A 134,842-nucleotide genomic window follows, 5' to 3' on the forward strand; every position below is an offset into this window, starting at 1 on the left:
AATGAACAGAGTCTAAGCAGGAGAAAGGAATTAAACAAAACATAGAACTAGACGGTTGGGGTAACCTGCCAATTCCGTCTCTGGTCAGCATATGTTGTTTTAAAGACAAATCTACTAACCTATTAAGTTCCTCGGTGTAACATAATTATAAAATACAGCATCTAGACATAGTGTAGATGCAAATGTTGTGCGTGACTTGTGTTCGAATTGAACTTCCTACTTTAACATTTATAAATATACTCTTTCCCGCCCTACTGAAGATAAATACCATAAAAGAAAACTGGATGTTGCGCTTGATACGTGAAATGGGGAAGACATATTGCTGGAGTGTAATAATATTAAAGAAGCGGTAGCTAAGACCGGAAATATCGGCGCTATGTTGAACAAAAATGCAGTTCTGTGTTTAGAAGTTTTATTCGACATATTACAGGTTATACCCTGTGCCAGGGATATTACATAAACCTGGGAGAATGAATTTAAAATTCTATGGCGTAGTGCGAAACATATTTCTTTCCCTCGTCAGGGCCTGAGCACTGAGCCGAGGTGATAGGTGCTGTCATTTATCCAAGAAGATTAGCATAGTGTGTGCGTCAATTTGCTCCGTATATCCTCTCAATTATAGCAGCAATCACTGAAGCGCTAGTGAATGCACTAAGTCAGCGCGTAAAAGTTCGTTAAAAACTTGGCAGCAGGGCAATCAAGTCATACAAACTAAGCCTCCTAGCAAGTCACGTTGATCTCTACATTATTACGATCAGTTTTATTTTATTGTTATAAGCAAAAAAGTTATTTCAATAACTAAGAAGTTGCTGTTCAGATAGTAACTTCGTTCCTGTGTAAAGTAAGCTCAAAATAATGTTATCCGTATTTCAGGTGCTGCATCTTATTAAGAAAAGTTTCTTTTTTTTAAATAAATTCTGAAGGCTCGAGAACGCTTGAGATAGTCACATAAACCGTCCACTTTGCGTCAATAGCGCCCAAGTACTATTAATTATCTTTGAAATCCTTGGATTCAACGTCTCTGGAGGTGTTTTCAAACAGTAGTGCGTTGCGAATATTGTAGGCATTCATAAAACATAATTATTGATCTTCAGATCAGTCGATTGGAATATTTGTAATATTTTTGGTGACATATGCGCAGTTACATTCGTGGCAACTATTTTGTGTTTCATATGGGGTGAAATGAAGAACTGTTCCATACGTAGTAGTTTGCAGTTCTACCCCGTCTACAACCTCTGTAGTGGCGCGGAAACTGCCCTGTTCGTCATAGATGTTACCAGTCGAGGCACCGCCTTCTCTACTCAATGAGCGAAGTACATTACCACTACCAACCATGAAGCTACGTAATGAACGGTGTTTGTGATTAAAACAACAAAAGTTTTCATTGAAATAAATTTAAGAAAGACCCTCGGAGGAACGGTAAGGTATTTTGAGATACAGTATTAATGTTTCATTGTTTTTTTAAGGCGCTAAAGTGAAATAACCGTTTTTGCGAAGTTTGTTTTGTTGTGGTATCTAAACGTTGGTAGAGCGGACTAGTTGAGCCAGCGTAGTGTAGATTGTTCGTATACTGTAGACCTTCGGTGTTTATAAGTAAACGTCGCTAAAATAAATAATCAACACAATTATTGAAAATTATTGTTGCATTTGAAGAGTGACTTTTAAGTTTGGATCTGCTTGTTGGTTTGCAGCACTTTTTTCGTAGGATGAAAGCGCTTGTGACATGCGAATATCAGTGCTTGTCTTCGGAGTTGCGTGATGTTAATTTTATTTGCCCGTTTCTTGCGAGCAAGAGAATTGCAAAATGATAATGCGTGATTTTACGTTGCGCACATATTGTTGATCTCAAACTCAAAAAGTAAAACCTATTTACAGGTAAGTAACTAATGAAATTCGAGCGTGCCTTGTACTTCCTAAACGCAGTTGTGCCGTAGAGTGATTGCGCGAATGTTACGTTTCGAATTTAACGAAAAATCTTCATGTTCCATGAATTTGTACGTACTGATATTGTCAGATACGTAACTTGCGCGTATTTTGAAATTAAAATGAATTATAATTCTAAGTTGATTAGCATTATTCTGCGTTACTTGTGTAATTAATGTGCGGTGGACTATTGCTCTTCCTTTAGTATACAGATTAGTCATCTTGGATATGAAACTGCAGAGATAGAGATGTGTAGCGAGTGTTTTTATTTCTCTTGCACAGTTTGCTGATATGTGCGCCGTTATCACCACCAATAATAAATCGCCGCAAAATGTCAACGAAACTTCAATATTTACGCTAAATGAATGTGAATTGTTTCGTAACCGGTATCTGCGTAAACGCGAAGACACTCCGAGTTGTAAGGGTTTAAGCGTATAAAGTGTCAACGCACATTTTATGTTTGCCACTTCCGCGTCGAGTAGGCAGAATGTTTCAAAGCTTTGTTTATAGTGTACTTGTAGTGTAAAATGCTTGTGCTTCACCCATCGTATAATAGAGTCGTCTATATTAACGCGATTCATCGCACACCAAATAACCTGTAGCGTAAACAACGTGCAATTCCTCGTGCAGCAGGAACTAAGATTTTCCTTCGAAACACACTTTCCTTAGGAGTTATATGATTTTAAAGCTGGTGTGAATTTAGTAAAAAGTAATATTATGCCTATCTCAACATCGTATCCTTGTGTTTTGAATTCTGCAATGCGTTAATGAAACCTGCACTCCTGTATTCTGATACACAAGAATCTAATATGTATTTCTTATTAAAAAAGGTAAAAAAATGTTTTTTTAAAATATATGACAGTCCACTACTCCCTCTAACAACATTTTTGTCAACAGGTTTTTCGCCACAATATGCCTGTTCTCTCAAGTGAAGAAGTGAGAAAAAGAAACTTTTTGTTTATTAAATTTTGTTGTTAGTAGTGTCAGCAACATTAACAATACTTTACAATGAATACGCCAATGATTACAACAGTTGCTGCCCAAACAACAACTGCAACAGAATCTCCAACTTCAGTTTTGGTCACCAGGCAAACAGTAGAAAAAAGCCCTGTTGAAATTCCTGTAGTGTCATGCCCAACAGCTCGATCAGTTGTCACATCAAGCAGTGCCAAAGTGATGCCTGTATTCTACATTCAGAGTTCATCGTCAGGCACCGTTCGTGTAGCACCTGCTAATGGTACCACTGCTGCCAGCACAGCAGGCACTTCAACTATTCAGGTATGTGTTACTTAGCTAATTGCTGGTGTTGCACCTACTTTCTTTACTGATAGCCGAAAGTGGTTGTAAGCTAATACTAATATGCAAACAAGTGAAGGTACTGGCACAAATTCCAGTTTGTTTTAAAGAAACTTATTATTGATATGTAAGTCCTCTTGTTTGTTGTCAAGATGTGTCAATGTGTCATTAGTATTGGTGTTCCTAAAACTGACAGACTTTATGTCACTTACTTTTCATCAACAGCTCATATTAGCCTTAGGTGCAAATAATTTCCGTGTTCCTCATGTTAATTGACTGTACTCGTGGATTTGTTAATATCTCTGTTTGACTCAGAGGACGATTTCTGGTCCCTGTTTCTTCCAGTTTATGTTGAAAGGTGATAATTTGGCTGTGAGCTGTCGAAGTCAACAAATGTGAAAATCAAATCATAGTTGCCGTGAAATACTGACATGTAGCATAGCCCGAGACCTGGATTAGATTGGAGGTGACAGTTTGGTTATAAATTGATGAGGTGGTATTAAAGGCTTCAGTTAATCCACAGTGAATGAACCCACTTTGTCTACTATACAGTGAGGGTATTAGTTTTTGTATAATTTGTTGGTAATAGTATAATAGGCCGTGAGGTGTTTGAATGATTTCCTGATCATGCAAGATAAATTTGTCATGCATTATGAAATTATACAGCAGTAGGTAATATAGTAATGTGACAGTTTGTTGCTCAACCTCACATACCTGTGAACTTGCTTGTGTGTCCGTGAGCGCTTGCTATGCACCAATAACCCTACAGTATATGAACTTGACAAGTTATGAACTTATGTTGCCAGTAAGGTGATGTGATACATAATTCATGAACAGCATGTGTTTTCTAATCTAAGTATAGTGAATGGAGAAAAGTAATTCTGCTGTCCTTTAGAAACACATTACATGTATTTTGTTTTATTGTTTTTGTTTGTTAATGAAGCATGCAAAACAGTAAGTAGAACAGCAACAAGATTTGTCAAAATGGCTTTGATATTTTACAGTGTGGCACATCCATATTTATTTTGATAGGTTAAATATACAAGACCTTAAGTAATATCTCATTAAGGTTTATCTCGATTGCATTTGTTGTTTTAGGCCTACAGATTTTACATTCTGGAAGTATAATTTTGTTGTCAGAGGAAAATTGAGGTTTTCTTAAAGCAAGAATTAAGTAAAACATGTACATATTAGCTTTTCATTTATCCTCATCGTTATTTTTTTTATTTGTTTTTGGTGTGGTTTATGATGACAAAGCTCATTGTGCACTGTAAATTTATTGTTAGTGTTCTCATCAATAGATCACAGAACTCCAAATTACGTGAACACAATGGAAACTATGAGGCCTTAAAAAAGTGGCAATATCCTTGATTTAAAAACAACACAGCAGTTTGGATGATGGGACACACGACTATTTACATACTTCGCATCTGACCAGTCATTTTCAGTAAATATTTCTCATTACAGCACCAATAATAAGATTCCGACAGAACTATGCAGAATTATTTGGCAAGATGCTGAAGGTAATGATTAAACCACCATACTTTGAAAATGAAGTGAGACCACAGGTGTCACCTTCCTAGTTCTGCCTAAAATTAACAACTTGAGATAATCATCTTATGTATCACATTGTAATTATCCGAAGCGTCCGATCCCACCCGTCGGCTTTGACCCGTGACGTAAGGCTGTTGTGGTGTGTGACGTCACGACAGTGCGGAATTTAGTTTGTGAGAGTGGCGTGTTTGTAGGTGTCGTTTTGATGTGCTCGGGGGCTCTCTCTGGTGGTGTGTCAGGTGATGTTTCTGATTTAGTTCGCATGTGTGGCTTGTTTATAGGTGGTTTATTGTTGTGTTCGCTGGTTATGCGGTTCATTTGCATGATAGCATTGCACGTGTGTGGTATCGGAACTGTGCTTTCAGCAGTATATTTTTCAATGAGTTAACGATTTTAGTTTTGCCATTTCAACATTATTGTAGTTTTTTCCTGTTCGTGTTTGAATTTTATAAATTTTTTTTTTTTTTTTTTTTTTTTTTTTTTTTTTTTTTTTTTTTTTTTTTTTTTTTTTTTGTCTTTGGTAGGTATGGATATGACTGACAAGGTCAACAGTTTTCGGTTGTCGGCGATGATGGGAGACAGTGGGTTGTCTCTAATAAAATTTCTTCAACTATTCAGAAATTTGGATGAAGTCATGAAGTGTTCAGTATGTCGTGAAGAAATGGGGCTTACTAAAGTTCCGGCGTCTCGGACCAGGGACTGCTGTATGTGGAGATGTCGTAAGAATAATAGGTCAAGGAAGGTGTTAGATTCCAATTTTGTTGGTTTGCTGTGTTTTTTGAGGTAGTGATGATTGTGGACGTGGTTGTAGTTTTGGGTTTTATAGTTTGGTATCGGTAGTTTCTGTTGACCTATGTAGGTCAAGGGAAATGTTCAATTCCAATGTGTGGTTGTGGTTGTGGCTGTGGGTGTTCTGGTATTGGGAGTTGCTGTTGAGCTATATAGGTCAAGGGAAATGTTATTTGTGGGACCGGGAGTTGATGTTGAGCTATATAGGTCAACGGAAGTGTCGGATTCCAGAGGATATTGTGTTTAGTGGAATTTGGGGAGTTTTGTGTTGTCGGTTTTTTTTTTGTCATTTTGTGTGGTTTCGTATGGTGGTGTGTGTCTAAATTTGTTTATATTTACTTTGTCTCCACCCAAAAACCCCCAATTTCCCACGCTTGTCCCTTTAGTTTCATTCTACATCTACATCCATACTCCGCAAGCCACCTGACGGTGTGTGGCGGAAGGTACTTTGAGTACTTCTATCGGTTCTCCCTTCTATTCCAGTCTCATATTGTTCATTGAAAGAAAGATTATCAGTATGCCTCTGTGTGGGCTCTTATCTCTCTGATTTTATCCTCATGGTCTCTTCGCAAGATATACGTAGGATGGAGCAATATACTACTTGACTCCTCGGTGAAGGTATGTTCTCGAAACTTCAACAAAAGCCCGTACTGAGCTACTGAGCGTCTCTCCTGCAGAGTCTTCCACTGGAGTTTATCTATCATCTCCATAACGCTTTTGCGATTACTAAATGACCCTGTAACGAAGCGCGCTGCTCTCTGTTGGATCTTCTCTCTCTCTTCTATCAACCCTATCTGGTACGGATCCCACACTGGTGAGCAATATTCAAGTAGTGGGCAAACAAGTGTACTGTAACCTACTTCCTTTGTTTTTTGATTGCATTTCCTTAGGCTTCTTCCAATGAATCTCAGTCTGGCATCTGCTTTACCGACGATCAACTTTATATGATCATTCCATTTTAAATCACTCCCAGTGCCCACTCCCAGATAATTTATGGAATCAACTGTTTCCAGGTGCTGACCTGCTGTATTGTAGCTAAATGATAAAGGATGTTTCTTTTTATGCATTCACAGCACATTACACTTGTCTACATTGAGATTCAATTGCCATTCCCTGCACCATGCATCAATTCATTGCATATCCTCCTGCATTTCAGTACAATTTTCCATTGTTACAACCTCTCGATATACTACAGCATCATCCGCAAAAAGCCTCAGTGAACTTCCGATGTTACCCACAAGGTCATTTATGTATATCGTGAATAGCAACGGTCCTACAACACTCCCCTGCGGCACACCTGAAATCACTCTTACTTTGGAAGACTTCTCTCCATTGAGAATGACATGCTGCGTTCTGTTACCTAGGAACTCTTCAATCCAATCACACAATTGGTCTGATAGTCCATATGCTCATAAGGTTTTTTGTGGAATGTGTGTGTGTGTGTGTGTGTGTGTGTGTGTGTGTGTTGGTTTTTCAATGTATTTTCATGTTTGTGGTCATGTTTACGTAATTATGTCATAGGCGCCATATTGAAGTCATAGTGTATGGTCGTTTCCGCCGTATTTGTGATGTCATGGGTTAGAGAAGACGGGTGGAATTGGCTGTTTCTGTATTTCCATGTATTTTATTATACATTTACAAACATATAAAGCTTTGCAATAAACAAAGGAAGCCACAACAGTAACCAGTTAAGTCTGAGATGTTTCAGAGTGTCGAGCTATCATTCATGTGATGGGAGAAAACCCAGTTATAACATAAAGCAAAATTTGTATTTTACTTCTAAATGTTAATTTTTTGTTTTAATATTACTATGTACAATAATTTGTAAAGTTATTGATAAATTTGAGGGAAAAAAAGATTGCTGTTTTAATGGTGCAGGATGTAGGAGAATCTTCTCTCTCATGTGGAACATTTCTTCATATCATCTAATTTCGTTTGATTGTACTGTTGTGCTCACATACAAAGTACGGGAGTTCTTAAATTCCAGCAATGTACTGCGTCATATTGTATCTTGAAGTTATTACACCAAAATTTGAAATATTGAAGAAGTTTGTTCAGACATCATCTTTTGAAATCTAAGCTGTTCTACTGTGGTAGCAGAGATAGTAGTGGTTTATTTATGCAAGTCATCTACTTAATGCACCATAATCCCAATTTTAATTAAAATCAAGTGCAATTTCTCATTTATCAAAACATTAAAAGGTGTGAAAAACATAGGAGCAATATATCATTTATTGGTATTTGTTTGAAACATATTACCCTTCTTGTATGATGTGACTTGCCTCTGCACAATCAGAATCATGATTTTCAAGCAGTTCTGGTTTTATGCTATTTACAGTAAAGAAATTTATTGACTTGGATGGGTATCATTTGCTAATAACAAAAGAACATTTAAAACCTTTAATATACAACACAGAGTTCTTAGAGGTTAAGCCTGCACCACAGTACATGAATATGTGTTGTTATTGTTGTCACTGTAACTCACAATATTGTTAGAGCTGTCACTTTCATTCCCACACTTTGCATTGACCAGCTCTTACCATTATTGACAATTTTACCTAGCACTTCACCCTTACTTTTATTATAGAAGGAATTAGTAACGTACTATATTTTAATATGATATATTTTGTGCTGTCAATGTGCACGTCATGACAATATTACTTTTAGAATGTTAATGCATTAAAAGATTAATATCGTCATTTAATACTTTGTGCCCTTCTTTCAAAACAGAAGCTGCCTACAGCTCCAAGAATAGTTGCTGGTGCACATTCTGTGAAACAGCCTACACAACACTTGGTTATACAACAGGCTGGTGGAAAACAGTATGCCTATGTGGGTACCATCATCAAACCACATGGAAACAAGGAACTTCTGTTATCAGCGGGAGTTCTGCCCAAGCTTGCACCAGCTCCTGCTCCTCCACCTCCTACTGTTAATGTTGCTGCAAACCAGCCACCAGCTCAAGTACAGGTGACAGGGTCTGGAAATACTGCTTCAAATAAAATGACATCTCTGCTTGTTACTTTGCCACCAGGAGCACAACATGTTCCATCAAAGCCAGGCATGATAAATCTGAAGATATCAAATGGCCAAATTCACACAGACAATAAAGGCTGCATCACAGGTATGAAAGCATTTTTGCTGTGTTGTTATTACAGTGTGCTACCTTATTAAGTTGCTGAATAGTGATTGTGCACTCTTTCTTCGTGCCCTTTGGTTTCATTGTATTGGTGTTCCTAAAAGATGTTAGATGCATATTCATTTGATAATTTGTCATTGATGTTTTGGCTTCATGCTGTCTTATTAGGAGAAACATGTAAGCAGAATGTCTCACATAATGGAATAACCATCTGCTGTCTGTGCTAACCAAAGCCCTAAGTTACTGATAGGTTTGCATTTTGGTGGACAAATACTCTTTCAGAACACATTTCTTGAATATCACACTGTCATTACCATCAGTTATAGCCAAACCATAGATAAGTGATTATTAGATGTTGTCTAAATAATTTATTTTGAAGTCATTCAATAATAGAGAAACATTCACCATCATACTAATAAGAATGAAGTGTCTTCTTCCTGAAGTATATGTGTACAGAGCAAACTGGATAAATATAACACTGCACTCACAACTGAAAAGAATCCAGTTGAAATCTGCTTGTTTTACAGGCTTTATATAATTTCCATACCCTGGTCCAAGAAAACACACACCTGGATAGCCAGGCTTTTTAAAGCACTGTTTCTGTGGCGCTGAGGTGTGTCAGATCTGTATCGAGTCCCCCCAACAGACTAATGATGAATGTCAGTGTGCCGGCCACCCTAGGTATGGCCTTTAGGCAGTTTCCCTCATTCCAGAATGTGAATACCCATGTCCTACCTCTGTTAACATGACTCGCAATTATTTAAAAACTTTCATTCACTTTCATGTGAATAACACTAGACACAGACTGTTGGGGTACACACATTCTGGGGGGGGGGGGGGGGGGGGGTAGAACAGGGTGGCAACAGGAAGGGTGTCTGGCCACCCCTAAATTAACCATGCCAAATTCATTAATAACCATTGCCAACCCTGTGCCAGTGTGGGGAAAAATGCACAAGACAAAGAAGTTCTAGACCAAGTGAACAATGCTGTAATCCCTTTTTAAAGATTCTGAATGTGTGGAGAATGCCCATCTCTTATGGGTGGATTGTCACTGAGATGTGTTTGTCCACTTAAAAAGACATATTATGTTCTTGACTGCTAAGACACTCCCTGTTGATAGTTTGGTCACAAAACTATTTTTCACATCTCGTATCAACTATCTACATGATATAAATTAATTGTTTCCAAAGGGTGGCGTTTTACTGCATGTAAATTAAATATGAATACTGTGTAGTGTATTATACACATTGTAGATGCAAATACTATAAGTATTTTCTTGAATGAATTTAAAGGTAACTGCGACGCAGGAGGTGCATAACAATAACAGAAATTCCTGGATTGAGCAATATGTAAAATTAGGGAAAGGCAACCACTCACGTATAGTGGACTGATGCGCGGAGCACAGTACCACATAACAGAAAACACCATTCCCACTAGCTTTTGAGCAGTAGCTGTTTTTCCAGCAATAGAACACACATTCATATACACTACTACAAGTTTTGCCGTGGTCGTGTTTGTGTGTGTTTGTTTGGGTGCCTGTGCAGTACTGCTGGAAAAAGAGGTAATGTTTGAAAGATTGTATGAATGCTGCTTTTTGTTCATGTGCTCCACACGTCAATCAGCTTTAGGCAAGTGGTTGTCCTTCCCTAATTTTATGTATTACTACATATGGGAGATGGATAAGAACATCACTATAGCATTCACCTTTGATGCTGAGTGAACAAACCACAAAGTGATAGTTTGAGACAGTTCAGGAATTGTTCCCTTATCAACAAGCTTGTGTGTATGGCTCTAAAGTAAATGTTGTCTTTGTAGACATCCAAGTTGCATTCATTTTGATCACCACCTACATATTATCATCACTGATTTTTATTGGTAAGGGGCATTATGTGCATCTGAATTTGATTCTGTCAGAGGATTTTAATGTAGGGGGAGAAAAAGAAAAACAATAAGCTTCCTGTTATTTTGTGGAGCAGCATTATTATCAGCAAACACATGGTAGTTCTTTTGGGAGTGGAAAAGATGAGCTTACTTCCCCCATGTACTGCTGCCAACAGTTCAAAAATTCTTGTTGCGTTGCATTGATTTAAATCTGTCATCAAGGCACAAATAATATTCTGCCTATTACCAAGTCAAAATAAACTTTGTAAGAGGCATGTGTGGATTGTGGCATTCATTCTGCAAACATTTATAAACTATTTGTTGCCACTTTGATGCTTATTATTAAGATCAGACACTGTCAGTGCAGCCCCAGTAGGTCGGCTTGAAAATGAACCTGTAACGAAAATGAACCTGTAACAATCAAAACTGGTTGCCTAATATAAATACTGCAACTATTGACAGAATCATTAATAAAAATGTTAAAAATTAAGGGAATTGTTGTTTCAGTACAGTATTGTAAGACTGTAGTATCTTGTAGGAAGATCTGTTAGTCAAAATACCAGTAATATATGACCAGTTCTCAATTTTCTAATTAGTAAGCTCAAGACATTCATGGACACAGCTGCATGTGAATAAATGTGTTCATTTCTTCCATGGCTTTTTGTTTCACTAAACTACTGACACTTTTTCTGTACCTTTGTTTTCAGAAATATTGTTTGTCTACTCAAGATTTCGTATACTTTCATACTCTCCTGCACTATTAGGTTGGTGCATTAGTTCATAGCGTTTTTCCATAAATTTTTTAAGTACAACATACACATAACAGAGATTTTAGTCATCAATAATATATTCTCCTTCACTATTTATAACAGTCTGGCAACACCAGGGAACTTTTCAATTCCATGACTATAGAAATTATGTGGTTTAGAGGCAAAGAACTTATCAAGACAAATTCAGAGCACACTTTCATCTGGAAAGCAAGTTCCTCGCAGATTGTTTGATAGAGAGTAGAAAAAGTGAAAATCTCAGGGCAGAAAATGAGCTGAATAAGGTGGGTGCAGAGTGACTTCCCAGCCCTGCCTTCCCTGTCAGTCTAGCAGAATGAGGGCAGGCCTTATCATGGAGCAGAATCACTTCAAGCAATCTTTTTGCTCATTGTTCTTGTTTGCAAGATGTGTCAGTTGTTCACAATAAATGCCAGATGTGATTGTTACACCTCAGGGAGGCAATTCGTAACATACCACACTGTCACTGTTCCACCAGATGCACAACTTTATCTTTTGTGGATGCATGCAGATCTTTGTATGGGGAATTGGTTCTTTGTTTGGTCTCATTCATTCACTTCTTTTCCTTATTTTAGCATAAAGACACCATTCCTCATCTCCATTAACAATACAGGGTAGGAGTGGTTGGTGTTGTTCGCGAACCATTTGGTGATGGGCAAATAGAGATGCACATATGGCCAACTGCTGACTTTTGTTGGCTTTTCTTGAGAACACTGACATGGATCACATTGGTTTAAAGCGTTTAAACAATCTTCATTGAAACCCGTAGATCTTCCTGAACGTGGAGTGTCGATCCTCCTTGGAAGGAGATGACCATTTTCTTGTCATGTTCTGTCCAATGGCATTATCCCCATATACAGTGCACTGTTTTCCACAGTGGCTGCAACAGTGCTCATCATTGTGGTAATCACTGCCGCACAGCCCCCAGATCTACGATCTTTCCGAACTGGCAGAAACATGATAGTGGTGTCCCTTACCATTAGACATTTGAAATAAATTATTTAAAAAGACTCACAAATATATACTGAGTGGGATTTTTTGTGAATGGGAGAATATGAACCCTTCAATAAATTGGCAGTCTTTGTTAGCTAATAACTCTTTTGTGTGACATGAAATTAGTTATAGGAAATATACGACCAGTAAAGACAACAGAGTAGTAAGACAGTACACAGTTTTTTGTGTTGTCTCATTGTCACTGAATGCTTGTATCATGGGAAGGAAGGAGAGGATGCTGCTTGGTGGCTGGTATCCTCTTCTATAAAACAAACTGCACACATGAATTAACAAGGCTCTTTATTAACTTAAACAGGAAGCTACTTAACTTAAGTTCGTCCAGGTGTTGTGGTACAAACTCTTACGTAATATTTCATGTTAGCTTCACTGCAGGTGAAGTACAAGTCCCGCTATGTGCACTACTCTGGTTGCTAGGTACTGACTGACTCTGAGCTAGCTGCGACTGCGACTCGCACTGGGCTGCAACTGATGACTTGAGTTGTTGACTGAGCCCTCCAGTCCGCAGCAGTTATCTAAATATAAGCGGCCGAGATGGCTTTGTTGGCCTGTTTCTTGTGAGTCTGTCTTTGGCCTTCCTCCTGATAGGCTCGCTTGCTCTGGTGCCTACTATCGATCTTCTAGCAGCCTCTTTGCCAACCGGAGTGCTGGCAATAGCTTACACCAGCACATCCCCCGCCCCCTCCCCCCAAAATGCGTGTACTGAGGCTGCAAACGACAATGGGGCGGGAGGCAGGATTCTGGACATAGAGATGAGCCAGGAGCTGTGCCTATGAAAGGTGTACTCTGGACTACCCCACCATCTGGCTTGTGAGCCAACAGGAACATCCTCCAGAAAACAACTGCCAGGGCACACGCCCAGGTCTGAGGGCATGTCTTGGGGTGATGATGGCGATGACAGGGCCAGGTCCATTGGCTTGGCAACCAGGGCTGAAGGCCGCACAGTCCTGTGAGGCTGTAAATCTGGGAGAAGAAAAGCAGCAGAATCACAGAGCAAATGACATGCGTGAATTTGGTTATGGTGGTGGCCCTACAAATCATCGGGACTTACAGTCACATAGAAGAGGCAATGCATTCCTGGATTATGCCTCTTTCCCAGTGCCCACAGTTGTGATAAACCCTGAAAAGAATAAGAACTTGTGGCACAAGGCGATACTTGCAGACCATTGGTGTGGCGTCGGGTGCTGCAATGAGTGTAGCAAGTGTAGCAACATCGATGACAGTGGCTGTGCAGAAGTTCTGCCGGTGATGGTGTGTCTTCTGGATAGGAGCAATAGGAGGTGAGAAAGAGTTGCAGTGCCTGTTCCCCAAGTGTGGGTGGTGTGAAGCTTTGCCATCTGTTGCTTAAAAGTGGTACGAGACATTCCGGTTCTCTGTTGCACTGCAGGTGAAACGGAGCACTTATGAGATGACAAATGCCATTTTGTTCACAAAACTGTTCAAAGTCATGTGAAGTGAACTGGTGTCCATTCTCTCACACAAGTACTTCTGGCAAACCTACTATGCAAAATATGGAGGACAACACTTGAATGGTGCTACATGATCTGGTAGAAGCCATAGGCACCACAGATGCTAAAAGAGTCTACCACTACGAGCCAACAAGTGTTCCAAAATGGTCCTGTAAAGTCTATGTGCATTCAGCTTGAATCTTAGGCCAAGCTGAGAACGTCTGTGGTGAAGCAGATTGGTTTTCCATGCACACACAACACTGTGACATCATCTGTTCAATGCGAGCATCCATGCCCTGTCAAGTACAGTGCTGTCGCGTTAACTGTTTAGTGCGAACAATTTCCCAATGTCCTTGATGGAGAAGTCACAACACATCCTTTTGCAACAATTTGGAAATAAGCACATGTGATTGTCCACTGACATTTTGAACTAGAACCACACCTTGTTGTACTGAAAGGTTATGCCGATGTGCAAAATATCGGCACACAACTGAGTTCTGGATACTGGTCGATGGGGGAGGTCAAGACTTGTGAATGTAATACAACAAAATCTTGAGATTGGGGTCTGCTTCCATGGCCTGTGCTATTTTTCTGTAGTGCAAGGGAAATGATTCTAGCAATTCAGAGTCCTGTGCATTGATTTGGCAACAAGGTACGGCAGATGCACCAAAATCAGTCTCTGGGCCAATTGGAAGGCAACATAGGGCTCCTGCATTGCCATGCTTTGCTGTAGGTCTGTACACAATTTCATACTGATACTGCGAAAGCAACAAAGCCCATCATTGCAATTTTTGAACAGTGCATATAGGAACTGGCTTTGACAGATGAAACAGGAACCGCAAAGGCTTGTGATCTGTCAGTAAACACAACTTGCGACCATACAAAGAGTGATGGAATTTTGTCACACCATATACAATAGCGAGAACCTCATAATGATGTACCTGCTTCATGAAGCCATCTTCTCATCTTTGAAGCTGATTTATTTACTCCTTCAGTTTTATCTTTAGTTCTTTTCTGTTTTGAACCTCAGAAAGCTTTTTTCTTTGTGTGCTTATCATTTGCTCTTCACTATATACAAACATAAATAAATGTATTTTAACACTGATGAATCGATCTTACATACAAAATCATGTTCATGTGTGTACATTTATAAAATATGTCTTTCATATAAACATATTTTTATTTTATGTCACTTAGTAGTGTAGTATCCTGGTAAAAATTTCCTGCAAAAAATTCGTTTTCTTGGATGGATTTCATGTCGTTTTTGGGCTATTTGACTGGTCTATTAGACTTGTAAGAAAATACAATACATAATCTTTTGTACCAGTTATTCCTCTTAGCCGTTTAGTTCCATTACGGTAGTTTAAGTTTAAATCTGTGGAGTTTGCTAATAATAATAATGCTGATTATTCACACACTCAGTTAATCACAGAAACATATAGTGATCATCACTTGTTGCTCAACTGTTACTGTTTATTCAGTTGGACTCATGTGACACAATTCCCTTTTGTCTGTGGGAAAAAATTTTTTTGCCTAGAACACTTGACATGTGTTCAAAAATCAACTTAGCAAATGTTCAGAAATCAGCTTAGGATGTATTCAAAAACCAATTGGGATGCATTTCACAATCAAATGAATAATCAATAGAACAGTGTGCGCTGGATGCTAGATGCTTTGCGAAACAAGTTATTTGAATTTTATGTCCCCTGAAATTGCCACCTGGGGCAGATATCCAGTTTTGTCCTTACCTAAATCAGGGTCTGCTGCTGCAATATGTTCACTATATGCCATGTGTGATGTAAATAATTTATTATGCACACTGCTGTTTTTTGGAGTAAATGCACCCCTTTTCTCACATCTGTATTTGTTTTGTTGCCATCATGAAGTGCTCCCCCCCCCCCCCCCCCCCTCCATTCTTTTACATCAAGCAATTTTCTTTTATCTTTGTAAAATGCAACAAACTTAAAATTAAATTATGTGACCGATGGAGGTATACCAAACTAGGACTTGAATTATAAATTTTGCTTTCGTAGTTAATGCTCGTCAACTAATTTTAACTCTGTCGCACATCTTGTTAATGTATCAACACATTTAACCGCTTAATTTAATGATTTTTTTTCCGAATTATATTCCAAATAATAATATTTTTTGATTAAAGAAAACTATCCCATTATGAATGACATTACATATAGACATATAAAGAGGGCTTTTAAAGCTCAGAATAATGAGTTGCAAAATTTTGAAAACCACCGATTACAAAATCCTGCGTATACTCGTGTACTGGACTTTGACTAAAATATCCTGTGTATTATGTGTAGCTGTCAAATCTAACCATGTATTTCACAGTGGTTTCCTATGAACATAAATTTTGAAGGAGCTGGCTGGATCGCAGTGGATGTATTTATCTGATACCACAGGTGTGCACTTGTCACTCAGCTGCCCAAGTGTAGTCACTTTTGGTCTCTAGTGAAGTAACATCACATTCTTCTTCACTTTCAAGCTGCTAAATTCATGGATGTGTGTGGTGTCCTTAGGTTAGTTAGGTTTAAGTAGTTCTAAGTTCTAGGGGACTGATGACCACAGATGTTAAGTCCATAGTGCTCAGAGCCATTTGAACCATTTGCTAAATTCAACCTCGACCTCAGGATCACTATAGTAATCCTTTTTTTGTTGTTGCGTAAACAACAATATAGAAGAGAGTCTGAAAGCATACATTTTGTTGTCACGTATGCATTACTGCACACAGTATAGATGATATCTAGTGGCAACTATTTCAACAAAAACATGATAGCCAAGCTGCAAATGTAGTACCAGACGTGCTCTTGCAGCCAAACACATAACTACCAATGCTGAAACAGATATAAGCAGGATTTTATTTTTGCAAAGATCGGTTCTTAAGTTGCTTGAGTATATTCAGGATTTTAAGTTTCTATCAAAATAATAAAAATGAGGTAACTCAGAGTTGTATGTTAAGTGATTAATTACATGTTCAGTTTTCTGTAGATTGAAAGTTTCATTCTGGAAATGTTAGTTGTGAGAGGACTTCCTCAAAGATTCTTTACATAAGACTAATGCTAAAAGAATATCAGTGATCGTTATTGCTTGATTATAACTACGTAATTATCTTCTGACTGATTGATGGTAACATGTGTGAATCTTTGCTTTTGGATGTTGTTTAATAATTTCATTGTTGTTATCATTTTTTCCAGTTCTTCGTGATTCTTCAAAAGTACTACCAACCACGCCAACACTTCAACCAGCAACAGTGAAGCCCAATGGCTTGCTGATACCTGAAGTTACATCCAGTACACTAACTTTAACTCCAGTGTCTTCAGAAGCACACACCCAATCTGTGCCAATAGTGACCCAGCAGCCAGTAATACTTCCTGCACCTCCTGTGTTGCAACCGCAGCAGCCAAGACCAGAGCCATTGGTACAGCAACGACAAAGAGTCCAACAGCAGCAGCCTCAGCAGCAGCAGCAGCAGCAGCAACAACAACAACTACAACAACAACAAAAGCCACAGCAATTGCAGCTTCTACAACACCATCCTCAAAAACAGCAACAAGTGGTACAACTGCAACCAGAACAGCAGCAGCATCTACTTCAACAGCAGCAGAAAGTGAAACAGGAGCAGCAGCAACTACTTCAACAGCAGCAGAAAGTGAAACAGGAGCAGCAGCAACAGAAATTAAAGCAGGAACAGCAGTTACAGAAACTTAAACAGGAGCAACAACAGCAACTGCAGAAGTTAAAGCAAGAACAGCAGCAGCAGAAACATCAGTTAGTTCCCAGCTCATGTGCTATTGCTGTTGTTCCAACTACTGGGACAGCCACAGTCATTTCTGTCCCTGCTGTTGTCACTTCATCTCATGGGACTTTATCTGTTGTCCCTAAGCTTAAGGAAGACAGCACACGTATTAATACTGTTGTCACAACTGTCACAACAACTAGTATCACCAGTGTTACAACTGTTAGCAGTTCAGCCTTGGGAACCGTACCTGCTGCCCTCAAAGCAAAGGATGATAGTGGCTGTACTGTAACTGCAGCAACAATAGCTGGAACGACTGCCGTCATCACTGTTCCTGTTTCCGTTAGCCCATCTCCTCGTTCTGCATCTGGTACTCCAAAGATGGTGGAAGATAACACACGTACTTCTGTGCTTGCCACGAGCACTGCAACAGCTTCTCTCATCACCATTCCCAATGCTGGTACAACACCTCATGCAACTGTATCAGTTGCTCCTAAGATGAAAGAAGATAGCGTACGCACAACCTCTGTTCTCACAACTGCTGGGACCACCATCATCAGTATTCCTGCCGCAGTCAGTCCATCTCCTACCACAGTATGTGCAGCTGTAAAATCAAAAGAAGACGGCACACGTAATACACAGGTGATGAGGCATTTCTCAGAAGTAGCTAAACAATAACTATTAAACTTTTTCTGTAATTGCATTGTTGATTTGTTTTATGTAATGCATGGATATCATACATAAGGTTATTTAAGTTCACTGTCCTGAACTGAATAACACATTCCCAATTTAATGTTCATCCATTAAAAAAGAGAAGGTAGGAATAAACTAAAGCAAGAGCAACCTAATGTAGGCTTACATGATCTATAACAAGAAGTAAATGCTGTTATGAGCTGCTTCTAGGGCTGTATTCACGGGATGAACCAGACTGACACTGAAACACATATGAGATCTATTACTGAACTTATTTTTCTTAATAATTGTTCAATTTCTACATGTAAAGCAAATGGCTACTTTTCACTTTGCATGACTTTTTAGTTCTGTAATGTTTCTCATTTGATCTTGAAGGCCGTATGTAGTTAAAAATTCTCATGTTTTTACACGTAGCCATGTAGTATCCAAGCTTCTTAATAAACTACTTAACATTCCATAATTCATTATAAGACATAATGAAAATGAAAGCTCCTAAACTAGCCACAGTGAGGTAATATTTTTAATATTAAAAATATATAACCTCATTGCTGATAGTTTTGGAGCTTTCATTTTCTGTATGTATTTTAATGACATATACAATGCTGCAGGCACAACAGAACAAAATATTTCTGTAATTTGTTGTGGTTGTTGTCAGGTAATGGTATTTGTAGACAGACATTCACTTGATTTACAAATCTTTTATTGAAAACCGGCATTAGAGAATAACTTAATGTTTGCAACATTCTAGGCCGTATATTAGTGGGAATGGAATTAACTGGAGGTACAAAAGAATTTTTGGAATGTTAATGTCACTTCTTTCAGAAGTAAATGTGGGTTACTGAATTTCTTTAATGCTACAACCACAAGCTGACAAGATTCTGCATGGGCACAGTGTAGCATCGGGATGGGGGGGGGGGGGTTACTGAATTACCAACGATGGATGTGGATGTAATGCTAGGCCCACATGTAACTTTAAAATCATCCATGAATAGAAAACTCCAAATATATGTGAATTTTCCCTCAACAAGTCATTTAAATGCTATGGTCTTACAGTCGCTCATATTTTACCTTATAAAAGGAAGGCAGTTAATTCTTGTCCATGCCCTACATTTAAGTGGAATGCATATTGTGTATTCTAAACTAGTAGCAGAGAATGTTCTATAAGTTAATGCAAGAAGAGACTTTCCTTTGGATGGGCGTGACATATCACTCAATTGCTTTGTAGTTGAGATGAGAAACAGCAGATGCCAAAAATACAAATATATTTATGTAACAACAGTGGAAATTCCTGTATGTGATAATATGTAAAATAAAGGAAAGGTAGCCACTTAACTATAGCTCACCAATGTGTAGGGCATAGAAACACTAAACCAAATACAGTACTTATACTAGCTTTTGAGCTCTTGCTCTTTCTCTAGAAAAAGTACGCACATTCATGACCCAACCACACAGACATCCAAATGCTTGCAACTGTGGCTGTGGTGAGACTGACGCTATGTCTCAGAATGTGAATGTGTGTACCTTTTTCTAGAGAAAGAACAAGAGCTCAGAAGCTAGTGTAAATATTGTATTCTATTGATCGCTTCTGTGTGCCACACATCTGTAAGCTATAGGTGAGTGGTTTCCTTGAATTTATTTTACAAATTTATTTATAAATGTTTTATTGTCCAAACTGACTGATATGCTAAATCTTCCATAAGACAGTGTGCCTTGTTGTACCTAAATGTTCCTTTTTGAAATTTTCATGTTTTTACGTGTAGCAGTGTAGCATCCAAGCTTCTTAATAAACTACTTAACATTCCACAATTCATTATAAGACATAAAGAAAAAACTGCATAGGTTGTACAGATGGAATGAATTCTGGCAGCATTTTCTAAAATAAAGAGTATTGTTATTCTACTGCAAACGATGCAGTTGGTGAGTCTGTCTATGAATTTGTAGTCATGATATTTTGAAAAGGATAGTTACTACTCACAATGCAGCAGATATGTGAAGTTACAGGTAGATGCAACAAAACAACTGTCAAACAAATCATTCGGCCAAACAGGCCTTCGTCAGAGTAGATTACACACAGACACACACACACACACACACAAATGCAACTCTACACATACATGACCTCAGTCTCTGGCTGCTAAGGCTAGATCTGGCCAGGCCTTAGCAGCCAGGGGCTGTGGTCTCGTGCATTTTGTGTGTGTGTTTTTTGGTTATCTACTCTGACGAAGGCATGTTTGGCCAAAAGCTTTGTTTGACAGTCTTTTTGTTGTGCCTATCTGTGACTCAGCATCTCTGCTATATGGCAAGTAGCAACTATCCTTTTCATAATATTGTCATTATTCCATATTGGATTTTCCACTGTTTGAATTTGTAGTTATAGATGTTTTCACCTACAGTAAACAATCTGATGGAGGCAAGTTCAGACAAAATGTGTTGTAAACTTATGGATGCAAAACTGTTACTGCTTTCAACTAAAAGATTTGAAGGAATGCAGAATAAAATACTAAAACTCATTTTAGGAGATGACGTGTACCTCTAGTTAAAGAACTTGAGGACACCTTTCCTTCACAGATGTTTGGACTATGGAAAACATCCATACAATTATATGCACTTCAAAGCAAGCCGATTTGTTGAATTTCATTTGGGCTAATGAATAAATGAAATCCAGTGAGTGTGGAAATAGGAACATCAAAATATCCATCAGCATACCCAATATTGTCATTGACAGGAAATGATGGATATTGAAGCTGAACTGTTTTGCAAACAACAATGGTATGCAATCATCTCGTACAACATCCAGCAGGAATACGAATATTAACAGGGGATCAACACACAAACAGTACACATGGTGATTCATGTTGACAGCAATAATACTCTGTAATCATTTCAAGATACTGAAAACATTGTTTGACAACTGTTAGATCACAAAGAACAACTAAGTCATTTCCACATCATCTGAGAGCTTTTGACAAAAGGAATTCATTAAGTAGTATTATCAGTGCAGATTTTCATTAAATCTGATGGGAGAGGTGTGACTGTTACCACAGAACCCCATGTGTCACTCTGCTGGCTTGCTTCAGCCACTGATACGCACCAGAAATGTTAAATGTTCTGAATGTTGCTCGCCCAGCTCGCATATATACACAGCTCGGCTGGCTGCCAGTATAAACATGGTGTAAGGGAAGGAACCTTGTAGGCTAGTCAGAAACAGTTGCATTTAGGATAAAACTATGTTGCACTAAGCAATCAAAATTATCTCAACCTACACCTGACATTGCAAAATGAGTTCCAGACTCTACTGATATGATATCAGTTTTTAGCAGAAGACCTTATGTTTTACACAGTAAAGTATGTGGTCAGCATATTATAAGTTCACTGGTTATCCACATACTTGTTGTTATTAAACATAATAGGAAAGTAAGGTAACCAATAGGTAACATCTTTAAAAATATGCTATATACTTTAAGCAAAGCAGACAATCTAACATGTTTTCGGACATGTGGGCTTTTAGTCAATGATCTTGCATTATAACTGTTACTGCAATTACTATTCTGCTGACTTACATTTTCCATAGATCAGCATCATTTCTACCTCGTTTTCATTGATACACATTTTACTCACACATACTTTCAACTAGAGATGGTTGACTGAAGGGCCAGTGTTCATTTTCCTTGTGTTTCTGTTTGTTTGCTGCCAACTCGAGCAAGTGGACGAGTTTTGTTATTGCCGGTACAAGCGCAGTGCACTACTACAGAAGGGTCAAAGTCAGTTTTGTGTGACAGTTTTGCTAATATCATATTTCTATGAAAGTACTCTGTGATAAATTTTTCAGCAGGAATTTGGTTTCTGAATAAAGACAGTGAGAGTGCTATTTAAAAAAGGCTTACTGTTGTTCATGTCTTCACAAGAAACAAAGATAAAAGGAAGATAGTCATGCTGTTTAATGTTCCACTGGTTACTAAATAACGTTACTTTATAATTTTATTTTCCTTCTGAACAAGGTACTGGAGACTCCAAAAAATGCAGTTCAAGAAATTCCAATTTATTTTAACATACAAATATTAGCTCATCAAAGATTGTACTATTATAGTAGTGTTGCTGAAACTCAAATGTAATAAAGTATCCCATGTAAGACATCTTTTGTAGTGGTAACTGCTGTTGTCTCCTCTGCTTTGATCAATATGAAAGCTATAAAAATCTGGGAAACCAGTTATTCTAACTACGTCATTGCACTTTTTTTATGCTTTCATGCCATTACTGAATAATTTCTCACTAACAATATTTGTGTAAGAGGAATGTCTACTAACTAGTTTGTAAATAAGTAGCATTTGTAACTGCATGAGGAACATACAAATTAGAAAACATGGTTAGCCCTTAAAACTTTTGTATTGTTCAGTGAGAGATCAGACAAACTAGCCGAGGAGGAGAGCAATTGAACTGGAGAAACTAAGGATAAAGGGCCTAGTATAAATTAAGACTTTGTCTATGTTAACAGCTAAGTACATGTGGGGGACCCAAAGCCCATCTTCACACAGGGCGGTGTTGAATACAGTTATCATGCTATACTGAAAAAGACCTAAAGGTCAACTAGTAGATCTCTTGCAGGTCATGGCTACATTGGCTGTGTATGTTCTGTCAGTGCTGAGACTAGGATTTATGCTACTGTTAGAATTCGTGGAGCAGATTTTACATCAGGGCTGTTCCTAATGGTAAGAGCCATGAACCATGATTTGATATGTTGTAGTTTGTAGCAGGTGGGAGGGGTGGAAAGGAGTTTTGGAACAGTGGACCCTTGGTGAATTTTGTTTTATGGGCATTAAAGCCATGGCCTTGGACCACAGCCTAATGCCCATAAAACAAAATTCACCAAGAACTCAAACACCATCCACGAAAGCTTGCAGTGTAAATTCTCTTGTCACGACCTGAACTAAAGATGTGTCAACTGATTATTGTGTTTTACAGTCCAGATTAGTGCAGCTTTATCAACTTGCTTATTTCATAATTCTTACTCATGATTATTGATATATACTGTTGTTAGAATTCTCTCTAAAACTTTTTATCACGTAAATTTTTATCTCTTGATCAGTATGACAAATGTAGGCACAGCCCAGTAAAAATTGTTTGTTTAAAAATAAATTTAAATTTTTATCCACAGGACCTAAACCGTTGCCTGCAGGAGGCAGTCGATTCATTTTCACCACCCCATGTTCAGAATGATGAAGTAACACTGATAAAAGTGGTCAAACCAGATGGGCCTGATGCTTCCCCCCGGCCTGCACAGTTGCCACCAGAGGATGATGTCAAAATAGAACTCGTGAAGCAGGATGTCACAGTGAGACAAAGCCAGCCACCAACTCAGGCCACCGATATTGACAGTGATGACTTTGATCCCATGAAAGTTCTTGAATGGAAGAATGGAGTTGGCACTCTACCAGGTAGTGACCTTAAGGTGAGTTTAACACAGTTTCTTTATTTGACTTGTTTCAAGTGATAGTGACAGCTGTCACGGTTTTTCATGTGTTAATATTGTTAGAAATTCAGATACAAAACTTACATGTACACTGATACGCCAAAGCCTTGTGAAGACTGGCCACTGTGATGCTGGATGCCGCCTGGTCGGATTGCAGCCATGTGACGTGATAACAAAAGGTATGTAAGTGGGGCAGACATGGACGAGGGACCAACTTAGTGAAGATATGGGCTGCAAATGAGGAAATACATTGGAATAAGCAACTTTGACAAAGAGAAGGTTATTATTATGCAGAGCCTGTGAATGAGTATTGCAAAAACGGGGAAGCTGGTCAAATGTTCTCATGCTGTCTGAGCATCTATGGAAAGAGGTAGGACATTGAAACTGTCACTAGGTGCTAAATAGTTGGACATCCATGACTCTTCACAGAACATGAGGTTTGGGTGCTTTAAAGTAGGATAGATGGTGATCTGTAATGTTTCTGCCAAAAGAACACAATGCGCCACCATGTTATAATTGCAGTGGGAACGGGACCATTGGGATTCAACCATTGATCAATGGAACTGTGTTGAATGTTTAGGTGAATCATGTTTTGATACATCAGGTCGATGGTCTTCTCCACAAACACCATCATTGAAGTGAATGGTGGCTCAAGACTTGCAGTGTTCCTTGGATGCAGGCTGTTGGGAGTAGTATTATGTTACGGGAGACATTCTCCTGTCCTTGCATGGGAGCTTTGGTAATAATCAAAGACATGCTGACATCTGTGAACCACCTGCATCTCTTCATGCTTGATGTCTTCTCATCTTTCACCAATACAATTAGTGTGTCTGTGTCAGAACCATGCTACAGTGGTCTGAGGAGCATAATAGTGAACTCATATTGATGTCTTGGTGACCAAATTCACAAGATGTAAATCCTATGGAACCCATCTGGGTCGCTATCGGGCACTATCACCATGTTCACAAATCAGCAGCCCAACACAGGAAAGTTGGCTTGAAATGCGAAACAAAAGTCATAAGATCCACAGGTTAAAAAGTATTTTTACATAATAATTGCACTGAATTATCAAGAACTCACACTGAGCAGTGGCACAGCAGTTAGCACACTGGACTTTCATTTGGCAGGCTGGCCATCCAGATTTAGGTTCTCTGTGATTCTCTAAATCGCTTCAGGCAAATGTCAGAATGGTTCTTTTGAAAAGTCACAGCCAATATTTTTCCCTAATCTGACCTTTGCTCAATCTCTGATTACTTCGTAGTCAATGGGACATTAAATTCTTGTCTTCAGGAGATCACAGTGGTGTCAGTTACAATTAGCAAAACTAGTGTAACTTTATCTGAATTACAAACAATGGAAAATCCAGGAGGCAAAGCAGCCAGAGACAGTGATCCTGTGTGTGTGAGTTTGTTTGTGTGAATATGTGTGTGTGTGTCTTTTGTCTATTTCAGAAGAATGCTTATTGGTCGAAAGCTTACTGTTTAGCAGCCTTCTTGTTGTGCCTGTCTGTGATTCGACATTTCCACTGTATGGAAAGCAGCACTTTATCCTTTTCATAATTTTGCCTGAATTTCTTTTGATAAGAATAACATAAGAAACATAACATATAATTGCTCTATGTAGCAACTAAGAAGAGAGATTTCAGCATAATGTTTCTTTTCTGTCACGTGTACCTGAAGTTACAAATATTAGCTAAATCAGTAATAAATTCAAAATACATAAGAGTATCTGTAAGCACTCACTTATATAACATAATCCCATAAAACAAGTATTTTTACCTCCATCAGAAGAAGAATTTCTGTTATTACATAATGAAAATTGTTTTTATACAGGATTTCATAAAATATGAACCATGGACCATGGACCTTGCCGTTGGTGGGGAGGCTTGCGTGCCTCAGCGATACAGATAGCCGTACCGTAGGTGCAACCACAACGGAGGGGTATCTGTTGAGAGGCCAGACAAACGTGTGGTTCCTGAAGAGGGGCAGCAGCCTTTTCAGTAGTTGCAAGGGCAACAGTCTGGATGATTGACTGATCTGGCCTTGTAACAATAACCAAAACGGCCTTGCTGTGCTGGTACTGCGAACGGCTGAAAGCAAGGGGAAACTACAGCCGTAATTTTTCCCGAGGGCATGCAGCTTTACTGTATGATTACATGATGATGGCGTCCTCTTGGGTAAAATATTCCGGAGGTAAAATAGTCCCCCATTCGGATCTCCGGGCGGGGACTACTCAAGAGGATGTCGTTATCAGGAGAAAGAAAGCTGGCGTTCTACGGATCGGAGCGTGGAATGTCAGATCCCTTAATCGGGCAGGTAGGTTAGAAAATTTAAAAAGGGAAATGGATAGGTTGAAGATAGATATAGTGGGAATTAGTGAAGTTCTGTGGCAGGAGGAACAAGACTTCTGGTCAGGTGACTACAGGGTTATAAACACAAAATCAAATAGGGGTAATGCAGGAGTAGGTTTAATAATGAATAGGAAAATAGGAATGCGGGTAAGCTACTACAAACAGCATAGTGAACGCATTATTGTGGCCAAGATAGATACGAAGCCCACACCTACTACAGTAGTACAAGTTTATATGCCAACTAGCTCTGCAGATGACGAAGAAATTGAAGAAATGTGTGATGAAATAAAAGAAATTATTCAGATTGTGAAGGGAGATGAAAATTTAATAGTCATGGGTGACTGGAATTCGAGTGTAGGAAAAGGGAGAGAAGGAAACATAGTAGGCGAATACGGATTGGGGCTAAGAAATGAAAGAGGAAGCCGCTTGGTAGAATTTTGCACAGAGCACAACATAATCATAGCTAACACTTGGTTTAAGAATCATGAAAGAAGGTTGTATACATGGAAGAACCCTGGAGATACTAAAAGGTATCAGATAGATTATATAATGGTAAGACAGAGATTTAGGAACCAGGTTTTAAATTGTAAGACATTTCCAGGGGCAGATGTGGATTCTGACCACAATCTATTGGTTATGACCTGTAGATTAAAAATGAAGAAACTGCAAAAAAGGTGGGAATTTAAGGAAATGGGACCTGGATAAACTGAAAGAACCAGAGATTGTACAGAGTTTCAGGGAGAGCATAAGGGAACAATTGACAAGAATGGGGGAAAGAAATACAGTAGAAGAAGAATGGGTAGCTTTGAGGGATGAAGTAGCGAAGGCAGCAGAGGATCTAGTAGGTAAAAAGACGAGGGCTAGTAGAAATCCTGGGGTAACAGAAGAAATATTGAATTTAATTGATGAAAGGAGAAAATATAAAAATGCAGTAAATGAAGCAGGAAAAAAGGAATACAAACGTCTCAAAAATGAGATCGACAGGAAGTGCAAAATGGCTAAGCAGGGATGGCTAGAGGACAAATGTAAGGATGTAGAGGCCTATCTCACTAGGGGTAAGATAGACACTGCCTACAGGAAAATTAAAGAGACCTTTGGAGATAAGAGAACGACTTGTATGAATATCAAGAGCTTTGATGGAACCCCGTTCTAAGCAAAGAAGGGAAAGCAGAAAGGTGGAAGGAGTATATAGAGGATCTATACAAGGGCGATGTACTTGAGGACAATATTATGGAAATGGAAGAGGATGTAGATGAAGATGAAATGGGAGATATGATACTGCGTGAAGAGTTTGACAGTGCACTGAAAGACCTGAGTCGAAACAAGGCCCCCGGAGTAGACAACATTCCATTGGAACTACTGACGGCCTTGGGAGAGCCAGTCCTGACAAAACTCTACCATCTGGTGAGCAAGATGTATGAAACAGGCGAAATACCCTCAGACTTCAAGAAGAATATAATAATTCCAATCCCAAAGAAAGCAGGTGTTGACAGATGTGAAAATTACCGAACTATCAGTTTAATAAGTCACAGCTGCAAAATATTAACACGATTTCTTTACAGACGAATGGAAAAACTAGTAGAAGCCAACCTCGGGGAAGATCAGTTTGGATTCCGTAGAAACACTGGAACACGTGAGGCAATACTGACCTTACGACTTATCTTAGAAGAAAGATTAAGGAAAGTCAAACCTACATTTCTAGCATTTGTAGACTTAGAGAAAGCTTTTGACAATGTTGACTGGAATACTCTCAAATTCTAAAGGTGGCAGGGGTAAAATACAGGGAGCGAAAGGCTATTTACAATTTGTACAGAAACCAGATGGCAGTTATAAGAGTCGAGGGACATGAAAGGGAAGCAGTGGTTGGGAAGGCAGTAAGACAGAGTTGTAGCCTCTCCCCGATGTTATTCAATCTGTATATTGAGCAAGCAGTGAAGGAAACGAAAGAAAAATTTGGAGTAGGTATTAAAATTCATGGAGAAGAAATAAAAACTTTGAGGTTCACCGATGACATTGTAATTCTGTCAGAGACAGCAAAGGACTTGGAAGAGCAGTTGAATGGAATGGACAGTGTCTTGAAACGAGGATATAAGATGAACATCAACAAAAGCAAAACAAGGATAATGGAATGTAGTCTAATTAAGTCGGGTGATGCTGAGGGAATTAGATTAGGAAATGAGACACTTAAAGTAGTAAAGGAGTTTTGCTATTTGGGGAGCAAAATAACTGATGATGGTCGAAGTAGAGAGGATATAAAATGTAGACTGGCAATGGCAAGGAAAGCGTTTCTGAAGAAGAGAAATTTGTTAACATCGAGTATAGATTTAAGTGTCAGGAAGTCATTTCTGAAAGTATTTGTATGGAGTGTAGCCATGTATGGAAGTGAAATATGGACGATAAATAGTTTGGACAAGAAGAGAATAGAAGCTTTCGAAATGTGGTGCTACAGAAGAATGCTGAAGATTAGATGGGTAGATCACATAACTAATGAGGAAGTATTGAATAGGATTGGGGAGAAGAGAAGTTTGTGGCGCAACTTGACCAAAAGAAGGGATCGGTTGGTAGGACATGTTCTGAGGCATCAAGGGATCACCAATTTAGTATTGGAGGGCAGCGTGGAGGGTAAAAATCGTAGAGGGAGACCAAGAGATGAATACACTAAGCAGATTCAGAAGGATGTAGGTTGCAGTAGGTACTGGGAGATGAAAAAGCTTGCACAGGATAGAGTAGCATGTAGAGCTGCATCAAACCAGTCTCAGGACTGAAGACCACAGCAACAACAACAACAACAACAACATGAAGATGTAGTAAATTGAGCAAAAATTATGACAGAATACAAGCAAAGTATAAAGTGATAAGAGTAAGAGGATGTCAGAAATGAACAACACAGCACAATAAATATGTTTGAGTATTTCTACGTTACTTTAAAAAAAAAACTGTGTTTTGTGAATGAGCACTGCCTATAATACAATAAGATACAAACTTAATAGTCAAAAACAAAGGTGTCATTTGGAACTTGGCAAGCAGTCACACCATCCCATCTATACAATTTATAGGATGGTGTGCCATAAAGACACATAATGATATTAGGTCACCAGTGTATGTACTAATGAAACAACTGGACTTCTGTGGACTATTGCAAGTACCAACTCAGAAATTCATCATCATTTGTGAAAATTTTAAAAGTGGGAGACTGAATGCAAGTTATGTATTGATGATTTAAGTTGTCATTCACTGGTCATGAGAGTTCTTCTCCAAGAAACACTCTCGTTATTGAAACAAGGTTTTGATTTTCATGTGTTAAGCTTGTTTCATTATTAGTTAGTGATGGCATACTTATTGCATTAACGAAATTATTATGAATAAGTTGATGGGGTTCCAGTGGGCTCTTGCTGATTGAAGTGGCACTTTGAGTCATATTTGAGAGGACCAAAATTCAGTTCCCCAACCAAACATGCAGATTTAGGTTTCCAGTAGTCTCCCCTTATCACTTAAGGCAAGGACCAGTATGCTTCCTTTGGAAAGGACATAACCAGTTTCTTTTTCTAATTGGAGCAAGAACTCCATATCTAATGACTTCTTAATCTTCCTTTCTTGCTTCTTTCCTTCTATTGGGCTTGCCTCAGTAATCATTTGAATGCTGACCAAGAAAGGTATCAAGTCTGTCTTCCAACCATCTGCAAAATAAGAAATCTTCTGGACCTTGTGCAAGTTAATCTAGGGCTTCTTATACCCAAGACTCTCACATTCTGTCCAACCAACTGCAAAGATAAGAACTTTCTAGACAGTGTGAAAGGTAACCTCAGGCTTCACACACCTGCAGTCTTTCGCATCCTTTTCGACTGTAGAAAATCTTACATTGGACCAAAATGGTGATGTGTCTCATGACACTCTGAAAATATGAAATATGTACAACATAAGACTTGAGCCAGAAGACAAGTCTGCACTGTCTGTCTGAACATAGTTTATGAGAGGAGACAAAAACATCATCATATTGCACAGTATGGGTCTGTGGTGTGTCTCTGCAATTGTTGTGGAATAATCATAATGAGATTCAATGGATCACTGCCACCAAGTTCTAGATGATGACACTATGACAGACTGGCATTTTGCCAGGAGGTAAGAGTGCAGAATGTAATACTCTTAAACATGTCTACACCTTGGGGATATATGCAGGCTGTAGCACAAAGAAGATTTCGTTGAATTTATTGAAGTTTTTAATAACAAGAAATTTAGCACAATTCTTTCTATTCTTGGAAGTCTTCATTTGTACACAGTTTTGAAGGAAGGAAGATTGGCTTCTACACTATGTGATCAAAAGTATCCGGACACGCCCAAAAACATATGTTTTTCATATTAAGTGCATTGTGCTGCCACACTGCGAGGTACTCCAGATCAGCGACCTCAGTAGTCATCAGACATCATGAGAGAGCAGAATTGGGCACTCTGCAGAACTCCGTTGTCAGGTGATTGGGTATCACTTGTGCCATATGTCTGTTCATGAGATTTCCACACTCCTAAACACCCATAGGTTCACTGTTTCGGATGTGATAGTGAAGTGGAAACATGAAGGGACATGTACAGCACAAAAGTGTACAGGCCGACCTCGTCTGTTGACTGACAGAGACCGCCAACTGTTGAAAAGGTTCATAATGTGTATTAGGCAGACATCTATCCAGACCACCACACAGGAATTCCAAACTGCATCAGGATCCACTGCAAGGACTATGACAGTTAGGCAGGAGGTGAGAAAACTTAGATTTCATGGTCGAGTGACTGCTCCTAATCCACGCATCATGCTGGTAAATGCCAAATGACACCTCGCTTGGTGTAAGGAGCGTAAACATTTAATGATTGAACACTGGAAAAACTTTATGTGGCGTGACAAATCATGGTACACAATGTGCCGATCTGATGGCAGGGTGTGGGATGGTGAATACCCAGTGAACGTCATCTGCCAGCTTGTGTAGTGCCAACAGTAAAATTCGGAGGCGGTGGTGTTATGGTGTGGTCGTGTTTTTCATGGAGGGGTCTTGCACCCCTTGTTGTTTTGCATGGTACTATCACAGCACAAACCTACATTGATGTTTTAAGCACCTTCTTGCTTCCCACTGTTGAAGAGCAATTCTGGGAAGGCAATTGCGTCTTTCAACACGATCGAGCACCTTTTCATAATGCACGGCCTGTGGCGGAGTGGTTACATGACAATAACTTCCGTTTAATGGACTGGCCTGCACAGAGTCCTGACCTGAATCCTATAGAACAGCTTTGGGATGTTTTGGAACATCGACTTCGTGCCAGGCATCACCGACCGACATCAGCACCTCTCCTCAGTGCTTAACTCCATGAAGAATGAACTGCCATTTCCCAAGAAACCTTTCAGCACCTGACTGAACGTATGCTTGCGAGAGTGGAAGCTGTCATGAAGGCTAAGGGTGGGCAACACCATACCGAATTCCAGCATTACCAATGGAGGGCACCACAAACTTGTAAGTCATTTTCAGCCAGGCGTCCGGATACTTTTGTCCCGTCGACATTGAGGTGATTAGAGATGGAGCACAATCTTAGATGGCATCAAGTATGGGGAAGGAAATTGGCTGTGCCCTTTCAGAGCAACCATCCCATAATTTGCCAGGAGTGATTTAGGGAAATCACGGTAAATCTAAATCTGGATGGCTGGACGTGGGTTTGAATCATCGTCCTCCCGAATGTTAGTCCAGTGTGAACACACAGTTTTCATGTATTGCGGCTTGTCTCTGAAATATGATGCAGACGTGATTTCTAAATGAATAAATGAGCTGCAAGAACAATAATACGAAAAAAGACATGCACTTATAATTGTACAGATAAGGAACTGAGCAATAGAGAGGCACTTCAAAATGCTCTTGATTGCTGTATCTCATTAATGATGCTTTGATTCTTTAATCAGTGTGCATTAATGTCATTGGTGTTGTTTGCCCTCCCTCTTTTGAGAGTTCGTGCTTGGCACACACAGAGCCCAAAACTATTGCAGCACATTCTTTCTTCCTTCCCTGGCTGCATTTCCTTCACCCTGCCCCTCCCTCTCTACCTTTGCTCCTTCCCCATTGCCCCTCCCTTCCCCTCTCTCTGCGTTCTGACTTGTATAGACCTGGCTATCCACTTAGTTCCCTGTATTGCTTGCAATTTTGTTTCTTCTGCCTGTCCTCTTTCATTCTTTTTGGTATTTAGGTCCCCACTTGAGGTCTGACCTGCACTTCCAAATTTTCTGTTTTTAGTGTAATCCATTTGTAGAACATCTCCCTCCCTTGTGTCTACAGTGTGGATTCCTCTCCTCCCTTTCCCTCTTTCTTCCTCGCCATAGCCCCCCTCCACCCTGCTAGGTCACCAGCACGTGTAGCCAGTCCGTGAGGTGGGGCTCTTATGTATCCATTTGATTGAACCCTCTGACAACACAGGGATCACACTACTGATACCTGAGCTGTTCCCTCGAATCATATGCCAGGAGTGGTTACTTGTCTTCCTGGAGCATTGGAACTCCTGGCAACGGCCACAGTGCAAGGTGGCCCTTGCTGCCGCTGGATGGTGCCCATGGGAGAGCCCCTCATCGGAGTGGGTGATATCGGGGCAGATGCTTGGAGCATGAAGTATATCAAGCTGCAAAAATCTGGCCGCTCTCAAATGGATGTCTCTTTGAATGGTGAAGGCTTATTGAATGCTGCTTCGTATGATCTGGCAGCCTTCCCTTCTCTGACTACTTCAGGGGGGCAGGGCTAGGCTCGCTGACTTGGGATGAAGCACTTTCCCCACTACCTTTTCTGTACTAGGACAGATGAGGACACATTCACTGCCACAAAGCCATTACTTTTTGTGGAGAATATCAAGGACGTGTTTGGTGAAGGAGAGTCTCTCAGTAAGATGCAGTCGGACTCCCTGTTGATCAGAGTTTCTTCTGCCACTCAGTTTGCAGCTCTTCCTGCTCGTGATCCTGAGTATGGTCCAGGGAGTGATTTTTCATAGGGACCGCATCCTGCAAACTGATGAGGCACTCCAGGCTAATCTAGAGCAACACAGTGTTCATTTTGTTCATGCAGAAGGGTCGCAAAGACAACCACACTAATACCGGTACCTATATTGTGGCTTTTGAGGGGGATATCCTCCCAGAGGAGGTCAAGGTTATGTGCTACAGATGTGACGTGAAGTCGTACGTCCCACCACCCATTAGGTGCTTTCGGTGCTTGCATTTTGGGCATATGTCTTCCCACTTTGTGGTGGAACCTCTGTGTAGTGACTGTGGACACCCACTCCATGAGGGAAGCCCCTGTTTTCCACCACCTGTGTTTATCAATTGTCTTGACTGTCTCTCCCCTCACTCACCGAATTGCCCAGTGTAAAAGAGAGAAAAGAAGATCCAAGAGTACAAGCCTTATGCTGAGGCTCACCTATAATATATGAGACACTCCATCCACTGTCACTTTCTTCAACTTTTACCTCTGTTACATCCTTTCCCCCTCTTACAGCTTCCTTACCCCAGCCCCTTCCCCCTCCCCCCCCCCCCTTGCAGTTCCCATAACCTCCCCTCCCAGAGCCACTCCCCGGCCAGATATGTGCCCCCCTTCTTTGGCACCTGCCAGTGATGGGGCTCCCCCCTGGGGCCCCTCTTCCCAGCATCTCTTAGGCCACAAGCCTACTACCACAACTTGGCCACAAGACTCACCATCTAGATGCCCCAAGGTCGCCTGCTCTCTTTTAGTTCTGGATCTTGTAGATGCCTTTACTCTCTCTGTGCTCTGTTCTCCTTCACCTCTGAAAGATAAGAATAAGAAATTTAAGTCCCAAGACAAGGCCCCTCCGGTGATCCCAAAGGTGCCATTTCCACCTTCGCAACCTGAGTCTGACATCTTATTTGTAGATGTCATCCCATCCTTGTCAGGGATGACCATTGACTGAGTGACATGACCCCCTCTCGGCTTCTTTATTTCTAACCTGGACGCTCGCCACATGATCATCCAGTGGAATTGCAAACGGGACTATCGTCACCTGCCGGAAATACAACGTCTTGTTTCCTCATTTTCTGTGTTCTGTCTTGTTCTTCAAGAAATGCACTTTCATGATGAGCACACTCGAACATTTCATGGTTATTGGGGATTCTGCTGGAACTGCGCTGGCCCTGGGGTAGATTCTGGTGAGGCCTGCACTTTGGTTTGCTCTGTTGTCATTAGTGAGTGGATCCCTCTTCATACCAACCTGGAAGTAATAGTGGTTAGAGTGCAAATGACTCCAGCCATCATTGTTTGCAATGTCTACCTTATTTCAGATAGGCCACTTCCTTATGTTGAACTGTCTACCTTAATAGAGCAACTCCCACTCCTGTCCCTCCTCCTCAAGGACTTCAGTGCCCACCACCCACTGTGGGGGAGTGCCACTTCAGCAGGAAGGTGTCTCCTAATTGACTAACTTATTACAAACTTCAATTTGTGTGTCTTCAACTACAGTTGCCCTAGTCACTTCAGTACCATCCAAGGCACCTTGACTGCTATCGTTCTCATGCTCTCCTATCTGGTCTCGTGGCTTCCCTACATTGGTCATCCCTTGACGATCGTTGTGACAGTGAGTGTCCTCTTTCCGGTGATTCTATCATTCCCCTGCTGTCGCAAGGCAGAAAGCCCCCCCCCCCCCCTCCCCCCTGCCTGCTCTTCACTGGCTGATGTGGCCGAGTGGTGCTAGGTGCTACTGTCTGGAACCATGCGATGCGACCGCTACGGTCGCAGGTTCGAATCCTGCCTTGGGCATCGATGTGTGTGATGTCCTTGGGTTAGTTAGGTTTAAGTAGTTCTAAGTTCTAGGGGACTGATGACCTCAGAAGTTAAGTCCCATAGTGCTCAGAGCCATTTGAACCATTTTTAGACAGCCCCCATGTTGGGCATTCCACAGAGCCAGTTGGCCTTCGTATACGTCTGCTGTGCACGTTGACACTTGAATTGCATTGATGCGATCGTGCAAGGAGTCTCTGCCACTATTCTTCATGCTGCTGGCCTGGCTGTCCCCCTATCCATAGGTCCCCCTCGTCGTCAACTGGTACCAAGATGGACCAAGAATGTAGCAGTCACCATCCAGGACTGCTGATGGGTACTTTGGAATTTAAATGACACCCTTTACAGACCAACTTCCTCGCTTTTAAGCGTCTCCATGCTAAGGCTCATTACCTTATTAAGCAGAGTAGAAAAGTTATGCTAGGAGCATTATGATTCCCAGCAGGGAACGTATGCCTCTTCATCGCAGGTCTGATCCAAGCTCTGTAGCCTTCTGGGCCACCAGCGACAGTCAACTGTCCATGGCCTAAACCTCCAAGGTGCTCTGTGCACTGATCCATTGGTCCTTGCAGAACATCTTTAGACACACCTGGTGATGGCATCCCACTACCTTCCACCTGCAGAAATACCAAGTTGAACAGACCCTCCTCTGTTTCAACATGCATCATGCTGAAGTGTATAATTTACCCTTCTTCAAATGGGAATTGGTGCAGGCTCTTAACTCTTCACAAAACACAGCTCCAGGCCCGGATTCCGTCCACAACCAGATGATCCAACACTTTGACATTATCCAGAGGTAACATCTCCTCAGATCTCCAACCACATTTGGCTCACGGGTACTTTCCCGTCACAATGGTGAGACAGTATTGTTATCCCCGTCCTTAAACCCGGGAGGAACCCATGTTGGGTACTCAAATCTCGGGACCTTTTGTCCCTGTATCAGTGTGGCTTTCGGGAAGGATAATCCCCAACTGATCGTTTACTCAGATTGGAAACAGCAATCCGACAAGCTTTTACTAACTGTCAGCACCTTGTCACTGTCTTCTTTGGCCTACATAAGGTGCATGACATGGCTTGGCGCCATCACATTTTAGTTGCCCTCCATGACTGGGGGTTCCATGGCCATCTTTTGATTTTTATCCGCAAGTTTTTATCTCACTGGCTCTTCCTGGTTCGAGCTGGCGCTTCACTCAATGCCCTCCAGATTCAGGAGAACGCTATTCAACAGGGTTCTGTGTTAATTATCACCCTCTTCTTCATAGCCAACAATGGACTTGTAACCTGTGTTGGGCCTGTGGTTACCTCAGCATTGTACGTCGAGGATTTTGGCATCTGGTGCAGCTCCCACTTGGTAGCATCTGCTGAGTGCCGGCCCCAAAGTGCCATCCGATGAGCCTTTGCTTGGGCCATCTCCCATGGCTTCCAATTTTCTCCCTCCATAACATGGGTTATGAATTTTTGTCATCAACCCACAGTACACCCCAATCCAGAATTTTATTTAAGTGACCAGCTCCACGATATTGTAGCACAGTCCCATTTCTTGGGCCTTATTTTTGATAAAAAGCTGACGTGGCTGCCTCATATACACCACCTAAAGACTACATGCATGCAAAAGCTTAATGCTCTCCACCTCCTGGCTGATGCATCTTGGGGTGCAGACCTTGCCACTCTTCTCCATCTCTACCGTGCTCTGGTCCTGTCCAGACTAGTTTATGGTAGTCAGGTTTGTGGCTCAGCAGCTCCTTCCACTCGGCAACTACTTGACCCTGTTCATCACTACTCGACCCTGTTCATCACTGTGAGGTGCATCTGGCTAGTGGTGCCTTTCGCACGACTCCTGTTGACATTCTTCTCACAGAAGGGTGATTCTCCCTCTACAAATATGATAGGGCCAACTCTTGGTTTCTTACACAATCACCGTTTGCCAAGTCCCTGATCATCCCGTGACCATTTGCAAATGAGGCATGTCTGCCTCTTGATTACTGCCCATGGGTGGGATTGCTGGTTGGAATGCACCTCACTTCCCTCTATCTGGATCTCCATCTCCACTCACTGGAATGCGCCCTGTGTATTTCCTCTAACACCTACCCTTGGGTGGTGCCTAGACCATGGATTAGGACCGACCTATTCCAGGGTCCTAAGGTCTCTGCCACACCAGTGGTTTTCCAGCATCTTGTATATGCCATCCTTGCAGAGTTCCAGGGTGCCACCATCTTCTACACTGATGGTTCTAAGATGATAGATAAGGTGGGATACACCTTCATGTCTCCTACTGGCTTAGAACACCATTTATTGCTGGGATCATGTAGTGTGTTCACAGCAGAGCTCTTAGCCATTCACAGAGCCCTCCATTCCGTTTCTCAGGCCTCCCTCCACACTGTGTTAATTTGTACTGACTCAGTGAGCAGCCTGCAAGGTATCGACCAATGCCAGTCTTCTCACCATTTTGTCTCTCTTACCCATTACCTTCTCTCTGCCCTTTGCCATGTCACCTGCTCAGTTGTCTTTCTCTGGGTCCCAAGTCAAATGTGCATCCCAGGGAATGAACTGGCTGATGATTTCGCTAGGGAAGCAGACCCCCCCCCCCCCCCAATTCCATTTCATGATTCCAGCTGTAGATATGCGGATCTATATCATATCTCTCTTTTCCCAAAAGTGGAATGACATCTGGTGCGCTACTGCTCACAGTAATAAACTCCACAGGATCAATGAGTCTGCTGCAGTTTGGCACTCTTCCTTCCACTCCTCTCATAAGGCGTTCACTGTCTTATGCTGTCTACGTCATATATTGGTGGAATGTTCCCTTCTTTTGGCCCTTCGTCCTAAGTATCATCTTCCAGATTCCTTAAGTTTAATATTGGTAGATTATTCATGGGTGGTTGAACTCGTCCTCAATTTCCTTCGTGAAAGTGGTTTATATTTTGAGATGTGAGGTTTTCCTTTACTCATGGAGCAGGGACAGGGTGGTTGTGGTTGGGGCCTCTCTCCACATTTTCTCGGTCTGGGACCCATGACCACTCCCCTTTATCCCTCTGTTTTCCCATTTTTTAGATTTGGACTACCATTTTATACCTTCTACTGTGTGTATTTTAACTTCCTCATTTTATAGTTTGACTCCTCTCCACTTTTAGCAGACGCTCTCTCTTCTGTGTGTAACTTTGGAATCGTGGAACTGATGACTTTGCCATTTAGTCCCATGCCCCCTCAATCAATCGATCAATCAATCAATAAAATAACCACAGTTTGATGGTGAGCACTTATGCACATAGACAACTCATTGGTTGCCACCCCTCCTCACAGAAAACTGCATAGAGACTGGAGCATTGTAGACACTTGACTATTTTACACTTGACCATAACTGTTACAGGACAGGAAATACGTGACTGAACTGTGGGATGAGGTGGTGTATTGGCGTATAAGACAGGTCTTGCATGTTGGTTATCCAACACTTATGATGCAGGATTCAGAGCACAGTTGACATAGGCATGGACTTGTACACTGTGTAGATTGGGTTATTGATGTAATTCTGATTTGTATGTGTGTGTGTGTGTGGGGGGGGGGGGGGGGGGGGGATAGTATTTTTGATAGGATAACCCTTACATTGTTTGCTGAACATGAAGGCCACTACCCAATTGTGACCAGCCAGTCACAAATTCAACCATCCTGTTGCTGAACATAATGCTTTCCACAACACCAATTACTTCTGTAGATGCTTCAGTATCTGTACTGTTTGGATCCCTCTGCCACGCTCACACCCTCAACAGCACCTCTTAACTGTGTTGAAGGAATTGCCCAACCTCCACTAGTCCCCTCCCTACCATATTACATCTACCCTCACTTTTCCTGACCTCTCATTTTCCACATTACTTCTCCACTTTCCAAACCTTACCTTTGGCCTCCCCCCACATTTGTCCCAAGCCTTTCCCTTTTAATTTTATGAACGTCACCATTTTGAGTCCAGTTTGGATGTTTATGTGCGAGAGAAAATGAACTTACAGTTGGAACAAGTATAATAATTTGAAAGCTCATAGTATCTCTATACTGTTATGTTTTTCTCTGTACCATCATTATTCAGTGACAGGTTAGTGGTTGCCTTTCCTTATTATTTCATGAAAGAAGTTTTGTGTAACGTATTTTGCCATCACTTGTTTTTAAAATATATTGATTGAGTAGTTGCGTTTTCTCATTCTACGTATAATTTCATATTACAATACTGTTTGATCATGTTGTAAGACTAGCCAAACAGTCATAGCAAGGCTTATAATTTAACGACTGTGGGTTATTTCAGTTGATGTAATAAGATTAAAATTTCAGAGACATCAACAGACTGCTTTGTCACTTAAGCAGATAAATTACTGTTAGTCTGTTCTCATTTCTGTGGTGACACTGGGTTAAAAAATTGAAATTCTATGCTTCTGTTCAACTGCAGCCATTTTCTTTTGTAATCCTGCTGTCGAAGTATGTTAAGTGTAATGAGTGTGTTGTATAATCTCTTTCCAGTTTCGCATGAATGAATTTGGAATTATGGAGATGATTGATGAAGATGACTGTGAAAAGCTGAAGCAAGACTGTAAATCAGCCCCTGAAGCTCAGGAATGTGAAAATGCTGAACAAACGTCAGCTACAAATGATTGCTCTTCCATTCTTAAGGCTGTGGACAAAAGGGAGGAAAAACATTCCAGTACCAGTAAGTGTATTCAATACACACATTGTTTTTCTAAATTTAATTCATTCTTTTATGAAATAAAAGTAGGCAGTAAGTAATTTAGTGTTTGAAGAATGGAAAGAAATGTTTAATGATACTGTTTCTATTTATAGCTCCCTCTTTACAACAGCAAGTCATACGTCCTCCCAAGAAGGAGAACCCATCTGGAGGTAATTCAGGACAAGCAGCGGATGGAGGCAGCAGCAGTAGTGGCACTGATGAAATCTATTGTTGTGAGGGATGTGGCTGTTATGGATTGTCAACAGAATTTGTCTCTTCACGGTTCTGTAGTGATCTTTGTGCTTCAAACTTTGCAAATAGGCGTGCTCAGCAGAGCAAGCGTGAACGTGATTTGCTTCTACTCCGTTTGCGGCGACGCAAGAAGCGTTTATTGCAGTTAATGCAACAGCAGCAGTCGCAAAACTATGCACGGCATCGCCTGCGACCAATGCCTCGTGATCGTCAGTTACTTCAGCATTTACAACATCATTATGCTCGTGCTGTGCAAAGTGGCATGGTGTCCAGTACTGCAAAAGAAAACTGTGAAATAGAGATATCTGCACAGCCTGTGGCCAAGTCTGATGAAACAGCAGATGATGTATCAGATGACAAAGTATGTATTTGAAATCACAGTACACATTACTGGATTTTCATTTAGAGTAGTTCTATTTTCGATGCTTATAAACCCCATTGGAAAGTGGTGCTTCCTGAACATCTTAATTCATCTATTTTTGTATCTTAAAAGGATGAAGGCAACAGCCACCATCTCACTAATTGTTCGGTTGGCGCGTAAGTTCGTGGCATTTTCCATAAGTTTAATAAATGCAACAGATACACATAATAGACTTTAGTCATCAGTAATATATTCTACATCAACATGTGCATCTATATACACTCCTGGAAATTGAAATAAGAACACCGTGAATTCATTGTCCCAGGAAGGGGAAACTTTATTGACACATTCCTGGGGTCAGATACATCACATGATCACACTGACAGAACCACAGGCACATAGACACAGGCAACAGAGCATGCACAATGTCGGCACTAGTACAGTGTATATCCACCTTTCGCAGCAATGCAGGCTGCTATTCTCCCATGGAGACAATCGTAGAGATGCTGGATGTAGTCCTGTGGAACGGCTTGCCATGCCATTTCCACCTGGCGCCTCAGCTGGACCAGCGTTCGTGCTGGATGTGCAAACCGCGTGAGACGACGCTTCATCCAGTCCCAAACATGCTCAATGGGGGACAGATCCGGAGATCTTGCAGGCCAGGGTAGTTGACTTACACCTTCTAGAGCACGTTGGGTGGCACGGGATACATGCGGACGTGCATTGTCCTGTTGGAACAGCAAGATCCCTTCCCGGTCTAGGAATGGTAGAACGATGGGTTCGATGACGGTTTGGATGTACCGTGCACTATTCAGTGTCCCCTCGACGATCACCAGTGGTGTACGGCCAGTGTAGGACATCGCTCCCCACACCATGATGCCGGGTGTTGGCCCTGTGTGCCTCGGTCGTATGCAGTCCTGATTGTGGCGCTCACCTGCACGGTGCCAAACATGCATACGACCATCATTGGCACCAAGGCAGAAGCGACTCTCATCGCTGAAGATGACACGTCTCCATTCGTCCCTCCATTCACGCCTGTCGCGACACCACTGGAGGCGGGCTGCACGATGTTGGGGCGTGAGCGGAAGACGGCCTAACGGTGTGCGGGACCGTAGCCCAGCTTCATGGAGACGGTTGCGAATGGTCCTCGCCGATACCCCAGGAGCAACAGTGTCCCTAATTTGCTGGGAAGTGGCGGTGCGGTCCCCTACGGCACTGCGTAGGGTCCTACGGTCTTGGCGTGCATCCGTGCGTCGCTGCGGTCCGGTCCCAGGTCGACGGGCACGTGCACCTTCCGCCGACCACTGGCGACAACATCGATGTACTGTGGAGACCTCACGCCCCACGTGTTGAGCAATTCGGCGGTACGTCCACCCGGCCTCCCGCATGCCCACTATACGCCCTCGCTCAAAGTCCGTCAACTGCACATACGGTTCACGTCCACGCTGTCGCGGCATGCTACCAGTATTAAAGACTGCGATGGAGCTCCGTATGCCACGGCAAACTGGCTGACACTGACGGCGGCGGTGCACAAATGCTGCGCAGCTAGCGCCATTCGACGGCCAACACCGCGGTTCCTGGTGTGTCCGCTGTGCCGTGCGTGTGATCATTGCTTGTACAGCCCTCTCGCAGTGTCCGGAGCAAGTATGGTGGGTCTGACACACCGGTGTCAATGTGTTCTGTTTTCCATTTCCAGGAGTGTAGATACTCTGCAAATCACATTTAAGTGCCAGGCAGAGGGTTTATCGAACCACCTCCACAATATCCTGTTATTCCAATCTCGTACAGCTCACAGAAAGAACGAACACCTATATCTTTTCGCACGAGCTCTGATTTCCCATATTTTATCATGGTGATAATTTCTCCCTATGTAGGTTGGAGTCAACAAAATATTTTCGCATTCAGAGGAGACAGTTGGTGATTGGAATTTCACGAGAAGATTCCATCGCAACAAAAATGGCTTTCTTTTAATGATGTCCAGCCCAAATCCTGTCTCATTTCAATGACACACTCTCCCATATTTTGCGATAATACAAAATGTGCTGCCCTTCCTTGAACTTTTTTGATGTACTCCATCAGTTTTATGTGGCAAGGATCCCACACTGCACAGCAGTATTCTGAAAGAGGACGGACAAGCCTACTATAGACAGTCTCCTTAGTAGATCTGTCACATTTTCTGTGTGTTCCTTCCAATTTAAGTTTGTAATTCAGAGGTATTTAGTTGAATTTATGGCCTTTATATTTGACTGATTTATCGTGTAACCGAAATTTAACGAATTCCTTTTAGCACTCACGTGGATGACCTCACACCTTTCGTTACTTAGGGTCAACTGCCAATTTTTGCACCATTCAGATATCTTTTCTAAATCGCTTTGCAATTTGTTTTGATCTTCTGATGACTTTATTAGTCGATAAATGACAATGTCACCTGCAAACAACCTAAGACAGCTGCTCTGATTGTCTCCCAAATCGTTTATATAGATAAGGAACAGCAAAGGGCCTATAACACTACCTTGGGAAATGCCAGAAATCAGTTCTGTTTTACTTGATGACCTTATGTCAATTAGTGCAAACTGTGACCTCTCTGACAGGAAATCACAAATCCAGTCACACGACTGAGACGATATTCCATAAGCACGCAATTTCACTATGAGCCACTTGTGTGGTACAGTGTCAAAAGCCTTCTGGAAATTCAGAATTACAGAATCAGTCTGAAATCCATTGTCAATAGCACTCAACACTTCATCCAAATAAAAGAGCTAGTTGTGTTTCACAAGAACGATGATTTCTAAACCCATGTTGACTGTGTGTCAATAGACTGTTTTCTTAGAGGTAATTCATAATGTTCGAACACACTATATGTTCCAAAATCGTGCTGCATATCGAAGTTAATGATATGGGCCTGTAATTAAATGGATTACTCCTACTACCTATCTTGAATATTGGTGTGACCTGTGAAACATTCCAGTCTTTGGGTATGGATCTTTGGTAGAGCAAATGGTTGTATGTGATTGTTAAATATGGAGCTAATGCGAAATTTAAAATTTTCCTGGTGAACTAAATATTCAAAAAGATTTCGGGCTTGCAGCCGGTCGTCGTTAGCTTCCATCCACGATATTTCGACTGGACAACTGCCAGCCATCCTCAGGTGAGCCATCGAAGACTGGCGAAGATGCCCTCCATTCCGTAATATATAGCATGCAGCGAGTATTCCGCACATGCGTCAAAATCATTTTTCTAATTTTCACAGGATGTCATGTCATGCCCTCCACTAGCAAAACTAGTTACTTCAATAGGTCATTTTCCTGTGTTTAAAATACGGTTTGGTTTGTTGTTATTCGGACTGCTTATAACATTTAAATAGCATTTACCGTCAATATTATCACAAAATATCTCTTATTTTTATGTAATTAAAGCTTAAAAACCATTAAATATCAAGATTTGGTCACGTGATCGAAAATGCATTATGTTCCTCCATGGCAGACCTTCAGTGCACAGTATCACTGTTCGTTTTTGGAGCATCACCTGCAACCAGCTTTGCGAAAGAAGCGGCAACACTTTCTGCACAACCCACCCATCATTTTGTACGACAATGTGCAGGCATATACAGCACAAGCTGTGGCTGCTCTGTTCGGTTGATGGGACTGGGAAGTACTGTACCATCCACCATACGCCCTGGACTTAAGTCCTTTTGACTTTGATTTGATTCCGAAGATGAAGGAACCACTTTGTATCATTCGCTTCAGAACTGTTCCAGAGATTCGACAGGCAGTACACCACTCCATTTGCACCATCAACAGAACAGGCTCTGCTAACAATATACTACACCTTCCACATCACTGGCAATGGGTTCTACACAATGCTGGTGACTACTTTGAAGGACAATAACAGGTGCAAATATGTAACTCTTTTGTATCAGTTGTGAATAAATAGTTGCCATTATTTAAGTTCCAACTCTGGTATATTGTATGTAGTGTTAATGCATTCTGTGGAACTGACACACTCTGCATCACCAGCAATTTATAAGGTGCACTTCAGAAGGTTCGGTATAACTTTGTGAATCATCCTGTATTTGCTTCTTCTGACTTACCGGGGCAGAGATGGTGTGACATTCTTGCTCACTCTCCAGTTTGCAGACCTGTTAAGTAAATAAGTCTATGATCACAATCTGACAGCTTACCCTCCTTCACACTTTTTCCTTCCTTTGCCCCCTCCAATCCGTTGCACTCCCAAAACACAATTTATTCAGTAATACAGGTCTATTGCACTTAGGTATGGTACGCACATTTCATAATTGTTCTTTCCTCACATTATTCCACAATAAACATTAATTTTATACTACTTAATCTGTGATTTTTCCATCCCTGCATCGTGGAAGCTGTTAGTACCAGAGAATAAAAATCATAGAACATTTTGTGTTGAAAATTTAATTCTGTAGAGGAAGACTTTCTGATAGAAGTTGCAGTTTTTGAGCTATTTAAGAAAAACAAAAACTTACCTTTAGACGCCCCCTCTACCACACACACACACACACACACACACACACACACACACACACACACACACTCTGCAACAGTCAGGATTCTTAGTATGTTGTTGATTCCATTCCCTCCTACCACTGTAGAAACATGTATAGCCACACGAATTTCCTCCCCTACATTGTCTTCATTGACTGGACTAAAAGGCCAGTGCCACAGTGAGATTTATTGAAAAAAAAAAAAAAAAAATCCAAGAAAACATAATTCACCCCTGAAAAATTTGGTTTACAAAAAAGGAAATATCTCAATAAAAGTTAACATATTTTAGATTTTATCACAGGTTTGTTTAGTAAAGGCAAGAGCTTCACAGAATACTGATTCAATTCCAGTGATGTACACTTCTGGAGATAACCCTATGGAGTGGTTTGCTGTTAAAATTATGAGCAAGTATGTTTCAAGGAAAATTAGATAATATATTAAATGCATATATTAAATGACTGGAGAAATTTGAGTTCATGTGGAGGCGTACCAACATTTCTTCCTTCTGACTGTTCATAAATCCCAAACGAAATGAGAAATGCCAAATGCCAATGATATGCAAAGTACCCTCTGCAACACATCTGGTATGCATAATGTAGATGTGAACAAGGGTGGGGGCGGGGAGGGGGGGGGGCTATGGGGTATGGAGTATCATGTTACACCGGATAAAATGACTTAAGAAATCAGCGAATATATTGCTTCAACAGATTCAATCATTTTTTTATAATTATGTAGCAATATAGGTCGCAATGTGTTTCAAACACATTTTAACAAAACAATTAGAGCAGCAAATAGCTTACTATCTAAACTAATAAATATCATTGAACTTAAAATGGGCACCTTATTATTTATTAATATAAATTAGATGTATATTAATGTACGAGTACCACTTACAATAATCAAGAAAGATAAATATGCTGGGTATGCCTACCAACACTTAAATTGCTGACCCCAGACAAAAACTTCTAATCGCCAGACATCTGGGTCAATTCGTATTATTTTCCTGGGCACACACACATTCCGTAGACACGTTTTTACCCTGAACTCCAAAACAGTTACCAAAAACTACTTTAAGCAACACCAAATTTTACCAATTTGACGGTGGAGGACACCGCTCTCCTTTTGTTAAGTGATATTCCATTCCCCATTGTTCTGACTGGGCATGCGAGGCACTAATATGTTAACTATTCTTTGTCAACACTACTGTTAGGATGACTGGATTCCACAGCAAAAGATATGATTAAAAAAAAAAAGGTTGGCCATGTCAAGCCTCCCACTTGGCAGTGAGTTTCTTTGCGGTGAAGAAGCTTACAGGAACTAAAAAATGTGATATTACATGCTAGATATATCATGGTCCTAGACTTGGTTGAGGGTTAAGACTTGGCATCTCACTAACAGCATACTCTGTGGTGATGAAGCTCATGCTCAGTTGAGCATAGAGGGAGAGAAACTTCCCAGGAACCTTTCTGACATAGATTTTCCACTGATTTCCAAAATAATGTCTTGCAGATGCTGTGAAACTAACTTAAAAAAGTCAATAATTCATTTATGAAGTTTATTGTTAACTGTTGGGAAGCATTTTAAGAGAGTCATATCCATCTATGTAATACTAGTAACAAAAACAACCTCCAGTATGCAATGTTTATTTTTACTGTAGCAAATTTTAACTAGAGATTATGAGGACTCTGTGTCAGAAATACAACAATGATTGTTGCTTTAGTATAGATTTCTTTATTTGTCATGAGTTTATTTTTTTCCAGACCACTGTTTCATGGCTCTCAAGCAAGAAAGGTTTCTTATGGCCAAAATATCTGGAACATTGTAAAGGGAAACAAGCTCCACAGAAGCTGTTTCGTGACCCTTTTCCATATATGAAAAATGGCTTCAAAGTTGGCATGAAACTTGAGGGAATTGATCCTGAACATCCATCATATTTTTGTGTGCTCACTGTTTCTGATGTACAAGGTTAGAATTGAATATCTAATGATATACGACAAATATGTAACATCTGTGTACTATAAATTAATTACTATTATTGACACCTGAAACACAACTAAAGAATCCAGTTAAATAAAAAAATAACAAGACACAGATGCTGTTACCAAATATCTAACATTTGTGGCATTCAAGTGATTATTGGATATTGAATAGTGAATTCCTGCCTTAAAATGATTACTTTTTTATATGAACATTATAATTAATTCTCACATCTCCTGCTTTATATACTTAGCTTTTCCTATACTTATTGCCTGCATTAGTAACATTTATGTTAACCAATAAATCCATCTCATTCAGTAATAGAATATTGACTTCTGATGATATGGTAGTATTACTGTTGACTTTTAAATAAGAAACAAAATCATAGTAATGAAAATCTCTAAGTAAACCTAAATAAAAGAGCCAGTTATGTAAAATGTAGGTGTCCTAAAGCAAAATTGTTATAAGTAACTTTTCAAGCTTTGGTGACGCTGCAATTGCAGGCGCTATTTGAAGTAATGCAGAAAAGTGAGATACTAAGTTATGAATACATACTCAGGAGATAAACAGAAATGAATGAAAATGAGCTGAACGAAATCCTGTATTTTCACTTACTAAAATTTTATTTGTAAAGTAATTACACTGCCTCTTTCCAAACAGGCTACCGTATCAGACTGCACTTTGATGGCTACCCTGACAACTATGACTTTTGGGTAAATGCGGATTCAGTTGATATTTTCCCAGCGGGTTGGTGTGAGAAAAACAATCATAAGCTACATCCACCAAAAGGCTATTCGCCTGCTAGTTTCAACTGGAATGCCTATCTCAAGCAGTGTCATGCTCAGGCTGCTCCGAGGAATCTCTTTGCCAATAAGCCTGGAAATGTAAGTTAGTAAACAAAATTTATTCCATTTTTGAATACTCCAATTTTGTTCAGATTATTTGTTTTCCATTTTAGTGAAATGGTTAACACTCAGATTTTGTACAATTTTTGAAACCTGTCATACCAAATACAAGTATTGTTATAAGCTTATTTCATTATTCAATAATTGTGGGACTGTACCCAAGACTGTACCCATACATGCACCCCTTTGGCTGAAGCAAATAGATAGCCACAAAAGTCTTTCTTCAGGACTTCAAAAATATGGAAATTGCATGGGGAGAGATTGGTACTGTAGAGAGGTTGTGTAAAGGCATCCCAACGAAATTGCTGCTTCTTAGTGAAAACACCCTTGACATCATGTGGTCAGACATTACCTTGCAACAGAATGTTGCTGGTCTATCAACATTTCTGAGTGTTTGGATTCAATGATGTGCTTCAAATGATACACAGTGGTATGTGGGCACTGCAGAAATCGAGACTCGCAGTCAAGTCCAAAAGCCCAGGGATGTTGACGGACAACATCATTCTGTTGCAGGATAATACTCGTCTGTACATTTCCAAGGTTGGTTCAATTACACTGCAGAGATTTCAATGGGAAGCCCTTAAGGCCCCCCCCCCCCCCCCCCTGCCCACAAGAGCAACAGATCACAGCATCTGTCTAATGGATGACTGATTGCTTTGTAGATTGTATGTGTGTGGACAGATCACAGCAATTGGTTGTTGATCACAATGGAAATCCCAGACAATCTGGTGGATCACATCAATTCATACACACAGACAGCTGACGGCTGGTTAGCAACAATATGAGTGTGACTCCTTCCTCAAGTTATTAAGTATGGTTGTGCATTTTTGTTTCGTTTCCCCTTGCCCATGTTGAGTAAGAATTTTACATTGGAATTAATAGGTATTCAGGGATCACAAACTACTCTGAGATGTGAAGTCGAGGCCAGGTATTCAGGAATCACAAACTACTCTGAGATGTGAAGTCGAGGCCAAAGTTGCCATTTATATTAAGAAGTAATACAAAATACAGCCTTTGGTTTTGTAGTGCTGTAGAAGCAGAATTGGTTGGAGGTTTATAATTATAGTCTAGATATACTAGGCCTTATCTGCTGATTTTGAGTTATTTATGAAACAGTTACTCTTATTATTAAAGTTTTTAACTTCTTAACAGAACAGCACACAGCTACCATAATATTAAGTGTGCATCTTAATTTAAAGCTCAGGCCAAATCTGTTATGCAGCTACACTCAAACCCCTTGTCATTACATGTAATCAAACTCTCCTTCCTAGAATGAGTTATGATAAACAGCAGTTGTTCTATTGACATTTCTATACATGCATTGAGCTTGCAAAACAAAATGTGTTGTGCAACTACTTAAAGTTAAACTATAATAACAATGAATAAAAAAGAAATTGAGGACTGATAAATGAAAAATAAATTGTATTAGCACACTTGAAAGACGAACAGTCTTCTTGGAATCAGTGAAAATAATTATATATGCTGTTAAGTAACCTACAGTTTCCAAGAAAAGCATCGTAAAGCAAGTTTAATAAATTGCAATACACATTTTTCAATTTGTTTTTTGCAAGTGTTCATGGAGATACAGAAATCAACTGCAACTGCTTTTAAAAATAGCAGATCCTTTTCCATAGCAAAAGTTCTCGATGCAATGACATTTTTTATACTGTTTGAAATTGCTTGCTAAATCACTTGCGTCGAGGTGAGCAAGCGACTGATTGCAGTAATATCACATGTGACAGATCACTGTGGTCTGCCACTCGTGTGGGGCCCGTTATACATCCTCCATTCATTTCTGATCCCTCCTCATGTGATTTCCACATTTTTGAACCCTGAAGAAAAACATTTGTGGCCATCAATGCGCTTCAAAGAGGTGCATGGCTGGCTACTACCATGATTCCTTAGGCAATTGCAAACATTTCTTCATGAAGGCATTGACCATTTTGTCTTACAGTGGGATAAATGTGTTAACAGTTACGGTGATTACTTTTGAAATAGTTAACAGTTTACTTAATTTTTTACATCTGTGTTGTTTTAATTTGACTGCCCCTTACGCTTCTTATTTGTAAGAAGAACGAAGGATAAAGATCCATTTCAATTTTGTAAATAGCTTTCAGCCTCACAGTGCCTTTAAGGTGGAAGAAAGTCTGTGCTCTTGGTCAATGATTTATTTAACAAAGTTTTTTCATGGTAATAGGTAAGGTTAATAATACAAGTTCCAGTAACCTAATGACTATGACAGTTCTAAGGTTTAACAAAGAGAAAGTATGGCAATTAGTACAGAAAAAAGTTCCTTGGTGAAGAATGATTATATTCACTGTATTATTTAATATGAAATATGTTTTGGTTGGCAGGAGAGCCAACACCGTGTTACTAGAAGGAGGCCAAAAGGCACGCGTTTTAGCTCACGCAGGCTGGCGTGAGGTCTGGAACAGGACAAGGAAATTAGAATTTAGAAAAACGGACGTAGCTGGTGGAATACTTAACTTTAATCCATTAATGGTGAACGTCGGTCTTGGCGGTACATTATTCACACTATCAATAGTAACTGATAATGGCGCCTTGCTAGGTCGTAGCAAATGACGTAGCTGAAGGCTATGTTAATCTATTGTCTCGGCAAATGAGAGCGTATTTTGTCAGTGAACCATCGCTAGCAAAGTCGGTTGTACAACTGGGGCGAGTGCTAGGAAGTCTCTCTAGACCTGCCGTGTGGCGGCGCTCGGTCTGCAATCACTGATAGTGGCGACACGCGGGTCCGACGTATACTAACGGACCGCGGCCGATTTAAAGGCTACCACCTAGCAAGTGTGGTGTCTGGTGGTGACACCACAAAATATTTGTACTCTCATGAATCATTTGGTATGGTTTACTAGCCCAGCTTGTGTATCCACAAGCCAAATTGATTGTCTGCCTAACTCTACCAAAAGCATTAATGTACTTTTCAGGCAACATACTACTCTTCTTCTGGCATATTAATAATTGGATTTTAATTTGCTTTTGACACAAACATTTAAAATTTGATAACACTCATTACATAGAATACCACCTGGTAATGAAACACTGAGACAAGAGTTCTCTCAATAGGATGACAAATCCACATGTGCAGATAAAAATAGCCCACCTTACATTTTTATTTTAAAAAAAGTATTCATCAGGAGAAAGGAATAACGAAGGTAGGAAGAACCAAAAAATATTCATAAAGGATAGAAAAATTTAATCATTTAAACTGTATATTGAGAGAGAGAAAATTGTGCAGTGAGAAAATTACAATAATTGTGTCCTAATAGTGATATTGTGTCTTATCCTGTTTACCAATTATCTTTTCTCATTCTGCCTCTGTAGTTACCCTTCTCTGATATTTTTTTGCTATTTTCAAGGCTATTTCGGTATTAATTTTCTTTCTTTTTTCACTTTTCTATTTGGAAGCAACATACACACAAAAACCAATGGTTGCTTTGTCAGGATAGAGGGAAGGAGAGGGAAAGACGAAAGGATGTGGGTTTTAAGGGAGAGGGTAAGGAGTCATCCCAATCCCGGGAGTGGAAAGACTTACCTTAGGGGGAAAAAAGGACAGGTATACACTCGCACACACACATATCCATTTGCACATACACAGACACAAGCAGACATTTGTAAAGGCAAAGAGTTTGGGCAGAGATGTCAGCCGAGGCGGAAGTACAGAGGCAAAGATGTTGTTGAACGACAGGTGAGGTATGAGCGGCGGCAACTTGAAATTAGCGGAGGTTGAGGCCTGGTGGGTAACGAGAAGAGAGGATATACTGAAGGGCAAGTTCCCATCTCTGGAGTTCTGACGGGTTGGTGTTAGTGGGAAATATCCAGATAACCCGGACGGTGTAACACTGTGCCAAGATGTGCTGGCCGTGCACCAAGGCATGTTTAGCTACAGGGTGATCCTCATTACCAACAAACACTGTCTGCCTGTGTCCATTCGTGTGAATGGACAGTTTGCTGCTGGTCATTCCCACATAGAAAGCTTCACAGTGTAGGCAGGTCAGTTGGTAAATCACGTGGGTGCTTTCACATGTGGCTCTGCCTTTGATTGTGTACACCTTCCGGGTTACAGGACTGGAGTAGGTGGCGGTGGGAGGGTGCACGGGACAGATTTTACACCGGGGGCAGTTACAAGGGTTGGAGCCAGAGGGTAGGGAAGATGGTTTGAGGATTTCATAGGGGTGAACCAAGAGGTTACGAAGGTTAGGTGGACGGCGGAAAGACACTCGTGGTGGAGTGGGGAGGATTTCATGAAGGATGGATCTCATTTCGGGGCAGGATTTGAGGAAGTCGTATCCCTGCTGGAGATCCACATTCAGAGTCTGATCTAGTCCCGGGAAATATCCTGTCACAAGTGGGGCACTTTTGGGGTTCTTCTGTGAGAGGTTCTGGGTTTGAGGGGATGAGGAAGTGGCTCTGGTTATTTGCTTCTGTACCAGGTCGGGAGGGTAGTTGCGGGATGCAAAAGTTGTTTTCAGGTTGTTGGTGTAATGGTTCAGGGATTCAGGACTGGAGCACATTCGTTTGCCACGAAGGCCTAGGCTGTAGGGAAGGGACCGTTTGATGTGGAATGGGTGGCAGCTGTCATAATGGAGGTACACACAAACATACACACAAAATTCAAGCTTTCGCAACCAACGGTTGCTTCATCAGGAAAGAGGGAAGGAGAGGGAAAGACGAAAGGATGTGGCATGCAGGCAACATGACAAGGCTGCCAGGTGTGGACGGTGGTGGGATGTGAATTGGGAGGAGGTTGTAGGAGGTTTATAGTATAAACATACTATGACCCAAATCATGGTATTCATGGATGAGATTATTTGAAGTGTAGTGCATAAGGTGCCTTATGGATTCACACTATGTTGCAAATGTTCTGTAAATATATTGCACCATTTTTTGTGCTTACTCAGTCTTTGCTTGACAGATCTGAAGATGGCAGCATAGTTTGCCAAAACTGGTAATCTGAATAAATGCTCTTCTAAAGCGATCATAGCATTATGAAGTTTGTTACTTCTATTTTCATATCAATCCAGACCATCCCTAGAGTGGAATTATGTCAATAGTCTGTGCTGTACACTTGCTTTCTGTGGTCCTTTTCAGCAGTATGTGTATTTTGGGGAGGGGGTGAGTTAATTACACAAATAATAATAATAATAATTGGGACAACCTCGAGAGATGTTGTAAGTAATAGTCCTGATCTGCCAAAAGTAATGAAAAAAAGATCTATTGATTGTGTGTTAGTTCCTAAATGTCCATGTTGGTGATGCGAACACCTAATACAGTAATAGTTTTTGTTCAAATTGTTTTTACAGGCTGTGTGTCCTAGTGGCTTCCGTATAGGTATGAAGTTGGAGGCAGTGGATCGCAAGAACAAAAACTTGGTATGTGTGGCTACAGTGGCAGACATTGTTGATAACAGGATACTAGTGCATTTTGATGGTTTGGATGAAGCGTTTGATTATTGGGCAGATCCCTCATCTCCATACATACATCCTGTTGGCTGGTGTGAAGAGCACAATCGTCAGCTTACACCACCTAAAAGTAAGTTCTAAGTAGAGATTTCGATCCATTATAACAACAATATTTTTTTTATTTTGGATAGAGAAAAATTAAGTCGGATTTTATACATTTCTGAAAACCACTGAACAGGATTATGAAAAGCCTTCGTTACTTACACAAAACAAGTAATGTGACTAATGCTTCAACAGTAAGTCAGAATTATCTCCATTTAAAACAGTGATAGTGCAAATTTTGTTTGTGGTATGTGAGATTGTTAAAAATGTCAAAAAACTAATATGAAATTATTCTAAGGTCCCATTAAAATTTGATATCGGAGATTTTTAACAATAATGGACATTCCTATATAGAGCAATACGTAAAATAGGGGAAAGGCAACCACTCATTTATAGGGGATTTTTGATGCATGGAGCACAGAAACACATGAGAAAAACAACATTCATACTATATTTTGAGCGATAGCTCTTTTTCTATGGCAAAGACACATATTCACACACACAACTACAAAGACACCCAAACACACACACCCATGCACACAACACAGATTACACAGGCCAATGATGGAAAAACTTTTCTGCTGAAAATACATTACTCTTATGTTTTTTAGGGTGGGGAATCCAAATATGATACTTAAAAACTGTGTCACCCATCATTTCTTCACATTTTACAGTTAAATTTATTAAATTAAGCGATTTTTAAAGACATTAACAGCTTTTATATAGTTAAAATAATTTAAAAAGGAGGTGTAATGAATGTAGATGACATTGGTAGCACTGCTGAAAAACGTTTACTGGCAAAAAAAGGTCGATTCTATTTTTGTGTTAACAGATGCTGTTTTGTTTACTGTCAACCTAACCTCACTTTCCCCGTGTCCTGTACATGTGCTCAGTACAATGTCTAATTGTGGTTGTAAAAACTCTGCTGACAGTTTTTGTTATATTTGTGGTGAATTTGTGATTTAAAAACACAAAAGAAACATTACAGACTTTGTGAAAAAGGTTTATCTATCATACTTTGGATCTAAACTTGGTGATCAAGATAATTCTTGGGCACCATGTAAGGTATGTTATTTGTGTGTTGAAGATTGAGAAAATGGTCCAAAAAGGAGAAAAAAAGCCTTTAGATTTGCTGTTCCTATGATATGGAGGGAGCCAAGAACTAATATACAATCTGATTTAAATGAACCAGATGATGATGAATTCCATTATAATACAGAAAGTCTAGAGCCCAAATTAACGATTTGGTAAGGGATCTGGGCTTAACGAAAGAAAAAGCTGAATTGCTTGGCTCTAGATTAAAAGAAAAGAACTTATTGGAAGTCGGAACCAGCATATACATAAATAGAAAGAGAGAGCAGCAATTTTCCAAGTTTTTTTTAACAAGAAGGTGATTTAGTGTACTGCTCAGACATTCCTGGCCTGATGAATGAGTTTGGTATTGTATACAAAAAGGAAGACTGGAGGCTGTTTATTGATTCATCCAAAACTAGTTTAAAGGCTGTTTTATTACATAATGGTAATGTATGCATCAATACCTGTTGGACTTTCTGTACATGTGAAAGAAAGCTATGAAAACTTAGAAATAGTGCTAAATAAAATAAGCTATTCTGCTCATAGTTGGATGATATGTTGCAATCTAAAAGTAACATGCATGCTCCTTGGTCGGCAAGGTGGTTTTACCAAATTTCCGTGTTTCTTGTGTGAATGGGACAGTAGGACTAGGGATCAACACCTGGTGAGAAGAAATTTCTATGCTAAAATCTTGTAAATTTAAAAAATGTACTCCTACCACCTCTTCATATACAGTTAGGCCTAATGAAACAGTTTGTAAAGGCTTTGCCTAAAGATGGACCGTGTTTTAAGTATCTCTGCCAGAAGTTTCCACACCTTTCAGAAGCTAAACTAAAAGAAGATGCCTTTGTCGGACCTTACATTAGAAAATTGATGTTTGATGGGGAACTTTGAATCCACAATGACCTTAAATGAGAAAGAAGCATGGGTATCATTCAAGCAAGTCATTACAAAGTTCTTAGGATATGAAAAAGACCCAGAATATGTTTCTATTATAGCTACAATGTTAAATAAGTTTAAAACTTTAGGATGTTTAATGTGCCTGAAAGTTAACTTTTTGAACAGTCACCTTGATTACTTCCCAGACAGTATGGGAGATGTTAATGAGAAGCAAGGAGAGCATTTTCACCAGGACATTAAAGTGATGAAAAAATGCTACCAAGGCCGCTGGAACACCAACATGATGGGGGACTGCAGTTGGTCACTTCACCAAGAAGTTCAGCAAGCGACTCATCGTAGAAAAAGCTACACAAAAAGCTTCAAAGAAAAAAGAGAAAGAAAATATAAATCAATTCCAGCTGACAATTGAAACCTCTATTAACACTTATCATTGTTTTAAGTAGCTTACTTAAATTCAAACCACTCTTATGTTGTAATAAAGCATTTCATTAGTTTCCCTGTTTACTGTATAGCATAGGATTTTTATACTATATAATAAAAAGCATATTGCTTGAAAACTATGGGTGATACAAAAAAACTAAGGTTAGATTTGGATTCAGCTCATAAAAATCTATAAAGATCAGCATTAGAGTAAAAAAAGTTTATCAAAAAAATTTTTCGTTGGCCTGTGTTATTGATACTCGATTATTGAAAGCAGTTGCCTGAACAGATGGACATGGGGAAGGAATAGATAAGAATGTTAGGAGGGGGTAATGGGAAAGAAGCAGGTCTTTGGACAGATGACTGTGTGGGCACACAAGAAGAAGAGGAGAGTACAGAGAGGACAGCAAAAAGAGATGTAACAAGAGAGAGGGGGCAGGAAGAGAGAAAGGTGAAGATGAAAAGACAGAAAGGGAGGGGAAAGGGCTTGAAAAAGAGAGGTGGAGGTGGGGGGGGGGGGGGGGGGGGAGAGAGAGAGAGAGAGAGAGAGAGAGAGAGAGAGAGACCATATGGGGTAGGGAAAGGAGGAAGACTTAGGTCGACAGAAGAGAGAAGGGAAAAGGTAAGGTGAGGCAATGAGAGCAGAGATTTAGGCCAGGGGGGTTGCGAGAGTGCAGGATATGATTGAGACAGTTCCCATCTGTGTAGCTCAGAGAAAGGAGAATTCAAAGGTTCTGCATAGTGAAGCAACTGTCAAAGTCATTTATGTTGTGGTTTGCAGCATATTGGGCAACTAAATGGTGAAGTTTGTGATTTGTCACAGTTTGGCGGTGGCAGTTCCTGCAAGTAACTGGGCTAACCATAAGGGAATGACCTATTGAGTGCAGGATTGGGAATATGATTAGATTAGGGATTATGATGAGAGTTAATGGAAGCCCTGGTGGAGAATGTGGTTGAGCTTTCTGAGGCCAAGGGAATACTAGGTGATCAGTAGAGTGCTGGTCAGTGACTTATTGATCTCAGAACAGCAGATGGCATGACAGATTTGTTTATTGATGAGCTGGATAGGATATGTCTGACAGCAAAGGCTCTGTTAAGGTTATTGGTATTTTTGACAATTCCTGCTTTCTACTGCAGTTTCACTGTCCACCAGCACTGTTGGAGGTGGGTGCACTTCATATGAACAGATTTATTTATGGAGCCATCTGGGTGGTGGAGATTGATGTCTAGAAAGGGTGCTTGATGTGTTGGGAAGGACCAGGTAAAGCGGGTGTTATGGTTACGGAGAAAAGCAAAGATTGTCCTTGCCACAGTCCATATCATGTAAATATCATCAGCGAATCTGAAACAGACAAGAGGTTTTAGATGTTGACTGGATAAGAAGAATTCCTCCAGATGACCCATAAATAAGTTGGCATAGGATGGAATCGTGCAAGTATCTATGGCAGTACCATGAATTTGTTTGTAGATTTGGCCTTGGAAAATGACATTGCGGGTCAGGATGTGATTAGCTAACAGGATTAGGAAAGATGTGATGGTGTTGGTATCAAGAGGACATTGGAAAAGATAGTGTTTCATTGCTACAAGACCATGGGCATGGCGGATGCTGAAGGACATCACATCCATAGTGACCTAAAAGGAGCCTAGTGGCAACAGGACAGGAAGTATGGAGAGCTGGTGAAGGAAGGGAACAGCATCTCGAATGTAGAATGGGAAGTTACGGACAGTAGTTTGGAGGTGTTAGTCAACAAAGGCAGAAGTTTGTTCTGTAGTAGCAGTTCCAGCTTCCCTTCATATGTGAATCTTCACCCCTTCTACCCAGTTCTTCCCTTGGTAATCTTTCAGCAACTCCTCACTTCTAATCTAGCCCTGCCTTCCTTTCTTAAATCTCTCCCCATTTAATCCCCCCCCCCCCCCCCCACCTTGCACTCCTACCTTTTATGTATTCCACAAACCCAACCCTATGGGTCTCCCCCTACAGGTTGCATTATAACTGGGAATAATGCTCCTACATAGCAAATCTCCGCCTTTGTTGCCCATCCTACATTCAAGACACTGATCCCTTCCTTCACCGCCTCTCCATAGTTCCTGTCCTATTACCACTAGACTTCTTTTTGGTCGCTGTGGATGTGACGTTCTTGTACACCAACATCCCCCATGTCCATGGACCACTCCCTTTTCCAGCACTGTCCTTATACCAAAACTAAACTTTCTTAATCCTCTTAGCAAACCACATCCTGACCTGCAATTATTTCACTTTCCAGGGCCAAATCTGCAAACAAACTCATGGTACTGCCATGGGTACTTTCATGATCCCATGCTATTCCAACTTATTTATGGGCCAGCTGGAGGAATCTTTCCTATCTGGTCAACACCCAAAATCTCTTGTCTGCTTCAGATTCTTTGATGACATTTTCATGATATGGATTCCAGCAAGAACAACCTTTGCTCTTTCCTCCATAACTGTAACACCCATTCCCAAATCTGCTTCACCTGATTCTTCTCAACTCTTTGAGTACCCTTCCTAGATGTTGATGTCCACATCTCAGATGGCTCCGTAAATACATCTGTACCTATCAAGCATACCAACCTCCAATAGTACCTCCACTTTGATAGCTGTCAACCGTTCCATGTCAAAAAGTCTCTTCCATACAGTATCATCATCTGTCAACACTGCATCTACAGTGGAAAGCAGAAGTCGTTAAAATATGCTGATAACCTTACCAGAGCCTTTATAGTCAGACAACATCCTATCCAGCCCATCCATAAACAAGCCTGCCATGCTACTCTTCTGAGATCAGTAAGTCTATTAAACAGCCACTGACGAGCACTCTTCTGATTACCCAGTATTACCCTGGCCTTGAAAAGCTCAATCACGTTCTCCACCAGGGCTTCAACTAACTCTCATCATAATCCCTATTCCAGTTCTACTCACAGTCCTCCACTCCATGGGTCATTTCCTTGTGATCAACTCAGGTGTCTACTCACCATCTCCTATTTCGTCCCCCCAGGGGCTCGCCACTCTTTAGCGGGTTCGTGCTTGGCTACCATGAGGCCCCAACCTTTGCAGCATTTTTTCCCTTCAGTGTTGCTTGTCTGTCCTCTTGCTATTCCTATTTCCCTCCCTTGGGGAACATGTCTGGGGTGTTTTTGGGAATGTGTTCCCCATTTTCAGTAGTTGACATAAGAACAGTCTCACCACTGTTTTTTGTACCTATTTTCCTTTCATCATTCACCTTCTCTTATCTTTCCTTTGCTTTGGCATTTGAGGCTCCTCTTTTTCTTCTTCCTCCCTGTGTGCTCCCGAAGTCCACTCCACGCGTCTGAAGCATAACAGGTCACTGGGTAGCATGTAATTCTCAGCCCCAGGTCAACAGGTATAATTCGCACATACCACTTCATGCAGGCCAGGCCCATGGAGGGGTGATTGCCTGAGCTGCTACCTTCTCACATTCCCGATTGGTTCCTATCAGGTGTTTGGGAGTGTGACCTGAGATGTGAACAACCATCTAAGGTGGGTGAGGCCGCTCTGAGGGGAAGGGGACCCTCCAAATGGAAGGAGCGCACCATCGGAGACATAGGCGATAGTGGGATATTTTCTCACAATGAGCCAATCATCATCTTCACTGTCCACATCTACCAAATGTAAATGGAATAAAGCTCCCAATTCATAGGCCCTCCCAGCTTCACCACGGTTCCTCGTGGTTTCTCATACTGGAGTTGGTCAGTCTTTTGCAACAGTGAATCCATTTCCTACTCATTAAAGTGCTGGTACAATTGCAGCTTCTTACTGGTAGTTGTGTTTGGTAGCTGTCCTGTAAACAAATAGTTGCCATTCATTTTTTTATTCTTATCCAGATGTGGAATATTAATGATAGAGGTCAAAATCTATAGATGACTAAGTGCAACACTTGTTAAACAATATTATCTTAGCAGGTATCACTATAAATATTTCTTTGTTTCAGCTCATCACTTCCCTCAGCAGTTCTCTTGGCCACAGTATCTCCGAGAAACAAAATCGGTACCAGCACCCGCGAGAGCATTTAAGCAGCGACCACCATCAGGTTTCAGACCTGGTATGCATCTTGAATGTGTTGACAAACGAGTGCCACAACTTATTCGTGTTGCCACAGTTTCTGCAGTGCGTGGTCACCAGCTGAGAATTGAATTTGATGGTTGGCCACGGGAGTACGGGTACTGGGTGGATGATGACGCTCCAGATTTACATCCTGTTGGTTGGTGTCAAAAGACCGGTCATCCACTGGAACCACCACTCGGTAAGTGGCATAACGTTTTTGCTGTTGTAAATATTTCGTTTATTTGTAAACCTTGTGCAAAGAGCTAAACAGTTTTGCCTTAGTAAAGGTACACAGAAATTTTTTAAAATAGTGTTTGGTGGATGTGTGTAAGATCATGACATATGTGATGCATCTCTGTCTTCAGCTCCTTTGTGGTGTCACAGTTATTTCAATACATGTTTGAACAATTTCAGTGCCAGAAGAAACTGGAAGTAACTCAGAATGTCCAATTTTGGGCTGTAATGGAGTGGGGCATATCAAAGGTCCCAAATTTGCAATGCATACTTCAGCAGAGTTCTGCCCATATGCCCCAGGGAATTTCCAGTGCATGGCTCACATTTCTGATCGATTGTCTGACAAAGTGGCAAGCACTGAAACCCAGTCGGAAACGTGTTCTTCAGAAAAAATGTGAGTTACTATTATTACTAGTTTAAAAATTAGATGATGTTCATTTCATACAATGTAACACATTTCCTACCATGAAGTATGAAATAATGGAAGTGGTTCAGACAGATAATACGAAGTGCTTTCTTGGGAGACAGAACAGAGCAGTAAGTGGTGATGTATTGTTGGAATTATGAGGCATGTGAGAAAAGCAATGAGACTGTCAACTCTGTGAATGATGTGGGAACACTGCGTTATTCTACTTGTGTAAACAGATGTTTTCATCCTTTCGAGATGCTCAGTCTTAGTTTGAGCTCTGTAAAGCTTTCACATGATTTTTGAGAGTGCCATTGATGAAGTTGTGTTTTTGTTGTGTGTTACGAAAATGGAACAGTGGAATTTAGAGCAATGTTATGCCATCAAGTTTTGTTTATTAAACTTGGGAAATCCATGAGTGTGACCTTTGAAAAATTGAAGCAGGCATATGGGGAGCGTTGCTTATCTAGAATACAAGTTTTTTACTGGCAAAAATCATTTTTGGAAGACCGAGAACACATTTAAAATGAATTGTGCTGAGTGAGACCTTCAATTTCAAAAACTAATGAAAACATCGAACATGTGCATGCTTTTGTGAGACCAGGCTAACATTTAACAATAAGGATGATGGGGGTGGCCTGTTAAACACTTTCAGTGAACATCAGATTTTGACCAAAGATTTGCACATGGAAAAAATTTGTGCTAAAATAGTGCCCAAAAACCTTACAACTGAGTGGAAGGACAGTCAAAGAAACTTGTGCATTGACCTTGTTGAGAGGATTGCCAATGACCACGAATGATTCAGTCATGTGACCATATGTGATGAATCCTGGATTTTTTGCTACAATCCTGGGACAAAGCAGCAAACTAAGGAATGGCACATTGAGGCATCACCGTGACTGAAATAAGCTCAAATGAGTAAATCAAAGATCAAAACAATGCTTATTTGCTTTTCTGACGGTAAAGGTATAGTGCATAGAGAATTTGTTTCTGCAGGAAAAATTGTCAACCAAATGTTTTACAAAGATTTCCTTGAAAGGCTCAGGAAAAAGGTGAATTGAGTGAGACCGGACATTGCAGACAAGTGGGTGCTGCATCTTGACAATGCCCCATGTCACATGACCACTTCTGTCACAGAATTTTTACTTCAAGAGATATTCCTGTTGTTCCACAGCCTCCCCGATCACCTTATCTGAGTTCTTGTGACTTTTTTATTTTCCTAAAATTGGAATGTCATTTTGGGACTCTGGAGAACATTCAAAAGAACGAGACTGATGTGTTAAAGACCGTACCAGTTGAAGCTTTTCAGCACTGCTACCAAGATTCCACAAGTTATAGCTGCTGAATGGAACTGTTTTGAAGGGACAATGTTGTTGTTTGAAAAATATAAAAATGTTGGTGGATAAAAAGTCAGTCTCATTACTTTTCTCACACACTTCATAAATTGAGAGATTTAATACATGGTATGAATATTGTAGAATTTATTTTTCCCTCATATTTGTATCAGTTGTGAAAAAAATGCCTTTTCTTAACTTGATTGATTTTTGATATGTGTTGAAACAATATTCCACATGCAATAATGAAATGTTTGTGGTACTTTGTTTTAGAATAGTATGTTTCAAAGTAGTTTATTTAACTCACTAATTTATGTAGTCTGTATGCCCTCCCTTCCTCTTCTTCTTCCTCTTCCTCTTCCAATTTTCCCAAAATAGGTCTCTTGTACTCAAGAAGCATTAGTTTATATCCTGGTTTTTGTATCTGTAATCCACTTACCAAGAAAATGAGTCTCTTATCTCTCAGTTTTTTGTATTGCTCGTCACCATAGTAAATAGCTTCCTGTCTCTGGCAGCCTTCTTGAGCTCTTTTAATTCATCACCATCACGAATAGTTCCCTCATCGAATGCTTTGGTTTATTGCAAGCTGGTTTTTGTGCATTTCTGAAGTATTTTAAACAAACCCTTTCTTGCCAAATTAATGTGATTTTTTTTTTTTTTTAAAAAGGTGAATAATACTGTACAAGAGTATTTTATTAGGTTCATTATAAAGAGGTTTAAGATAATATAAACAGGCATTTGCTCAAGTTTATTGTGCAAGTTAGATGGACAAGTGATCATAAATAAAACATTAGCATAATTCTCAAAATTTCCTGTCCCCCCTCCCCCCAAAAAGGAGGAATGAAAATGTGAATATACTTAGCTGAGAAACTAATTTAAAGAAAAACATTTACTCCCTGAGTGAATATTATCAAAATGTTATTAGTCAAAAGACCAGATAATGATGAAAGAGTCAGAAGTCAGTCACTTTTAAAATTGAAACTTATGTATTTACCCTTACTGAGCACATAAGGTGCATAAAATTTACATGTTTGTGTACTTACTATTATCAATACATAAACAGTCAGAGTTTCTCCAGATCCAACTGGCTAATGAATATTAAATATGTGTTACTGCTACTTATACATTTTGCAGATGGTTAACTCAATAGTTTACAGTATGTTAATACTTCATTCATTTCTTGAACAGTGATGTTTCACTACTAAGCAACTACAGCAGTATCTGGCGCATCTTTGTTCTCATGAATCCTTAGGAAAAGAAAAATTTTGATTTTAAACACTGTAGATATCATTTTATTAAAACATTTAAAATATGATGATAGTAATAATATTAATGACATAAACTTAAATGCAGCATCCTCACTGCTCTAGCCGGGATAGTCCCTATCAATTCAGGCAGGCTAGGAAAAAATCATTCCTTCATAGTCACAGTTGTTATTGAATTTAGCATATGTTAAAATGAAGGACTAAGTAAGGAACATGTATTTTTTTTGTTTTCTCCAAAAAAATTTCTGCTCCAATATACAACCCTCAAAAGATGACACTGTACATACCATTTTGAAGACGCGAATTTTAGAAAAAAATTTAAAATAGTGTATCTCTGGAACAGTTCTAGATTTTTTTTTTTTTTTAAAAAAAGATAATTGCTTTATGATTACAATCCTCCTTTTGGACTTACCTGCCAAAGTTCTGTTATTATTATAGCATTCTGAACTACTACTACTACTACAAATACTCTTTGGCACTACAGCCCTTGTAGGGCCTTGGCCTCCTGGACAACCTCCACCCACTATTCTGTGCTGGCTGCCTTGGCTCTCCATCTTCTCGTTCCCACCCTTCTCAAGTCCTCTTCCATGTTGTCTAGCCATCTGGTCCTTGGTCTGTCCCTTACATGACGTCCACCGGGTTTTGCTTTGAAAACTTTAGTGACTGTGCTGCTCTCCACCATTCTTTCTATATGACCCAACCAATAGTCTATTACTCTTTATTTCTGTCACTATATCTGTTTGTTGTACAACTCTCTGATCTCCTTATTATTTCTGATTTGTCATAACCCCCTATCATTCACTGGCCTGTAGATTTTCCTAAGTATCTTCCTTTCCCATCTCAACAACAACTCCTCATCATTTTTTGTCATATTCCAGGTCTCCGAACCATACATCACCACAGGTCTAACTACTGAACTATACACAGTCAGCTTCAGATTCCTACTAAGGCTCCTTGCTTTAAACACTTTAACCAGTGCAAAGTAGCTTCTGTTACCAGCTGCAATCCTTGCATGTATTTCTTCTCTCATGTCATTGTTCTCAGTTACCAGTGACCCAAGATATTTAAAGCTCTCACAGTATTCATATTCTTTTCTGTTCACAGTCATGCTTCTTTCTCCTTCACTTTATCTTTTCCTAGATGTTGGTCTTTGACTGGTTAATGGTCAGCCCCATCTCTGCACCATATCCTTGTACTTTTTCAAGCTTCTCTTCCAGGTCCTGTTTCCTCCTGGATAACAAATCAATATCATCCGCATACACATGCTCCTGAGTCACTCTATTAAACAGTGTTCCCCCATGGTTGTTGCTTTGTGTCTTTCGCATTACACTCTCCAAGGCGACATTAAGCAGAATAGTGGAGAGCACATCACCCTGCCGCAGTCCTTGGTTTACTTCAGATGCCTTTGATAAAGTGCCCTCGATCTTTATTTTGCCCACTGTTCTTCTGAAAGTCATTTGAACCAATCTTATCAGTTTGTTAGGGACTCCTGCCTCTTGCATTGCCTTCCAAAGTTTTGTTTGACTCATAACTGGTGTCTACAATCTATGCAATTCATCAGTCACAGTCATACACACATGCCACAACATCCCCCTTCTCAGCGTGTGAATCTAAATATTATCCTGCTGTTTCTGAGGTGTTGGCTGAACAACTGAAATTTCTTCTTTTGTGCAATATGAGTTCGCCCATCACTTTGAGTCCAAAAATGTGTCTTCAGAATTCCTTTCATAGGAGTAGTTTGTTTGGACCATTCTTCTTTTTTCTGCTCATGGAATTCTGCGATTTCCTCTTTGGACAAAACAGTGAGGGCTGTCGATGTGTAAGATTTCACGACTCTCATAAAATCCTCAGCATTCTGAATCACAGCTGCATTTGGTCTGGAAAGATTATGTTTTGTAACATGGTGCTTCAGCAGGCCACCTACACTATCATCACTATCACAAGGCCTCTTCCCATGACCAGTAGCACTGTATACCCAGTCAGTTGGCACAAGTGACTTACTCAATTCAAACAGCTGGTAACGATTTTTAAAATGACTAGGAGCACCATCAGAAATAATGATAATCTTTTTTGTCTCTGTTTGCAGTTGAAGAATTTTGCACATTGCTAGCAAAGCATGTGCTGAGGCATGTCCTGTGTCATCACTTATAACTGCAACACTTGTGGTCTTGTTTTGAAAAAAAAAAACTCTTGTAAAAATTGAAACCTGGTCATTACTCCAATGATACCCTTGTACTTCTTGTGGGAGGATTACAGACCAGTTCTCAGCAAAATCGCAGTGAAGCACTAATCATAGTTCTTCAGCCTGTACACACCGTTTCACTTCTGCATGGTGGGGGTGTTGCAATTTCTTCAGATACTGGTGTGTTACTGCTTTCACTGACCATTTACAAAGTTCATCAATGAAACTGCCAAAGGCAACAGTTTTCTTAATTAGTTTATTTTCCTCCCATGTCACATATGTAATTTCTGCAGAGTTATCTGCTATGTCTTCCAGGTCAAGTGTCTGTAAAGACAGTCCTCCCTTTCCAGGGCAGTCACCACATTCTTGAAACAAACAAGACTTTCACTTTACATCACAGACTACTAATGACTTCACACGCCCAATCATGGTGCCATATGTCACGTACTCCAGTAAGTTCAAGAATTGCTCGGTACACACATAAACAGACATCTCTGGGTGGGTTTGGAACTACCCCCTTTGGTCGCAGTGCATAAATTTTTGATCTTCCCATATGTGCAGTTGTATAGTTGCTCTTATAAATTGCAGACATTTCCTTAATACTGTGAGTCATGTACATCTTCACTTTCACAACTTTTTGACCTTCCACTGTTACAGTTATAGCATCTATTTTGTTGGCACTCTGGCAAGAACAGTCCCATTTATCTTCGAGATAAAATGTCTGCACTATTTGAACTTCAGCTGCTTCTACAGGATGATCATAATAGTGATCTGGTCTTCCAAAGACTCCTTTTACAGTCCTCACATTTCTTGATGTGTCTGCCGTGTACTTTGATACTGATGGAAAGTGGTTCAAAATTGTTTTCTTTGAAAATGTCTGTGGAATAATAGTAAAAACTTGCACTTTCTCACTGTAGGATGCACAATATTCAACAGCTGAAATGATATTTGTGAAAAATACCTGGAAAGAAGTGCAAGAGTGCTTTGGTTCATTTTCTTCTGAAGATGAAATTTGTACTTTGAAGAGTGTGGTCAGTTTTGCTGTAGTGTATTCATCCATAGTTTTAGTAATTTCTCTGTGCTTTCTTGATGCATAGAGCTTATGACTTGATTTCACTGACCACAGTTTCTTAACAGGACTAACACCTGCCTCTGTGGTTGACTGATTCAGGGTATTTAATTCCTCCTCCATCAATGCAAAATCTGCAGATACTATCATTGTTGTTATTCTGTCAAAACATTTAGAACACAAAAAGTCGTCACTGGAAACATCTTCACTTTGAAACAGAGTCTTCAAATGAGAACACTTGTTCCAACCTGAACAAAGTCTGTTTTTTTTTGTTTTTTGTTTGTCTTGTATATGACTCTTTTATGGATATACAAACAGTCAGCACACCTCACTCTAATATGGCCCCATTCAGAAGACATTTCAAAAAGTCCTTTTCACACAACTCAGTGGATAGTCTAAGTTTTCTTAGAAGCCTCTTCAGTAAACAAATGTCTCTGGAATAATAGTAAAAACTTGCACCTTCTCACTGTAGGATGCACAATATTCAACAGCTGAATTGATATTTGTGAAAAATTCCTGACAAGAAGTCGATCAGTTGTAGAATTTTGGAACACATAGTACGTTCGAGTATAATGAATTTTCTGGAAACTAGAAATCTACTCTGTAGGAATCAGCATGGGTTTCGAAAAAGACGATCGTGTGAAACCCAGCTTACGCTATTCGTCCACGAGACTCAGAGGGCCATAGACACGGGTTCCCAGGTAGATGCCGTGTTTCTTGACTTCTGCAAGGCATTCGATACAGTTCCCCACAGTCGTATAATGAACAAAGTAAGGGCATATGGACTATCAGACCAATTGTGTGATTGGATTGAAGAGTTTCTAGATAACAGAACGCAGCACGTCATTCTCAATGGAGAGAAGTCTTCCGAAGTAAGAGTGATTTCAGGTGTGCCGCAGGGGAGTGTTGTAGGACCGTTGCTATTCACACTATACATAAATGACCTTGTGGATGACATCGGAAGTTCACTGAGGCTTTTTGCGGATGATGCTGTGGTATATCGAGCGGTTGTAACAATGGAAAATTGTACTGAAATGCAGGAGGATCTGCAGCGAATTGACGCATGGTGCAGGGTATGGCAATTGAATCTCAATGTAGACAAGTGTAATGTGCTGCGAATACATAGAAAGAAAGATCCCTTATCATTTAGCTACAATATAGCAGGTCAGCAGTTGGAAGCAGTTAATTCCATAAATTATCTGGGAGTACGCATTAGAGTGATTTGAAATGGAATGATCGTATAAAGTTGATCATCAGTAAAGCAGATGCCAGACTGAGATTCATTGGAAGAATCCTAAGGAAATGCAATCTGAAAACAAAGGAAGGAGGTTACAGTACGCTTGTTCGCCCACTGCTTGAATACTGCTCAGCAGTGTGGGATCCGTGCCAGATAGGGTTGATAGAAGAGATAGAGAAGATCCAACAGAGAGCAGCGCGCTTCGTTACAGGATCATTTAGTAATTGCGAAAGTGTTACGGAGATGATAGATAAACTCCAGTGGAAGACTCTGCGGGAGAGACGCTCAGTAGCTCAGTACAGGCTTTCGTTGAAGTTTTGAGAACATACCTTCACTGAGGAGTCAAGCAGTATGTTGCTCCCTCTTACGTATATCTCGTGAAGAGACCATGAGGATAAAATCGGAGAGATTAGAGCCCACACAGAGGCATACTGACAATCCTTTTTTTCCGCAAACAATATGAGACTGGAATAGAAGGGAGAACCGATAGAGGTACTCAAGGTACCCTCCGCCACACACCGTCAGGTGGCTTGCGGAGTATGGATGTAGATGTAGCACTGAACAACTACAGTACAGAAACCTGCAATGAGTGAACAACCACGACAAAGAAACTGGCAAGAAACTACGACAAAGTGTAAGAAATTTCTGCAACAGTGAAAGTGAAAAGAAATAACTGCAACAAAGAAACTGATAAGAAATAACTGCAACAAAGAAAATGATAAGAAATAAACATTATAACAAAGAAATTAGTAAGAAACAACTTCAGTGAAGACATACTTTACCCTTGAAAGTTTAAAAAAATGATTTTTTTAAAATAAAACCTGTCCAACTTAAACGTGAAAGCTCTCCTTTACAAATAATGTAGTACTTCATGGTACTAATCAACAGAAAAAAGCTAACTGTTCTGGATTGGCATTTTTAAAAGAAAAAAAAATCTGTAAATTATAAAAAATATTCAAAAGGCGACAGTAAAAAGAACTTTTACAGATACTTCCAAATGGAGGATACCATTGTAATCATAAAGCAATTATCTTTCAAAGAAAAAGCTCTAACAAAATATCTAGAACTGTTACAGTGATACAGCATTTTTTAAAAAATTCCAAAATTCGCATCTTCACAATGGTGTTTGCAGTTTCATCTTTGGAGGCCTGTATCTCAGGGCAGGAAGTTTTTTGGATAAAAAAATATATATATGTGTTTCTTACTTATTCCTGAATTTTAACATATGCTAAATTCAATAACATGCGAGACTATGGAGGTAACCCCGCAGCCTGAAGTGTTACAGACTACACCAGTCATGTTAATTCAGGATTTCACGGTGATGGTCTATGGATAACCTCAAACTTGAGGCCAGGATTAAAACTTTGCCAGTTCTGCACTAGACAGATAGGTCTAATTGTGTACCAAAACATTGACTACAAACCCCATATTAGCATGACTAGAGGAATGAAAAACTATTGTACACAGATGAAATCTACTGTACCAGTATATACATATATTTTTTTTTAATGCTGCGGTCAATCTGTTTTTAGACACAATGTGCTGAGGGCAAACCTTTAAGAATGAATTGAATACTAAACTGGATGGAAACTGGAGAAAATAATGTCAGCTTTGGAATTTCAAATTAGAAGATAATATAAAATTAGCATTGTTGAGCAGAGCTCCAAAAATTGAACATTTTTGTGTCCAAGAGTTTAATGATATATGGCACCAGTAATTAAAAAAATTGAACACTCTCATATTGAACCACACTTAAGGTAAGAAAGAGAAGTTATGTTGGGTAGTGTGGTACTTCTGTGCTTAAAAATAACTTGGTAACATCATTAGGTAAAAAGTCAGTTTAGGATTTTAAAAGACCAAATAAATCACTAACTTTGGGAAAAACATTAGTTGCTGCCATCTTCAGCTATGCTTTAGGGTACCTAAAAAGGATAAATGAAAATGGATATGTTTAACATTCAGAATCAAAGAAAATTTTTTGTTGCACTGCAAAGTGTAAAGGAGGTTTTTTAGACACATCCATTATCTCCATACATATAAACTGATTTTTGCATATAAATTATAAATATTTCTTAAAAAGCTCTAAATTATAATGCATTAAACTTAAGGTTGTGAAGAAAATGCCGTTGCCACCTAATGAACAACTGCCATAACTCAAGAGAGCAGCAGAGTGCTGAGAATGCAGCAAGTGCACTCTTAGATGCAGCTAGTGTGATGGTTCAGAGGTGGAGCATGTAGCTAGAATGGAAAAGTTGTGGGGTCGAACCCCGGCAAGGTCACTTTTTTCAGTCTAACTTTTGATCTAGCAATCACCTCTCGATGACACAGAGACAAGCATTTCAAAATTTGGCCATAATTCCTGAGTGTCAGTATCTGCTTCCCTCAAATCGGCAAATACAGTTTGCAGTCTTAATTCACTGAAAATTCTTCAAACAATGGGTTGTGAGGTGCTCACCTTTGAAGTATCATAAAAAATTATGACCACTAACAAAAAGATAATCGTCTAATCAAGTTGTAATGTGAGACTTAAAATTTGGAAGAAGCAGGTATTTTTAACCAATAGTTTCTCTGCAATCATTTGAGAACAACTGCACAGTGGAAAGATGTGTGAATCCAAAATATATGGTGCTTTATTTTTTATGCTACAAGTAAGAACTACTTCAGGAACTTTTCTAGCTTGCACTGGTTACATCGTGTAAGTTATGTGAAAGTGATGGTATTCATGTATGTAATGTTGTTCTCTGAATTTTATTCATAACTCTACATTGTGGCCCATAAACAAAACACGCTAAGGCAGATAAGTCATCTGTTCATAGATACTTAATGCTATCTGTGCGAAGCCAGGCTGGGACACTTGTCTTGCATAATTTCTGTTTCTTACATTAAGTGTGGTTCAACTTATCAGGGCTACCAAGGTTTTTAGTGACATAAGATTTTTGAAATGCAGAAAAAAGTTAGAGATTAAATATGATCACTTGGAAATGTTGAATGATACTGATACTGGGCAGTCTTTGCTGAATATTGTGAACTTTACTACATAGGGAAGGAAATCCTGATAGCGGTTGTTGGACATTGTCACATTTACGTACAAAAATTGTCTTTATAGCAATATTTATCATTTGCTATTATTATTATTATTAAACAACGGAATATCCGGGATGGAATAATGATGATATTACGAAAAGAATAGATCGCTACTCACTATATAGAGGGGACGTTGAGCTGCAGACAGGCACAACAAAAGGACTACTAAACATGTAAGCTTTCAGTCAGAAGGCCTTCATCTGAAATGGAAAAACACCACCCCCCCCCCCCCCCCCCCCCCCCCCCCCCACACACACACACACACACACACACAATATATATTCACTCAAATGTAGTTCAGACACACATGTCAACTGTCTCTAGCTCCCAAGGCCAGAGTATGGCCTTGGCGGCAGAGACAATGGTCGTGTGTGTGTGTGTGTGTGTGTGTGTGTGTGTGTGTGTGTGTGTGTGTGTGTGTGCGTGCGTGCGGTTCAACATCTTCACTATGTGCTGAGTGTTATTATTATTATTATTATTATTATTATTATTTTAATTTTGGTTTACAGCTTAAATTTGTGTGCTTGTGATTGTTTAATCAAACATTGCTGTCACAGATAAAAAGTAATCTCTCTGTCAAAAAGCACATTCCAAAATAATATACAATCAAATATACAGAGGTGAAGCCAAGTCACATAATACTGAGAGTGGAAGGGGAAGGTGAAGTCCAAACTGAAATGAAATTATTGAATGTTGTAGGAAAGTTCAGGAGCCCCACAAGAATCCAGTAGGACGGCCAGCGAAGCGTCGTCGAGTGGAGAGTTGTGAAGAACCAAAATCACTGATAGTTGTCCAAGAGGAAGAGGAACCAGCAGCAAAAAAGGATCGGTAAGCGAGCAGCAAAAATTTTCATATTATTCTTCTCTGATTGTTTGCCTCTGTGCTGTTTAAGCCCTTACTTATTTCCATTTTCATTTCTGCCTGCTTCATTTCAAGTTTATCACAGGATACTGTTATTTTCAAGTTGTAAGAACTGAAGACTATATGCAACTGTGATTTCCAAATCCTGAATACAGGCAATCAAATGATGTATAGTGTAGGCCTGCAGGAATGATATTACAGATATTTGTATCAGAAAACATCCACTTTGAAGTGTAGATAATGAAGAATACTGATAATAGTTTCTGCACCTTCTATTACGGCTGTGCAAATCACATATATTGACAAAAGGGAATTGGGTGATACAGATGTAAAATATAGAATATGACAAAGCAGAAAAGTATGAATTCATGTGTGTGGGACAAAAACATTTCAGGCAACGATAAGAAAGGGTGGGTAGACCAGTGGTTGAATTGGTCCTCTTCTGTGGATCGGAACTGTGGATTTTAAATACTGACCTTAGAAGGATACTCATAGCTGTGGAAAGAGATTATTTACAAAGGAGCACCAAAATATCATTAATCGAAAGAAAACCTAATGATGAAGTAAGAGCTACAATGACGGCAAATGAAACAATGATAGACAGGACTGAAAGAAAATCATCAAAGTAATATGGAAATTTGTTGAGAACACCAGATCATCAGTGGCCAAAGAAAGTTTTTGAATGGAAACCACCTGGCAGATGTAAACACTGCAGACCAAAACATTCTTGGAAAGACCACATCAATAAAATAGTGGAGCATCACAATGTGAACACAGAGGATGCCCTGAGAGAGAGGCTTGGCAGGAGGTAATAGGGATACAACAAAACATTGTTATTAATGGATGTTGCTGTCAGTTACTCCTTTAATAATAATATAAATCACAATGCACTTGATTCTGACCTATTATCAATCAGAAATACAACTAATAAGCAAATGTACTTGGACATTAGTTTAAGAATGTCAGGGCCTTTAAAGAAGCACCTTTATTAATTGGTCTTGCTATCAGTTACTCCAGTAGTAGTAGTAGTAGTAGTAGTAGTAATATAAAAATCACAATACACTTGATCCTGATTGTTATTATTAATTGCAAATATTACAAATAAGCAAATGCAGTTGGAAATTAGTTTAAGAAAGTTAGTGCCTTTAAAGATGCACCTGCACTATCTGTTCTTATTGTTCACTTCCACACAGTAAATCTGTGGATGATGATTCCATGAGAGAACAAATAATGGACGTAATCAGAATAAATAAATATTCTCAAAATTTGTTGTGTGATACTTCTTTGAAGTGAAAATTGTATTGCACAAAGTTTTTTGAGGAGTATATCAGTATGCTGAAACCATTTTAGTCTATTATTAATATGGGCAGCCACTGTTCAACCACTGATATCTGTTCTTAGTGCCCATTTTCCAGTTTTTGAATTTTTGTAAGTTTCATCAATTGCTTTGAATCTTTCATGATTTTTGTGGTTTTGTTGACTGTGGGTCTTCAATTACTCTACATCTGCTGTCAGTGTACATTATAACTTAAGTTTTTATTACATAACTGGTGCTGATTTTGGAGCACTGTAGCTGCTGTGTTTGAAGCAAAAGAGTTTTTACAGCAATTGAGAATATACACTCCTGGAAATGGAAAAAAGAACACATTGACACCGGTGTGTCAGACCCACCATACTTGCTCCGGACACTGCGAGAGGGCTGTACAAGCAATGATCACACGCACGGCACAGCGGACACACCAGGAACCGCGGTGTTGGCCGTCGAATGGCGCTAGCTGCGCAGCATTTGTGCACCGCCGCCGTCAGTGTCAGCCAGTTTGCCGTGGCATACAGAGCTCCATCGCAGTCTTTAACACTGGTACCATGCCGCGACAGCGTGGACGTGAACCGTATGTGCAGTTGACGGACTTTGAGCGAGGGCGTATAGTGGGCATGCGGGAGGCCGGGTGGACGTACCGCCGAATTGCTCAACACGTGGGGCGTGAGGTCTCCACAGTACATCGATGTTGTCGCCAGTGGTCGGCGGAAGGTGCACGTGCCCGTCGACCTGGGACCGGACCGCAGCGACGCACGGATGCACGCCAAGACCGTAGGATCCTACGCAGTGCCGTAGGGGACCGCACCGCCACTTCCCAGCAAATTAGGGACACTGTTGCTCCTGGGGTATCGGCGAGGACCATTCGCAACCGTCTCCATGAAGCTGGGCTACGGTCCCGCACACCGTTAGGCCGTCTTCCGCTCACGCCCCAACATCGTGCACCCCGCCTCCAGTGGTGTCGCGACAGGCGTGAATGGAGGGACAAATGGAGACGTGTCGTCTTCAGCGATGAGAGTCGCTTCTGCCTTGGTGCCAATGATGGTCGTATGCGTGTTTGGCGCCGTGCAGGTGAGCGCCACAATCAGGACTGCATACGACCGAGGCACACAGGGCCAACACCCGGCATCATGGTGCGGGGAGCGATCTCCTACACTGGCCGTACACCACTGGTGATCGTCGAGGGGACGCTGAATAGTGCACGGTACATCCAAACCGTCATCGAACCCATCGTTCTACCATTCCTAGACCGGCAAGGGAACTTGCTGTTCCAACAGGACAATGCACGTCCGCATGTATCCCGTGCCACCCAACGTGCTCTAGAAGGTGTAAGTCAACTACTCTGGCCAGCAAGATCTCCGGATCTGTCCCCCATTGAGCATGTTTGGGACTGGATGAAGCGTCGTCTCACGCGGTCTGCACGTCCAGCACGAACGCTGGTCCAACTGAGGCGCCAGGTGGAAATGGCATGGCAAGCCGTTCCACAGGACTACATCCAGCATCTCTACGATCGTCTCCATGGGAGAATAGCAGCCTGCATTGCTGCGAAAGGTGGATATACACTGTACTAGTGCCGACATTGTGCATGCTCTGTTGCCTGTGTCTATGTGCCTGTGGTTCTGTCAGTGTGATCATGTGATGTATCTGACCCCAGGAATGTGTCAATAAAGTTTCCCCTTCCTGGGACAATGAATTCACGGTGTTCTTATTTCAATTTCCAGGAGTGTAGTTACAACAAAAAGTTAAGAACTTCATTCATTTCATGTTGAGCAATAATGTTTTGTTTCACTTTTATGGTAGCCACTTGTAGTGTGCAATTTGATGCTTAAATTAACTTCAGTTCAAATTATTGCACAAAACTGAAATATCTTGACAAGTAAGAACATAATTGTGATGAGTGTACAGAATTTCAGCAGATTACATTCCATAATTATTGCCAAGTCTTAAAAACAGATTCAGCTCTTATGCTTTCTTCACAAATCATAAAGATTTAAACAAGTTTTGTGTATTATTAAAGCTTTTTATTCCATATTGTTGTTACGTTTTTCTTTATTGAGAGGATAATGATGGGCATTTTTATCTTTTATCAGAAAATTCCGTTTCAGCTTTTATCCAACATTGTTTCTGTCAGTGAATTATTCAGACACATAAAAACAAAAGAAAAATAGAGTTAATAAATATTGCTGAGGTTAGTTGCCATCAAAGTCTATTGTGATCCTCTAAGTCTGGTAACCTCTGAAATTTACACCTTTTCACTGCATAAATGTGTAAATTTCCTTATGTAATTTATATATACTATGAGTCGAGAAAATATACTAATCTACTGGTAGAAAATGAAAACACATAAATCCCAAAAAATTATAAAAATTTTGATTTGAAAAGCTTGAAAATTTACATTGTTTTGTGTATTTCCATATACTTCCACTTCGTAAGTAGATTTTCTGTATCTGCATTGTAAATATTTTCAGTTCTTTGATCATTCATATAATGTTTTTTGTGTAGCCATGTACTGAATCACACTTCTACGTACAGGCACTTCTTGGAGTCCACCAGCATGCCAGTTGCCACAAGTGACTCAGGAGTACAAGGTGGCGAAGACTTGGGAAATGGTAGTACTGTTCGTGAAACGAGTACATCACCTAATCCTCTAGCATTTGCAAGTAGCTCACAAAAGGATTCGGCCGATATAACACAACTGGAACTGGAAGTTCGAAATAGTGTACGCAGCCCAGGTTATGATCCACAACCTTCTCAAGGACCGATACCGTGGACTCAGCACACAAAGTACCTTAATACATTCCTAGCTGCTGTCCCACAGCCTCCAGAGCTCGTCAGTCACTGGACTTGTAATGACGTATCAACGTTTTTACGCAGCATACCTGGATGTGCCCATGCTGTTAATGCTTTTGCAGAACAAGAAGTGGATGGTGATGCATTAGTACTCATGTCACAAGACGACTTGGTGAAGGCAGGAGGTCTTAAACTGGGCCCAGCTGTGAAACTGTACAATTGTGTTGTTTTGTTGCGACAGTTGAAAGGTCAGGCAGAAGGACAGATACCGAGTTGATTTGTGTTTGAAGTGTGTATATACCTGTATAGTGTGCTGTAAATTCAGCGTATGTGGTTATTGTTGATATATGTGAGAAATAGCTATATCTTTGTAGCTGGTAACTCAACATGTTTGCCATGGGAACTGCATAGACCTTTGTGCGGGAAACTGGTTTGATAAGTTCTGAGACAGTATTTCAGCCTTTATGACAATGTGCCGCAAGTGCCATAATAGACATAGTTTTGCAACTAGAGCTTTTCAATTTGTTCTACAGACTGAAAAGAAAAACATTTTTATCAATCCAGTGTGTCTTGAATGATATTAATAAATCTGAGGATGCTTGCTTGATCAGTTTTTTAGCAAAGTATATAGTAAAGAAGGTGAAGTTGCTTTTTTAGTATGAAAATGTATTTCTCACAATGTAAACTGTAGTGTTTGTAGTCACTGGGCCACTTCTTATTTACCTTAAATTATTAATATTCCCAAGTGATTATTAGATCTTTCCAGTAATCATTATTGTTTGTGGAAACAATAATTTCACATGTCTTGGCAGAACATACTTTTTCATACAGAGAAAGTAACATATCACACTCATAAATTATCATCATGGGCTGGAATTTCCAGAGTCACATTGATAAGATTAGAGGAACAATGGCAGTTACACCCATTGTTAAGCAGTATTACTCCTCCTGCATCCAGTACATGATCTGGATAGTCATTTGCCCAGAACTGACTCATTTACATTTCTCACTGTAAAAATAATTTCAATTATATAAGGGTATATATTTTCACTATTATTGTTGTGGACAGATGACAAACCAAATACATTACAAATGTTTGCTATACAAGGAACTTACTATCATTGTTCATTTGAAGCTATACGTGTATTGGAATAAATGAAATAGCTCAGGTATACAGTTGTATCACAGGTACCTACTATGTCATGAAGACTCACCAGTGTGTTGGCCTACTTTTTTCTCAGCTGTCCATCATTGCACCTCTTTGATACTGGTTAAGTGTTACCGGCAAGAGCAGAGTTGCAAATCTACAGTGGCTGTCATCTCAGCAGTTACTGCTCTTCTGCATTCATAACAGATATGTTGTCAGATGGTGAGAGGGCAGCTGAAAGCATATTATTCATATTAACATCCATAGACTATGGTAGTCCTTGTTAGTGGTAAAAGCAGTCTGATAGAGGAGCGTATTGATTTGGTGTTGAGACCTTATGAAGAGGAAAATAGGCTACATTGTGATAAAACAAAATCAAATACGGGAAGTAAATAATCCACTATTTGCTCCAACCCCTATTTTAACAAGGAGGAAAAATGCAAAATAGAAGTATTGTACCAACTTTTCAGAAGAGAAGTCTCCTCTTCTGATAAACATGTAGAATTTATAGACGGGGAGATCAACTTTCAATTCTGATGTAGAAAGGTGATATTGAAAGTATATCACTCTGTTCTAAATTTTTCTGTTGGTTTCATTTGAAGGTGTGAAAGGTGTGAATTAATTAGGGCTAAAAATATCACAAGTGGGTGCCCTTAAACCAGTAAACATACACACAAAATTGCTAGCTTTGCCCAATACTATTAAAATGTGTTCTATATTGCAAGCTATTACTGTTGTATAGAAAAAATTGATGAGATATCATTTCATTGTATTTGTTATAGAACGGCATTATGAAATATGTAATGCAAGGGAAAGGGGTGTTTGTTGAGGAAAAGGGACACTCAAAGCCATGATGTGCATTTGTTCAGGAAGAGAAACAGCAAAAGACAAATGAACTTTTATTAATTTTATCCGTTTCAATATTACTGAACTTATTTTTGTCCTTTCTTGTGTGTCCATTGTTTTTGTTGTTGAATTATCAGCCATTGATGTTTCTCTCTGTGTGTACCATTTTCCTTGTGCCTTGTGATACAACTTTTGCAGGATATTTTGCATGTTTATTGCTGAAATGTTAAGACTTTCTGTGTTTGCAACCAAAATAAGAAAAGGGTGTATTACTTCTGAAACCAGTAATTACTATGATTATTCTGTGTATATGTATATATATGTGTGTGTGTTTGTGTGTGTGTGTGTGTGTGTGTGTGTGTGTGTGTGCGTGGTATAAATTTTTGTACAAAAAATGAATTTTGACATGTATATTCCATTATAAAAATGAGGAAGCCGCATTATTTGTTTTGTTTTTGTGAGAGTTTTATTTTCAAAGTAGCTATCATGTCTTTCTTGGTAAACTATTAAATCTTTTATAATATATTATACAGTGACAACTTGTGAGATGTCTGTTTTATTTCTCAAATACCTATGGCAACATAAATATGAATTGGAGAACTATTGTCAAAATCAAAATGACTTCCCATTTATATTCCATCAAGTACTTGCCATTACCATATAAAAATTTCTAAAATATGCAATTCATGTAATTTAACTGGTAAGCTAAATGTTTGAGGAGTTTTTATATGTGCACAGCAGTATCTTTACTATCTCTTCAGGGTGACAACTTGTTTCAAAATTGGTAATTCTCAGGGAAATTGAATTTACTGGAAATGTCTGGAAAGTATGTAAGCAATTTTTGATGGGGAAAGAAAAGTACTGTGGTTTTTTATTGTAGATCACTTAGATTCTTCTTAGAAAATGATTGTTAATGGTGAATAGTTATAATGTTTGTTTCTTGATTGCAAATACCTCCAGCAAGCTATGCTGACCTTAGGAATATTCATTGTTGTGTGTAGTAGTGGGTTATGTATGACTCCTGCCATACTTTGTTTGTGAGGCTGCCATAGCTGTTCTCCTCCCAGGCCAGGCCTTTTTTTCTTTGAGCGGCAGTTTTTAAGGTCTTGATAAAGTCAACAAGTCACAGGCGTAGTGATGGGTGTTTCATTGTCAGACTAGGCCCTGCCACGGTGTTAGGCAGGGAGCTCTTCTGTGGCCATGATCAGCCTCACGGCAGTCAGTGTGTTACATAAACCATCGTCCAGCATTCTGATTTCGCCTAATCATTTAGCCACAAACCTCTACATCATGGACATCACTGAGAATGCACAGAACATGGAAGAAGAATCAACTGCCACATGTTGTAAATTCTACATTGTTATCCTGCAGCAGGATGGGATAGAGATCTTAGCCCTAACGAAATCTCTTCTCAAAACTTGACATATTAGTCATTAGTGATACAAGATCCTTATGTCATCGATCAACGGATTGAAAATAAGTTTATTTTCTAAAATCTCTTCTACTCAGTGATAGAGACGCATGTTCTTTGCACTTCAATATAAGGATATAGTCATTAGAAACAGCATACTTTGACAGGTGGCATGGAAATAGAGGAAGATAATATTTGAAGTAAAAGAGTTAATGGCAAAACACATAAGAATATTAGCAAATGCCCATAAAGAGATTAGCAATCTAAGGGAAAATGAAAGATTTAATGCAACAGAAAATTAAATATTTTCTAGATAAGCATTTAATCAGTCACTGAAAAGAGTATAATATATTAGAACACTCTACATGTGAAATTACATTACCATAATAATTTTTATGATAAGGCATTTTATCATAACTTAACTGTTTTCTTTAGTACTTTTAGTCAAAGATCAGTCACTATGGAAGAAATAATGCAACATGCTTTGCAACTGCTCAGTGTTTTTGAGACTGCAGGAATTTTATTCATTCCATCAAAGTTTGGCTATCTTACAGTAGCTCTTTTTATGATCTGGTGACAAGAATATTTATGGACTGTTGTCAGTTCATTGAGCAACATAAGGAACAGTAAGTACCTCAAAATATATTCCTATTTTGTCATTATAGAGTCATGAGTACCATGACATTTGTGTATTTTTCTGCAGAAATGGTAAACTAAGTTTAATAACCCTGAATGATAGACTAGCATTTTTGTGACAAAATAATGCAGATCTAGCATGAGTTTTCTCTGCATAAATGATGTTCAAAATGAAGAATTTTGAAATTTATGTACGGTAATTGTTTTACAGTGTATATCACCAGTAAGTGACGAGACAACAACAACAAAAATCATTTGTGGCCATGAAAACATGGAAAGTAAAACTTGCTCTGGAAAAAAAAATTGGAATTTTAATCTGGAAAATTTCAGGAAATCTTTAGATGAAACAAAGTCTCCACCTTGTTGTTGAACCAATATGTCAGCTGTAAACTGCCAACCCATCTTCAAGACAAGTCAGAGATTGGCACCTCAGTTCTGTTTCCCTTGAAACATTATGTGGTGTGCTTATGAAAAAAATTATGTATTTTAATTATTATTTTATTTTGGCTTATAGCATGCAGGACAGTTATCCAAGATATCCTAAAATACTGAATGACTACCTAAACATGAAAAAAAATATTACACATCAAGCTAGGACGCTGGTGTAGATCACATACACCACACAAGAACAGGTTTACATATACTTAATAAATACAATTTGTGAGTTCATACCAAAAGAAAGATAGTTGCAAATGCTAGGTCATAGATTACAGAATGCTGCAAAGTAACAATTGATGTGGCTAGCTAAAGTTTTCGGTCCTAGATAAGCTATTGCAAATGTAAAATGCTGGCACATTAACAACTGGTGCAACTGCCAGAATATTGAATGCAAGTGTGCAGTATGTATGCATTGTGTTGTAGCAGTCCTGGTCAGTTTGTTGGCTAGAATTCCATGCCTGTTGCACTTGGCCAGTCAATAAAGGGACGGATCACCTTGGTTGTGGATGACGCTGTAGATGTCCAATGACATAGAATATGTGCTTGATTGGAGACACATCTGGTGACCAAGCAGGCCAAGGCAAAGTGTGGACACATTGTACAGCATGTTGTGTTACAACAGTGGTATGTGGGTGAGTGTTACCCTGTTGGAAACACCCCCTAGAAAGGTGTTCATGAATGGCAGCACAACAGGTCAAATCACCAGACTGACATACAAATCTGCAGTCTGGGTGGATGTGATAACCACAAGAGTGCTCTGGAAGTCATACAAATCACACCCCAGACTATAACTCCAGGTCCAGTGTGTCTGCCATCCAGACTGGTTGGTTGCAGTCCAACTGACCTCCTCCTGTCCAAAACACATCCATCGCTGGCACTGACGGAGAACCAGCTTTCATCAGAAAATACAACAGACCTCCAATGAGCTCTCACTTGACACCACTGAAATCGCAAATGGTGGTGGTTTGGGGTTAGTGGAATGCATGTTAAGGGTGTTTGGCTCGGAGCTGTCCTCGAAGTAACTGAATTGTAACAGTTCGTTGTGTGCCTATGGTGCCAACTGCTGCTCAAATTGCTGCTGCAGGTGCACTATGATGCACCAGAGCCACACGCCAAACACAGTTGTGTTCTCTCTTGGTAGTGCCACATGGCCATCCAGAGTGCGGTTCTTTTTGCGATCCTACATTCCCGTGACCACTGTTGCCGGAAATCGTGTACAGTGACTACATTCCTGCCAAGTCTCTCTGAAATATCACAGAAAGAAAATCCAGCTTCTCATAGCCCTATTACATGACCTTGTTCAAACTTAGTGAGATGCTGACAATGTCATCTTTGTTGCCCTTAAAGGCATTCTTGATTAATATCAAGTCAACACTTCCATTCTTAAATTGCTCACAACCATTACAGCATGTATTCAAAGCAAACCTGAAAATCAGGTTTGCCTCCTCATGTGGCACTACTAGCACCATGTCCTGGCGTGAAATTTGAATAGACATCATCTTTCAGATGTAAAAGCACGCCTACCAACTTTCATTTATGTCACACAACTCCTTCTTGGTGTTGCAATTTTTTTTTTTTTTCTGTCAGTGTAAATTATAGTCCACTTCTCTGTCGGGTACAACAAAGGTGAAACCTGCCCATATCCTTCTCTGTTGCTTGAACCATCAACATATATTACAGGAATGTATTGAGAATAGCAATGATATCACATAGGAACTTTGGAAGGCCTTCACTTTGATGAATTTTAGTCTGCAGGTATTTTCAGTATTTGTTCCGTTCATAGAGAAGCCATGTTTTCCTCATATTTCTGTTATTCGCAAGTTGAGAGAGAGTCTCACACTTTTTGCTGTGTAGATGGTTAGTGTCTACCATTCTTTGCAAAATATGACAATCCCAGAGCACTGTTCTGTGAATATGTAAAGGCCTTTCTATTGATTGCAGGAGTAGGGCATAGCTCCGAGGCAGACGCATAGGCTTTTGCTCTGTAATTTGTCCAGCAGCATTAGATACATATTAGCAGCATTGTGGTCAAGTGTGCATCTATAATCTATATGTGAATGTATCAATATGCCATACAGAGTAAGCAGAATGTTGAGATGAACCCCCCAGGATACTCTCATCATCTTTCTGGTAAGGTTCACTGCTTTTTTGCACATACTGTTGATGGTTTGATTACAAGGTTCCCAGCTCATTCTTGTATCAAAGAGAGTGCCAATAAATCCAATATGTGATTTTAATTGTGTTTTATGAGCAGAGATTCTTACACTTCAAACTATCTGGTACAGATTGTTTTGTGAAAGGAACAATTACTTATTTTTCTGGAGAAATCTGTAACCCACAGCTGTGTAATGTTTTACCAGCAAGTCCATCACCTTTGACTGTACACGCACAGCCTGATCCATACCACTGATTGACACAAACGTACAAATATTGTTTGCATGCTGGAGGCTTTTCACAAGAGACTGGACAATTCTCTCTGCCTCGTTAGTATACAGTGCAAAGAGTTTGGGACTGAGGATTCCTATTCATGGAATTGTTGGAAGGAGACATGATCCAGTTAATTTATTCTGGAAGCAAACCTATATGCATTTTTTGGCGAGGATAGTGCCAATTCTGTAAATCAGCTGTGGCTGGATTCCTTAGTAGCACAGATATTTGAACATTATCATATGCCCCAACAACACCAAGAACGGATTTTGAATAAAAATCAGCATTAGTGGACGAAGACTTCTGGCATGAGAAGTCATCCTCATTCTGCCAATGGTCTTGTCAGGGAGGGTGGAGCAGCTGATAGAAGTTCAGGGTGTACTTTTACGCATGGGGGTGGGTAACTGATCTAAAGATGGAAAAGGCAGAATAATCTGCAATGTTCAATAGCAGGAGGATGCAAAAGGCAATGGAAACCACTGCATTAAAGACACATTATGTGTATGTTGCCTGTAATTGAAAAATTATCATGATCTATCCATTGGTAAAATATTCCGGAATAGTCTCACATTCGGATCTCCAGGAGGGGAATGCCAAGGGTGACATGACCATCAGAAAGAGACTGAATAACCAATGAAAGGACAACATTCTATGAGTTGGGGTGTGGAATGTCAGAAGCTTGAGTGTGGCAGGAAGCTAGAAAATCTGGAAAGGGAAATGTACATGCTCAATCTAAATATAGTGGGGGGCGGTCAGTGAAATGAAATGGAAAGAAGTCTGGATTTCTGGTCAGGTGAGTATAGGGTAATATCAACAGCAGCAGAAAATGTATAACAGGAGTAGGATACATTATGAATAAGAAGGTAGGGCAGTGTGTTACTGTGAACAGTTCAATGATAGGATTGTTCTCATCAGAATCGACAGCAAACCAACACTGACAATGATTATTCAGGTATACATGTTGACATTGCAAGCTGAAGGTGAAAAGAAAGTATATGAGGATACTGAACGTGTAATTCAGTATGTAAAGGGAGATGAAAGTCTAATAGTCATGGGGGCCTGGAGTGCTGTTGTAGGGGAAGGAGTAGAAGAACAGGTCATGGGAGAATATGAGCTTGGTAGTAGGAATGAGCGAGGAGAAAGACTAATTAAGTTCTGTAATAAATTTTAGCTAGTAATAGCAAATACTCTGTTCAAGAGTCACTAGAGTAGGAGATACACTTGGAAAAGGTCGGGAGATTTGGGAAGATTTGAGTTAGATTACATCATGGTCAGACAGAGATTCTGAAATCAGATACTGGATTGTATGGCTTACTCAGGAGCAGATACAGACTCAGATCACAATGTAGTAGTAGTGAAGAGTAGGACGAAGTTTAAGAGATGAGTCGGGAGGAATCAGTAGGCCTAGAAGTGGGATATGGGAGTACTAAGGAATGCAGAGGTGCGCTTGAAGTTCGCTAAGGCTATATATACTGCAATATAGAATAGCTCAGTGGGCAGTACAGTGGAACAGGAGTGGATATCTCTGGAAAGGGCAATCGCAGAAGTTGGAAACAGAAACATAGGCACAAAGAAGGTAACTGCGAAGAAACCATGGGTAATAGTAGAAATACTTCGGTTGATCGGTGACAGAAGGAAGTACAAAAATGTACGGGGAAATTCAGGAATACAGAATTACAAGACACTGAGGAATAAAATATACTGGAAGTTCAGGGAAGCTAGGACAAAATGGCTACATGAAAAATGTGAAGAAGTCGAAAAATAAATGATTGTCAGAAGGACTGACCCAACATACAGAAAAGTCAAAACAACCTTCGGTAAATTAAAAGCAAGGTGCTTAACATTAAGATTGCAATGGAAGTTCCACTGTTAAATGCGGAGGAGAGACCGTATAGGTGAAAAGAGTACACTGAAGGCTTCTATGAGAGGGGAAATTTTTCTGATGTGATACAAGACACAGGTGTAGATTTACAAGAGATAGGTGACCCAGTATTAGAAACAGAATTTGAAAGAGCTTTGGTACAGTTAAGATCAAATAAGGCAGAATGATAGATAACATTCCATCAGAATTTCTAAAATCGCTGGAAGAAGTGGCAACTGAACTACTCCCTGTGTTGGTGTGGAGGATGTAAGAGTCTGGTGATATATTATCTGACTTCGGAAAAGATTGCAAGAGCTGACAAGTGCAAGAATTATCACACTATCAGCTTAACAGCTCATATATCCAAGTTGCTGGAAATAATACTATACAGAGGAATGGAAAAGAAAATCGAGGAAGTGTTACATGACATCAGTTTAACTTAAGGAAAGGTAATGGCACCGGAGAGGCGATTCTGACATTGCGGTTGATAATGGAAGCAAGACTAAAGAAAAATCAAGACATGTTCATAGGATCTTTTGACCTGGAAAAAGCATTTGATAATTTCAAATGGTGCAAGATGTTTGAAATTCTGAGAAAAATAGGGGTAAGCTATAGGGGGAGATGGGTAATGTATAATATGTACCAAGAACCAAGAGGGAACAATAAGAGAGGAAGACCAAGAACAAAATGTTTAGATTAAAATGGGGGTAAGACAGGGATGTAATCTTTCACCTCTACTGTTCAATCTGTACATCGAAGAAGCAAGGATTGAAATAAGAGAAAGGATGAGCAGTGGAATTAAAATTCAAGGTGAATGGATATCAGTGATATGGTTCACTGATGACATTGCTGTCCCGAGTGAAAGTGAAGAAGAATTACATGATCTGTTAAATGGAATAACAGTCTAATGAGTACAGAATATGCACTGAGAATAAATTGAAGGAAGGTGAAAGTAATGAGAAGTAGCAGAAATGAAAACAATGAGGAACTTTACATCGGGATTGATGGTCACAAAGTAGGTGAAGCTAAGGAATTCTTCTACCTAGGCAGCAAAATAACTAATGACGGATGGAGCAAGGACGACATCAAGAGCATACTAGCAATGTCAAAAAGGGCATTCCTGGCCAAGAAAAGTCTACTGGTATCAAACATAGGCCTTAATTTGAGGGAGAAATTTCTGAGAATGCACACCGAGAGCACAGCATTGTATGGTACTGAAACATGGACAGTGAGAGAACCATAACAGAAGGGAATTGAAGCATTTGAGATGTGGTGCTACATATGAAAGTTGACAATTAGGTGGACTGATGAGGTATGGAATGAAGAGGTTCTGTGCAGAATTGGAGAGGAAAGGTATATGTCGAAAACACTGACAAGAAGAAGGGACAGGATGGTAGACCATCTGTTAAGACATCAAGGAATAATTGAGGACATAGGTTGCAAGTGCTACTTTGAGATGAAGAGGTCGTCACGGGAGAGGAATTCATGACGGGCCACATCAAACTAGTCAGAAGACTGAATACTCAAAAAAATAAATAAATAAATAAATAAATTTTCAAGCCATACATCATTCAATAGCTGATGATTACTTGAGTTCTTGTTTTTAAGAAATGTTAATTTCATCCATATGTCAACAATATTAATATCATTAGTTAAGGACTCACAAAGCTGTTCTTTTTACAGTCTTTCAATTGTCTTCAAATTCTTGAAGCTATTTTCCAGTATGCAATGAATGTTGTTTCTGGAAGTTACTGTACACAAGTTTTCAATGTGCTATAGCTCCAGAACACTCTGGTGTCCACCAGACTAGGTGGTTGCTTCAAAATGATGGTTTTCTTTCTCCTAGAGCAGAAGTTTTCGCAGCTTCTACAGTAACTGAAATGAGCTATTGATAGATATCTTTCAGACCTAACAAGATTGGAACTCTCCTGGACTGTAGCAGTCAGCTTCCATGATATGCTAACCACTGTTTGGATGTATACTATTGACTGGATATGTAGGGTAATCTACTGTAATTTCCAGAGGAGGATAATCTGAACCAAGAACTTCATGTTTGGCCGTCCACTCTGTAGACAGTGAAAGTCAGCAGAGCATAATGTCAGTGGCTTATGTATCATGACAGGAGGGCCATCTTTTAGGAACTGAGATTTCTATTTCACAACCGCATACTGAGTGGTGAGTGTTGAAGTCTGTGCAAAGAAAAAATGGCATTTGAGCTGATTCACAGCAAGTTTTCATATTTCACACTTAGGATATTTGTAAATGGTGACAACAGTAAATGTGCCTTTAGGAGAGTGAATTACAGCAGCCACTGCTTGGCAGTCTGTTGTCCTAATATTGATGTAATTTTTTTAAACTGAATTGTATCTCTAACTAAAATGGGTATGCTTCCTTTTTCATCATCTCTGTCATGTCAAAACTTTGCATAACTTACGAACTGTAATCAGTTGGGTGGCGTAAATCAAAGTTTGTAAATACAGGCTATCTATAAATAGTTGCTGCTATGTTCACTATAATGACTATCTTTGTTCAAGCTAGCCAATTATGTGTTCCACTGAAGGACTTTAAATGCCATTATCGGATATTTAGAAGTCTTTAGCAACATTCTGCATAAGTGCCTATCTTGTTACCATATCCCTTTCATTAAGGAGGGGAAAGAAAGATCTGTAGCGTTAAAGCAAAAAAACTGTTGATATTAGCTTCTCAGTCTGTCTGAGATGTGATCAAAGGAATGGTAGGATACAGACTGTTTTGTTCTGAACTCTTAAATTGACATAACATATCGAAATAACTAGGCAATGAGTGAATGTTTCATTTTTGTAAGACTAGGAGCTGGAACTGATCTAACTGCATGCTTAGCTCCCGTTGTAGCTCTTTTTCTATCATGTTCGGGTATATGGTTTCCCACATACTTTAGGCTAGTCACTAGAAGGGAGCACTCATGTAATAGAAACATCAGCAATAACCAGCAAAAATGAAGGTTGCAGTGACGGGGCATCAGATGCACAAGAACTATCTGCTTCCATATGCTGCTGATAGATTGGCAACAGCAATCTGTGGTAGTGTGGTTTCCGTTGCAATTAAAACACATGTGCTCTCAGCTATGTGAGCACTTCAAAGTCTCATGGGGTCCTGTGTGACATTGTGTTCCTAAATGGAAATACCTAATACAGTTACATCATTGCAGATCTGTGTGGATTTATGTTGCAAATGGGAAGCACAAATGGCACAAATATACATAGTGTGGAAATTGTTGAGATTTAAATGTTACAACAAATTTAGGTATGGGAAGGACTTGCACTTCTCCATTTTCAGTTACTATCTTCATGAGCCTTTCTACACTCATTACTAAAAGTCCAGATTTTATTTCAGCAAGGATGTCTTCAATAGGTAATGCAATATCAACATTGTGTATAACTTGCCCACTTATTTGTAGAAAATTTGCGATGTAAGCCTTCTTACTTTTCTGGTAAAAGAAATCAAGCAACCTTAATCTGCTTGCTGCCTGCCCAGTTTTAGTGTTGGTTTAATACCCGTTTCTGACAATAGCTGAAAAATTAATAATTTCATGTCTTAATTTATCACTTTCTTTAAACAACATTCTTCCCAGGACTGTCGTATTTAATTCTATCTACAAATACATCTTAGGGATCCACGTCTATTAACTGATATGTTTTGTCTTTTGTAGCTTGTTTCCTGTTGATAGGCAACACGTTACTTTCTGCAGTAGTGACAGCTGTGGGAACTGAAGTGTCAAAATCCTTACCGTCTGACTTCTGGGATGTAGATTGCCTGTTGCAGTGGCTGTTTACTGAATTATCACACAAGTCACTGTCTACGGCTCCCACAATTTAGGTGACATTTGCAGCATATACTGTATTTACATCCCGTATAACATCACTAACATACATTCTACTTGGTTTTGCCTTCTTTGGCACATTTGTGCCAGGAGCAGGTACTTGTTGTCATGATGGTGATTGGTGTCTTGACTTTTGTCATTGGTGGTTTTTGTTGGAGACAGTTGTATGAGGTGAATCATATTCCACCTCTGTTTGATAATTCTTAGAACAGTGATCTTGAAAGCACATTACCCAACTGATGCTTGTCTTAATTAGCTCTGTTGATGGGGACTGTGCCATGACTGGCTCAGTGGTACGGCCCATACGTAGTGGCTTTAAATGACCCTTGGCATCAGCTGGGCTCACTTCATTTGTTTCCATTTTAACTATTGCCACTGAGTGTAATCTCCCAGCAAAATTAGTTGAATGGTTGTTGGGAACAACTTGTTAGTTGCAAAGATGAATGCATGGCCAACCCTTAAACCTAAACGTGCTACTGATACAATAAGAAAAGTATACTGCTGTGTGCTAAACTCACTGGGAATTGAGTCTTCCGTGTCTCAGCAATGAAGTGTAAGAAATACAGATAATTTATTTGATTACACAATGCTGTTAATATAGATTATGTTGAAATTGGGTCAAAGCTTTTATGAATACAGGTGAGTTTCAGTCAAAGTGTTAGTTCATACTTATAATTCATACTTACTCCTCCTTTATGTAATCTCAGCTAAAATGGTTTATAAGCTTGGTTAAAATTCTCAATGTTTTTATTTCCTTTCTATACAGTTGGCAATAATCTCTATGAGCACTCAATGGGTGTAGGGTCTTTAATGCACCGTTCATCTCCATTACTGCGAAGTAGAACAATTAATCCTTGTTCCAGTTTTGGTCCACAGACTTTTTGTAAATAATTTTGAAAGCTGCTTTTGTGCTACTGTATTCCTGCCTTAACCATTTCTGTTAAAACACTACTTTTCCATGAGCCTTTCTTTTCTTCATATCTCAACTGGCTCTATATACTTCTTCTAGTACTACTTCAAAATGCAACTATTTTCATTGTTAACCCTTTGACTGCCAAAGACACTGCTGTTATATTCCGTCTTGAGCACTGGGTCATTATTACCTAATCTGGTTATCTGCACCGAGTACCTTGTGTTTCGCTGCTACCAGGTACTGAGTTAAAAAAGTGGCATGGTGTGCCCTGTGCTGAATATTTCAGGAGCACTGACTATGACTACATGTCTCTCTACAGTTTTGTCATCACTAAGACAAAAATAAATACAGTAGCCATAAAAATTATGCAGACCACTGAATTCAAATGCTGAATGGCCAAAACCATAGGTATATTAAAATTACTTTTTTTGCGAAGAATTACACGTTTAGCAACAGTTTTCTGACTGATATTAGTAGGTCATGACAAAAGTGACGTGTCACTTTTGATTAACCTCAGTTATTTGCTGTTCCTCGCTGCCTAACCATAAAACCTGTTGTCCTGATTCAAGTGGTGAACAAATCTGTTAATAGTTATATGGATAGTTTTTGGATCTCTCTTCACTGGGTACTATTTGATGGGGGCAAATTATCCTGTTTGCTACGTTGGCTGTGAGGGCAGCTTACTTCGTATTTTTGCTCTGCAAAGCATCCTGTTAAGTCATAATGTGAACAACATATATAGACTGTGTGTGATATTTCTCTATCACATCAGTGTTTATTATGATATAGTGGTAATAACTGTTAAGTGTGATATGTTTGGTAGCTTCATGTATGGTTTGTTCATTAAGCTGTAGCAGATTGAGCATGTAGTCAGAGGAGGACCAAAGATTAAGAATCGGTAATACATAATCTGTGTAAAGAGTGTGACGACAACAGTTTTTTTGTCATCCTATTTAATAGTTTACCAAATGGGGCCCACCAACAAAACTTGTGCAAGGCTCTTTCTTTGTCACGGATTTCACCTCATGGGTATCAGTTGTTGAGCCAGCTCACCTCCTTACAAGAACATTCAAGAATTTCTTTCGATCAGATGTATGAGTTACTTTCTACCTATCACTGTAAATGTACTCATGTTATTGCTACTTGTATGGAGTTTTACTGCTGGCAAAAATGGTGGCAACAGTTATACAGGGCATAGGCAGCAGAAGTACATGGACTTAGATGTCATCATAATTTTGTGATAAATGTTCATAAGGAATCCTATGTCAATCAAATGGTTCATAATGCAATCATATGTTTTGTGCCTGATGGGGAAATTTGAGAGGAGCTCTACAGTGTAAAAACTGTATGCTTATGGAAGTACTGAACATAGTCCAGTCATTTGAAGTTTTAATGGGCTGCAAGTAGTCAGATAGGTGCCCGCTACGAAGTTCCAGAAATCGGTTTCTCTCACCCCTCCCAGTCTTCAGTCACTTTGCAAAGATATGTAAATGCTATTGCAGCAGTCCAGCAGATGTATCAGCTTCATATAGGTAATCGGCATTCACAACAGCAACAGTCCACATCACAACAGTGACAGCCTCGAGTTCCACTGCCTTCGTGCCCATGCTGTTTCATTCAACATGAACAGGCCACATGTCCCAAGCACTGGGCAGTGTGTAATAGGTGCCATAAGAAAGGACACATTGCTTCTGTGTGTAATTCCTTTCCAAACCTGAGTGAGGACGAAATGAACATGGATATGGATATGAACAGTGTGTCAGCAATGACAGTGCCTCAAAGCAAGTTACACTCTGAAGCAGTAGCAACGTTGGTGAATTCTGAGGCTTATGTGGATTTGGGTTCTTCCCCTCTGACTCCAGTGTTATGGAAGCTGGTGGTTTATAACAAGCAACAGATTCCAATTCTTGGATAGTTTTCTGCACCTTTGAGCAGATGGCTGTGGTTCATTCGTTAACATTCCTAGTTGTGGATAATGCTTACACTGAAAATCAGTTTTGTTTGGATGCTTTTAAACTGTTTGGATTCTCCATCAATGATGAAGTGCGTTTGATTTCTGTTCAAGTTTGATATCAACAGTTAGATGCTCTCTATGCCAAATTTTCTCCAAGACCAGGTTATGTAACAGAATTTCAGGCTCATATTACAATGAAACCGTGTGCCCCAAATTTTTCTGGGCTCACCCAGTACCAGTAACTTTATAGTACCAAGTAAAAGCAGAATTAGATTGTTCAGTTGCTTGATGTTATTTGTTCTATTTCTTCCAGTGATCAGTCAACATCACTGGTGACAATCAAAAAACCTACTGGTAAATTATGTCTCTGAGGTGACTTAAAAAACAATAATGCACAGGAAATCATTGATACCTCTCCTTTGCTGCACCCTGACAAGCTGCTAGCAAAATTATTGAAGGGCCATTATTTTTCCGAGATTGACTTTGGAGAGGCATATTTACAGCTTCCACTTGATGATGAGTCTAACTGCTTTCTAGTTATCAACACTCCATTTTCACTCTATCAATGCCAATATTTGACTCTTGGGGTGGCAAGCGCACAAGCTATTTTTCAGTGCTTTTTAGAGCAACTTATTGCATCAGTTCCAGGTTGCACCAACTATTTAAATCACATGGTAGCGTCTGGTGCCTCTACTAAGAAACATTTGCAGAACCTTTATGCTTTATTTGCTGTTTTACAGTCTGCAGGGCTAAAGGGCAATTTGGACAAGACACCGTTTTTTCAACCATCCATTATTTATTTGGGTTTTGAAGTGTTGCATGCTGGCATTAAACCACTGTGCCATCATATTGAAGCTATTGCCGCATTGCCACACCCCAAGTACATCAAGGAATTACAGGCATTTTTAGGCAAAATTGTGCGCTACCACAAATTCGTACCATATGCTGCTACTGTGGCACAACATCTCCGTGCATATTACATAAAGATGTTCCTTTCCACTGATTTCTGACTTGTGACCAGGCATTCAAGTTGCTGAAACCAAAGCTGCAGTCGGCCCCTTGTTTGGTCACTTCTTGAGTGCGCAGACTTGTGTGAGGCCTTGCGTTGTCACGGAGAGAAGGAGAAGTTGGTTGGAATTTTTGTGGCGACAAACGCGCTGAAGTCTTGTGTTAGCGATGGACATGTTTCATTTTGGCCTTGGCACCATTCTTGCTCATAAGTATATGGACAGTGCTGAATTCCCTACTGAATATGCCTCCAACTCCATAATTTCAGCTCAACATTGTTATTCTCAGATAGAGAAAGAGGCTCTGGTCATCATGTACGCTCTAAAAAAATTTCATGGTTTTCTATATGAGTCTCTAAGTTTCACCTTACTGCAGACCACTGATATCTCCTTTTAATCCCCCAGTATCCTTGCTGGACAAAGCCACACATTACTTATCAGCAGTGGGCTCTTTTCCTGTCACAACACAATTATAAGATACGTAATTGACCTACAGAGCAACATGCAAATGCCGACGTCTTATCGCAGTTGCCTGCTGGTCCAGATCCAGAATCTTATAAAGAGGAATTACTTTGTTTTCATTTAGACATGGACACTCAAAATGTTGTTGATGGTTTCACTATTACTAGCACTAAAATTGCAGCAGTGGTGGCCACAGATCTTGTTTTAAGTAAAGTTGCTTCTTTTGTGCAACACGGATGGCTGAAAAATCTCTGGGCCATGCTTCTGATTCTTTGAGAAATTATTTTGCAGTACAAAATCATCTTCTTGTTTGGGGTGCTGTGCTACTGTTAGCTACAGAGGACACAGCTTCTGAGGTGGTTGTCCAGTCTGCCCTGCAGTGTGATGTTATGCGTAGACCACAGGTGTGTGTCACATATGAAAGCATTAGCATTCCAACATGGTTTTTGGCCAGATATTGATGGGAAATTAGCACAAGTGGTTGTAACCTGCACCCCAGTGTGCCACCCATCATGTGGCTCCCTGTGCTTCATTGTCACCGTGGTTTGCTTCACAGTAGCCTTCATGTAGATTTTGTGGGACCTTTTTTGAATTTCTACTGGCTTGTTGTAATTTATGCTTATTCTAAATTTCTGTGTGTGGTGCATTGTCTGTCTGCTTCTGTCATGGCAGCAATTTCTACTTTGTCAAAAATTTTTACAATGGAAGGCCTTCTGTATACATTAAATACTGACAATAGCACTCGGTGCATATCTCAGGAATTCGAAGATTTTTTGTAAAAACAGTGGTGGTCCTCCTTTCCACCTTTAGTCGAATGGGGAAGCAGAACAATTAGTACAAACATTTAACACTCAATAAAAAATACATTTTGAGTGTGTCATCAGAAATAGCTGTTGACTGTTTCCTCAGTTCTATAGGTTCACACCTGTTGGTGATAGCAGGATTGTTGCACAGTCATTAGCCCTGGGCTCCACTACATCTCTTCAGCTGACACCAGGAAATCTGCCAGCACTGGCACTTTAATGTTTTCAGTCTGACACAGCTGTTTGGGCTCACGTGTTTGGCCATCAGCTGAAGTTTGAGAGTACCTATGGCCAAAGCCCATTCGTCGTCCACACGGATGAGGGGAGTGCATTGCGAGACATTGACTAGCCACAACCTTGCGTGGGCAGCTGTGCACTGGGTGGTCCTCTGTCCCCCCCCCCTCCCCCCCTCTCCAGTGCCTTGTTCAGCAATAGCAGGACTCCAGTTCCTCTGCCGCTGCCACATGTTCTGTCACCTTCTCTGCAACTTCCTTCCCTGAAGTTGGACTTGAAAAAAGACACTGCACTAGTGTTGCCTGTCCTATCATATGGACTCTCACAGGGGAGGGGGGCAGAGGGGGAGGGTAGGGGAGGGAGGCACCACATCTGTCCGTACTCATGCCATGTGCACAACCCTACCCACCGGTCGCAGTGTGTTGCATTATTCAACATCCTACATCAACCACAGAAGAAATGGACATGAGCACAGTGCTCACTTCTTTTTGCAAAGGAAGAGGAGTGCTGTAAACTACCGTATTTACTCGAATCTAAGCTGCACTTTTTTCCGGTTTTTGTAATCCAAAAAACCGCCTGCGGCTTAGAATCGAGTGCAAAGCAAGCGGAAGTTCTGAAAAATGTTGGTAGGTGCCGCCACAACTAACTTCTGCCGTCGAATATATGTAGCGCTACACAGGCATGCTTTGTAGGCACAAAGATAAATACTGGCGCCAAAACCTCTGTGTCAGAAAATAAATAAATAAAAAAAAAATAAAAATAAAAAAAAAAATTGGAAGACGAGCTTTTTTTCTCCGCCCTGAGTTTCGACCACTGCATTCTCATACATTATCCAACGAAGTAAATGTAAATTCCGTATTGTTCGTCTTCGAATGTAGCAGAATTTCAATGTACTACGAAAACCCGACTGGCAAGACTGTTTGGGATTATGATGTATCATGCAACGTAACTTGCTGTGACAGTGCGAGAGAGAGACAAAGATATTGTTTATTACTCTGTGGCGGTCAGCGCTCACATAATTATTCTTAGGATATAGAGTTTTTTGTTCTTGTTAAGAGTAATTTTAGGTGAGGAGAGCCATTCTTGTGATGTAAAAAATCGACGCCATTGCGAGTTTTTGATTCACATTGTAAAATAGAAGTGCATATGGAAGGAAATCAGTTAATAGAACAATAAAATATTGTTCATTTCAAGAAGGTACGTATTATTATACACCCAGCGATGTACTGCTATTGTGATTTACTAATAAACACCAGCTGAGAACAGTTCCGACGGGAGCGTTCAGTTCTAGTGAAATAGTTCGATGTTTTCTTCGGAAAAGAAGTCACTTCATGGATCATTCAAATCCACAATAGTAACTGGGCATTTCTCAGAACTGAAAGCAATCTGATTGCTATGCAACAGAGCCCCGAAGAATATTTCTCTGTACTTTGGTTACCACTTTCAGCTCAACACGGTGTCTGCAGCATCTGGAGCAGATTTCTACAACACCGCCCTGTGTACGCTGCATGTATTTACCCACAACAGTGAACATACAGTTACTCACACACATAGAAAGACAATACTAGGTGGTGTGGGAAAACATTTCAGTATAAAGGCCCTGTAGAGCTAAACAGTAATTAGCCTAGTAGAAAAAGGAGTCTTTATAGGATGTTTGTCAATATGGCCAACTCTACGTTCTCAATTTTTTCCTACCTGTGAGAAGTGATGGTTGCTAATAAGAACCTGATGAAATGTGAATCGCATACAGTATTCTCTTCACCACAAGAATAATACGAATATAAACATTTTGCCATGTATTCTTTCGTGTTTGCTGCTATCTCATTTAAATCCTGTCTGCCTAATAAACTACGAAACTAGAGTGAGACAACAGCAAATGCAGAAGAATATACGTATCGTGTCATGTTTATATTCGTATTATTCTTATGCCTAATAGTGATACAGTCGGAAATGAAGCACGGCAACTGACTAGATTTTTAAATCTAAGGTGACTAATTTCTGTGCAGAATTTGATGTACTAAAGAAGCGGCCGCAAAGATTTTCAAATGGAGAAAAATTTTCGCCTATCTCTCGTTCAGAACATGTTCTATCATATGCAGTCTATTATTTGGTTCTTGTTGATCATTGTCAAAGAAAGCAGCAGTGTAAGTAACAACAAATAGCATTCTCTTGCCATTGTTTCGCTAATGAGACGATTCCTCTCTAGTTGTAAGCGGCGGTAGCGCGCACAAAAGCAAGCCATGCTGCGAGCGCCGACAGGCCGTAAACACGAACTATCAGAATGCGACAAACAATGCATGACACAGTACAGTAATGCATTTTCAGCTTAGAGTAAACACCTATAACAAAGAAAACGGCACTTATCAGATCAAATAAGCAATTGATTCAAACCACACGAAGCACGTGAAAAAGAAAGGGTACCCGTATAAATACGGACGGAGCGTCTGACGCATAGCAATGGCTACCTGGTAAAGCTTAACTGCTAAGCTTACGACGTGAACCAAACTACTGTAGGTGTATCGTCATTCATTCGACCTAAATTGTGTCTCATATTACAATGGACCGACTTTGTTTCGATTTGGAGGTGCGGCCTAAAACTTTTCTCTCCCCTTGAATTTCGAGTCTCAAATTTCAGGTGTGGCTTAGATTCGGGAAATTTTTTTTCCTTCATTTTGAGTCTCATTTTTCAGGTGCGGCTTAGATTCGAGTGTGGCTTAGATTCGAGTAAATAAGGTACCCATTTTTTATGTGTGCCACATCATAGTTCATGAGTGAAGTTTGTGCTTCATTTGGCCACTAGAGGCCTCTTGGACTGCTAATACGACAGCAGTTGTGTGCACAGCCTGTCAACTGTGCCCCCTGTTGGAACTAATGAATAATTAGGCTGGAGCTCTAGACTATGGCAGCCACTTGTATACTGCTAATTGTATTGTACCTTGTCTTCCATGTGTGTGTAATGTCTGAGCAATAAATTACAGTGTTCTTGGGGTAGAATGCTAGTTGAACACTGCGTGGTGCATTCCTTGTCTAGATTTTTACAAAGTACGCATTCCAATAAACAATTGTGTAAGCTCTGTACATAACATAACTGCATGATATATGCTATACATTCACAGTTCTATCAAATAATGATAAAAGGTGTGGAGACGTGCATGTGTTGGCATTTTCATTAGGAAAACACTTAAACCTATACTAGACAGCAATGAAACTGGCAGCTGAGAGAGCTAGGTCAGTTCTCTCGCCCCTCATCTTCCCTCTGCTTCTAAGTGCCAATGAGAAGACTGTGGCCTAGTCCAGTCTGGTTAGTGACTCTAAGCTAACACTGTTGCAACAGTGCCATTTTTGTCATGTGTGTTCTACAAGTATCATCCTAGGGAGCAATGGCTACCAAATGATTACGTAGCATTAATAGCATTTATGTGAGAATGCTACACTTCATTGAAGCTGCTGTTGTTATGGTTCTGCAACTTTGTTGCTACCCCCATCCAGCATTTATTTATGTGTGTGCTGTGTAGAAGTGTATGTTTTTAAAGAGAGCAGTGCTTTTCATTGGGTAGTATTGCTATTTTTGTTTGTGAATTAAGATGATTGAATGTCATGTACAATGTATACAGATTTCTTCATGATCAGAAAGACAATGCCAGAAGAGATGAAATTTTATATACACTGCAAACTGCAGCAGCAAAGATGTGTGGATAGTGTTTAACTATGAATTATACAGAGAATATGTACATCTACATCTATACTCTGCAAACCATCTTGAGGTGCATGGGAGAGATTATGTCCCATTGTACCAGTTATTAGGATTTCTTCCTGCTCCATTCACGTATGGAGCATAGGGGGAATGAGTGTTTGAATGTCTCTCTGCATGTAGTAGTTATTCTAATCTTATACTCACAATATACATGTGAGCAGTATGTAGGAGGTTGTAATATATTCCTAGAGTAATCATTTAAAGCTGGTTCTTAAAACTTTGGGACTAGACCTTCTCGGGATAGTCTTCCAGTTCAGTTCCTTCAGTATCTCTGTGACACTCTCCCATGGATTAAACAAACCTGTGACCATTTGTCCTGCCCTCCACTGAATATGGTCAGTATTCCTGTTAGTCCTACCTGATATGGACCCCACACACTTGAGCAACATCCTAGAACTGGCCACATGAGTGATATGTTAGCAATCTCCTTCGTAGACTGATTGCACTTTCCTAGTATTCTGTCAATAAACTGAAGGCTACTGCCTGCTTTAACCACAACTGAACCTATGTGACCATTCCATTTCATAATTGTACAGAGTGCTACACCCAGGTATTTGGGTCAGCCGAAGTGGCCGTGCGGTTAAAGGCGCTGCAGTCTGGAACCGCAAGACCGCTACGGTCGCAGGTTCGAATCCTGCCTCGGGCATGGATGTTTGTGATGTCCTCAGGTTAGTTAGGTTTAACTAGTTCTAAGTTCTAGGGGACTAATGACCTCAGCAGTTGAGTCCCATAGTGCTCAGAGCCATTTGAACCAGGTATTTGTATGTGTTGGCCAATTCCAACAGTGACTTACTGATGTGAGAGTCACAAGATACTATGTTTGTTTCTTTTTTGTGAAATTCACAGTTTAACATTTCTGAACATTGATAGAAAGTTGTCAATCTCTGCACCACTTTGAAATCCTATCAAGACCTGACTGAATATTTATACAGCTTCTTCCAGATAGTATTTCATTATAGATAACTGCATTATCTGCAAAAAGTCTGATTTCACTATTGACATTGTCTACAAGATCTTTAATATACCATATGAACAGCAAGGGTCCCAACACACTTCCCTGGGGCACACTCCAAGTTAACTTCTACATCTGATGATTACTCTCCATCCAAGATAACATGCTGCATCCTCCTTACCAAAAAGTTGTCAGTCCAGTCATAAATTTTACTTGATACTATATATGATCATACTTTCGACAATAAGCGTAGGTGTAGTACTGAGTCAAATGTTTTTCAGAAATGAAGAGATACTGCATCTATCTGGTTTCCTTGATCCAGAGCTTTCAGCGCACCATGTGAGAAAAGTGAGAGTTGGGTTTCACATGATCAATTTTTTTCCAATCCATGCTGGTTGGCACTGAGGTGGTCTTTCTGTCTATGTTTGAGCTCAGAATATGTTCTAAGATTCTACAACAAATCATTGTCAAGGATATTGGACAGTAGTTTTGTGAATCTTTTTTGCTACTCTTCTTGGAGACACGTCTAACCTGTGCCGCTTTCCCAGCTGAAAATTCAGTTCAGAGTCTGGCAGGTATTCCATTGAGCCTTGAAGTTTTGTTCAGTTTCAATTATTTCAGTGGTTTCTCAACACTGCTGACACCAATACTTATTTCATTCATCTTTTCAGTGGTATGAGGATTAAACTGGGACAATTCCCCTAGGTTTTCCTTTGTAGCACTTGAAAAGAGAGCTAAGCATTTCAGCTTTTACTTTGCTACCCCTAGTTTCAGTTCCTGTCTTATTTGTTAGAGACTGGACATTAACTTTGATCCAGAATGAGATTTTCACTCTGCAGCGGAGTGTGCACTGATATGAAACTTCCTGGCAGATTAAAACTGTGTGCCCGACCGAGACTCGAACTCGGGACCTTTGCCTTTCGCGGGCAAGTGCTCCACCAACTGAGCTACCGAAGCACGACTCACGACCGGTACTCACAGCTTTACTTCCGCCAGTACCTCCTCTCCTACTTTCCAAACTCACAGCTGTGAGTACCGGTCGTGAGTCGTGCTTCGGTAGCTCAGTTGGTGGAGCACTTGCCCGCGAAAGGCAAAGGTCCCGAGTTCGAGTCTCGGTCGGGCACACAGTTTTAATCTGCCAGGAAGTTTCATATCAGTGCACACTCCACTGCAGAGTGAAAATCTCATTCTGGAAACATCCCCCAGGCTGTGGCTAAGCCATGTCTCCGCTATATCCTTTCTTTCAGGAGTGCTAGTTCTGCAAGTTTCACAGGAGAGCTTCTGTAAAGTTTGGAAGGTAGGAGACGAGATACTGGCAGAAGTAAAGCTGTGAGTACCGGTCGTGAGTCGTGCTTCGGTAGCTCAGTTGGTGGAGCACTTGCCCGCGAAAGGCAAAGGTCCCGAGTTCGAGTCTCGGTCGGGCACACAGTTTTAATCTGCCAGGAAGTTTCATTAACTTTGATGCCACAAACAGCTTTTCAGCTTTTATTTTGCTTTGAAAGGTGCAATTTCCTTCCCAGAATTGCTCTTCAACAGTGGGAAGCAAGAAGGTGCTTAAAACATCAATGTAGGCTTGAGCTGTGATAGTGCCACGCAAAACAACAAGGAGTGCAAGCCCCCTACATGAAAAACACCACTGCCTCTGAATTTTAATGTCGGCACTACACAAGCTGGCAGATGACGTTCACTGGGCATTCACTATACCCACACCCTGCCATCGGATCGGCACATTGTGTACCGTGATTTGTCACGCCACACATTTTTCCACTGTACAACCGTCCAATCTTTATGCTTCTTACACCAAGTGAGACGTCTTTTCGCATTTACCAGAGTGATATGTGGCTTATGAGCAGCTGCTTGACCATGAAATCCAAATTTTCTCACCTCCCGCCTAACTGTCATAATACTTGCAGTGGATCCTGATGCAGTTTGGCATTCCTGTGTGATGGTCTGGTTAGATGTCTGCCTATTACACATTACAACCCTCTTCAACTGTTGGCAGTCTCTTCCAGTCAACAGACGAGGTCGGCCTGTACGCTATTGTGCTGCGTGTCCTTTCGTGTTTCCACTTCACTATCACATCGGAAACAGTTGACCTACAGATGTTTAGGAGTGTGTAAATCCCACGTACAGATGCATGACACAAAGTGACACCCAATCACATACCACGTTCGAAGTCCGTGAGTTCCGTGGAGTGCCCCATTCTGCTCTCTCACAATGTCTAATGACTCCTGAGGTTTCTGATATGGAGTACCTGGCAGTAGGTGGCAGCACAATGCACCTAATATGAACAACTTATGTTTTTGGGGGTGTCCGGATACTTTTGATCAGGTAGTGTATCTCTGACACACATGGTTTTGAGTATAAAGTAATACCATTGGAAACATGGCCATTAGATTGCTACAGAGGTTGTAGGATTTTCCACAGCCCTTGACTAGCACTGATCTCTTCCTGATTAAGCATTATGAGAGGACTGATTTTTAAGGCAGTTTTCCCTCTACCTCGGCAAATTCGGGCTGGTTCCCCTTATTCTGTCTGAGTTACACCGTGTCGGCAATTTCTACGCAAAAACACTGTTTCCACATATGCGTGAACCATAATTACTCTACCATGCAAACATTTGGGGCTACACTCGTCTGGTATGATGAGGAGTTCCTATACGAAGGGGGGGGGGGGGGGGGGGGCACAGCGGCACTGGGGGCCAAATCGCACAATAGCCCTGGATTCAGTGTGGGGCAGCAGTGTGGTGGGTGGACAGCTGTGGGGTTGTCAACCACTGAGGGTTATGGCGGGATGAAGCCTCTCCATCGTTTCTAGGTCCCCAGTTTAATAAATACATACATACAAATAGGGATGAGTTCAGATGGTCTTTCTGTAGCACAGTTTCTTTGCTACTGATGGGCCCAGGCTACAACCATCCCTTCTGCCGAAATTGTGGGGCGACTGCTGTTAGCGGCTATCCAGATATTTTTGAATACATCCTTGTTTATTCCTTACACTCTGCTGCACAAATTATTCTTCTACAGAAGAGGTGTAGCTCTGGATAAACCCTTCCGGCAGTCTCACCTTTCCATCATAACTGTGAGGCACTGTGCCCTGCCTCGTCGCAGTGACCAGTTATCCCTTGTTTGCTGTGGATTTACCAGTTATTGTGGTCTTTTTCCTTTTTGTGTATAACCAAGTATGTCATTAATACATATCCTGAAGTCTGATTCTATTTTGGACTGTAATGCCTGGGTACATGTCTGATTGGTTCTGTATCCTCCTTACGATCTTCAATTACACCTGTTATAAACACTCTCCCTAGCTGGCCATTTAAGAACAAGCTAATGTACCCTACCTTATATGAAACTTCTATGTACATCTAGCAGACATCCTTCCCTGTCCATTTCTCCCATGGAAACTCCAGTCTCCAGTTAGCTGCAAAGCATGCAGTCCTATGTAATTCACAACATGTTGGAGCACCTGGGGTACTATGAGTTGTATGGATGACCACAGTTCTAGCACTATCCATCCTGGTTTATCCACTAACTCTCCACATCTCAACTCAGATTTTACAATTGTCCTTGGCATCAGCGTGGCACAGTTCTGTCTAACACTAGCCTTCAGCTAAGCTGTGTAGACATCAATTTCATATTTCTCTTCCTTCATTTCCAGCCTGTCGTGCTAAAATTAAGCCTTGCACTGCATGCGCTTACATAGACTGATAATAAGTTCACACAAGAGCCGGGACAATGTCGACACTTTATTCACGAACATTTACACCGTACTGAAAGCTGGCAGGATCAAGTGTCTTCTTACAACCAACACTCAATAAAAACCAAGCACGCCTGTGCTTGTCACCAACTTTAATGGAGTTGCCACAAGTTTCCCCAAGTGAATTCCCTTGTTTACGGACAAGTTTTAGCATTTTTCCCTGGCAAATTTTGAGATCTCAAGGTAAATGAAAGCCATTTTTAGATGAAAAATTTCTGTGTTCATTAATGAGTTAACTCTAACTTTGAATTAACAGCAATCCCATAATTGCTCACACTAAATCACAAAGAATTGAGACAAAAGCATTTTATGCAAGAACTTTTCCTCTGTTATTGTTAGCTTACTTTTTTTATCTGCTTTATTCAATTTTTAAATACAAAGATGGTGAACATACCATTGTAAAACACACAGCTAAAAATGCTACAGAAGTATGTCTTCTTGAAATCCAGAACAAATATTGACACACATCTGCATGTCTATGATGTATCCCTAAAAAACAAATTTATCAAAGCAAAGAATTAAAGTGATTACAGAAAATTTTACTTGGCTAAAATTGTTTTTCATCTAATAGCTGTGACAGTGAACGTATGACGAAATCATAACTCCAAAGAAATTTTTCTGACAAAACCCAATATTTAATTACAACTTATCACTCTAAAATATCATACATCATGTTGAATACTTTGATTTTCAGAAGTTTGTATTACGGCCATGTGATAGCTTCTGTCACTGTTTTTAAACATAAAACACATTTTCCATGCAATCAAACCTTTCAGACATAGGTCATGGTGTCAAAACATCATACAAATGGTTTGAATCACAGTGCAAGAATTTAATATGGGCAGAAAACTGTTCATCAGATTGAAATTGATAACAAATGTGAAGTTTGTCAAAATGGCTATTACTTTTAAAGGGCTGATAATCTTATGATTAAATGAAAACTAAAAAGAAGTTTTGCCTTTTCATTAGGTTTTACAACATATGAAAATTCAGTAATTTTTAGCAAATTAGGTAACACTTTCAGTTTGTTCACGTAAAATTCAAACAAATTTTAAGCTCTGAGAAAACAGACACCATGTATAAAATGAGCAGTAAAAGGATTCTGGCATTATATTTAGTCTTAAATGACAGAGTGTGTATTTTTACATAGCTGCAGTCCCAATAATTACCATGTGGGACTGGAGGACTAAGAAAATGGAACAACTACACTCATTTATTAAGGATAATTGCAGGCTGTGGTACCACCCAACGTGGCACTACACAAAACTGGCACTAACTGCATAGGCACATAGGGAACACACATGACACAGATCTGTAAGTCCACGGTATTAGTGATAAGTTGAGAAAACCATCCCAAAACACATGTGCTACAAAATGCCACTGTTTCCTGCGCATGTAACCCGACATCAATATGGGATGTAATCACCATGCACACGTACACAGGCTGCACAATGGGTAGGGATACTCTTGATCAGGTGGTCGAGCAGCTGCTGGGGTATAGCCTCCCATTCTTCCACCAGTGCCTGTCGGAGCTCCTGAAGTGTCGTAGGGGTTTGAAGATGTGCAGCGATACGTCGACCGAGAGCATCCCAGATGTGCTCATCTACATCTACATCTACATTTATACTCCGCAAGCCACCCAACGGTGTGTGGCGGAGGGCACTTTACGTGCCACTGTCATTACCTCCCTTTCCTGTTCCAGTCGCGTATGGTTCGCGGGAAGAACGACTGTCTGAAAGCCTCCGTGCGCGCTCTAATCTCTCTAATTTTACATTCGTGATCTCCTCGGGAGGTATAAGTAGGGGGAAGCAATGTATTCGATACCTCATCCAGAAACGCACCCTCTCGAAACCTGGCGAGCAAGCTACACCGCGATGCAGAGCGCCTCTCTTGCAGAGTCTGCCACTTGAGTTTATTAAACGTCTCCGTAACGCTATCACGGTTACCAAATAACCCTGTGACGAAACGCGCCGCTCTTCTTTGGATCTTCTCTATCTCCTCTTCTTTGGATCTTCTCTATCTCCTCCGTCAGACCGATCTGGTACGGATCCCACACTGATGAGCAATACTCAAGTATAGGTCGAACGAGTGTTTTGTAAGCCACCTCCTTTGTTGATGGACTACATTTTCTAAGCACTCTCCCAATGAATCTCAACCTGGTACCCGCCTTACCAACAATTAATTTTATATGATCATTCCACTTCAAATCGTTCCGCACGCATACTCCCAGATATTTTACAGAAGTAACTGCTACCAGTGTTTGCTCCGCTATCATATAATCATACAATAAAGGATCCTTCTTTCTATGTATTCGCAATACATTACATTTGTCTATGTTAAGGGTCAGTTGCCACTCCCTGCACCAAGTGCCTATCCACTGCAGATCTTCCTGCATTTCGCTACAATTTTCTAATGCTGCAACTTCTCTGTATACTACATCATCATCCGCGAAAAGCCGCATGGAACTTCCGACACTATCTACTAGGTCATTTATATATATTGTGAAAAGCAATGGTCCCATAACACTCCCCTGTGGCACGCCAGAGGTTACTTTAACGTCTGTAGACGTCTCTCCATTGATAACGACATGCTGTGTTCTGTTTGCTAAAAACTCTTCAATCCAGCCACACAGCTGGTCTGATATTCCGTAGGCTCTTACTTTGTTTATCAGGCGACAGTGTGGAACTGTATCGAACGCCTTCCGGAAGTCAAGAAAAATAGCATCTACCTGGGAGCCTGTATCTAATATTTTCTGGGTCTCATGAACAAATAAAGCGAGTTGGGTCTCACAAGATCGCTGTTTCCGGAATCCATGTTGATTCCTACATAGTAGATTCTGGGTTCCCAAAAACGACATGATACTCTAGCAAAAAACATGTTCTAAGATTCTACAACAGATCGACGTCAGAGATATAGGTCTATAGTTTTGCGCATCTGCTCGACGACCCTTCTTGAAGACTGGGACTATCTGTGCTCTTTTCCAATCATTTGGAACCCTCCGTTCCTCTAGAGACTTGCGGTACACGGCTGTTAGAAGGGGGGCAAGTTCTTTCGCGTACTCTGTGTAGAATCGAATTGGTATCCCGTCAGGTCCAGTGGACTTTCCTCTATTGAGTGATTCCAGTTGCTTTTCTATTCCTTGGACACTTATTTCGATGTCAGCCATTTTTTCGTTTGTGCGAGGATTTAGAGAAGGAACTGCAGTGCGGTCTTCCTCTGTGAAACAGCTTTGGAAAAAGGTGTTTAGTATTTCAGCTTTACGCGTGTCATCCTCTGTTTCAATGCCATCATCATCCCGTAGTGTCTGGATATGCTGTTTCGAGCCACTTACTGATTTAACGTAAGACCAGAACTTCCTAGGATTTTCTGTCAAGTCGGTACATAGAATTTTACTTTCGAATTCACTGAATGCTTCACGCATAGCCCTCCTTACGCTAACTTTGACATCGTTTAGCTTCTGTTTGTCTGAGAGGTTTTGGCTGCGTTTAAACTTGGAGTGGAGCTCTCTTTGCTTTCGCAGTAGTTTCCTAACTTTGTTGTTGTACCACGGTGGGTTTTTCCCGTCCCTCACAGTTTTACTCGGCACGTACCTGTCTAAAACGCATTTTACGATTGCCTTGAACTTTTTCCATAAACACTCAACATTGTCAGTGTCGGAACAGAAATTTTCGCTTTGATCTGTTAGGTAGTCTGAAATCTGCCTTCTATTACTCTTGCTAAACAGATAAACCTTCCTCCCTTTTTTTATATTCCTATTAACTTCCATATTCAGGGATGCTGCAACGGCCTTATGATCACTGATTCCCTGTTCTGTACATACAGAGTCGAAAAGTTCGGGTCTGTTTGTTATCAGTAGGTCCAAGATGTTATCTCCACGAGTCGGTTCTCTGTTTAATTGCTCGAGGTAATTTTCGGATAGTGCACTCAGTATAATGTCACTCGATGCTCTGTCCCTACCACCCGTCCTAAACATCTGAGTGTCCCAGTCTATATCTGGTAAATTGAAATCTCCACCTAAGACTATAACATGCTGAGAAAATTTATGTGAAATGTATTCCAAATTTTCTCTCAGTTGTTCTGCCACTAATGCTGCTGAGTCGGGAGGTCGGTAAAAGGAGCCAATTATTAACCTAGTTCGGTTGTTGAGTGTAACCTCCACCCATAATAATTCACAGGAACTATCCACTTCTACTTCACTACTGGATGAACTACTACTAACAGCGACGAACACTCCACCACCGGTTGCATGCAATCTATCCTTTCTAAACACCGTCTGTACCTTTGTAAAAATTTCGGCAGAATTTATCTCTGGCTTAAGCCAGCTTTCTGTACCTATAACGATTTCAGCTTCGGTGCTTTCTATCAGCGCTTGAAGTTCTGGTACTTTACCAACGCAGGTTCGACAGTTGACAATTACAATACCGATTGCTGCTTGGTCCCCGCATGTCCTGACTTTGCCCCGCACCCGTTGAGGCTGTTGCCCTTTCTGTACTTGCCCAAGGCCATCTAACCTAAAAAAACCGCCCAGACCACGCCACACAACCCCTGCTACCCGTGTAGCCGCTTGTTGCGTGTAGTGGACTCCTGACCTATCCAGCGGAACCCGAAACCCCACCACCCTATGGCGCAAGTCGAGGAATCTGCAGCCCATACGGTCGCAGAACCGTCTCAGCCTCTGATTCAGACCCTCCACTCGGCTCTGTACCAAAGGTCCGCAGTCAGTCCTGTCGACGATGCTGCAGATGGTGAGCTCTGCTTTCATCCCGCTAGCGAGACTGGCAGTCTTCACCAAATCAGATAGCCGCCGGAAGCCAGAGAGGATCCATAGCGACACACATCATTGGCGCCGACATGAGCGACCACCTGCAGATGGGTGCACCCTGTACCCTTCATGGCATCCGGAAGGACCCTTTCCACATCTGGAATGACTCCCCCCGGTATGCACACGGAGTGCACATTGGTTTTCTTCCCCTCTCTTGCTGCCATTTCCCTAAGGGGCCCCATTACGCGCCTGACGTTGGAGCTCCCAACTACCAGTAAGCCCACCCTCTGCGACTGCCCGGATCTTGCAGACTGAGGGGCAACCTCTGGAACAGGACAAGCAGCCATGTCAGGCCGAAGATCAGTATCAGCCTGAGACAGAGCCTGAAACCGGTTCGTCAGACAAACTGGAGAGGCTTTCCGTTCAGCCCTCCGGAATGTCTTTCGCCCCCTGCCACACCTTGAGACGACCTCCCACTCTACCACAGGTGAGGGATCAGCCTCAATGCGGGCAGTACCCCGGGCAACCACAGTCGTAGTCCGATCAGGGGATGCGTGGGACGAGCTGGCCGTCCCCGACAAACCCCCATCCGGACCCCCACAGTGATGCCCATTGGCAACAGCCTCAAGCTGTGTGACCGAAGCCAACACTGCCTGAAGCTGGGAGCGAAGGGATGCCAACTCAGCCTGCATCCGAACCAGCAGTTGCAGTCCCTATCCATGCTAAAAACTGTTTTGCAAAGAATGTCTGAACTAATCTACAGAGAGCGCAAACAAATCAACAAAATTTAAACGGTTATTAAAATACTAGATTGCCTAGTAAATGCAGTAATGCTGCTACTTGCGCACTGCTGACACTGCTCGGCGGCGGAAGGAGACTACGCGTATTTACACTATTCAGGTACTAAAACGTGATGCTACAACTCTCAAATACTATAATACGTCCGAAATTTATGAATTAAACAATGCAAGTACCAAAAACACGCAAAGAAATTAAGAATTAAACTATGTAACAAATGAGTGAGCTGGGAGTATACGACTTGCTGCTCAGCTGCTTATCCAATGGCGGCGGGGAGCACACTGACTGTGACCAACCAACACTGGCCGTTCAAAACAAAAACAGAAGACAAACGACTACGCGAATTTACACTATTCAGGTACTAAAACGCGATGCTACAACTCTCAAATACTATAATACGTCCGAAATGTATGAATTAAACAATGCAAGTACCAAAAACACGCAAAGAAATTAAGAATTAAACTATGTAACAAATGAGTGAGCTAGGAGTATACGACTTGCTGCTCAGCTGCTTATCCAACGGCGGCGGGGATGGGGTTTAGGTCTGAAGAACACGCAGGCCACTCCATTCGCCTGATAACTTCTGTTGCAAGGTACTCCTCCATGATGGCAGCTTGGTGGGGCCGTGCGTTATCATCCATCACGAGGAAGGTGGGACCCACTGCACCCCTGAAAAGGTGGACATACTGGTGCAAAATGACGTCCCGATACACCTGACCTGTTACAGTTCCTCTGTCAAAGACATGCAGGGGTGTACGTGCACCAATCGTAATCCCACCCCACACCATGAAACCACGACTTCCATACAGGGCCCTTTCAAGAATATTAAGGGGTTGGTATCGGGTTCCTGGTTCACGCCAGATGAAAACCCGGTGAGAATTACTGTTCGGATTATACCTGGACTCATATGTGAACATAACCTGGGACCACTGTTCGAATGATCATGTACTGTGTTCCTGACACCAGGCTTTATGGGCTCTCTTGTGACCAGGGCTCAGTGGAATGCACCTTTCAGGTCTCTGGCCAAATAAACCATGCCTGTTCAGTCATCTGTAGATGTGTGTCTGGAGACAACTGTTCCAGTGGCTGCAGTAAGGTCCCAAGCAAGGCTACCTGCAGTACTCTGCGGCCGTCTGCGGGAATTGATGGTGAGTTATTGGTCTTCTTGTGGTGTTGTATACTGTGGACGTCCCGTACTGTAGCTCCTGGACACGTTTCCTCTCTGCTGGAATCGTTGCTATAATCTTGAGGTCACATTTTGTGGCAGACGGAGGGCCTGTGCTATGACCTACTGTGTTTGACCATCCCCCGGTCGCCCTAGTATTCTACCCCTCATAACGTCATCAATATGTGTTCTTTGAGCCATTTTCAACACACAGTCATCATTAGCACGTCGGAAGACATCTGCACACTTACTTCCTGCACCGTACTCTGACATGCACCAACACACCTCTGCTGCGTATGAGGACTGCTGCCAGTGCCACAGTATGCCAACCGCAGGTTAAATGCGCCACATAGTCATGCCCTGAGGTGATTTAAGCCTGCAAACCACCCACCAGAGCATTGTTTCACCATGTATCAGCATTAGCCTTAATTTATGAGCATGAGTGTATATACAGCTAAAGTAATACAGCAAGACACACACACACAAAAATAACAACAGTACATTTCTTCATCCTTTGAACACAAGGGGTATCACATTTTTTATTAGGTGCAGGTGTAGGAAATTTACAATTTGTATTTGAAGTTAAATTTCAGCTAATGTTGAATGTTTACCCACCCAGCATCATACATATTATATCTGAAAAGTTTTTAAGGAAGAAAATAACAATTTTTAACAATAATTCGAATCATAACTACAGTACACCTTGTAACACATTGCTGGAAATGGCAATTCACCTGTGCATTAACAATACTTATTTACTACTATCTTGTTTTTAAGTTTTGTCTCAATCCATGTATGTAATTTTTCAAATGACGGGTGAAGACTAATACTGCAGTAGAGATGACATCAAAAACTATTCATTAGAATACATCCTTCTTTCCACAGAGGATTATCAATTGTCATGCACCCTCCTGATAGATTAGAAGTGTATGTTGGGTTATGACACAGACCTATGCTCTTGCATAGAACTCCAATTGAATTTGGAAAGCTGAGATAGGTACTGGCAGGCAGAACCAGTGATGCGGGTAACGACACAGGCCTGAAAAGGCTGTGAAGTAAGAGGTTCCTTCACAACTGATGGCAATGGAGTAACAAATGTTTTAAGACACACGCTTGAAATAATTTCTGGTATCAGTCTGCACCACACATTTTGTAACTAATTTCTTTATGAATTTTTTTTCTTTTTGTGCAGTCTACATCTGGCACACAAGCTACCTGGCCATTATTTTCCTACATTAGTATGTATTGTTATGGCCTCTCTTGCTATGGTCCAGATTCTGGCACAAAATATTACAATGTTTTTTTTTTTTGGGGGGGGGGGGGGAGAGGGGGGGGGGACAAAAGCTAGATGTGTATAAAACACGTATTCATATCCTGACAAGATTGGAAAAATGAACATCAAAATATAGACAGGTCTTTCCAGTCACCTTTCTCACTAGGTTTCATATTTTGGTAACATCTTCGTCTTACCATATGGGATTTATGAACTTTCCAGGAAAGATGATGCAATAGACAAGACAAACATAAAAGAAATATGTTGTATACCATAACATTAAAGTACAAAAAATGAGAACAATATTGGGGTAGGTTTAGTGACTTTTCTATGCCAAATAATAATTCTCTATATTTTGTCAAACAATTCAAATCAATCAATGGCAACCAGTCAAAACTCCTTTGTGAGGGAAGTGATCTCTCCATCAATTGCACTCAGTTCAATGGCTCTTTCGGCCAATATCCATGACTTTTTGGGCTCCAGTTCTTTAACTTGCTGGACGATGGACCTCTCCCATCTATCTCTCTTGGCATCTTCATCTTCTTTGCGTTGCTTCTGCTTTAAAGCCTCGCCATACCAATCCCAAGCACTGTGGTAGTCCAGAATCTATATCTTGTTAATGACAATCTTGAAGACACTGCCAGCTGATTTCAGGCCATCATATACTTGATGTATGCCTACCAATGACTTGGTTTCTTGGTTGACTATCATACATTCTTTATTAATAGAAAAACATTCCCCTACAGAGGCTTGACTATAACTCAGAACGGGATCCTTTTGAAGAAAACTATACAAATGCTGACAGGTGGTACTACCATCCAGTAAGTCTCTCCAAAAGATCAATTCACGGCTCAGTCTTCCTGTAGTTTGCACAGAGATCCAAAAATACCTTCTTACCGAGAAATTGCATGAATTCTTTCTCAACTTTATCACTGTCTTTAGCACTTAGGCAATTCTGTGAAAAGAATTTCTGCAAGGCATTCAAGATTCTAGCCTTGCTAGTTCTTGGGGTAATTAATTACGACAACTGGATCATAAAGGCTTATGTATCTACAAATTCTGTACTTCAAAAGTGATTTTAGAAGGCGGTTTGAGCACATTTCGATTGGAAAGTCGCTGCATTCAGTCCTGAAAATTAAAATATACTTGGCATGACCTGCCCCCAAAATAAAACTAAAAAAAGATATTTTAGCCAGCAGCAGAGGATCTTTGAGGTACTTCAAACACTGTTCGTCAGCTGTATCTATTTTAATCTTGTGCCCCTTTATGTTGTCTGCATAAGTCTTTAGAAAGGGGATAACTTTTACATCCCAAGCCGCTGCATCCTCATTTTTCAGCCAGTGCATCGAGCAAAATTTTTTAGGGACGGGCGGATTTTCACATTTATTAAATCTTCAGTGCTTCTTGCAGGTACATTCTCCAGCACATTATAAATCAATCTCACAAAAGGTACAATGCCCCAGTTAGTCTTTAAGGCTGTGTTCTTGAAACACTGATGAATTGTATGAAGTCCACCAGATCCCATATCAATAAAAAAAATGTTGATGCACTGTCCCCATGAATACTCTTCAGATCAAGACACAAATCCTTCAAGAATGCTCAACTGACATTAGGCCCTTCCATTGATACCTGAAGCATGTTGGTAAGATGCTGATCAGAAGTTTCTATCCTAAAACAATCCAAAATGTCAGCAGCAGTGGCATGGCCTACAAATGCAGATGAAAAATAGTGCCTTTCAACTTATTTGTTACCATTGTGCCAATATCTGAGAGCAATATCCATTCGCTGCAACTTAACCACCTTGTTGAGGCTATCATCAAATAAGATAACTAAAGGAAAACACGTTCAAGATCATTTGAGAATATTTACCTAAAGTGTAGAGCTAACCCACAAACAATGCTGTATAATGTCTTGGTCTGCCCGAGCTGTATCTTAAGCTATGTCATCATTACGCGACATGGGGTACATGAAAGGAACCTCCATGAAGACTGCAATAGGAGAAGAACAAGATTTCACAACCATCTCCATTCATATGGAGTGCATTCCAACCGGTCTTTCTCAAGACCATTTGTTTTTATTTCCATAAACATCGAGGGATCTTCCCAAGAGAAGGAAGTATTAGTAGCAAATTTATGCCAAAAATATACATGTGACATTCTGCTAGCCCAGGAAACAAAGAGTGGAACTACTAAAAACCATCCAAGAACTGCTGATATGGAATTAATACTGTAAAGGCCTCACGACAAATATGGCAGCGCCGTCTTTGCCAGACCTAACATGAATATCACATCTGCCTCACTGACTGAAGACAACAACGCAAACTCCTCACAGTGCAAATGCCATTCTTCTGTGTAACATTTGTCTACAAACCACCTGATGCCAATTTCAGCATTAAAACACCAGCCAACTTCAACCATCAGGATGTGAACTGTCATAGGCGATTTCAACTGTAGAAGCACATCATGGGGATACCCAGATACCAACACAAACAGAACGAGTCTAGAAACAAGGGCTGAGGCTCATGACCTACATCTGAGGAGGAGGAGGAGGAGAAGGAGGAGGAGGAGGAGGAGGAGATTAGTGTTTAACGTCCTGTCAATGAGGTCAGTAGAGACTGAGCACAAGCTTGGATTAGGGAAGGATTGGGAAGGAAATTGGCGGTGCCCTTTCAAAGGAACCATCCCAGCATTTGCCTGAAACAATTTTGGGAAATCACGGAAAACCTAATCAGGATGCCCGGAGACAGGTTTGAACCGTCGTCCTCCCGAATGCAAGTTCAGTGTGCTGAACACTGCACCACTCCGCTTGGTGACCTACATCTGATCCATGATCCAAAGCTTTCACATTCCTTTAACGGTGGCAGGTGGAAAAGAGGGTACAACCCAGACAACATCTTTCTTTCTTCAAAGGTAACTGTACAATGTATGAAGCCTTTAGGAGAGCCCACGCCCTGTACCCAACATAGACCTGTCATTGCACTGTGAATCCTGTAGTAGCGCCCGAAGAGGTATCTTTCAAGAGGTGGTTTAACTCAAGAAGGCTGATTGGCAGAAGTTCAGTGAAGAGCTTGACTCAAAAGTGATAAACATTCAACCACAACCTGAAATGTGCAAAACCTTCATCCAATACGTCCAACAAGTTTTGAGGGAAACTATTCCAAGAGGATGCAGAACTCAGTATGTTCCAGGCATGTCCAGTGACGACAAGCTGTTGTTAGAAAGATACTAAATTCTCTATGAAGAGGATCCATTTGCAGAAGAAATGATTCAAGCTGGTGAAATACTGCCGCAAGCCATTTCAGCACCTCACAAAGCCACATGGAGTAACCTGGTAGAGAACCTCGACATGAAGCTGAACAATAGACAAGCCTGAAAACTGCTTAAAAACCTGAGTGGCGACCCTGTAAAATCACAAGACAATTTTACGAGTGTGATTCCTAATAAAGTGGCAACCCAGCTCCTGCAGATTGGCAAAATAAAAGGAAAGACGCCCAAAGAAGTTCTTCGAGCATGACCCAGAAACAGAGCATTATTCTCTTAGGGATCCCTTCTCCATGGCTGAACTCGAAGCTGCCATCTCCAGTTTGAAGATGCATAAGGTTTCAGGTGGCAATGACCATAGAGTTGACCAGGTAAAGAACTTTGGCTGTAAACCAATGGAGTGGCTACTAAGCCTAATGAACACGTGTCGCCGCCAAGCTACACATCCCCAAAATGTAGTGGAAGTTTCGAGTCATTGCAATATTTAAGCCTGGAAAGGAACCAAATGATCCAAAAAATTTTCGACCTATTTCCCTTCCATGCTACACCTTCAAGATATTAGAATGGCTGTTACTTAACCGAATGAGTGCCACCCTCTAAGTGAAGTTTATCCCACAACAAGCAGGCTTTCATGCCAGCAAATCAGGCTGTAGTCAAATCTTGAATCTAACCCAGCACACCGAGGACAGTTTTGAGTGTCGTGAGGTTACTGGAGTCGCTTTTGTTGATCTAACAGCAGTATACAACACTGTGAATCATAGGAAACTGTTAAAGAAAGTGTATGACCTTACTAAGGACTACCAACTAACATCCCTCATTAACACCTTCCTTCAGAGCAGAAGATTCCAAGTTTCATTACAGGGTAAGAGGAGTAGATGGCGAATGCAGTAGAATGGTCTGTCCCAAGGCATTGTGCTTGCTCCAGCACTGTACAATATCTACAAAAATGATCAGCCAATACCAGCAAGTACTAGGCTCTTCATCTATGCCAATGACACAGCAGTAGCTATGCAGGGGCCAACCTATAAAGAAGTAGAGGGAAAACTGTCTCTAGCAATGGACGAACTCTCCAAGTACTATGATGCTGACCACTTGAAGCCCAGTCTCGGTAAAACTCAAGTGAGCACCTTCCACTTACGAAACAGGGAAGCACAGCAAAAGCTGGACATCACATGGCAGGGAGAGAACTGAAACATTGCCCAACACCAGTCTACCTAGGTGTCACACTGGACAGGGCAGCAATGTCTAAATACAAAACAGAAAGTCATTGCTTGCAATGGGATACTTAAGAAGCTGACTGGAAGCAGCAAGGGAGCCAACTCACACCTCCTACGGACTTCTGCATGTGCGCTTTGTGTATCAGCCTCTCAGTATGCTGCTCCTGTGTGAAATGCTTGAGCTCCTGCTAAGCAAGTCGATATTGCAGTCAACGGTACTGCAAGGATCATCTCAGGATGCTTGAAGCCAACACCAGTGTAGAAATTGTATCCGATTGTTGGAATAGCCCCACCCAATATCCGGAGGGCCACTGCTGCAGACAATGAAAGAACAAAGCAGGAGAATGACCCCCGACATCGCCTGTATGGTCATCAGGCAGCAAGATCCCGCATTAAACCCCGCAAGAGTTTCCTTACTAGGACTGAGCCACTGGAGGGAGCACCAGAGGCAATTCGGTCTTGCAACATGAGAGAGCTCACTGCCCGTAGACGTTTCACCAAACAAAAGAACTAGCTCCTGGCGCAAGCCTACAATACCCTGTATGGAGGTCCCTCAACCATCTAAGAGTGGGTATCCCCCGATGCAAGACCAACCTAAAGAAATGGGGAATCTTTCCATCGAGCGCAGACACCTCTTGCGGCTGCGGGGCTGAAGAAGATCCAAGCCATCTACTTGTATGCCCCCTCCTGGACAACCCGTCCACAATACAAGATGTTTATGAAGAAAATGACAAAGCTATTGCAGCTGCTATTTTTTGGAAATGCTGACCGGACATGGAAATGAATGAATGAATGATTAGGCAACATGACTGGAAACGAAGCTGTCTGCTTTCTTGTAGTAGAAAAGGACACACGCATTTCGACAGTCTGCAAAGTCCATAATATTTCCGCCTTTATAACATCATCCTGAATTAGATACTTTGAAATACGACTGACTGATGCAGCGTTAGTGGAAGTGATGCTGGGCTGCAATAGCTGGAAGGTTGACACACCGAACGTCAGCTGTGAGCTTCCCGATTCACGTGTCACCACTATCTTATCAAGCGTCAAGGGATCATCTTCATTATGCCCATTTATCTCGCCAGACAACAGGGAGCTTGATCCAGAAGTACCAACGCCCTGAAAACAATCAAATATCCAAATATGATGATGATATGACCTTTGAAATACTACACACCTGCCAACATTTAAAATAAAAAAAATCAAGAAATGCAGTTTGAAAAAATCATGAGGTACGCAAGAGCAAAAATCAGAGCTCATTTTCAGTACAGTCCCAAGACAGTTGTTGTGCGTCTTTTCCTGTGATGTTAAAAAGCTATATAATTGCAATAAAAATTCATACAAAAACTCTGGAACTAACCAAAGTGTCAATTCCATACCCACTATCTGTAGCATGGTTCAACTGTGGTACTAGGTTGGGTGTTTTTTGATCATTTCTCCTAAGATTGCAACCGTTTCTGTTCTTGCAGAGCCTATTTTTTCCACTATATTGCCATTTGGTAACATTTTCCTGCGAGGCCACTCACTTGGTCAGTGCAATTGACTAGCAAATTGTAAATGATGTAAATAATTCTAGCACTGAATTGCTATTTCTTTTATTAGTGACAAAATTCTCCCGGTGTTTTGAAACATAACTTTTTCCACCAAGGGATATCCAAATGTCACGTCAGCAAAGACAAGATATCTGTATGTCCCGCCAACAAAGACAAGATATCTGTATTTCCCGCCAGCAAAGACAAGATATCTGTATGGTGCAAAGTGTGGCAATTGATCCTAAAGAAAGAAAAGTGTGAGGTCATCCCTTGTCAGTACTAAAAGAAATCTGTCAAATTTCGGTTACAAGATAAATTGCACAAATCTCAAGGCTGTCGATTCAACTAAATACCTATGAATTACAATTAAGAACAACTTTAATCGGAAAGACCATATAGATAATGTGTGGGGAAGATGAACCAAAGACTGCGCTTTGTTGGCAAAACACTTAGAAGATGCAGTGAATCCATTAAAAAGACTGCCTACACTGTACTTGTCTGCCCTCTGCTGAAGTACTGTTGCACAGTAGAGATTTTTATCTGATAGGATTGACAGAGAACATCAAAAAAGCCCAAAGGAGGGCAGCTCCTTTTGTATTACATGATATAGCAGAGAGAGTGTCATGGAAATAACACACAAACTGGAGTGGCAATCACTAAAACAAAGGCGTTTTTTGTTGCGATGCAAGCTATTTACAAAATTTCAAACACCAACATTCTCCTCTGAATGTGGAAATAATTTGTTGACCCACATCTACATAGGGAGAAAGTATCATAATAAAATAAATCAGAGCATGAATGGAAATATTTAGGTGTTGGTTTTTCCTGCACATACTATTTGAGGTGGAATGGTACAATGAACCTTCTGCCACGCACGTAAGTGTGAATTGCAGGCTAATCATGTAGATAAAGATTATAAAATGCAAACAATGATCTTTCCTTGACATAATAATGCATGAAAATTGTTGCAATACTGTTCCAAGAAAATAGAATGAAAATGTTGATTTCAAAAATGTTAAAATGATTGAACTGGTTGCAGCACTGTAATATATTATTGTTATTCCTAAAATTTTGGTCATGCTAATGTCTGTTGATTCATCAGTTACAATGTTATACATGTTTCACCAATATCTTGCCACAAATTTTCCCCAAATAGGTCTTAGTATATGTTTCATAACTGCACTACACTTTGTTCTATGTATTTGAAGTTTTCTGGCAACATCATTGTCTGAATTTACTCACATACAACTCACTTAAGTGACCACATGATTAGATCGCACACTAGAATAAAGGGTAAGGGAACTGTCAGCTTGATTCACTTCCAAAGATTCTTTCATAGTTTTGAAAAGTATTTTTGTTTACGATACTGCAGCTGTCTTATGTTTTTTTGGGCCACTACAGCTTCCTTGTCAGCATAAGATGATAACAAAATACTGCCACAAAATTTTCAAGATGCTCTTGCGCCCTGCCAAAAATTCTTTCTAAACAGTTTGAATTTACTATTGCAGAACCATTCAGCATGACATTCCTGGGCATACTGTGCCTCTACTTTACCCATGTTCAGTACTAAAACAATATCCATTGCTGTAACACTGGCACTATATGTGCTACAAATTTGTTAATACTAGAACTCTTAACAATACAGGAAAAAAGAAATAATACCATGTGTTATAAACGTTTAGGTGATGTAAATTAAAGTGCTCATAGCGCTATTTTCTGTAAGCTGAATGGGTCAAGTTATTTTTAAAAGTAACTTTACCATAAAACCATCCTAATGTGTTTAAAATCTATCATAATTCCCATTAGCCACTAGGAAGGTACTCAAAATCACCAGATTTAGTGGGAAAACCACTAACTTGGTTGCAATGGCACAATAACACCACACAAATGCAAGTCCAAACAAAGCACAAAACTAAGCAATATGTGTATACATTCTATAAAATGTGCAGGAAAGAAGAAAAGGTACAATCTATAACGTGTTGCGTGCAACTTCCTGATGTATACAAATCTTGAGAATTACACTAGTTAAAAAGAATAGTAAACAGAGAACTTTCCACAACTGACCAAAAACCAAAATGATAGATTTTCAAAACTATCGTTTTAAGTTTGATGATATTAGATAAAAATTGGGGCAAATAATGGAATAATCAAGAGGTGGGTGAAAAAGCTGAAAATCAGGAGTCCTGCCTAAATCAGGAAAATTTGCAGGTGTGTACTATGAGCAAAAGAACAGTGGTTGTCAATAGATGGGTACGTCCGGCTTCAGAATGCATGCACGATGAAGAAGGAATTAATGAAATACGAAGTGTTGGCAGAAGAGCCAACACCGTTTTGCTAGAGGAGGTAGCCGAAAGGCACACGTTAAGCTCACGCAGACTGGCGTGAGGTCTGGAACAGGTCAGAGAAATAAGACTAGCAAAACAGGAGGTACTGGTAGAATACTTAACTTTAATCCACAATCGGTGTACATCTCTCTTGACTGTACATATTTTCCATTTCAATATACACTGGTAATGGCGCCTTGCTAATTCGCAGCAAATGACGTAGCTGAAGGCTATGCTAACTGTAGTCTCGGCAAATGAGAGCGTATTTGTCAGTGAACCATTGCTATGAACATCGGCTGTACAACTGGGGCGAGTGCTAGGACGTCGCTCTAGACCTGCCCTGTGGTGGCGCTCGGTCTGCAATCACTGATAGTGGCGACACGCGGGTCCGACGTATACTAGCGGACCGCGGCCGATTTAAAGGCTACCACCTAGCAAGTGTGGTGTCTGGCAGTGACACCACAAAATCAACCCTCTAACCCAAGGGGGTAGCAAGAAGAACAGAAACATTGGGAAAGCAGGGTGGTAAGGCGTACCTTGCCAATCCTACCCCTTCAGTGAAAAACCAGTGGCAAGTTTCCATAATGAACACCAAAACTTGTGATTGGAAAAGGATAGGTTACATCAACCTGCACAAGGATATGTAGAAAATGCCAAAGCCTGTTGGTCACTTTTGAGTGTCATTCTGTTGACAAGGTTTCCCAGCTCGCCTGGCATTCCTGCTCTCCTCATTTACATTTTAAAGCATTATTGGGACCCAAGCATTACCAAAACAGCAGGGTAAAAAACAATGCAGTCATTGAAGATAAAATCCCATTAAGGTCTGTGAGATGTTGTGCAGCCTTTAAGACTCTATGCATCATTTAACAGTAGTAGCACTTCACTTACCGAGGACTGAGGAAAAAGACAAACTTCCACTGTCTTCTTGATCGCCACGACTGCCTTGGATTGCGTAACTCCTTCCACATGGCTGATTATGGCCATTTTCCTCGTGTTGCCGAGAGTGTAAGATTTGCTGCTTACTGTGCAATACAACTGGAATTCTGTTATCTTGATGTCCTCAAACCTCCAGTCATTCAGCTGTTCAGCGGTGAATTTCACCTTGCTTGGTTTCACCATGATATACTACTAGAAAACTGTGAGAGTTTCCACATGACTGAGGATGGGAACTAGTTTGTTGACAACACTCATGCAGCAATCAAAAGTTGGTGCACCTTCAAAGGCGAGATGCCACACAAAAAAAGGATTTTCCTGACGAGCCACGGATATTTCCGGTGGATTCTTTGATACCTATGGCCTCTGACTGTGTGTTTGTGGAGGCCCAACCTTAAGACTGTACCCACAGAATGGGAGAATAAAATATTCATAGCATCCCTAGTGCCTGATAAACAGTCACGAGTTACCAAAATGAGACTTGGGCAAATGATAGCACGGAAACATTTGGGTATTTTTCTACATGATAGCATGTGGAATTTTTTTATCTACTGTATTTATCTACTGTATTTCTTAAAAAAACCTTAATCCTACTCCCAACATCACCACTGCTGAAGCCCAAGCTATCCGTGATCTGAAGGCTGACCGTTCCATCGTCATTCTTCCGGCGGACAAGGGTTCCACGACCGTGGTACTTGATCGTCGGGAGTATGTGGCTGAGGGACTGCGTCAGCTTTCAGACAACACCACATACAAAGTTTGCCAAGGTAATCCCATTCCTGATGTCCAGGCGGAGCTTCAAGGAATCCTCAGAACCTTAGGCCCCCTACAAAACCTTTCACCTGACTCCATCAACCTCCTGACACCACAGACACCCCGCACCCCTACCTTCTACCTTCTTCCTAAAATTCACAAACCCAATCATCCCGGCCGTCCCATTGTAGCTGGTTACCAAGCCCCCACAGAACGTATTTCTGCCTACGTAGATCAACACCTTCAACCCATCACAAGCAGTCTCCCATCCTTCATCAAAGACACCAACCACTTTCTCGAACGCCTGGAATCCTTACCCAGTCTGTTACCCCCGGAAACCATCCTTGTAACCATTGATGCCACTTCTTTATACACAAATATTCCGCACGTCCAGGGCCTCGCTGCGATGGAGCATTTCCTTTCACGCCGATCACCTGCCACCCTACCTAAAACCTCTTTCCTCATTACCTTAGCCAGCTTCATCCTGACCCACAACTTCTTCGCTTTTGAAGGCCAGACATACCAACAATTAAAGGGAACAGCCATGGGTACCAGGACGGCCCCCTCGTACGCCAACCTATTCATGGGTCGCTTAGAGGAAGCCTTCTTGGTCACCCAGGCCTGCCAAACCAAAGTTTGGTACAGATTTGTTGATGAGATCTTCATGATCTGGACTCACAGTGAAGAAGAACTCCAGAATTTCCTCTCCAACCTCAACTCCTTTGGTTCCATCAGATTCACCTGGTCCTACTCCAAATCCTATGCAACTTTCCTTGAAGTTGACCTCCATCTGTCCAATGGCCAGCTTCACACGTCCGTCCACATCAAACCCACCAACAAGCAACAGTACCTCCATTATGACAGCTGCCACCCATTCCACATCAAGTCCCTTCCCTACAGCCTAGGTCTTCGTGGCAAACGAATCTGCTCCAGTCCGGAATCCCTGAACCATTACACCAACAACCTGAAAACAGCTTTCGCATCCCGCAACTACCCTCCCGACCTGGTACAGAAGCAAATAACCAGAGCCACTTCCTCATCCCCTCAAACCCAGAACCTCCCACAGAAGAACCACAAAAGCGCCCCACTTGTGACAGGATACTTTCCGGGACTGGATCAGACTCTGAATGTGGCTCTCTAGCAGGGATACGACTTCCTCAAATCCTGCCCTGAAATGAGATCCATCCTTCATGAAATCCTCCCCACTCCACCAAGAGTGTCTTTCCGCCATCCACCTAACCTTTGTAACCTCTTAGTTCATCCCTATGAAATCCCCAAATCACCTTCCCTACCCTCTGGCTCCTACCCTTGTAACCGCCCCCGGTGTAAAACCTGTCCCATGCACCCTCCCACCACCACCTACTCCAGTCCTGTAACCCGGAAGGTGTACACGATCAAAGGCAGAGCTACGTGTGAAAGCACCCACTTGATTTACCAACTAACCTGCCTACACTGTGAAGCTTTCTATGTGGGAATGACCAGCATCAAACTGTCCATTCGCATGAATGGACACAGGCAGACAGTGTTTGTTGGTAATGAGGATCACCCTGTGGCTAAACATGCCTTGGTGCACGGCCAGCACATCTTGGCATAGTGTTACACCGTCCGGGTTACGTGGATACTTCCCACTAACACCAACCTGTCAGAACTCCGGAGATGGGAACTTGCCCTTCAGTATATCCTCTCTTCTCGTTATCCGCCAGGCCTCAACCTCCGCTAATTTCAAGTTGCCGCCGCTCATACCTCACCTGTCTTTCAACAACATCTTTGCCTCTTTACTTCCGCCTCGACTGACATCTCTGCCCAAACTCTTTGCCTGTGTCTGTGTAAGTGCGGATGGATATGTGTGAGTGTGCGAGTGTGTACCTGTCCTTTTTTCCCCCTAAGGTAAGTCTTTCCGCTCCCAGGATTGGAATGACTCCTTACCCTCTTCCTTAAAACCCACATCCTTTCGTCTTTCCCTCTCCTTCCCTTTTTCCTGACGAAACAACCGTTTGTTGCGAAAGCTAGAATTTTGTGTGTATGTTTGTGTTTGTTTGTGTGTCTATCGACCTGCCAGTGCTTTTGTTTGGTAAGTTTCATCATCTTTGTTTTTAGATGTATTATACAAGTAACTGTAGATTTTTGTAATGGAATGATGTAATTTTTTTAAGTCTTCAATAGCTGTTGAAATGAGAATCAGTGTCAATTTGCAACAAGAAAAGTTAAAAAAGTTACACTTTTTTTATACCAAAAATGTGATTGTTCATAAACTTTTGACCTGAACTGACCACATTTCCTCGTTTAGTAAACCACAGTTTCAGAATTCTTTCACAACTGTACATACATTATGATGTTAGTGAGGTGACATTGTGCAAACTCAACTTTGTTTAGACAAAGGAAGTAAATCTTAACAAGGAAACAAGAGAGATTTTGCTGTTACTCAAAATTTGCCACTTCTGAGTAGTGATATTCAAGAGACAGCAAGTTTTAACTGCTACAAATATGATGGGGCCAGACCAATGACCATATTGAGAAACATACAACTGTGCTGTTAAATACCTCATTTGGAAAACTGACACATGAACATTACACAAACAAGAATGTAAAAAATATGGCATACAAAGAGATAGTTGAAAACTGTGGACCACAGTGTTCTTATAATAACTAAAATAGAATTTTTGACATGAAGTTTCAGAAAAAAAAAAATCTTCATTTGTGTGACCATATTGTCCATGGCCGCTTTATAATTACTGAAGGCATTATACATCAGTGTTAGCAGCTACCATACAAGAAACAACTATCAAACAAGGAAAAATCTAAAAAAAACTTACAAGTAGACAGCAATTCCTAATGCAAGCAAAAATCTTGAGTACTAACATCGACATCTTTTGTAACGAACTGTTTTCAGATGGAGAAAGCATGCCAAATGGTATGTGTGTTTCATTAAGACCACTGTTATTTTATTTCAGTAAAACGAAACACATTTGGTGACAAAAATATGCATTTCCTTGAAGTTGCAAGACAGATTTAAAATATCCTCAGAGATTTCAGAAATAACTTCAAAAAAAGTAGGCCTCTCGAAAGAAATGTATAAGGTGGGGAGAGTTGTGTAAGCCAATACTGAAAGTGACCACCAATACTATGTTGGTTCTACTATGTTCATTATTGTCAGTTATCACCCACTATGTTATATCCATTATTTTACAGGTATTTTGTGATTTTTCTTTCAAGAAATATATGAGTACACAGTGAACAAACTGCCAGTGACTGTCAGAATTTTCTTCTTCTTATCATCCACAATTTCTAATATATAAACTATTTTCAAAGTGCCAAAATGTACCAGAATAAATAAAACGTCTATAAAATGCAGCACTGTACAATGTACTTGTGGTAGCTAGTCACAATTCCTGAAATCCATCGCCCATGGGCTCTGGCCTGCCGAGGAGCACCGCAGTACTGGTGTCCATAATTAAACCATGAAAATTCACTGCATTATGCCACACACAAACAGACCCATCCTGCAGGCAGATCAGTGAGACAACAACCAATGGGCAGGGCCTGCACATTAGTCGGGAAAAAACAGGCTTTGGATCGGCAGGCTGCTCTGTTAGACACACACACAGAAATGGCCTGCAGTTTTGACCTGCCTTAGAAATCCACTTATGTGGCCATGGTGATCAATCCATGAGAATCATTAATAATGACGATAGGTAGCAACTCACTGTAAAGATGATTACTGAGCCACAGACAGGAATGTAGAAAAGACAACCACACTCTCACAACTAAATTTTCGGCCAAAACCTTGTCAGAAAACGAGCACTCAGGCACAGCTCATGCACACATGACTGGCATCTCCGATGTACGACACCTCAGTAAACAAACCATTTTGCCTGCTGAGACAAAAAACAAGATTTTTCCAGAGGTTTTTCCCCCTTTTTTTTCTTTTTTTATTTTCTCAAATTTCCCTGACATGATTGAAATTCCCTTATTTCTACAACTTGTGGAAATCCTGTTTAAGCCAAAAATAAGCCCTCTCCTACAATTCCCCTCCATCTACCATCTCCACTGCTACGAGCCTTAAAGGGGTTTAATCAATCAGTCAGATGAATGTCTGGGAGTCATTATCAGTGTGAGCCTTTTATTACCAAATTATCTCCACACTGATATCTAGCAGTTTGCACATGTAACAACTTATGCCTCTTCTCGTCATCTGACTAGACTGTGTGAATTAATTTGCCCTACCGCATCTTAGTTCTCTTAACTAACAGTCTTATAGGTGGTTCTGTCTACTGTTGTTTATCATTATCCATATGCACCACTTATGGATGCGAACACTGTTCCACCTGCTTTCATAGCTGTGTTACTGATCATCGTGTGTAACAGCAATGTCCCTCTAGCGGTTCAGCGCAATGAGGCGTCTTACTTTATTTGTTTTCTTGACCACCATCACTGGAAGTACCACAGTTTCAAATTCAACCCTCCAACTCTGGAATACACTATGGAGGAGTGAACAATTTGCTGTATACACTCCTACATGCAATGATCTTTGCTAAAATCAACTTGGCAATCCTTCAGGAAGAGGAATTTAACTGACAGCACATAGCAAAGCAGCTTTTAGACGTTATTGTCAAAAAGGAGTGCCCCCCCCCCCCATTCCTGATGAGATCTAGTCCAAGTGCTTATGAATAATCATGAACAACTAAATAGCACTAATGATGCTGTCCCACAACATTGAACAAGGAGAGCATCATTCAACAACGAGAGCATCATTCAACAACGGAGAAGCTGTACTTAAAACAGTGCTCAGAACTCCCTAACGTTCAGACACCAACCAATGCAATGTGCCACATCCCTCGCTATCAATGCTCACATTCCGATTCATCAATATGCGCGAATAACACACTTAGAAAATAGCTTGCTTACAAATGCTAGACAAACTTAATTCAAATTTTACCAATTCCATGCATTTCCTATTGCATGGGATGCCCTACACAAGCATATTACTTGGCAGACGAGTGATTTTCTAGCTGTTAGCAAAGACTACTAGACACATTCAACCCTGTCACTCACTAAACTTCACCATTTTATTAAAACAAAAAACTATTTAAGCTCTGACTTACTTCCAGCGGTGAAATAACCCTCCATGTCACTACCCCTATTGATAACAGCTGACTGTACTCAGTACCTGTGCCAAAAATGTTATGACTTAACTCTTGCTTCTCAAACCTACCACATTACTTTCGACAGCAATTGAGTAATCTTTAACAGTTCCCACAGTGATGTTATCACATCCATCCTTAGACTATTGGCTCATCTGGAATAAATTTTCAGTGTAAGCCTGTTTGACTCATTTCTCTTTTATCTACAGGAGCTACCCTCTGAGATACTCTCATAGTAACCGGTCGATACCACTCAATCTGATTATTACTATTTGCCTATGATAAATCCACCAACTTATACTCATGAAAAGGGACAAATTAGTACGAATCAAATTACTGAACATATCAATGATCCACACTAAATTAAATCTGACCTTACCTAGTCTCATTTTGACTCCTCTAGCTCTGCTTTTCATTTAAATAGCTGTGTAACTCTTGCACAAAAATAGTTTACTGCTAGTGACTTAGTAAGATACCAAAAGAATAACTGAGGCACAGCCGCCAAGCAATTTTCACAAATGAAAATTTTAACTAGAAGACATAAGGCACAGGTCCTCCCTTATTCCTTAGACTATCAAAGGAACTTTTCTGTCCCATGACGTGGCATTCAGGGACCACTGGGGTCACAGTAATTCCAAAACTTACAGGATGCTGTCCCACTGGTCTAGAAGTGAACATGAGACATTTAGTTTTGAATACTGTTCACAGAGGGCATCCCATATGGTGTTCTGGGAAGGAAAACAGATGTTCCCAAACAGCTGCACTGAAGTGGTCATGCGGAGACACTGCTCTCTGTTTATATTGTGTTGATTTGCGAAATAATTATCCATCTTCACAAGTATTGGTTCTCTGCAATCAGAATTTGGCAACTATATAAAAGTATAGTAATATTATACAATAATTTCATCAGTATTGCCTGGTGGGTTATGCATGTCCTAACGGTACTTCATCCTCAAATCAGTTTTCACCATGGTAATTTTGCAAATTTACAGGCCTGTCAATGCATAAAAAAATTGTATTTAGTACTGTTGTTTTATGTATTTGTAAGCCCTTGAATGAGCAATAACTAAAAACTAAAGAACAAAGAATTGCTGTGGATATTGGAAGAATCTGACTGCGACTTAATTGCAGGTAATTCATCACATGAAAAATACTATGCCAATCAGGATGACTCCAACAAGAGAGAATATGGAAACTGCTCAGAGTATTCACCTGAAAATGGTGGTCAGTCTGTTACCACCACCAATGATGAGGTGAGTTCAGATGGAATGTCTGTGTCTACTATACCATCTCAAAATAATGTTCCTATCATGTGGTCTACACCAAACTGTTCATTTTTGCCTAGTCACTCTGTCAGTCAAGATCGCACAACTATCTCATTATCCACCCTGAACGGACTATCTGGTAAAAGAGTATCTGGTGAAATGGACTATTTCTTCAAGGGTTTCCTTGCAGTTTGATTATGTACATTAACCAAGATACAAACAAGCTTTTGGATACATAACGAAGATGTAAGAAAAAGAGATCAACTATACAGGGCTTAGAGAAATAATGTTTGTCATATGCTTGTAATGAGCTACAATAAGGCACCCAGTGCATCTGATTATTGGTCCCACAGTCACCCTTTGGGAAATGAGGCAATACAAGCAGCCACTACACGCAACAGGTTCCAGCTGTTGCTGTTGTTGTTGTTGTTGTTGTGGTCTTCAGTCCTGAGACTGGTTTGATGCAGCTCTCCATGCTACTCTATCCTGTGCAAGCTTCTTCATCTCCCAGTACCTACTGCAGCCTACATCCTTCTGTATCTGTTTAGTGTATTCATCTCTTGGTCTCCCCCTACGATTTTTACCCTCCACGCTGCCCTCCAATACTAAATTGGTGATCCCTTGATGCCTCAGAACATGTCCTACCAACCGATCCCTTCTACTGGTCAAGTTGTGCCACAAGCTTCTCTTCTCCCCAATCCTATTCAATACTTCCTCATTAGTTATATGATCTACCCATCTAATCTTCAGCATTCTTCTGTAGCACCACATTTCGAAAGCTTCTATTCTCTTCTTGTCCAAACTATTTACCGTCCATGTTTCACTTCCATACATGGCTACACTCCATACAAATACTTTCAGAAAGGACTTCCTGACACTTAAATCTATACTCGAAGTTAAATAATTTCTCTTCTTCAGAAACGCTTTCCTTGCCATTGCCAGTCTACATTTTATATCCTCTCTACTTCGACCATCATCAGTTATTTTGCTCCCCAAATAGCAAAACTCCTTTACTATTTTAAGTGTCTTATTTCCTAATCTAATATTCTCAACATCACCCGACTTAATTTGACTACATTCCATTATACTCGTTTTGCTTTTGTTGATGTTCATCTTATATCCTCCCTTCAAGACACTGTCGATTCCGTTCAACTGCTCTTCCAAGTCCTTTGCTGTCTCTGACAGAATTACAATGTCATCGGCGAACCTCAAAGTTTTTATTTCTTCTCCATGGATTTTAATACCTACTCCGAATTTTTCTTTTGTTTCCTTTACTGCTTGCTCAATATACAGATTGAATAACACCGGGGAGAGGCTACAACCCTGTCTTACTCCTTTCCCAACCACTGCTTCCCTTTCATGTCCCTCGACTCTTATAACTGCCATCTGGTTTCTGTACAAATTGTAAATAGCCTTTCGCTCCCTGTATTTTACCCCTGCCACCTTTAGAATTTGAAAGAGAGTATTCCAATCAACATTGTCAAAAGCTTTCTCTAAGTCTACAAATGCTAGAAACGTAGGTTTGCCTTTCCTTAATCTTTCTTCTAAGATAAGTCGTAAGGTCAGTATCGCCTCACGTGTTCCAGTATTTCTACGGAATCCAAACTGATCTTCCCCGAGGTCGGCTTCTACTAGTTTTTCCATTCGTCTGTAAAGAAATCGTGTTAGTATTTTGCAGCTGTGGCTTATTAAACTGATTGTTCGGTAATTTTCACATCTGTCAACACCTGCTTTCTTTGGGATTGGTATTATTATATTCTTCTTGAAGTCTGAGGGTACTTCGCCTGTTTCATACATCTTGCTCACCAGATGGTAGAGTTTTGTCAGGACTGGCTCTCCCAAGACTGTCAGTAGTTCAAATGGAATGTTGTCTACTCCCGGGGCCTTGTTTCGACGCAGGTCTTTCAGTGCTCTGTCAAACTCTTCACGCAGTATCTTATCTCCCATTTCATCTTCATCTACATCCTCTTCCATTTCCATATTGTCCTCAAGTACATCGCCCTTGTATAGACGCTCTATATACTCCTTCCACCTTTCTGCCTTCCCTTCTTTGCTTAGAACTGGGTTGCCATCTGAGCTCTTGATATTCATACAAGTAGTTCTCTTCTCTCCAAAGATCTCTTTAATTTTCCTGTAGTCAGTATCTATCTTACCCCTAGTGAGATAACCCTCTACATCCTTACATTTGTCCTCTAGCCATCCCTGCTTAGCCATTTTGCACTTCCTGTCGATCTCGTTTTTGAGACGTTTGTATTCCTTTTTGCCTGCTTCATTTACTGCATTTTTATATTTTCTCCTTTCATCAATTAAATTCAATATTTCTTCTGTTACCCAAGGATTTCTACTAGCCCTCGTCTTTTTACCTACTTGATCCTCTGCTGCCTTCACTATTTCATCCCTCAAAGCTACCTATTCTTCTTCTAATGTATTTCTTTCCCCCGTTCCTGTCAATTGTTCCCTTACGCTCTCCCTGAAACTCTGTACAACCTCTGGTTCTTTCAGTTTATCCAGGTCCCATCTCCTTAAATTCCCACCTTTTTGCAGTTTCTTCAGTTTTAATCTACAGGTCATAACCAATACATTGTGGTCAGAGTCCACATCTGCCCCTGGAAATGTCTTACAATTTAAAACCTGGTTCCTAAATCTCTGTCTTACCATTATATAATCTATCTGATACCTTTTAGTATCTCCAGGGTTCTTCCATGTATACAACCTTCTATCATGATTCTTAAACCAAGTGTTAGCTATGATTAAGTTGTGCTCTGTGCAAAATTCTACCAGGTGGCTTCCTCTTTCATTTCTTAGCCCCAATCCATATTCACCTAGTATGTTTCCTTCTCTCCCTTTTCCTACACTCGAATTCCAGTCACCCATGACTATTAAATTTTCATCTCCCTTCGCTACCTGAATAATTTCTTTTATCTCATCATACATTTCATCAATTTCTTCGTCATCTGCAGAGCTAGTTGGCACATAAACTTGTACTACTCCATCAGTAGGTACCACTATTAAGTCCAGAAAAGATATGCCGAAAGTTCGAGGGAAATTTAACAGAGGAGAACCTGTATTTTTTGCAAACCATCAAGGAACCATGGCAACAAGGTGGCAAGACAGTAAAGAAGTTACTGTTCTCAGCAATTATCATGAGGCTACAGTAGAGAAAGCTTGTTACAAACAGAAAGGCGGAAGCAACTTGGAGATAGACTGCCCAGGCCTTTTTACAAAAACTACATGGGACGGATGGATTGACCAATAGGCTCATGTATATGACCTCAACACATGCTAAAGAAAGTAAAGGCAAGAAAGTATTTTATAAATTGCTTATGCTTTCTGTTGTGAATACATTGATTATGTATAATGAAAATACTAGGAGGGAACTCAAATTCACTATGTCACACACAAGAGATGCAGAGGCAAGCCACCAAAAGGAGCTAAGGTAACGCTGAATGCAGGTGACTACTTGCCCATCAAATGTACTACTAGGAGATGGAGCACATGATGCACACAGAACAAAATCGAAACGAGGACAAAAACAGTTTTCATCATGTGTCAAATACCCCTCTGCAAACAATGTTTCACAGCCGATCACACACAACTTCTTTGTAACCTTTTTCCACATGCATTCACTGTAAACTTTATCAAAATAAAATATTTTATACACTATTACTTGTTTTTCTGATTTCATGGTTAGACTACCAAACCCCAAATTTGCCCTCCGCACATCATATGTGTATGACCATGCATGACTGATCTCCCCAACGCCTACTTAACACATACTTGAAGAAAACACTGAAACAACAAAAGCAATAAAAGGTTAAGATATGTACTTGGTTACAAGATGACTTACATAAACTCTCATTTTCTTTATGGGCAAATTACAAAGATGTTCATTACGATGTTGCGCTGGTGAGAGACCAAGTCTTTATAACTGATGTACACTGCACATGATCTAGAACAGGCTTTTCCCTGTGGAATTGTCAAGACCTACAGTACTTCGTGTAATTTGCTAACTGAGTGTGAAATTAATTTTAAAAGTAAACCTACTCTTTTTTGCTTTTCTTTTTTTTAAAAAAAGGGAGAAAAGAAGGGAAAGAAAGAAGTAACTTGCTGTGTCTTCTGCATATACTTCTCCAACACCCAAAATTAGGATTTTAATATTTTTAAAATTCTCTTTTTCTTTAAGCCTTCATTAATAAATTTTTGAAGAGATGTCCTCAGTGGATTGTACACCATTAAAATATGGTGTTTTGTCTAAATACGGGATATTATATAGAGGCTCACCCCATTATACCCCTTTCTGCAATTATTAACAAAACACATTCACCTGATAACTTAGTAGAAGAGCCCCCTCTACACTGGACCCCTTTTTTACTGCTTACACATTACTGTCAACCACTTTTAATGCCAACCTGATGAGAAGTATTGCCATTGCTGTATCATCTGGCACCTGGGCATGAGGAACCCGGCATGTACCATCTACCTCCAGCTAAACATACAGTTATCTCACTGCTACACTCTGCCACACTACTTCAATGCTTGCCTCACCACACTTCCCTGCTGCCTCGCCAGTCAGCCAGATTCCAATTGTAATCAAAGATTTACCAAAATAAATAGAAACAATAAGTGTTCTGTCACCCCTTGTTACCACAATTTAATGGCTGTAGAAGCAATTATTGTAAATTTATTCCAAGAACAAAATTCACTGCAATTAAATATCTTTCTTGGGTGTGCAAGGAATGGTATCGATAGCCACAATGCCACGGTGTAGGTGCAAGTACTCAAGTTGGCACTACGACCGGCACTGATGATAGCGCCCTCTAGCAGGTGCTGTACAGATCTACGAGCTCCGCTGCAGATTCGGCCCATTTGATCAAGAGCAGACGGCCAGGAGACTTCGCTTGCTATTGAGACTATGCACTACTTACGATGAGTCTAAGGCTTCGCACCTCAGTGCAAAGTTATGCATTCAGTTAATATTGTGATATAGTAAAACCATTTCTAAGAGCAGTACCGAGAATCTTACCTCACCTGCTCCCACTCACTTCCTACATTCGGCCTACCCATTCAGTTTACAGGAGCAGACCCACGCGGCGCCTTCCAGGCGGGATACAAAACAAGGTACCCATAACAGAACTGTACATCCAAAGATTCATTTCGTAACTCACTACTTTTCTAAATTCACTGCTCTACTCCTGCAAGAAGGGGAAGGAATGCAAAAGGTAGCTACCTGTTTCGAGGGAATAGGGACCATTTTTTTAAAGTTTTATTGTAAATTGGTTTCTGTGGTTGGGTTTGCTGCCTGCTAAGAGACTGCTCTGACAGCCTGTGCACAATTCTAGTGTGTGATGACAGGCGAAGTGCAATTCTCATGGTAAGGTTTCTGATAGACAGACAACTCGGCGAGTGTAAGCCACAACCCTCGGCCAACAGTAGCACGGGAAAAGGTCTCAGGTGTGGGCAGTCGAGGACTGGAGCAGAGACACTTCACTCTGCTGCTTGGAACTGATCTGACAATATGTCCTTTTCCTACTCTCCTATGATATACTTTGACCTTTGGCATAATGACCCCCTCCAGACATGTGACATCTTCCCCAAGTGTGCCATATGTATGTCTCTAAAGGCACAATAAATATCACCAGGTTTTTATCAGATTTTCTCCATTCATGTTTGAAACTTACTCCTCATGGATTCCCACATATTCACTAATCCTTGTTGCATCCTGTACAGCCTAAAGCAATTAGGGAAACCATGGAAAACTTACATCTACATGGTCAAATGGGGATGTGAACTGAAGTCGTCCTTAATACTAGTCTGTTGTGATTACCACTGCACCATAATACTCAATGCTGGCAAACAAAATACCAGAATCATAATAAAGGAATTTTACTGAATAACAATCTTAAAAATTACTAAAAGGAAATGTTGTATCCGATAAACTCTTAGATAAACTAAATGGAACTTTTTTCGTAGCAATTATGCAACCAATCTGAACATTGTATAAATCTTTTTGTGCCCAGTGAGAATGAATATATTGGCACAATGGGTGAAAAACAAATTACATCTAGAAACTGTGATGCAGAAGGAATAAGTGTAAAACAGATTTTAAAAAGTTTGTTATTTATTTCTATGAAATACCTTTAATATTTATAGTATTTATATATTCTCACTCAGAAATGAAGCCTTTTTAAGAAAATTATGTACAATACACTTATATACAGTAACTACACAAAATAAGTTCCGCTACTGCTTCTGAAAATTTGTTCTTTACTTTCAGAAAGGCATTACTCTTGTGTTGGTTTGTCACGTGTTTCTTCTGCAAACCATCGTTGGACAGCTTCATCTTTCAACTTGTGGTACATCTGGAAAGGACATTTCAGGTGAAGCACATAGAAGAAAACTTTGAAAACTGTTGAAAAAGCTACTTAAATAAAAAGAGTCTGTCCTTACATCACATTACAAATAAACTGTAAGAACCCTTTTTAAAAGAGAAAGTGATGCCACATTTCCCATGCCCAAATACATGAGCACAAATATATATAAAAACAAAGATGAGGTGACTTACCGAACAAAAGCGCTGGCAGGTCGATAGACACACAAACAAACACAAACATACACACAAAATTCAAGCTTTCGCAACAAACTGTTGCCTCATCAGGAAAGAGGGAAGGAGAGGGGAAGACGAAAGGAAGTGGGTTTTAAGGGAGAGGGTAAGGAGTCATTCCAATCCCGGGAGCGGAAAGACTTACCTTAGGGGGAAAAAAGGACAGGTATACACTCGCACACACGCACATATCCATCCACACATACAGACACAAGCAGACATATTTAAAGGTCTTTAAATATGTCTGCTTGTGTCTGTATGTGTGGATGGATATGTGCGTGTGTGCGAGTGTATACCTGTCCTTTTTTCCCCCTAAGGTAAGTCTTTCCGCTCCCGGGATTGGAATGACTCCTTACCCTCTCCCTTAAAACCCACTTCCTTTCGTCTTCCCCTCTCCTTCCCTCTTTCCTGATGAGGCAACAGTTTGTTGCGAAAGCTTGAATTTTGTGTGTATGTTTGTGTTTGTTTGTGTGTCTATCGACCTGCCAGCGCTTTTGTTCGGTAAGTCACCTCATCTTTGTTTTTATATATAATTTTTCCCACGTGGAATGTTTCCTTCCATTATATTGAGCACAAATATAATGTCTTTTAAACAGAGACACACATCAAAATCCAAGAAAATTAGTTATGTTGCATCTTACTGCCTTTTAATCCATGTGACAAGTTCATTTTCTGTCTTAAAATCATTATGGCAATAATTATTAGTCTCTCCATGCTCGGAGAGCAACTGTACAAGTAGTTAATTAAAGGCCACTGCAGGTAGTCTTTATTTAAGTTCACAGGACAGCTTCGCGTTTCACATCGAGGCCGTTTTCAAGTGTGTCTGAAAATGGTCTGGATACAAATGTCAAAAATGGTCATGGACATATCAGCAACTGGAGTGGCCTTTCATTAATACGGCACTAATGACTTAACATTTCTGTTATTATTATTATTATTATTATTATTATTATTACTGTTATTATTGGAAAAAGAAGTCTTTACATACTTCCTGCACGTTACTCAGTGTGGCATTCTTAAAAGATAAATTTATATTTTTCAAAGATATGACAAGGTAATTATGTGTTACTAAACCTATTGGCATTAAATTCTTTATTGTAATCCCATAACATCACTTTATTCTGTGGGGTAAATCACATAGGTATAAGCTGTATATTGTACATAGGAAAAAAATTGTAAACATTTCAGGATTAGTCCAGTCATACAAAGTGTTACTGCCAATGGTTTACCATGGGTTTTCTCCAAGGAGCACATAAAAGACCAAAGAAAGAAACAGAATTTATGCAACACTGCAATTTTCTCCCTCTAAAATTCAGAAATTCTTCTTTGATCCTTGCCAGTCTTTTTCATTTTTCGAAAGTGTGCTTGTGACATACAGATTTTTATTTTTTTGTTTCACTGTTGCAAAGCCATTTCCATCTCTCAAAATTGCCTTTCTGCTCCCTGTGCTTCAAAAGGTCACCACAGGAAACTAAAATGTACATAATAAAGCTATAGCTGTGCCTATTACAGGCTGATACTGTTAAATCTTCCAGATTTCCTCCTTAATGATCCTTGCGTGTTCAACAGCAGAAACTCATCAGAGGCTACAGCAAAGAATTTTGCAGACATCCTCTGTATGTTAATATGAACTCATTCGTTCATAATCTACTTGTAAATGTCTCTTCAACAAGTTGGGTATTCTGACTGTTGCTTCATTACTGTTGTGTTGTTCTCTCTGAAGACTAGTTTCATGCAGCTCTCCACACTAGTCTATCCTGTGCAAGCCTCATCTCTGAATAACTACTGCAACCTACATACATTTGAAAATGTTTACTGAATTCATCCCTTTCTCTCCCCCTACAATTTTTACCCCACACTTCCCTTTAATACCAAACTGACAATTCCTTGATCTCTCAGAACATATCGTATCAACTGATCACTTCTTTTAGTCAATCTGTGCTTCTCTCTCTAATTTTCGATTCTGTTCAACTGCTTTTGTCCTTTGATGT

The 134,842-nt window shown here is 40.4% G+C and overlaps 1 protein-coding gene across 1 annotated transcript; it reads left to right on the top strand.

Annotated features, from left to right (window-relative positions):
* Positions 1-2,852: 2,852 nt before the first annotated feature.
* Positions 2,853-77,906, top strand: LOC124606722 (lethal(3)malignant brain tumor-like protein 3). Its single transcript, XM_047138756.1, has 13 exons — positions 2,853-3,201; positions 8,293-8,686; positions 17,036-18,219; positions 23,423-23,716; positions 39,380-39,566; positions 39,698-40,197; positions 46,475-46,679; positions 47,352-47,575; positions 52,918-53,146; positions 59,478-59,789; positions 60,005-60,218; positions 71,101-71,229; positions 75,110-77,906. Exons 1-13 carry the CDS (start codon positions 2,932-2,934, stop codon positions 75,642-75,644), a joined length of 4,677 nt encoding a protein of 1,558 aa, XP_046994712.1. The 5' UTR covers positions 2,853-2,931; the 3' UTR covers positions 75,645-77,906.
* The last annotated feature ends 56,936 nt before the right edge of the window (positions 77,907-134,842 follow it).

The sequence above is a fragment of the Schistocerca americana genome, chromosome 1, assembly GCF_021461395.2.
Source record: "Schistocerca americana isolate TAMUIC-IGC-003095 chromosome 1, iqSchAmer2.1, whole genome shotgun sequence".
NCBI lineage: Eukaryota > Metazoa > Arthropoda > Insecta > Orthoptera > Acrididae > Schistocerca > Schistocerca americana.

Excerpts from the sequence above, each read along its gene's own strand:
- LOC124606722 (XM_047138756.1), top strand. The coding sequence starts at position 2,932 with ATGAATACGCCAATGATTACAACAGTTGCTGCCCAAACAACAACTGCA. Across the intron at positions 60,219-71,100 it reads ACGTGTTCTTCAGAAAAAAT|GAAAGTTCAGGAGCCCCACA; the intron begins GTGAGTTACTAT and ends TGAATGTTGTAG. Across the intron at positions 71,230-75,109 it reads CCAGCAGCAAAAAAGGATCG|GCACTTCTTGGAGTCCACCA; the intron begins GTAAGCGAGCAG and ends TTCTACGTACAG.